Genomic DNA, 109933 nt, shown 5'->3' on the forward strand with positions numbered 1-109933 from the left:
CAATATTTTTTTTTTTTTAACCAATGCAACATGCCGAAGTAGGTATGTAAACAATTTAGAGGCTAAAGATGGAACAGTAGGAATTATAGCAATGGGGTTCTTCGGTCGAATTTCTCTCCTGCTGTTCTTTCGGGGAAAAACAATGAAAACAAGAGACTTACAACTGCATGGATGGGCTGTTGGCGCTCCTTCTCAAAGCATATTCAGTCCCATAGAAGTCTCTGTTGATGCTGAGGACCACAGTTACAATAAGTGCTGGAATTCCTAAGGACCCCCAAGAAAACAAAACCGCATGAACCAAAAAAAAGAAGAGGTTTCATGAACCTCTCATTTCAACCAGGTCGCGTTGGTTGATGATCTCTGGAGGGCTCGGGACAGGGGTTGTTCCTCTGTCCTGGTCCTGTTAGACCTCTCAGCGGCTTTTGATACCATCGACCATGGTATCATGCTGCACCGGCTGGAAGGGTTGGGGGTGGGAGGCACCGTTTTATGGTGGTTCTCCTCCTTTCTCTCTGACCGGTCGCAGTCTGTGTTGACAGGGGGGCAGAGATCGACCCCGAGGCCCCTTATATGTGGGGTGCCGCAGGGATCGGTTCTCTCGCCCCTTTTGTTCAACATTTATGTAAAGCCGCTGGGCGAGATCATCCGTGGTTTCGGGGTGAAGTACCATCTGTACGCTGATGACACCCAGCTGTACATCTCCACCCCGGACCACCCCAACGATGCCCTTGAAGTGATGTCCCAGTGCCTGGAGGCCGTACGGATCTGGATGGAGAGAAACGGGCTCAGGCTCAACCCATCCAAGACCGAGTGGCTGTGGTTTCCGACGTCCCGATATAGTCAGCTGGTGCCATCGCTGGCTATTGGGGGCGAATCATTGGCCCCCACGGAAAGGGCTCGTAACTTGGGCGTCCTCCTGGACTCACGGCTGTCTTTAGAAGAGCACTTGACGGCCGTGACCGGGAGGATTTTTCATCAGGTTCGCCTGATTCGCCAGTTGCGTCCCTTTCTAGATCGGGACTCGTTACGCACAGTCACTCATGCCCTCGTCACCTCTCGTCTGGACTATTGTAATGCTCTCTACATGGGGCTCCCCTTGAGGTGCACCCGGAGGCTCCAACTGGCGCAGAGTGCGGCCGCGCGGGTGGTTATGGGAGCAACATGGAGCTCCCATGTAACACCTCTCCTGCGCGAGCTGCACTGGCTCCCGGTGGTCTTCCGGGTGCGCTTCAAGGTTCTGGTTACCACCTTTAAAGCGCTCCATGGCTTGGGACCTGGTTACTTACGGGACCGCCTACTACCATCATCAGCCTCCCACCGACCAGTACGCTCCCACAGAGAGGGGCTCCTCCAGGTGCCGTCGGCCAAACAATGTCGGCTGTCGGCCCCTAGGGGGAGAGCCTTCTCTGTGGGGGCACCGACGATCTGGAATGAGCTCCCCCCAGAGATACGGAGGATTCCGGATCTGCGCACCTTCCGCCGCGAGTTGAAGACGCTTTTATTTCATCAAGCTGGCCTCGCCTAAATCTTCTCCCTTTTAAGTGTAATTCTAAATTTTAATGGATTTTAAAATATGGGTATTTTTAAATTATGGGTATTAATTCAGCCAAACTTATTTAATCCATTTTATTCGATTTTAAATTTTGTATATTTATGTGTTTTATTTCATGGCTGTGCACCGCCCTGAGTCCTTCGGGAGTAGGGCGGTATAGAAATTCAATAATAAAAAAAAAAATAAAAAAAAATAAAAAGTCCGAGCTGGAGAAAAGAAATGAAGTAGGGAAGCACTAGTTAACAGGGAAGGCGAGGAAAGGAAGAATTTGGATTAATATCTAACATCCACGTTAAAAAAAAAAAAATTAAGAGCAATTCAGCCTTGTGAAGCTTAAGAATTAATTTCAGTGATCTTAGTCTGAAATTTATTCTTTTGTCACATTAAAATTGCACATTTTAACAATAACAGCGGTAGGGCATCATTCTGTGTTTGGGGGCCACATCTACCCTGGTTTAAAAACGGAATACATCATATTTAGAACCAGAGGTCTTCTAGGAGACAAGTCGTCTTCCTCTTCTTCTTCTTCTTCTTCTTCTTCTTCTTCTTCTTCTTCTTCTTCTTCTTCTTCTTCTTCTTCCTCTTCCTCTTCCTCTTCCTCTTCCTCTTCCTCCTCTTCCTCTTCCTCTTCCTCTTCCTCTTCTTCTTCTTCTTCTTCTTCTTCTTCTTCTTCTTCTTCTTCTTCTTTTTCTCCTCCTCCTCCTCCTCCTCCTCCTCCTCCTCCTCCTCCTCTTCCTCTCTGGTCCTGCCCATTTCAAGGTATGCCCCCCATATGTGACACAATGCCTGGCACAGTTATGCCCCTCTCCACCCCCATCCCATAATTCAGGAAGCCAACCCGATGCCCTAAGGGGAGGATTGCATGAAAAATGACCAGACAGCCTCGTCTCCATACCCTCACGTTGCTTGATGGACATTGTAACCCAAAGATAGGTTGCATCTCCATCTGGTGGTGCCATCGAGAACTTATTTGGAGGTGTCCTTTCCTGCGCCCACTGATGGCACACCCCTCTCTTAAAAACGTAAACCACATTGCAAAATTCTGAAATGTGCATGATGTTTACAAACTGGGGACATCCATATAGACATCAAAATGCCATATCTCTGATACTTACCCCACCCAGCTATGCAAAACTTGAGCATGTAATACGGAATGTAGACTTTGAAGACTTTCACCAAGGCAAAATACATGTTGACGGCTTCCAGACCCATCCAGGTAAAAGCAGAGAGCAGGAAGTAATGCAAGATCACAGCAGCCGCGATACAAAGGCCGCGATTTTGAAACATGGCGAGCCAAGAGTTCACCAAGAAGGCAAGGTTTAGCATCAACAAAGCAAAGCAGAGGTTGACGAGGATTTTGGAAGGGTAGTCCTCAAGGACTTTGCTGGAATGAAAAGGGGGAAAGACATTCACTTGCTACCCCATCACGCAGATCTCATTTCTTCCAGGGACACCGTTAATTGATTTCCTTGATGTGTGCTATCTGGGGGTGAATAAAGTTTCTATGGCCAAGGAGCTCCAAATTTTGTTGAGTCCAGAAAAAAAACAACAACAACAGACAGTCAACTCTACTCACTCAGTCGAGAAATAAACCAACAACGCCAAGCCCAGGAAGATGGAAGAAATGCCACAGCCCACATAAGTCACCAGTGTTAAAGCCCACTCATCCGCATTGCTGAGGGGTGTCCGAGATAAGTCCTAAAAAAAAATATATGAGAAAGAGAGTTCATCCAATTGAGCCCATCTGGTGCCACCCAGGTGGCTGGCTGGAGGATGCTGGGAGTTGAAGTCCACAGGTCCTAAAATTGCCAAGGTTGGACACCCCTGATATACCATATTTTTCAGAGTATAAGACGCACCTTTTTCCCCCCTAAAAGGGAGTGAAAATTTAGGTGCGTCTTATACACCGAATGTAGCCCTATCCACCCACTGGCCCCCACCCTTTGGCCTCTGCCTCCCAGCAGTTACCTCCTTGCAGCAAACAGCAAGAAGAAACAGCTCCTTTCACCTTCAACACAGCCTAATTAGCACAAGTTGATTGGATCAGCCTCCCGACTCTCAGCTGTTTTGCTCTCAGCTGTTTTGCGCAGGGCTCTGCTGCTTGCTGCAAGGAGGTAAATTACTGGGAGCAAATATTTTTTTCTTGTGCTAATCAAGTTATGCTAAAAATGAAAATGAAAATAAAGCAGGCTGTTTGCTGTTTGCTGCAATGAGGCAAAGTTGCTGGGAGGCAGAGGCAGATTTCTTTTTCTTGTTTTCCTCACCAAAAAAGATAGGTGCGTCTTATACTCTGAAAAATACGGTTTATGCGCTCTGTTTTTCTCACTGTAACTGAGGCAAAGATTGACATGAACTTACCAGCAGAACTCCAAAATGGGTCAGATGACTACAACTGCAGACTGTGTAGATCCTATCGGTATGTTTTATTTCACACCCTGAGGTATTCCAGCCACCCAGACCATCTGCACAGCAGAGAAATGAAATATTTCACCCATGGTTAGTAGCTCCTGGCTGCTCATTATAGCTGCTCCCAGACTTCAGGTGTGCATTGAAGGAGTGTGAGCAGAGATTCACGCTGGCTTGTTGAGAACATGAAGATGTTGCTCTCCATCTCTCACACTTTCATCTTTGGAGTCCTCAGTACTCACCATTCCTACTGAAGTCCCAAAAGACGCAGTGCACAGTAGCATTGTCCTAGTAGTAAAAAAAAGAAAAAGAAAATGGCTTAAGCAACAGAAGTCCTTGGTAGGAGATAACTATGCTGTACCTGTCACAACCTTTGATAGACCTTCTCTTCACTCAAGGCAGGAGTTCTCCTTGCGTTATCACTAGTAGAAATGAGCAGGATTTTCTCCAATTTCCCAATTCCCCAGTTGGGCAACTCGATGCCCCTAGCAATATTGTTGGATTTACCCTTTGGTGATATTCAGAACTTGGGTAAAAATGTTAATATCTGCATATATGAGGTGAGGTGGCTAAATATACTTTATAAGCCACTTAACTCATTGCCATGTTGACTTAAGTAATGACTGGATGATTGTTTTCCATTTCTAGGAAAACACTGTTTACTATCTGCTATTTTGGGCTAGGATTGTAATTAAAAATTATGTTGTCTACGTCTGAAATCTTATTTCTCTTTGGTGCATCCTGTTAATTGATGGGATGACAGGAAGAGTTAAACTTTAGCTCAATCAGTCAATAACAATGACAAGTGAGCTCTGTCTTTCTATATTTCTGTTCTTCTAACTCCACCAAGGTCTAGGACAGTGATGACTAACCTTTTTGCTGTCACGTGCCAAAAATGGGGGAGGCGTGCGTGGGGGGGTCACGCATACATGTGCCCATAATTCAATGCCCCCCACGCATGCGTGCGTGACCCTTCCCGTGCCCCGTTTTAGGCCTAGCAGGCCTCCCTGAAGCCTCCGGAGGCCAGTAACAGCCTGTTTCTGGTAGGCCCATTTTTCACCCTCCCCAGGCTCCAGAGGCTTTCTTGGAGCCTGGGGAGGGCGAAAATAGCCTCTCCCTTCCCCCGGCGGCCCTCTGGAGACTGGAAACGGACCATTTCCCAACTTCTGGTGGGCCTGGCAGGCTCATTTTTCACCCTCCCCAGGCTTCAGAGGCGTTCCTTTGAAAATCAGCTGGCTGGCGCGGCATGAGCACTGGAGCTGAGCTAGGGCAACAGCTCACATGCCCATAGATATGGCTCCACATACCACCTGTGGCACGCGTGCCATAGGTTCACCATCACGGGTCTAGGATCTCTGACACAGCGTCTCTCTTTGATTAAATGAAGGCTCTCCACAGGTCTGTAGGCTTCTCTTGGTCCGCAGTCTCCTCAAACCAGCCATTCATGATAGCTCCAGCTAAGTAATGCGGTTCAATGTTGTGAAAGGCGCCTTTGGCAACAATGTGGTACTCTACCCCATGTGGACTTCTGTGCTCCAGAACTATGCTGACTGGTTCCTTGAGGTCTTCAATTGTCTTGTTTTCAATGCTGGCACCTACAACATAGGTGTTCAGAACTTCGTTCTTCAAACTGTCATCCTGAAAAAGAAACACAGATTTTTTTTTCATCCTCTCACTCTCCTATCCATCCCTCAAGGCCATTTCCAACCACTTTCCACCAAAATGAGGGAGTCACAAATTAAATCTTGGGGTTCAGCTGTTCCTCTCATCCTTGGCATCCATTGCTAAGTTTCCTTCTACTCTTGCAAGTTCAGCCAACTTACCTTAAACAATGATGGGGCACCCAAAAAGGTGAATTGAATCCCGGTAAAATTTTCTCTATCAAAAGATTGGGACGTTAGGTAATTTCTGAATAATCCTGGTAAATATATCGAGGCCTGGGCATTCGTGAAGGGTGTTGCTTGGATGCTGAGCTGCATGGGGAAAGTTCTAGAGTTGATTTCAAATTAATTCAGGAAGTACCTGGCAGAAACAGGTGATAAGAGGTGAGGAGAAACACAGTGTGTGAAAGGTGACTCACCTGTGGACTGGTCTCCAAAGTGTAGGATACGATCCCAAAAGCAACTCCTTGGAAGTTCATGGGATCTGGTCGTAGCACCGTCAAAACCAGCTTAGGCAAGATGACCGATTCATTTCTCCCATTGAAGGTCATCTTGAAACCAATTTCTTCCATGAGCGTTAAGATTCTGGAGAAAGCACACAAGAGCTCAAAAATAACATGGTATGGAGGCCACCATACCATCTTGTATCTATTGGTAGGCCTCAACTTACAATTCTTCACTTAGCAACCGTTTGAAATTATGATGGACCTCCCTGGAGGTACTTACAACCAAGATTCAAAGTTCCAACACACAGACACACACAGTCAGTTGACCACAATTTAAGCACTCAACATCCAGGTCACATTTATGTCCATATATAGTGTCCAGTGAGGAGGCTGGGGAGGAACATGGGCCAGTCCTGGAGTCTGGGGAAGGCTCGGACGAGGGCTCTGCGTCGGAGGCAGAGAAAGGGCCATCTGGAAGGTATGTGCTGCCTCCGGAGCCTCCAGAGTCGGACCTCAGAGAGGCAGGGGGAGCCTGTTCCCGGTGCATGCATGCACAGAGCTGCCAGAAGGCAAGAACAGTTAAAACAAAAGGGTAGCATATTCAGTAGTGGCACATAGCTGTGTTCTCACTTGGAAATTGGAAGGTGGAGAGAATATTGCCGGGGGAGGAACAGTGCAGGGGGTGTCAAACACTGAAAATACAGCAAGCTGTGTTCCTGCTAAAGTGATTGTGTCATAAATTCTGAAGCCCCACTTTTCACACCACATCTGCTACCCAAAATCACACTAAGGAACTCTGCCGTGGAGAACAAAAAAATTGTCAGGGACATCCATCATCTTCAGATGTTTCGTGTTAGCTTGCAGTCCTTATAAAAGCATTTCTTCTTTGCTGCTCTGGCAGAAATATATTCTGCACACTTCTGAGTGTGCAAAGGCACGCCTGGGAGGGAAATATTGCTAAAGATCTAAATGAGGAGAAGCAAAACCTGGTTCCTCTTTTCCTTTGAAATCCTAGAATTCTACTTTCTTGCAAAAGATGTCCATTCGTTACCAAAAAGCTGCAGATTTTGAATTCTGGGCGGTTGGAAATTTTGGTAGGAGGCAAGTATTTCTAGAAGAATCACAGCAATGTCTAGCACTTTTTCTTTGGCAAACTTACAACCTGTTCTAAAGCAGGCTGTTCATCCCTTTTTGGATTCCCACGTTTTTAAAAATATAGAAAGGAGATCAGGGTTGTTAATTTCCTCCCAAGTTTAGGCAAGAAAAACAAAATGCACAGGTACAGTATATGTGGTACCTTGCTCAATAGTGGTGACAGTGAGAGGGAACTTGGAGTCCTAGTGGACAACCATTTAGATATGAGCCAGCCGTGTGCAGCAGCTGCCAAAAAAGCCAATACAGTTCTAGGCTGCATAAACAGAGGGATAGAATCAAGATCACATGAAGTGTTAATACCACTTTATAAGGCCTTGGTAAGGCCGCACTTGGAATACCGCATCCAGTTTTGGTTGCCACGATGTAAAAAAGATGTGGAGACTCTAGAAAGAGTGCAGAGAAGAGCAACAAAGATGATGAGGGGACTGGAGGCTAAAACATATGAAGAATGGTTGCAGGAACTGGGTATGTCTAGTTTAATGAAAAGAAGGACTAGGGGAGACATGTTAGCACTCTTCTGATATCTCAGGGGCTGCCACAAAGAAGAGGGAGTCAAGCTATTCTCCAAAGTACCTGAGGGTAGAACAAGAAGCAATGGGTGGAAACTCATCAAGGAGAGAAGCAACTTAGAACTAAGGAGAAATTTCCTGACAGTTAGGACAATTAATCAGTGGAACAACTTGCCTCCAGAAGTTGTAAATGCTCCAACACTAGAAGTTTTTAACAAGATGTTGGATAACCATTTGTCTGAAGTGGCGTAGGGTTTTAAAATTTAAGAATTTACAAATAAGAAGAAATTTCAGTGAGTACAATTAATCAGTGGAACGACTTGTCTCCAGAGGTTATGGGTGCTCCATCCCTGGAGGTTTTGTAAGAAGAGATTGGACATCCATTTCTTTGAAGTGGTATAGGGTCTCCTGCTAGAGCAGGGGGTTGGACTAGAAGACCTCTAAGGTCCCTTCCAACTCTGTGATTCTGTATTATGGATTCTGGATCCTCAACTCGGAAATGGAAGTCTTTTGACCGTCCGCTTAACAGGTGACCATGTTCTTTTCCATACCTGTTGAGCACTGTCCGCATGTCCTGCAGTTGGTTTTTATCTTCCAGAAGGATATTGATGATTTGCAGTGTCTTCTTCGCGAGGGCCAGGCTAATTTCTTCACAGTTGGCAATATCGGTCAGTTTGCTGATCAGGACCTCGATTTTGTCTTTATTCAAGTCCGAAAAACTCAAGAGAAATAAAATATGATCTGCCACCTCTTCAGCATTTTCTGCAACGGAGCAAAGACAAAAGAACTAAGCCCTTGCCAGAAGCTGATGTGCATCTCACAAGATTTCTGGGTTTTGAAGAATGGTTGACCTCATTCCAAGCAGAAAACTAGCAGGATCAGGAGTAATCTGGGTCGGTGATTGGAATTTTGTCTTTCGAGCTTTCGGACTCGTGCTGGAGCCCTGAAGATGGATGCTAGCATGAGTCCCAAAGTTCAGAAGACAAAATCTCTGGTCCCGTTATCCTGGGACACGTAGATTTGCCTTCATTCGTGAGAAAGCTAGCACCTCGTAAGGAAAAATTAAAGGTTTTTCTTTCAGGGAGACTGTGTTTCCAGGCGCAGGATGTTCACACACACAATTTCCCCAAGTCTACTGCCCACTTTATCCCACCTCCCTCCCAACAAGGAAGAACTTCCAAGAAATGGGAGGGAAGTAGGACTTCATTAGGTGTAGCTCAGGGGTGAAATGCTCCCGGTTCGGACCGGATCATCTGATCCGGTAGCGATGGCGGTGGGTGGTTCGGAGAACCGGTAGAAAAAATCCCTGCACCCCCCACCATGCCCAGCTGAGCCGTGCGATCATCAGAGGCTTTTTTTTTTACTTTTAAAAGCATTTTTTCTACAACCTCTTTGACCGAAAAAAGGCTTTTAAAAGTTAAAAAAAAGCCTCTGATGACTGTGCGGCTCAACTGGGATCATCAGAGGCTTTTAAAAGCATTTAGGAAAAAAAATGCTTTTAAAAGCCTCTGACGATCCCAGCTGAGTTGCCTGATCGTCAGAGGCTTTTAAAAGCATTTTTTTCTGCAACCTCTTAAGGTTGTAGAAAAAAATGCTTTTAAAAGTAAACAAAAAACCCAGTCACATTACCCCCCCCCCCCACCAAGCCATGCCCACAGAACCGGTAGTAACAAATTTTAGATTTCACCCCTGGTGTAGCTAGAGAAGAAAAGTAGACACATCTGGATTGGTTTTTAGCATCTTTCGGCATAAAAACAAGCCCACCCAGGAACTTACCAACTGTGACGGTGATATTTTTAAGATCCAGTATATTATCTGGCAAATTTTGCAACAGAGGACAGGCAGTCAAGTTTGACCTCTTCCAATAGGCTTTTTCAGTCTGAAGGTTAATCCAGCTTTGAAATAAAAAGGAGACATCAGAGACATTAGAAATATTAGAGATATTCTTTCATCATGCATGGTTGGTTGTCCTTTGTCCCAAAGGTGCTGTTTTCCCAAGAGGAAACTAGTCTTTTTTTTGTTTTTCTTTGAAGATGTTTCACTTCTCATTCAAGAAGCCTCTTCTTCAGCTCTTCTTCAGAAGCTGAAGAAGCTTCCTGGATGAGAAGTGAAACGTCTTCAAAGAAAAACAAAGAAAGTCCAGTTGCCTCTTGAGAAAAAGCATCTTTGGGACAACCATGACCTGGAGGACTGAGGATCTTCATAGACATCTTGCTTGTCCTTTGTTTTTTATTCGGGCGGATTTTCACTTGGGTGAATGGCTTAACAATCACCTTGCTTAGCCATGGAAATTTTAATTTCATCTGTGGTCATAAGTCAAGGACTACCTGAGGTCCACAACTTGGCCAGTCCTCTTCTGGATGACATATGATGACCGTGGAGATCTTTTCTTAGTTGGAGGTTGTCAACCCTAATTATCCTTTGGAAAACGAAGTCCACCAAAGATCGTCTGAGGTCTGACGTTGGGGTTGGTTGATGGTCAAAGAAGGGGAGTTTGTGCCTTCCTGTACTCACCATACTCTGGAAGCTGTCAACTCTTGGTTGGCCTCACAGGGCAAGGTCGTCAGATTAGAGGGAACCGTCTTTGGCCAGGTGTAAATCCCTTTGTAGTTGGACCGGACAGTCTGTTCAGAACACGAAGCTGGATCTTTGGGACAAAGAGGGTAAGAATGGAAAATCACCTAACCTTTCTCTCCCCAACCATTTCAACATTGACACTAAGAGTTGTCAATGAGTGGAGTAGGCTACCCAATGGAAGGTGAGCAGTTGTGATATCTACCTGCCTTTACAGTTGGAGAGGTAAGGAGCAGGGGTGAAATCCAGCAGGTTCCGACAGGTGCTGGAGAACCGGTAGCGGAAATTTTGAGCAGTTCGGAGAAACGGCAAATACCACCTCTGGCTGGCCCGAGAGTGGGGTGGGAATGGAGATTTTGCAATATCCTTCCCCCAGGAGTGGGGAGGGAATGGGGATTTTGCAGTATCCTTCCCCTGGAGTGGGGAGGGAATGGAGATTTTGCAATATTGTTCTCCCAAGAGTGGGGTGGGAATGGGGATTTTGCAGTATCCTTCCCCTGCCATGCCCGCCAAGCCACGCCCACCAAGCCACACCCACGGAACCAGTAATAAAAAAATGTGGATTTCATCACTGGTAAGGAGGTATAGCAAGCTTTCTCCTCTAATGTTGTGCCCTCTGATGTTGTGTGGCTCGTGAATCCCTCAGAGTAAAGACAGGAGATTTTAGTCTGAAGTCTTCATTTAAGAAGACCCAAGTTTGTTGGGTCACTTTGATGAGAGATGATCTCATTTTAATATCTCGGGGTTATTGTATGGAAAGAAGAGGGTGTCAAGGTTCCAAGTAATATATCCCGTTCAATAAGAACTCCGAGGCAGGCAATTTCCCCAAAGAACATTTTATTAAGACGTATCAAATTGGCATATTCCTGGTGGAAAACCAGGTCTAAGTCGCCGCCGGTTTTCCACCCAATTAAAAGTAAAGCTTTGTCACTTCCCCCCAGAATCCCCAGTCACACGGTCCAATCAGCATACAGTCCAGTTGCTAGGTGACCTCAGTCTCCACCCTTCAGACACCTGCACCAATGTCCTTGATTCCCAGGGAAAAGAATTTTATTTAGGCTACAACACCCCAGCTAATCTCTACACACACACCTTCCTCCCTGGCTTCTTTGCTCCAGGCTGTGTCAGCCCTGAAGTAGTAAGAAAAGAAGCCCCCCTATGGAAAACTACCAAAAGAAAATGGCCACAGTTCGGCTAACTTTAGGGTTGACTGAGGGATCATTTAATTGAAAAACCATTAGGATAAAAAAAAAATCAAAATCCAACGACTGTATTACCAAAAGAAATAACACGTGTATCTTTTTGCTTCACACTCATGGATAACTGATCTTCGGTGTAATCTCCGTACAAGGTGTTTTGTAGCTTCCGCATGATCTCCTGCATGCTTTGGCTGGACCTGGACCTGATGATGGCCTTTGAGGAATATCTGAAGACACAAGCAGAGACACCATCATGAAGGATTCAATCTGTGTCTTTTGTCAGACTATTCATGACTGGGAAGACATGGTAACAAGGTCAGCCAATGAATAGGCATAGCAACTAAGTCAGCCAATCGGGAGCTGAGACAGACTGGAGCCAGGGCATGTCTGAGTCTGCAGCTTCTGAGTCTGCAGCTTCTGAGTCTGTGCTGAGAAACGAAACTGAAACCAGCACAGTGTGTGTGTGAAAATATCTGCTGATCTGAGCTGAGGAATCAACTATTGGTATTGTAAATACTTTATGTGCTATTATGAATAAAAAGAAGTTAATGAATCCAGCCAATTCAGTTATCTGTGTGGGCTTCTGGATTTGATTTTTGGAAGAAACTCTGACATCTCTGACACCAGGAGCCAAGGTGTCAATCATGTCAATGCGCTCCTAACCAAGTAATGTTCCAGCCCTCCTCTTCTCCATGGAACCAAGGAGAAATGACAGCCATCTGGAACTTAGGGAGAAGATATTGGACCACAGAACTTCCCCATAACTCTCCTTCCAGAAAGTCAATTTTAGGGGTAGCACCTTTACATCTAAGTGATGAGTACAGAATGTAAGAGGTGTTAATGGCACCCAGTTCTGGAAACCAATTAGCTTTGCTTTGCTGGCTGGGGAATTCTGGGAGTTGAAGTCCACCAGGCTTAAAGTGGCCAAGGTTGGAGACCCCTGGTTTAAAAACCAGGCACTCCCTGATGTGAAAAAGTTGGCAAGTGAACAATCGCACTCCTTACCTCTGGGAAAGCCGTTCTCCGTTCTTCCATTCAGAAGATCCCCGAATGCCAGAATAAAAGAAGCAACAGGAGTTAATAAGCATGTGCCGTTGTTGTTGTTGACAAAGCCAGAAGGAAGTTTTCAAGAATTAGGTGGGCAATTACTGTCTGCGGATTGAGAAGGAGACGAGTTTATAGAAGGGAGAAAAGTGGCTAATTATCCAGACTCGTGATGCTTCAAAGCCGGTTCATCCTCCATAAAGGTACCACTTTTCTCCACCGTCGGCAAGGCTGCCAGCCTTCCTTCTGATTACCTTCCGCATTTAGGCTTTGATTATGGTTTTGTAAGCCCCTCTGCAGAGACATTCCAAAGCAATTCAGGGGAAATGCAGATCGCTCGGAGAATAAGCGATAAGAAGGGAGGGAGGGGAGAGAAACAGGATGGGTTTTTTTTTTAAAAAAAAATAAATCAATCTACCTAGAAGGAAAAGGAGATGATATTCTGCGGCAAAAGATGAGCAACGGTTTTGTCATTTGCAAGATGGAAAGCCGCGCTAACCGGTTTCATCGGCAGCCGGCAGGATTCATTTGCTAGCAGTAGGTATAGCAAGGAATGATTGGCCTTTGATAGCCATAGCATTTAGACTTATGCTGTATGCCGCTTCACAGTGCTTTACAGTCTGCTCTAAGCGGTCAGCCTATGGCCCCCAACAATTTGGGTCCTCATTTTACCGACCTTGGAAGGATGGAAGAGGCTGAGTCAACCTTGAGCCAGTCAGGACCAAACTCCTGGCAGTGGGCAGAGGCAGTGATGATCTCGGTGGTACTTCTTCCTTTCTTGTTCGTTGGCAATTGCTAAGAATAGAAAGCCCTGAGACTTAATTTGCTGGGTTCTTTGCGTTACTGTGGTTATATTTACTACTGCGCAACCTAGTTTATTCTTGCAGGAGCCGGTCAAAGGTAAGTAGCCCCCTTAAGACCTAACATACCATCCTTAGAATAGAATAACAGAGTTGGAAGGGACCTTGGAGGTCTTCTAGTCCAACCCCCTGCTTAGGTAGGGAAACCCTACACCACTTCAGACAAATGGTTATCCAATCTCTTCTTAAAAATATCCAGTGTTGGAGCATTCACAGCTTCTGGAGGCAAGTGGTTCCATTGGTTAATGGTTCTCACTGTCAGGAAATTCCTCCTTAGTTCTAAGTTGCTTCTCTCCTTGATGAGTTTCCACCTGTTGCTTCTTGTCCTGCCCTCAGGTGCTTTGGAGGATAGCTTGACTCCCTCTTCTTTGAGGCAGCCCCTGAGATATTGGAAGACTGCTATCATGTCTCCCCTAGTCCTTCTTTTCTCTAGACCAGTGTTTTCTCAATCTTGGTAGTTTGAAGATGGGTGGACTTCAACTCCCAGAATCCCCCAGCCATCTTCAAGCTTCCAAGATCCCCCAGAATCCCCCACCCATCTTCAAGCTTCCAAGGTTGAGAAACCCTGCTCTAGGCTGACCATACCCAGTTCTTGCAAACCGTTCTTCATAGGTTTTAGCCTCCAGTCCCCTAATCCTCTTTGTTGTTTTTCTCTGCACTCTTTCTAGAGTCTCAACTGAATACAACTGACTAGCAGCAACAAGAAAGAAACTATTCCAGAGCTGAAGAAGCTTCTTGGATGAGAAGCGAAACGCCTTCAAAGAAAAACCAGAGAGTCCAGTTGCCTCTTGGGAGGAAAAAAAAAAAAAAAAGCAGCACCTTTGGGACAAGGGTGACCTGAAGGACTGAGAATCTCCATAGACATTTATCAATAAAGAAACTAGTTAAACAGTGCCTCCTAGCGGTCAGATGTGAATATAACCCCTGTAATCCAAAATCTCCCCACCACCACCACAACCACCAGGGAGAATGTTATTTAGCAAAATGGCAATATCCATGCAGTAACAGTAACAGAGTTGGAAGGACCTCAGAGGTCATCTAGTCCAACCGCTGTATTAGGGACTCGAACCGCCGAACTGTCCGACTTTTCTGATCGACGAGCTCAGTGTCTTAGCCACTGTCATTTGCAAGAAACATCCACCTTGGCAGATGCACGAATGCTTTTCAAAACCGCGAACCACAAGGAGAGCTGGAAATAAAAATTATGTACACTCAGGGAGCCCCTGAATAATAGCTGGCAATTGATGGGAAGGTGGGGGGGGAGGAGGGGGGGGCAAGGCCGAAATGCTTTGCCTGTGCAAGGTTTCGTTTCAGGCTTTCTCGAGATAAAAAGAGGGGGTCAAGGTGGCCTTAATGGTCAGGGTTATTTCTCTTCGTTTAATCTGCCAAACAAGCCTGCCATCAGCCACGTTCCTCCGGTTACTAAGGCACAATCTTCGCTGCTACCATGGCAATTTCTCACTAGAGAAGATACAGGCAGGAGAGAGGAAGGATGAAAGATACTCATCAGAGGCTGGAAGGAAGAAGAAGAGGAAGAGGAAGAGGAAGAGGAAGAGGAGGAGGAGGAGGAAGAAGAAGAAGAGGAAGAGGAAGAGGAAGAAGAGGAAGAGGAAGAGGAAGAGGAGGAGGAAGAAGAAGAAGAGAAGAAGAAGAGAGGAGGAGGAGGAGGAGGAAAAAGGAGAAGAAGAGGAGGGAGGAGGAGGAGGAGGAGGAGGAAGAAGAAGAAGAGAAGAAGAAGAAGAAGAAGAAGAAGAAGAAGAAGAAGAAGAAGAAGAAGAAGAAGAAGAAGAAGAAGGGGATATAGAGGAAGAAGAGGAAGAGGAAGAAGAAGAAAGGAGGAGGAAGAAGAAGAAGAAGAAGAAGAAGAAGAAGAAGAAGAAGAAGAAGAAGAAGAAGAAGAAGAAGAAGAAGAAGAAGAAGAAGAAGAAGAAGAAGAACAACAACAACAACAACAACAACAAGAAGAACAAGAAGAGGAGGAAGAGGAGGAAAAAAAAGAAGAAGAGGAGGAGGAGGAGGAGGAGGAAGAAGAAGAAGAGGAAGAGGAAGAGGAAGAGGAAGAGGAAGAAGAAGAAGAGGATGAAGAGGAAGAGGAAGAAGAGGAAGAGGAGGAGGAGGAGGAGGAGAAAGAAGAAGAAGGAGAAGGAGAAGGAGAAGGAGAAGGAGAAGGAGAAGGAGAAGGAGAAGGAGAAGGAGAAGGAGAAGGAGAAGGAGAAGGAGAAGGAGAATCAGGGTTTGATGGGGAGTGATGTGGTTTGGGACTTCTAAATACATTCCCCAATGTTAATCGGCCTCGGTTCCTTCGTGACGATTTGCGGCCTGTGTTGAAAGAAAGATATTTCAAGATCATTCTGGGTGGGTTTTAAATCATGTGGCTGTGAATTCCATCCTAGGTAGAGGCAGCTATTTCTCTCTCTGGGCATGTTGTGATTATGATCTGCTGAATAGAACTCCATATTGGCAACAGGAAGGGCATCTGGCCAGTAAACACTCAGCTCCTTTCAATGTGCCCAGACTCCACCCCGCATGAGATTATGGGGTCATTAAAAGACAATGATAGATAGAGATATAGAGCTATATTGATAGAGATACATAGATATAGATATTTACTATACACAACATTAAAATGGGCACGTTTCCTGCTGCTAGAGCTTCTCGTGATAGTTGGGAGGTTCATCTTGTATTCTTTTCCAGCCTAGACTTCTGATTGCACAGAATCTTGCTCCCCGTTTTTGGGGGGGACGGGGAGGAGAGAGCCAAAATATATGGCTTACCCGAGCTGTCTTGATGTTATGATTTGTCATCACGAATTCTGAATTATTTAACTTTTTCTTGAACTGTAAGAGAGACAAACGATCAATCGGTTTTCCTGGCTCAACTTTATTCAGTATTTGCCATTGTTAAGAAATGAATATAGTCATCAAATGTTTATGCCCGAATCAGGGCTTCTTCAAGGTAAAATTCCTCTATCTCAGCCGCTTGGAGATGGGTGGACTTCAACTCCCCAGGATTCAGAATGCTGGGCTGGGGAATTATGGGATCTGAAGTCCATACACCCTTCAATATAAATAAAAATAAAATAAATAAATAAGCCAGCTTTAAACGGATCCTAATTCAGACTCACCCCAAGTTTCAGAAAGCTTTTTGGCGTCGTTAGCGATCGCACGTCCTGGGGGGCTCCCAAGTCATGGAAAAGTTCATATAGAAACTGTAGAAGGTGTCGGTGATCCCTGAAAAAGGGGGAGGAGATGGGGGAAGCCAGCTTATCTTCGAGCTTACTTTTGAACGTGTTTGCCTTTGATTTTGAGCTGTGAAGCTTTTTGTAGCTTTAAGCCCGATCTACAATGATGCGCCTTTATAAATCTATAAACAGGGTCGATTTTTGTTACTGTGCTTATTCTGGAAATGTGTGCAAAACAGAATTCTTTATTTATTTATTTTAAAAAATGCATTTTAAGGTATTAAAAAACATACTTTTGCATTGTTCAAAATGTATGTTACTGTCTTATATTGTTTTTAATTATTGATAGCTCTGCAGGAGTACTGAATTTAAGTAGGGCTGCCTTGCAAATCAAATTAATTGCTTTGTAAGAAAATTTCCACCCAGAGTTTGCTTTTATTTTTTTTTTTTTTTGCGTGATCGTGAAATTACCTGGACTCGCCATAGAAGGGAGCCCAGGGAATGACACAAGTGTTGTGACCTAGGCTTCCTGAGTCATTAAAACACAATAGTAGTCCCAAAAACCTCTTTTATTGCAACAGCTGTGAATTACGTTCATTCACAGCTGAGTCCCAATTAGCTGCAAAAAGTCCTTCGGGAGAAGCCTTTCGGGATAATCACCAACCTTTTTTCTCCCTTGACACGCTGCCATAAACCTACTTGGCAAAGCCACACAGAGTCCAAAATCAAAACAGAGATGCCAACTGGAAACAGAATTAACAATGTTGCTTTCCTGCAAAGGGCCCACATGCCTTTGCTCCTCTTTTAAGCTTTATTGGGAGGGGGCCAATCATCTCCAGGCCTTACTTCTGAGTCATCCCTTTAGTTTTAACTGTTCTTGCCTTCTGTATATGCGTGGACTAGGAACAGACTCCTCCTGTTCCTCTGCCTCTCTGATGCCCGACTCTGTAGGCACCGGAGTCCACAAAAAGCACATTTGGGACAACCATGGCTTGGATCAGTGGTGAAATCCAAGTTTTTTTACTACCGGTTCTGTGGGCATGCCTTGGTGGGCATTGCAGGAGAAGGATACTGAAAAATCTCCATTCCCTCCCCCACTCCTGGGGGAAGGATATTGCAAAATCTCCATTCCCATCCACTCCGGAGAAAGGATACTGCAAAATCCCCATTCCCTCTCCACTCCTGGGGGAAGGATATTGCAAACTCTCCATTCCCACCGCCACTCTGGGGCCAGCCGTTCTCACCGTTCGGAAATATGAACTTAGATTTGTTGTATTTTATATATAAAATCGTGGCCAGATGTATCTGTTTGGGGCTTTAAATGTGGACTCATCTTTTAAAAAAAAAAAATCATATAGTGTATTTATTCCAAATGACAAAGATGAAGGGGGCTTATTTGAAGAGATTATGGCTACTCACCACAACGTTGATGCTGGGCAGACTCTGTCCATATGTTTTTCAGAAACCAATAATTTTGCCCCCCAGCTGACCACATTTCCATCTTCGCAACGCTCGAAGTCTTGCTGACCTCTCACGTGATCCCACATCTGGAAGTAGTGCACAATGCCAACGAAGGACGATTGCAGGATTAGTTCTCCATTATAGTTTCTGTGCAAATGCCCTATCACCAATGTCCCACTGGGGCTGAAGACAACGGTGATGGAACTCTGGAAGGGATTGGTTTACCAGCATTCTTTCCATCCCGGAAGAGCTCCAGGAGATGCTTCTGGCTGTCCCAGACACAGCAGATCTGGTGCATTTTGTAGGCCCCAATGTACTCTCCCAGATCGATGAAGCTGCCCCAGGAAGAACATCTGTAAAGTGGAATTATGGAAAGACAGAGCCAGCTCCACTTGGTTAATGTCGGTGGAGAGGCTGCTGATATCGTAGGAAAAGGCTGTCCCGCTCTCCACAGTTTTTTCAGTCCTGTTGAGGTCGACGCACACCGTGAACGCACAAAGTTGAGGGACACGCCAGTTGGCCAAGGAAACATATTTGCTCGTCACTCCCCATGAAAACCACCTGCTTCCCTTTCAGAGACACGGATTCTGTTTAGGAAAGAAGAAGAAGAAGAGGGAAGAGGAAGAGGAAGAGAAAGAAGAAGAGGAAGAAGAAGAAGAAGAAGAAGAAGAAGAAGAAGAAGAAGAAGAAGAAAGAGAAGAAGAAGAAGAAGAAGAAGAAGAAGAGGAGGAGGAGGAGGAGGAGGGAGGAGGAGGGAGGAGGAGGAGGGAGGAGGAGGAGGAGGAGGAGAGGAGGAAGAAGAAGAGAAGAAGAAGAAGAGGAGGAGGAGGAGGAGGAGGGAGGAGGAGGAGGAGGAGGAGGAGGAGGAGGAGGAAGAAGAAGAAGAAAGAAGAGGAGGAGGAGGAGGAGGAGGAGGAGGAGGAGGGAGGAGGAGGAGGAGGAAGAAGAAGAAGAAGAAGAAGAAGAAGAAGAAGAAGAAGAAGAAGAAGAAGAAGAAGAAGAAGAAAGAAGAAGAAGAAGAAGGGGCATCAATCTCTTGGATCGGGGTGAAATCCAAAATTATTCCGTACTGGTTCTGTGGCATGGCTTGGTGGGCATGACAGGGGGAAGGATATTGCAAAATCTCCACTCCCACCCCACTCGGGGGGCCAGCCAGAGGTGGTATTTGCCGGTTCTCTGAACTACTCAAAATTTCCGCTACCGGTTCTCCAGAACCTGTCAGTACCTGCTGAATAGCACCCCTGGCCTGGATGCTAGAGAATCTCCATAGACCTTAAACATACCTGTAACGTTTGAATCAGGAGATGTGATTGGTGGAAGGGCAGATGGGATCTTCCCCCACACCTGTAGAAAGAAAAAAGGGAAGTTCAGATGTGACCACACCTAGAGTACCTGCATCCAATTTTGGTCACCACACTATAAAAATGGTCTTGAGACTCTAGAAAAAGTGCAGAGAAGAGCAACGAAGAGAATTAGGGGACTGGAAACTAAAACATGAAGAGCGGTTGCAGGAACTCAGCACGGCTAGTCTAGAGAAGAGAAGGACCAGGGGAGACATGAGGGCATCTTCCAATATTTGAGGGGGCTGCCACAGAGAGGAGGGGATCAAGCTATTTTCCAAGGCACCCAAAGGCCAGACAAGGAATAATCGATGGAAACTGATCAAGGAGAGATTCAACCTGGAAGTAAGGAGAAATTGTCTGACAGTGAGAACCATCAACCAATGGAACAGAAGTTGCCTTCAGAAGCTGTGGGAGCTTCATTACTGGAGGCTTTCAAGAAGAGATTGCACTGCCCTTTGTCAGAAGTGGTGTAGGGTCTCCTGCTTGGGTGGGTGGGGGGTTGGACTAGATGACCTACAAGGTCCCTTCCAACTCTGTTAATCTGTATCTGTATCTAATCTGTGAAGTAAGACAAAACACCCCCATCTAGGAAAGCTGAGGTTGGGTGGGAGGGAAATAACATCAAAGAGACAAGAAGCCCATGAAACTGGTGGAGGAATTCTGGGATTTGACGTCCACACATCTTCAAATTACTATGGTTGGAGAAACACTGATTTATCTATCCGATTTATATGGCGCCCATCTCATAGGCATCTCATGACTGCTGATGTTGAGACTGTTGCATGCATGGAGGGTAGCAGACTGGGCCCACCTGATGGACCATTCTGACATTCTCCTGCAAAGCCACCAGGTCAATGCTTAGAAATAAAGTTTGAGGCATCCCAGAATTCCATCCTTCTGTGACGTTTGAATTAGGAGAAGTGATTGGTAGAAAGGCAGATAAAGGGTCCTCTGCATTTCCTCCTATAGAGGAAAAAGGAGAAATACAGGCATGAAAAGAACATCTCTAGAAATTTTGAGGTTGGGGGGAAAAACTCTGAGAGAGACAGGAACTCATGGGAAGGTGAACGAGATATGCAACAATTATCCTAAGAGAAACACTGCGGAACTGAATCTTCCATTTCTTGGGGTTTTTTTCCCACAAATAGGGAAATATAGGGTTACTTTCTTTTGATTTTTCCTGATTTTTCCCACTGATAAAATATATTCCCCCTGCTGGCTGGGGACTTCTGGGAGTTGAAGTCTGCAGATTTCCAAGTTGCCAAGGTTGAGAAACACTGATTTATTTATCTGTTCAACTTATATGGTGCCCATTTCGTAGATAGGATTGCTGGGGCAGCCTTATCTACTTCAAAATGTCATACCTTGTCCATAAATCTCTGTTTGTTCGAAAGAGCCCATAAACTCAGAAGGAAACACATTTAATACCTTGTGCGGAGGTTCTCATACGCTTCAGCCAAGATTTGACAGGGGACTCATAAATAAAAGTTTGAAGCCTACAAGGACATCCCATCAGGGATTCCAAAAGTTCAAAACTACAAAACAGAAAACAATTGAGTCTCCGATATAAAACAGAAAAGCAAGAATTGGGGCAGGAACAACCCGGAAAAAGGAAGGGGCTTCTAATATTCTATGTCAACATTTACACAGAAATGATAAGCCATGATCTGCTCTTAAACCGTGATTTGCCAAAGAGTCCAGACTTGGTCCCCACATCGTGCTAAGCTGTAATGGTCCTGAACTGTGCCAGTTGTGATTTATTCAAGAACCTGTTCTGCCCCAGCTCCGGATTCCCAAGGATTGTGACACACACCAACGGTCCTTATCAAAGTTATAACGTACCAAGAATAAACAAAGTCCGGCAAAGGTTGGCAACCAGCCCAGAAGACAAGATACGATAAGACACTCACTCTTCAAAAATCCTCTTTAATAATTACACGTTGTTTCCAGCAAGAAATTACTAACTGCTTGTGACTTAAATAGGCTAAAGGAGTGGCCAATTCTCCTCAAATCTTACTCTCAAGGAGACCTCCTCCTCCTGAGTAGCCACTCCTGCCTTTTGGCAGCCCTGCGTGCTCGAGCACTGAGGAGAGGCTCCTCCACTTCGCTCTCTCCACTTGAAGGAGTCTCTGGAGGTTCTGAAGATCCAGGCTGAGTCTCTGCCTCTGGCACCACATCCTCTTCAGCCTCCTCGCTGCCCAACACGACCCCACACCAGCCTCCTCGTCGTCGGAATCAGCCACGATCCGCGCAGGCCGCTGGCGGGCCACAATACTGACATAGAATATTGAATAATGAGTTGGAAGGGGACCTGCCTGAGCAGGGAAACCTTATACCACTTCAGACAATTGGGGGTCCTCCAGACCTCTAGCAATAGAGCACCCACAACTTCTGAAGGCAAGCTATTCCTTTGGTTGATCGTTCTCACCGTTCGGAAATATGAATTTACATTTGTTGTATTTTATATATAAAATCATGGCCCAGACGTATCTGTTTGGGGCTTTAAATGTGGACTCATCTTTTTTAAAAAAATAAAAAATCATATAGTGTATTTATTCCGAATGACAAAGATGAAGGGGGTTTATTTGAAGAGATTATAGCTACTCACCACAACGTTGATGCTGGGCAGACTCTGTCCGTACGTCTTTCAGAAACCAATAATTCTGCCCCCAACTGACCACATTTCCATCTTCGCAACGCTCAAGGTCTTGCTGACCTCTCACGTGATCCCACATCTGGAAGTAGTGCACGATGCCAACGAAGGACGATTGCCGGATTAGTTCTCCATTATAGTTCTTGTGCAAATGCCCCAACACCAATGTCCCACTGGGCCGAAGACAACGGTGATGGAACTCTGGAAGGGATTGGTTTACCAGCTTTTTTTCCATCCCGGAAGAGCTCCAGGAGATGCTTCTGGCTGTCCCAGACACAGCAGATCTGGGTGCATTTTGTAGGCCCCAATGTACTCTCCCAAGATCGATGAAGCTGCCCAGGAAGAACATCTGTAAAGTGGAATTATGGAAAGACAGAGCCAGCTCCACCTGGTTAATGTCGGTGGAGAGGCTGCTGATATCGTAGGAAAAGGCTGTCCCGCTCTCCACAGTTTTTTCAGTCTTGTTGAGGTCGACGCACACCGTGAACGCACAAAGTCGAGGGACATGCCAGTTGGCCAAGGAAACATATTTGCTTGTCACTCCCATGAAAACCACCTGCTTCCCTTTTAGAGACACGGATTCTGTTTAGGACAGAAGAAGAAGGAGAAGAAGATCTGAGGAAGGGGCATCAATCCCTTGGATCAGAAATCCAAAATTTTTCCCTACCGGTTCTGTGGACATGGCTTGGTGGGCGTGGCAGGGGGAAGGATATTGCAAAATCTCCATTCCCACCCCCCTCCTGGGGGAAGGATATTGCAAAATCTCCATTCCCTCCCCACTCTGGGGCCAGCCAGAGGTGGTATTTGCCGGTTCTCTCCGAACTACTCAAAATTTCCGCTACCGGTTCTCCAGAACCTGTTAGAACCTGCTGGATTTCACCCCTGCCTTGGATCCTTTGGTTGTGTTTATGAGCCCACTGAAGGTGGAATTTTCAAAAATCATAAAACATTGGGAGAAAAGAGTCTATGAAGAAGAAGAAGCACATCCTGAATTATTGGGAAAACTCATACCTGAGAAAAGGAACAAGGTGGCCACAGCCAAGAAGAGACTACCGAAGATCTTAGATGGAGCGTATCCAGCAACATCAGACTTCTGACCACTCATCCTTTAGATGAGGTCTGAAAAGCAGAAGGGAAACTTCTCAGATACGTTCTGGAGGAAGAAGACATCAACAGAACCCTGATTTAACTCCACTGAATCTCTACCATCCTGGACTATATTCAACCTCTTCTCTCCACAGCTGATGCCTTCTAGATGTATAAGGCCTGGATGGCCCTCCACAGAGTTCCAGATCTGGGGAGATGAACTCCTTAAACAGCTGAAATCCACCCTTTAGGATATTTCCAAGTCAGTCCGAGTCAAGATGTTCTGTGGATCCAACTTACCTGAGGAAGGAATCATCAAGAAGAGCTTTGCTCCCAGGTTGCAGAATCAAGTCTCTTTCCCATCAGTCTCTGATCTCAAGGAGGAAATTAAAATATAAATCCTGGACAACTTCAATCTTCAGGGTCCATCAACTATCTCACCAGCTGAGAGGACTTCGGAAAAGTTCCCATCAAAGTGGCAATCAGCCAAATCAACCCTGCCTCTTTCTCCCTGATTGGGCATTTCACTGGGATGATTCCCTCACCACGAGGCTTAGAAACTTGAAGGTTTCCTTGATTTGAAGCAAACGCGGAACATATTTAAAGAAAAGCATCGTGCTCAGAACTGGCTTCCTTGGCTAGAAGTGATCAGCAGGACTGAACTCTGATCTTTAGAACTTTCAATGTCATGGAAATTTCAATAATTTATTGGATCATAAAATCTAATCTTGCTAGAAGGAAAGAACAAAGATTAGATTAACGCAATGCAATCATACATGGGAATGGGAACATGGTTTTGTACGGAAAGTTGTTCAGACACCTGTGGGTCTTTAGAGTTCCTCTCTTTCCCCCGGGGAAAATTGAATTCGGGAACTTTTTCACAGCTACTTGTCATGATAAATGCCTAACTATTACTTCTCCCTGACCACCCGGTCCTTCAAGGGTTAACTAACCACATATCCCATAATCCCTGTAACCACTCCTTACCTCTTGACCCCTCCTCCTGGGTACAAAAGGGCCAACCACATGTTCCACAGTTGATTCCAGATGTATACCTGAAAGAGAAAGGTACAAGGTCAGTGACCTCCAGTACCAACAGACCAACAATAAAACTACTGAAAAGAATTGGGCTATGTCTTTGAGTTATTGGGCTAGATCCAGTTTCTAACAAAATGGTAGCAGAGGTCGGTTGCCCATAACTCCAGACAATGACTGAACCCAACACCTATCCTGAAGAAGCAAACAGAGCACAGACCAGAGCTCTTACCAAGAAGATGGCTGAGAAGCTTGCAACCGAAGCCACAGCCATGGAGGAGACAGAAGCTGGAAGCGAACAGGACTCCAGCCTGGACTCACAATCAGATGAAGAGGGGCCATCCAAGGAAATCATCGCCCCGGAAGAAGAAACAGCACAGAAAATGAATAAATTCAAACTCTCCATCCTGAAACTGATGGAGGGAAACAGCGACAAAGAAAACCTCATCGCGGACCTTCAAAGCCTCTTCGAGCAACAAGAAGCAGCGATTGAGGCCCCAAAGACCACCGAGAAAGAAAAGCCAGCAAAAAAGGGTAAGCCACCCCAACCCGATGACCCTGAGCCGGCAGAATCCATCTCCGCGCCCCCTTCCCGGCGGCCATCTTGGGACGAGCACCAGCCAATGGGAAGCCAGGATTTGAATCCCTTGGCGCGAAAATGCCCGAACCCCGAAACAGACGAGGGAGACTCAGAAAGTGACTACGAAGAGCCCAACTCTGAAAGCGACCACGAAGAGATCGCAATAACAAAAAGAAAAACGCCCACCGATCTCGAGTTGCAAAAGGCAATCGAGACCATCACCGCTGCCCTAGGCTCTGCTTTCGAGCCTCCCGCGGCACTCAATAAATCGAAGAAAAATCCCGGGGGGCACAAGAAGGCCAGGACAACCAACAGAGACCAGGCAACCGAGGCACAGCCCACAAAAAACTCCGCGCGCACCAGCAACTGGCACAAAAGACCGCCCGCCTGCAGGAAAAGTCAACCGCAGGACTCGAACTCACCACCCGCTACACCGACAACGCGAGGCCCGAGGCAGAAGAGAAGGACCGGCTACTCACCAACGCCACGACACCCATCAGGCCAGTCCACGCGACCAGGGACCAGCGACCACGAGGGAGGATCAGCCGCCGCCGCCGCCATTGCCGCCGAGCCGCCGGGAGCAGGAAGTCCTCAACCTACGACCTCCGCTGCTGCCGCGCCGCCGACCCGCGAAAGTCCTCGACTTACGACCGCGTCGCCCCCTCACCTTCTGCCCTTCTTCGCCGGGGATCCGGCCATCCAGCAGTGGTGTCCACCTCAGGGAGGGATCTTCGGACCCACCGGAGGCGGGTCCAGCCTCCCACCGACGGGCCTAGGCCTAGGCCTGGGAGCTCCAGCAACAGGAACCTCACCCGATGGACTCCAGCGCGGAATGAGCTTCGCGCATGCCCAGTACCTGCCTGTAATAAGAGAAGCAAGTTACATAGATCCAAGCAAGTACAGAATGGCCACAGACATCCCAAAGCCTTATTGTGAATTTAATCACAACTTGGACCATGGACAGCTCCCCCCAGTAAGTAACCTTACTAACATTTCTGGGGCAAATTATGCCAATTTGCCAAAACTGCAGTTAGATGGGGGTAATATTATAGAGTGGAGCCAACAATTAAGAGTTGCTCTCATGAGAGAGAATGCACTGTTCCTAGCTAACAAACCTCCCCAAAAGCCCTGGTCACTGGAAATTGACTGCATTCATCACAGGGCATTTTGCATCATGTTAACCTCCATTCCATCCGCTATGTATCCATCTATTGAGGACAATCTAACTGTTTATGATATTATGCAAAAATTATGTAACCTGTTTTATAGCCAAAGCAGAGCCACCACCACTAGACTATCCAGGGAGTTCCACTCCACCAAGCATAAGGCAGGGGTCCCCATGAGTGAGCACATCTTAAAGATGAATGCTGCAAGGACAGAACTCATGCAGAGGGGGGAAATCATCACTGAAGAGAGCATGATAAGCATAATCATAAACTCTCTTGATAGCAGCTGGGACATATTCATGACCCAACTAAATAGCCTCAACATGCAATACCTCACACTAGGCTCACTGACCAGTCAGCTTGTTGCAGAGGACACCCTGAGGAGGGAACGCCAACTAGCCAAAGGGGACCCCAGACCCACAAAGAGGGTGGATTTCCAGGATAGGGCCAGGGATACCTCAGAATGTTATGCTTGTGGATCGAGGAACCACTTAAAAAAGGATTGCCCCAGGAACCATAGGGATAGGGGGCAGCACGACAGTAGAGGGGGAAGGTCACCTGAACGCAGATACCCAAAGGAAAGGGGGCGAGGATGGTCACCCAACCCCAAGAAACACCACGAGCGCAGAGACCACTCCAGGGAGAGTAGCTCTGGCTCCATGTACGGGATCAGGCACGATGACCCAGATGACAAACACAAGATAGAGAGAAACTCATGGCTTCTAGATTCAGGGGCCACAAGTCACACTACCTGTAACCCAGAGCTGCTAGACTCACTCACAAAAATAGACTCAGAGATAAAGGTGGCAAACCAAAGCAAGGTCAGAGTAGTGGGGAAAGGAAACGTACACATCACACAGCTAGGGGACTTAAAGGAGGTACTGTACATACCAGAGATTCCCCACAATGTGCTAGCCATCACGAGGCTAACACGAGACACAAATATAGAAATAAAGTTTAAAGATGGAAAGGCACACTTGATCAAGCAGGGGAAAGAGATAGGAAAGGTAACCATACACGAGGGACTCCCCTACTTCACACCCAATGCAAGAGAGGAAGAAGGCATTGATACCAGCACAAACCACAGGATAGATAAGTATCCAGAAACAGAGGGGGTGCAGCAGGAGGCAGGAAGTAGCCATGAGAAGACAAGCAAGTCCGTATCTATCGGCAAGCCACTGCATGATAACTGCGCCCATCTCCTCCACAGGAGACTGGGACACATAAGCTTCCCCATTGTAAAGAAAATGACGGAATGTACCGAGGGTCTCAAAGTAAAGAACTGCGAAAACTACTTGGAGTGTTCAGTTTGTAAGCGTTCTAAGATCAAGGTTAAGGCCATCCCCAGGGGATCCAAACGAACCACGGAATACCCCTTCCAATTGGTGCATATGGACTTGGTAGGGCCAATGAAACCCTCTGTAGGACATAGGAAGCGGTTCTTCCTCACGATTGTAGATGACTACACCAGGTACGGGTATGTCTACTCCCTGAGACACAAAAATGAAGTGTTCCAAAGGTTTAAAGAATTCCACAGGAGAGTAGACATGCAACACAACATGAGAATAAGGCAGATAATGACCGATAGGGGCTCAGAGTTCATGGCCAAAGAGTTCACAAGGTGGCTGAGGGAGCAGGGCATAGCGCATTACACCTCTTCACCTTTCTCCCCCTTCCAAAATGGAGTCTCAGAGAGAAAAAACGGGATATTGCAAACCATGATGAGATGCGCCCTGGAGGATGCTGAGATGGGGCAGCATTTCTGGTCAGAGGCATTACACTACGCCAATTACACCCTGAATAGACTGTGGTCAAGCTCTATCAATAAGACACCATACGAGATGCTATACAACAGAAAGCCCAACATTGCTCACTTACACATATTCGGCGCCCCAGCTGATGTCCACATTCCCAGGCAGCTAAGAAGAAAGGGGGAAAAATTATCAAAAAGGTTAAGGTTCGTGGGTTACGAACCGGGCACAAAGGGCTACAGATTTGTCGACAACAATAACCGTTTTGTGGTTTCCAGATCAGCCAGTTTCCACGAAAACGCAAACTGGTCGAGGGTACACTCCAATGACATCCCAACCAATAGGGTCACGTTCGAGCATGACCAAGGGGAAAGGGAGGTCAGAGAGGTCACAGGGCACAAAGCCAACCATCGCAAGGCAAGCGTCAAAGGTTGGAAAGAAGGGCACCCCTCACTGAAGATAGATGACCTAACGGATAATGAGGCAGACAACATGCAGGAAACCGAACCAACCCCCAGCAGGCCAATCAGAGGAACCAGAAACAAGCTACCAAAGAAGTTAGAGGACTACGTTATGACCATCCACAACACCCATTTCACGCCCAGCTCATATGAGGACATCCTCGGGCTCCCCCAGGAAGAAAAAGAAAAATGGATGTCTGCCATGGAGAAGGAGATGGAAAGCCTAAGGAACCTCCAGGTATACTCACCTGCCCAAGTTCCAGGGGACAAAAAACCAATAGGAACCAAATGGGTGTTCAGGGTCAAGACATTAGAGGACAACAAGGTCCTATACAAGGCAAGATTAGTCGCGCAGGGTTTCGCCCAAAGATACCCCGAAGACTATACAGACACCTACTCGCCAACCGTCAGGGCGGAGAGCGTCAAAAGCGCCCTGGTGATAGCCACCATCCTAGGCTTGGAGGTCTTCCAGTTCGACGTGCAAACAGCGTACCTGCACGCCGAGTTGGACAAAGAAATATACGTCAAGGCGCCGCCTGGATACAACAAAGGCGAGGACCAAACCTGGCTGCTGAACAAAAGCCTGTACGGACTCAAGCAGTCAGGCAAAAGGTGGTATGACTGCCTGGCCAAGGCCCTCAGATCCATGGGCTTCGAGGCCACCTCAGCCGACAAATGTTTCTTTACGAGGAGAGAAAACAACACATTCGAGGGTGTGCTCGTTTACGTGGACGACATCTTGTACATCAGCAAACACAAGGACAGATGTGACAAGTTCGCCACCGACCTGGGTAGCCACTTCTCCCTAAAGTCACTCGGGAAGATTGACAGGTACCTAGGGGTCCAAGTGATAAAAACCAACAAGGGCTTCCGCCTCTCCCAGAGAGAAAAGATCATCGAGCTGCTGTCCAAATGCAACATGTCCGAAGCAAAACCCAGCGAGACCCCCATGCAGCCCGAGTTCCTGAAGACCATGTATGAGGAATCTGAACCCTTCACAGACAACAAACTGTATAGATCAACGATAGGGTCACTGCTATACATATCCAACTGGACCAGGCCCGACATCGCCTTAGCCGTCAATCTACTGTCCAGGCATGTAAGCAAGCCCACGTTAATACACTGGAACGCCATCAAAAGACTACTCAGATACTTAAAATTCAGCGCGGATGCCCTACTCTGCCTAGAACCAGAAACATCCGAGAAACCAAAGCTAACCTGCTATGCTGACGCTGACTGGGCTGGGGACATAGGATGCAGAAAAAGCACCTCTGGCTACGTGCTACTACTCAACAATTGCCCCATCCATTGGTACACTGGAAAGCAAAAACTGGTGGCCACATCAACCACGGAAGCAGAATTTGTTTGCCTATCAAAGGCCGCAAACAATTTAGTATGGTTCGATGACCTGCTCTGCGACATCTGGGCTGAACCCTCATATCCAATAGTTATCCACGAAGACAACAAAGCAGCAATAGAGATCTCTAGGGCCGATGCCATAGGTCAGCGTTCTAGACACATTGACATTAAATACAAACACGTCAGGCAGTTTTCAGAGATAGGATTCATTAGAGCAGTACACTGTGACACAGAGGAGCAAACAGCAGATATTCTCACTAAACCCCTACCACATAAACAACATGCTTACCTAATGTCAAAAATGCGTGTTTGCTTGTAATTCATGTCTGTACTTGTGTATTTCCTGTATGTGCGCATACATTACCCCTGGTATCCAGTTAGGCATTTAGAGGGGGTTTTGTCATGATAAATGCCTAACTATTACTTCTCCCTGACCACCCGGTCCTTCAAGGGTTAACTAACCACATATCCCATAATCCCTGTAACCACTCCTTACCTCTTGACCCCTCCTCCTGGGTACAAAAGGGCCAACCACATGTTCCACAGTTGATTCCAGATGTATACCTGAAAGAGAAAGGTACAAGGTCAGTGACCTCCAGTACCAACAGACCAACAATAAAACTACTGAAAAGAATTGGGCTATGTCTTTGAGTTATTGGGCTAGATCCAGTTTCTAACACTACTGATGGAGAAAAATCTCAAACAACGGTGGGGAAAATGCCATCGGAATTATGAAATATGGGATCCTTCTGCAAATATCGATGTCAACCCTGAAGCTGACCTGACCGGCTGATCTTGGAGTTTCACTGTTGCCACACTGGAGCTGAGGGATAGGAGATTAGAGATAGCTGGGGTTGGGTAGCCAAAACAAAATACTTTCTCTTGAGAACCAAGGACATTCTCACACCTGGACCGTGGAAGGAGGAGTAAGGTCACCAGACGACCAGACAGCGCCTTGATTAGATCATGTGACTGTTTGTTTGGGGTTGTGGGAAAACTTTCTCTTTTAATTAGGTGAAAACCGTGAGAACCTTCAGAGTCGGTTTTCACCAGATCTGTGCCAATATGATATTTCCAATAAAGCCATTCTTTGAGGAATCCACCTGCTTCGGAGTTTTGCTTGCTATGGATCTATTACTTGGAACCCTGACAACTAAGTTGCAACACTCCCATACAGATAGTCCTTGATTTACGACCATTTTTAGCGACTGTTCAAAGTTACAGTGACACTGGAAAAAGTCTCGCACCTACGACCATCCCTGCCTTCACGTGCTGGAAATCCAGGCATTGGGCAACTGGCTCGTATTTATGACGTTTGCGGGATCGCCATTTCCAACGAGCAAAGTCAATAGGGGAAGCTGGATTCGCTTAACCACGGTAGCAAAAAAAAAAAAAAAGTTGTAAAATTGGGTGTGGCTCGCTTAATAGCCCCACTGCTTAGCAATGGAAGTTCTGTTCCTAGTTGAGGTCATTATTCGAGGACTACCCATACTTTTGATTGGGGTGGGAAGAAACATCAGAATGAAGAAAACCCAAGACCCGATTTTACAACCGGGCTCAATGTCCCAGTTTTCTTAATTTAAAAAGAGTTCCAAACTCCCTTTTTTGTTTAACTTTATTGGAATTCACACGGCATCATTTTCGTGAGTTTTATGACTCGGAGTTCTCTCGGGATCTTTCGAACGATAGATTCAGGGGTGTCGTTTCTGCTACACAGAGCTTGGCCCTGGACTTTGGAAGGAAGAGCAATTATCTTTTCTGCGGCCATTATTCTTTGGGCCTGGACACACCCCGTTAAAGACTGTGGAATCTGCAACAGTGGAAAATAATGCCATCATTTTATAGCAAACCACGGGAAATTTCCGTCTTTGAGAAAGCAGTACTGGGACTCAGCTCAAGCATTGCTTCTCCGTCTGCTGCAGAAATCAGTGTCCAGGAATAAGTGTTTTTGCACACTTCCTCTGGGAGTCACTGTCGTGCCAAAGAATTGCAGCTTTTGTGAAGATATATGAATTTTATTAGCTGCACAACTGGAACTTTGAGCCAGGAAAAATGTATCTCTCTCTCTCTCTTTCTCTCTCCTTCTTTTCTCTCTCACGCTCTCTCTCTCTCCTTCTCCCCTTCTCCCTTTCTTCCTCCCTCTTTCTCTCTTCCTCCCTCCCTCTCTCCTTCTTTTCTTTCTTTCTCTTTCTCCCTCTCCCCCCTCACTTTCTCTCTTCCTCTCTTCCTCTCTCCTTTTTTCTCTCTCCCCCTCACTTTCTCTTCCTCCCTCCCTCCCTTCCTTTTCTTTCTCTCTCCCCCCTCTCACTTTCTCTCTCTTCCTCCCTCCCTCTCCTTTTCTTTCTCCCTCTCCTTCTCCCTTTCTCTCTCCCCCTCTTTCTCTCTTCCTCCCTCCCTCTTTTCTTTCTCTCTCTCTCTTCCTCCTCTCCCTTTCTCTCTCCCCACTCACTTTCTCTCGCTTCCTCCCTCCCTCTCTCCTTTTCTTTCTCTCTCTCTCTCTCCCCCCCTCTAACTTTCTCTCTCTTCCTCCCTCCCTATCTCTCTCCTCCTTTTCTCTCTCTCTCTCTCTTTTGCACAAACCAAATCAAAGGAGAACACTATCTTTTTTTAAGAATATATATTTTTATTAAAAGTTTCTTTTATTAACGTAAGCTATAAATAGAAAGACAGACGATGGAAAAAAGGGAAAAAGAAAGGGGATGGAAGAGACAGAGGGAGGGAGAGGGAAAAATAAATTATAAAAAAAAAGAAACAAAAAGCAGTGACTTCAGAATTTTTTCCATGCAGTAAGATACATAATAATAAAGATATAGTATCGGCCTTTTAGTTATGCCAAAGAGTAACTACTAGCCATGTCTATAGGAATAGTTCAGTTAATTGTCAAAATCCAAAGTTAAACATCTTTTATGGCATTACCGAGAGCCAAATATAATTGGGAACTTTCAGAGGAATGAAACAGTTAGCCTAGTAGCGTTTCCGCTAAAACGAACCTCTGAATTATTTCACTATTTAATTCGGTCCATCATGAACCCTTTGATTTGTAAGGCCAGCTTTTTTCCAACCTACCATATGTGCCGAGCTTATTTTCAACTCTGCCGGTAGGAATTTTGGGGTTCAGTTCAAAACTACAATAGGGAATATTGGCGTGCAATAAGAAGAATGCAATTCGAGATGCTATTCTAGCGTTTTGAGCAATTAGGACGCTACTGTTCGACAGATGTTCCTCCTTTGAACCTGATTTCATTCCAGTCTGCTGAGTCTGGCACCCATTTAAAAAGCAATGCTTCCTTCACTCACAGCCCTTCGTTAGGCAGTCGTATTAATGAATCTCAACCGGTAAACCAACAGGCAGAGAGGAGTCAATAAACAGTGCAGCAGCTCACAGACATGAAAAGTCATTGAAAATGTGACATTTTCTCCCAGAAGTATATTTTGATGGTTGTGATGCAGTTTAGAGCAAGGGAAGATGTCGAAAGACATCACAACTAAACCATGTTTCTTGCAATTAAACTATGTTTCTTGCAATTAAACTATGTCTTTTGCAATTAAACTATGTTTCGTGCATGAACCGGTTTCTGCCTATCGGCTTTTGCAAACAATGGGATTGTCCCTGGAGGAAAACCTTTTGAGGCTTGGGGTGTTGTAGATCCTCCTAATGGCCATTTTTTCTCTCTGTCTCCCAAAAAAATTTTCTCCCCATAAACCAAGAACGCTTCTAACATTCTGTATAAAGCAACATCCTTGAGATGCCAAATACATGATTCATTTCCGTTCGGTCTGGTCAAGCTAAATCCGTTTCTTTCTATTCTCTGGATGTAAGCAGGCACGCGCAATTGAGACTCTGATTTATTTGTAAAAACGTATTATATATCAGATCCCTTTGGGAAAAGCAAGATTTGGAACTGTCCTTTTAATTTTAAAGGCCCAGCAACTAGCAATGATTGAGGCCTGGGGGAGGGTTCTATTGGATAGGATGGGGAAATTATGTGTCTTTTTGGAGTCCAAGTGGCTGGACTACAGGACCCATCATCCTTGGAGGAGGGGGGGTGTACTTCAGCCTGGCTTGATGGGGGGAAATGTGGGCAGAGGCCTCCATAAGGCCTGGGGGAGGGGCTCTATTGGATAGGATGGGGGATTATGGGTCTTTTAGGAGTCCAAGTGGCTGGACTACAGGACCCATCATTCTTGGAGGAGGGGGGTGTAATTCAACCTGGCCTGATGGGTGGGGACTGTGGGTAGATGCCTCCATAAGGCCTGGGGGAGGGGCTCTATTGGATAGGATGGGGGATTATGGGTCTTTTTGGAGTCCAAGTGACTGGATTTTTTTTTTCCTGCCAGTGATGGAGATGTGGTTTACTAGGAGTGAGAGCCAAACATTTATTTTCTTCTGCCGTGCTGGTGCAAAAGAAAAATGTGCAAAATAGGGCCGCCAGCGCTGAAGAAGGTGTGATGGGAAGTTTGCAAAGCCCAGATTGCCCCGATGATAAATTTAAAAGATGCGTTGGAAGTCCAAGGCGAATCTCCGAATCGAAAGAAAGGAGCAAAATTCTGGGGGGGGGGGGGTTGGTTGACACAGACGCCTCTTTTATGGCCGCGAACAAAAACGGCTTTGGAGTAAGGGAGCAACGTGACTCCACAAAGCCTCCGTCGGGTTCAGCTGGAGCCGCGGGTGAAGAATGCGCCTTTTATAAGAAGGTCGACACCACGGAGGGACTGGCCTTCCAAGCGGCACATCCAGTTCGAAGAGATGGGAGATGCTGCCCAATTGCCAGGCAGCCAGAAGGGACAACGTCTTGCGGGTGGGAATCTTAGTACCGATTTACTTTGGGCCAGTTCCAATTTCTCTCCCTCCTTCCCTCCCTCCCTCTCTCTGTCTTTCTCTCTTTCTCTCTCTTTCTGTCTCTCTTTTTCTGTCCCTCTTCCTCTTTATCTGTTTCTCTCTCTCTCTCTCCCTCTGTCTCTCTCGCTCTTTCTATCTCTCTTTTTCTGCCTCTCTCTTTCTCTCTTTCTTCCTCTCTCTTTTTTTTCTCTCTCTCTCTCTCTTTCTATCTCTCTCTTTTTCTGTCTCTGTCTCTCTTTCTCTTTCTGTGTGTGTTTTTCTCTCTCTCTCTCTGTTTTTCTCTGTGTGTGTCTCTCTGTGTCTTTCTCTCTGTCTCTCGCTCTTTCTGTCTTTCTCTTTGTTTCTCTGTTTCTTTTTCTCTGTGTCTTTCTCTCTCTGTCTCTTTGTGTGTCTTTCTCTCTGTCTCTGTCTCTCTCTCTCTCTCTTTCTCTGTCTCTGTCTCTTTCTCTCTGTCTGTCTCTCTCTCTCTCTGTCTTTCTCTCTGTCTTTCTCTCTGTCTCTTTCTCTGTCTCTCTTTTTCTCTGTGTCTTTCTCTCTCTGTCTCTTTGTGTGTCTTTCTCTCTGTCTCTCTTTCTCTCTCTCTCTCTTTCTCTGTCTCTGTCTCTTTCTCTCTGTCTGTCTCTCTCTCTCTGTCTTTCTCTCTGTCTCTTTCTCTGTCTCTCTTTTTCTCTGTGTCTTTCTCTCTGTCTCTCTCTGTGTGTCTTTCTCTTTCTCTCTCTCTCTCTCTCTGTGTGTGTGTGTGTGTGTGTGTGTGTGTGTGTGTGCATCTCTGTCTATTTCTCTCTCTCTTCCCAACCTCTTTGCACGATTGTTGTGATTGGGAAAAACAGAAGGAGGGAAGAGGATTCGGTATGTTTGCCACCTTGAGTTATTTAGAAAGGAATAAAAGTGGGATTTTTTAAAAAAAAATCTATTAAATAAAAAATAAATACTGTTCATTTATGACTTCTCAATCATTCAGGTCATGGTTGTCGCAAAGGTATTTTATTCCCAAAAGGCAACTAGACTTCCTTGGTTTTTTTGCTTTGAAAACATTTTGCTTCTCAGCCAAGAAGCTTCTTCAGTTCAGTTCCACTGACTTAGTGGCCAAAGTTGCAACAGCACAGAAAAGAGTGATTTATGACCAGTCCTCACACTTATGACCATTGCAACATTCACATGACCAATTTTCAGGCACGTGGCAACTGGCAGGCATTTAGGATGGTTGCAACACGCCAGGATCATACGATCATCACCCGTTTGCAACCTATCCAGACCGCCTTCGATAAGCAAAGTCAGTAGGGGAAGCCATTGTGGCTTATGGCTTAGCAAGCTTCCATCTATTGTGTTTTATAAACCATCGTGTGTCATTGGGGGCTGATTTGTAGGAATGGAGCCAAGTGACTTACCTGACTTACCTGAAGGTGAAAATGGGGTCTCAGCAGATAACGTAACCTTATCCTTAAGGTTTAATAATATAATAACCTTTATTAATATAATAACCTATAATAACATTTATTTATTTATTTATTCAATTTATATACCGCCCATTCTCCTATTGGACTCAGGGCGGTGCACAGCCAAGGATAAAAACATACCAATACAAAATTTAAAATCAATTAAAAGAATTATATTATATAGTTATATAAAAGAATTAACATAACATAAAACATACAATAAAATAAAATATTATATATATATATATATAACATAACATACTATATATATATATATATATATATATATATATATATATAATAACCTATATAATATATAATAACATAACATAAAACATACAATAAAATAAAATATTATATATATATAACATAACATACAATAAATATATATATATATATATATAATAACCTATATAATATATATATAATAACATAACATAAAACACAATAAAATAAAATTGTATATATATATACATATATATATATGTATATATATAATATATATATATATAAATATATATATATTTATAATATATATATATATATATATAATAACCTATATAATATATATATACATATTATATAGGCTATTTATATATCTTATCTTATTTTATGTTTTACGTTATTATAGGTTATTATATTAATAAACCTATACTGTCCCTAATAAAATATCCTTAAAGAAGACAAAGGATGGAGCACCCCAGAAAGTTCATGGAGAAAGCGGGAATCGAACCCACCACCACGGAAGCCCAATTTAAGCGAGCCGCTACGCGCACGCGCGTCGCCGCTTCGGCCAGCCCGAGGGCTCGTTTCCCCCGCCTGGCTTGAGGCGAAGTTTCCCCCCCCACCACCACCACCACCCCGCACCTCCGAACGCCCGAGCGGCGGGTGGGCGCATGCGCTCTCCTCATCACCATCCTCCTCCGCTCCCCCCCCTCAGAGAAAGGGCTCCGGGGCGTGGCCTCGTGCCGCGCCTGCGCCGTCGCGCCCGCCGCCGTCCCCGCGTCCCTTCGGCAGTTCCGCGCCACCGGCCTGAGGCGGCGGCGGCGGCGGAGGAGGCGGGGGAAGTTGTGCCGTTCGTGTGGAGCGAACGAGGCTCCGGTCCGCCTCTCGGGGGCGAAGATGGCGGAGGGGAGCGGCGGAGGGGCGCCTCCCGGGGTCCTCACGCCGCCTCCCTCGACCCTGAAGGGGCTGCGGGAGCAGATGGGTGAGACCCCCCCCGCCCCCCCAGTCTCCCCCCAATTTTACCCCCTCAAACTCTCTTTTCCCCTTCCTAATTGGGGTGGTCCCCTCCCCCTTCGCATCCCCTTAGCCTCCCCCCCCCCCCCAATTAACCCCCCTGGACCAATCTGGGTTCCTCTGACCCGGCCTTGACTACAGGACCCATCATCCTTGGGGGAGAGGGAGGGGGTGTAATTCAGCTTGGCTTGATGGGGGGGACTGTGGGCAGAGGCCTCCATAAGGCCTGGGGGAGGGGCTCTATTGGATAGGATGGGGGATTATGGGTTTTTTAGGAGTCCCAAGTGACTGGACTACAGGAACCATCATCCTTGGGAGCGGGGGGGGTGTAATTCAGCCTGGCTTCATGGGGGGGACTGTGGGCATAAGGCCTGGGGGAGGGGCTCTATTGGATAGGATGGGGGATTATGGGTCTTTTTAGGAGTCCCAAGTGACTGGACTACAGGAACCATCATCCTTGGGTGTGGGGTGTAATTCAGCCTGGCTTGATGTGGGGGGGGGGACTGTGGGCAGAGGCCTCCATAAGGCCTGGGGAAGGGGTTCTATGGATAGGATAGTGGAATTATGGGTCTTTTTGGAGTCCCAAGTGGCTGGACTACAGGAACCATCATCCTTGGGGGCGGGTGGGGTGTAATTCAGCCTGGCTTGTGTGGGCTGTGGGCAGATACTTCCACAAGGCTTTCCGGGGGGGGGGGGGACTCTATTTGAGATAGGATGGGGGGGTATGAATCTTTGTGGAGTCCAAGTGGCTGGACTACAGGACCCATCATCCTTGAGGGCGAGGGGTGGGGTGTAATTCAGCCTGGCTTGCAGGAGTGGATTGTGGCCTCCACAAGGCTTGTGGGGGGGAATCTATCCGGGATAGGATGGGGGGGGGCGGGCATGGATCTTTGTGGAGTCCAAGCGGCTGGACTACAGGACCCATCATCCTGTTAGGCCCCTGTGTGTGGGGGGGGGTTGTAATTGAGCCCTGCTGGAGGTGGTGAGTCTGAGGGGGATTGTGGACAGATGTCTCCACAAATCCTGAGGAAGGGTCTCTTTCTGAGATAGGATGGAGGGGCCTGGGTCTCTGGAGTGCCTGATGGGGCTGGTAGTAAGACATGTCTGGGAGGCTGGCTTAGGAGAGGCTCATGGGGGGTCCCAACTACCTTAATTTGACACCTTCCTTTTCATCCCACCCGGTTTCGCCCTTTTTTTCCTGCCTTTTCCCCATTGAAAGACCTTTTCCACCCCTGCAACCCCACCCCTTATACTCATTTATCCTAATTTTTCCTCTATTTTATCATCCCAGGAAACCTCCGATCCCTTACCCCAAATTCAGGGCTTTCTCTCTCCCCCCCCCCTTCATCCCTTCCAACCCCCCCAACCCATTCATCCCCCTCCCTCTTTCCTCTTTCCCAACCTCATTACACAGCTCTCTTATTCCCCCCCCCCCATGCAAAATGCTGGAGGTTCCCTTTTTCTTGGCTTGAAGGGCCTCCTCTTCCGCCTGGCCTCCCTCTCTCCCTCCCTCCGCCCCTCCACTTTCCTTCCCTTTATTTTGCGGACAAAAGAAACCTTTGCGTTTTGAGGAGATCCAGAGGAGATCTGGAGGTCTTACCGTTTAATCCTTCCACTCTGCCCCAAATATCCTTGGCTTGGAAAAAAAAAAGCATCTGGAAATCTGTTTGCATCCACTCTTTTTTCTCTGCTGCAGACAGAAAAACAGACAGACAGACAGACAGACAGACAGACAGACAGACAGACAGACAGATAGATAGATGAGAAATGATAGAGAGAGAGAGAAATGATGGATGGATGGATGATAGGAGAGAAATGATAGATGATAGATAGATATGAGAAATGAAAGAGAGAGAAATGATGGATGGATGATAGAGAAACGATAGATGATAGATAGATAGATAGATAGATAGATAGATAGATAGATAGATAGATAGATACTATTTCTCTCATCTATCATTTCTCTCATCTATCAGATAGATTAGATAGATAAATGATATAGATTAGATAGATGATAGATAGATGATAGATAGATAGATAGATAGATAGATAGATAGATAGATAGATAGATAGATACTATTTCTCATCTATCATTTCTCTCATCTATCAGATAGATTGATTGATTGATAGATAGATATGAGGGAGGGAGGGAGAGAGAGAGAAGGCAGATATAGATAAAGAGAGAGACAGAGAGAGAGAGAAGAGAGAGACAGATAGAGTTAATGGATGGATGGATGGATGGATGGATGGATGGATACATACATACATACATACATACATTACATACATACATACATACAGCTATGTACAACCTCTCTTCTCCCCCACCTTCTGCATTTCTGGATTATTTCTGGTTTTCCAGGCTTGTTTAGAAATTGCAGCTTTGGGATACAGTTTAATTCCTGCCTGATTAAAGCAGAATTCCTGTTTGCTAATCAATTAATGTGGAGTTGCTGAACAATTCCTTTTCTTGCTGCAGCCCTGACTTCCTGGAAGATCAGACTCCGATCTTAGTTTGCAAGCGTCTTTAACCCTGCGAGGCACCTTCTCACTTCAGGCACGGGGCATAATCACCTGAGTGACATATTTTGATCAGAAAATATCTAGCTGTCTTTTTTTTTTTTTTTTTTTTTTTTGAAGCTTTGCTTTGGCTGTGGCCAGGATGTGCAAATTGCCCAAATTTAGATGTCTTGAAAAGGAGACTATTGAAAGAATACGTCTGTCAAGACTTTCTGATCGCTGAGACTGTGATGATTTGGGTTGTGCAATAATACTTGGCATCTAAGGGAAGGGAAAAGGTGCTTCAGAACACGTGGAGTTACAAACATCACACCTACGTGTAGTTCTTTATTTATTCTTTTAAATGGCTTCTAGCAATCCCAGGGTAGCGTGGAAGAGGGATGAGCCCTTCCAGGATAGGTGTGGCTTTGAGAGATCCAACACGCGCCCTGAAGCATCTTTTCGCTTTCAAATCCAGTGCGCAGCCCTGTACGTTTCCACCTAAATACAGATAGTCCTCGACTTAACAACAGTTCGTTTAGTGCCCATTCAAAGTTAACAACAGCACGGGAAAAAAGGAACTTAGCAAAATTGATGGGGAAGCCAATTCGCTTAACAGCCAGGTTAACTAACTTGTCAATTGCAGTGATTCACTTAACAACCGTGGCAAAAAAGGTCGTACAGTGGGGCAAACTCTTAAATGTCTCACTTAACTGAAAATTGGGGCTCAATTGTGGTTGTAAGCCAAGGATTACCTGTACAGGAGAGGGCCGCATCCTGTAACACCTAGCTGAAAGGATGCTAACGTGCGGGGGCAAACTTTTTCCTTAAGGCTACCGTTCTGCCTTCTGATCAGCTTATTAATCTTGCTGTAATACTTGTTAATTGTGCGATGGAGAGGCTGCTGCCACTGCTTACCCCTAATTGAATTAGGGTGTCAGGGTTTTACTCCCATCTCCCAAACAGGGAGCTCAGTCTTAAGAGCAGATGGTTGTGTCTCCATTGTGGTTTTATTCCTGCCTTCAGACTTAAATCGAGTCCAGCCCTTCTTTTTCAAGGCTGAGAAAATCTTGGCGACAGACGACAAATTGGAAAATTTTCTTTTCTTTTTTGCGTCTCCGGTGAGAAATGGGGAGGGGGTTGATATTATTTCCATGAAGTCTTCGGCGAAACTGCGTGTGTTGAAAAAGTTCTGGCTTGGTTATCCTGGGGTCTTTTTTTTATTATTTCATTAATAGTTGCAGAGTGAAATAATGTAGGGTAGAGCCTTTTGGTTCTCATACCGGCTACTGCCTATTCGTGTAGGATGGAATTGAAGCAGATGCCGTGTTTATTCCATTGTTCAAACGTCTCAACTTTGCAAGCAAACTGCAAATGATTCTAGAAGATGGCTTATAAGCCTAAGGGGAGGTAACTGCAGGTTGTACACTGCAGCTAGCCAAGAACAATTATTTTATCTTTCTTGAATAAATACCCCCTGTTAAATTGTGAATAAGCTTCCAGTAAGATCCTCCTGTCAATCGGGAGACTCACCCATGTCCAATGGGCGTAGAAGTATGTCTCAGTATAGATATTCTATTTCATTTCATTCCTGTTTCTTTATTATGCCTCGGTAAGGCCACATTTGGAATCCTGCATCCAGTTTTGGTCACCACGATATAAAAAAAGATGTAAAAAAAACCATGTTGAGACTCTAGAAAGAGTGCAGAGAAGAGCAACAAAGAGGATTAGGGGACTGGAGGCTAAAACATATGAAGAACGGTTGCAGGAACTGGGCATGGCTAGTCTGATGAAAAGAAGGACTAGGGGAGACATGATAACAGTCTTCCGATATCTCAGGGGCTGCCACAAAGAAGAGGGAGTCAAGCTATTCTCCAAAGCCCCTGAAGGCAGGAGAAGAAGCAACGGGTGGGAACTCATCAAGGAGAGAAGCAACTTAGAACTCAGGAGAAATTTCCTGACAGTGAGAACAATTCATCAGTGGAACCAGAAGTTGTGAATGTTCCAACACTGGAAGTTTTTAAGAAGAGATTGGACAACCATTTGTCTAAAATGGTATAGGGCCGTGATGGCGAACCTATGGCATGCGTGCCACAGGTGGCATATGTAGCCATATCAGTGGGCACGCAAGCTTAGCTTTGCACGCCAGCTGATTTTCGGGTCTGGGCCCACCAGAAATAGGGAAACAGGTTGTTTCCTGCCTCCGGAGGGTGGGGGGGTGGGGAAGGCCCATTTTTCTTTCTCACCTGGCTCCAGGGCCTCTCAAGGAATCTGGGAAGGGCGAAAACAGCCTTCCTCAGGTCCTCCAGAGGCTGAAAATGGGCCGTTTGACAACGTCTGGCCGTTTTCACCCTCCCCAGACTCCTAGAGAGGCCCTGGAGCCAGGTGAGAAAGAAAAACGGGCCTACTGGGCCATTGCGTACCAGGAGTGGGGGGGGGGCGCATGCGCGAGGGCGGGGTGCATAGAAATATGGGTGTGGCATGCATGCACACGACACATACACCTCCCCCTCCCCCTCCTGGCACGCGATTAAAAGATTAGCCATCACTGGTATAGGGTTTTCTGCCTGAGCAGGGGGTTGGACTAAAAGACCTCCAAGGACCCTTCCAAATCCGCTAGTCTAGTCTATTCCTATTCTATTCCTATTCTATTCGTCATGCTTGAAGAAGCAGCACGAAAAGTTAAACCGCAATCACGGTTTGAGCTGTAACGATATATTGCCTGACCAGAGACATAAGGGGAAACGGGCTTATCAAGGAACAAGAGGATCAGGGGTTAAAATGCGTCGTACATAATAGAAGCATTATTGAGTGTGTCTCTCTCGGGAGACATGGAGTTGTGGCTGCAGAGTGGCCTGGTGTCGGTTGTGATATGCAGTGCTGGCCTCTATTGTCACAAGGTTTTGGGGTTGGGGTAGTGGAGCCAGGCACGTTCAGCAAGTGGTGTGCCTGGACACTGGAGAACAAACATCCCTTAAGAAAAAGGTTTCGGTGGGTTTTCCTGTAAGCAGGGTGAGAGGAAGACAACCCACTTCCACATCCTGAGCCCAGGGAAGTAAAACAAAGTGAGAGGATGATGAAGAGGAACAGTGGTGAAATGTAAAATTGGTTGTTACCGGTTCTGTGAGTGTAGCTTGGTGGGTGTGGCTTGGTGGGGGGGGTGTCATGTGATTGGGTGGGCGTGGTCAACTTCTTTTTTTTTTTACTTTTTAAAAGAATTTTTTACTACCGGTTCGGGCGAATAGGTAGTAAAAAATGCTTTTAAAAAGTAAAAAAAAAAAAAAGTTTCCGATGATCGCACGGCACAGCTGTGATCATTGGAACCTTTTTTTTACCTTTTTAAAGCATTTTTTTTTACTACCAGTTTGCCTGAACCAGTAGTTTTTATCATTACCGGTTACTTGGCATTTCAATACTGGTGGCGTTGTAAAAATTTGCATCGAATACATGAAATGACCATGAGTGGATATAGTGCACTTCGCAAAACTCTCAACCGGATACGCATTGCGAACTTTTTGTTTAAAAACTTAACATTAATAGACGTCTGAGTTCAATATCATGACTTGAAATAATGCAATCGCTTTGCAGACTTTTAAAGGAAGTTTTGTGAGCAAGATTTATTTTGGTTGGGCTTATTTTGGTCTCTTCAAACAAGCGGTATTGTTTTAGTGGGTACCTTTTCGCTCTCTTTGTGCCTCCACAAAGGAACTTGATATGAAAATGCAAGCTGTTTTACTTCCCCTCTCTTTGTTTTAACAGAAGTTTAATGAATTTCCTCCTCTGGACAAAGGCAAATCTGGAAAGGGAATTCACTTAAAACAATGCTGTCCAGCCTTGGGAATTTTTAAGACCTGTGGATTTCAACTCCCAGAATTCCCCAGCCAGTATGGCTGGCTGGGGAAATCTGGGAGTTGAAGTCCACAAGTCTTAAAGTTTCCACAGTGGGACACCCCTGATTTAAAGCTCTCTAGTTACTTGGCAAATGTGAAAATCCAGGAAAACCAGCAACCAGTCTCTGATTATCTGCTCCGTGTTGCATCCTGGATCCTCAAAATTTCAAACAGGGTTTTTCCACTCTGCTTGCATATTTCCCTTGTCCATTATTACCACCTCTTTTAATTGATTGAAACTTGTAATTTAATCTCCCAGTGTCGTGCAGCTGTTTTATGTTTGGACTCTATACTGGGAGTGAAGTTGGAACGCTTGATTTGAAATAGGAATCTTAAAAACAGATGGAGCGTGAACTCAGTTCATTGCTCTTCCTAATTTCATACAAGGGGGGGGGTCTTTTTTTGAGTGTGGACCACTACACAAGGTTTTTAGTCCTGAATGCATGGGTACATAATACAGTGTATTATGTACAATGTAAGTGTTGATTTTGTGGCAAACTTCCCAAAGGTGACCCAGGAATGAAAAAAAAAAGGATAGGTGGGTGTATCTATATAGTGTATATATATATTGTGATATATTCGGTGTTTCCAGAACTGCTGTTTAAAAGAAGCCATTGTATTATGAGATTGTCTTTCAATAGAATCAATAGAATAGAATAGAATTCTTTATTGGCCAAGTGTGATTGGACACACAAGGAATGTGTCTTAGGTGTATATGCTCTCAGTGTACATAAGGAGAATAAAATACATTCATCAAGAATAAAAAGATCCAACACTTAGTGATAGTCAAGGTTACTAATAAGCTATCAAATCGTACTAGGAAACAAAGACAATATAAATTGAAAGATACAAGCACATGGTTATAGCAATAAGTAGGAAGAGATAGATATTAGTAAGGAAGAGAAGAAGAATAGTAATAAATAAGCAAGAAGTCTTAATTTTTTGATCAAGATTGATTCGAAAGACTAGCCACAGTTCAGAGACGGTGGAACTACTGGCCATAAACTCTGGATTTGGAGAGAGTTTCCTCTACAAAAATCAAGATTTGGGTAGTGTAATCCAGAGGACAGTGGTTATGTGAATTACGGATTTGTTTCAACCAGGCGTGGTATTTTTCTTAACAGTTGCTGCGGCCCAAGCATTAGCCGAAGAAAGAAGAAACCAAGGTGGGGTTAGCACTGTTTCACTCCAGGCCCCAATAAGCACAAAAGTAAAACCAGGTAAAAAAAAAAAAATTGTGTTTTTCGTATGACAATTCTGTATTTTGACCTTGGGGGGCAGATCTTTGCACGCAGCTCAAAATGTGCCATTCTTATCTTTAAAAAAAAATAAAATCAGAAATCAGATGAATGAAAGTCTCCAGTGCCAGACCAGGAAAAGCACCCCCTTGTAATCTGGGAAATAACGATACCGGTGTGCGCCCTTTTAATAGCGATGTGTAATGCATGAAAATAAGCGAATTAAGATTTCCTGCAGTGAGTTAGAAAGTACGTTGAAACACAGCCATTCGTGTTGAGCATCATGTGTATGTTGAACATGAATGTGCTGTCTTTTGTGCACGGAGGTGGAGGTGTGTCTTTTGTAGGAAATGATCCCTTTTTCCTCCAAATCCATCCAATGTGCTAAAGTCCAGGGGTCCCCAAACTTGGCAGCTTTAAGACTTGTGGAGTTCAACTCCCAGAATTCTCCAGCCAGCATAGTCTTAAAGCTGCCAAGTTTGAAGACCTTTGTGCTAAACGTTTGAATTTCTCTCTCTCTCTCTCTCTCTTGCAGTGCTGGATGGTTCTCTTTTGAAATCAGAAGAAAGGCAGAGGCTCGCTCGGGAACGTCGAGAAGAGCGGGAGAAACAGCATGGTATGATCCAACTCAGTCAACTGACTTGCATTTATGTCAGTCGCGGTGTCCCAGGGTCACAAGATCCCCCTTTGAACGACGTCCTGACAAGCAACGTTAGCGGGGAAGCCAGATTCGCTGAACAGCCGCATTGCTAACTTAACAAAAGTGGCAAGGAAGGTCGTAAAATGGAGCGAAACTCGCTTAACAAATGTCTCACTTAGCTGGGCTCGGCTGTAAATATCCGAAGCCTGCATTTGGAGCAGCTGATGGACCCTTAACTGAAAAGCCGCCTGAGAATTCTCACCATGGGTGGCATGGATTCCTTTCTCTCCCTTAACAGATGTCTCACTTAGCAACAGAAATTGGGGGCTCGGTTATGGTCATAAGTCGAGCATTACCTGTATTGAATTGCGTGGATTTGTGGCTGAGGCAGCTGGTGTTGGTGCAAAGGATAGGCTTTCTGTGACGTATTTCAATTCGCAGGCATTTGTCTCCTCCTTTCCGACTTCCTAGGATGGTTTGTTAAAAGTCTTGCACACATGTGGATGTGCAAACACAGTTTTAAATGTGCAGTCTATTTGGCAAAATGTTCCTAAAGCACCTTTAATTCAAATTATGCATTGCTCGGTGCATTCCGTCTTTTGCATTTTCAAACATTTTTTTTAACGCCTTGTTAAGCTAAGAACCAGAGCAGCGTGAAGTAACAAACCGGAAGAATAGTTTTATTCCGATGTCAATATTGGTTGGAGGGGTTGCAAATTAAAGCATCTTGGGCTGAGAATGCCACTTCCATCCTTCATTGGAAGATCAGGAAGGCCCAACTAGGTAACATCATCAGTGCCAGAAGGGGGTGGGAGGAGGAAGAGGACTGTGGGTTCCTTGGTGCTCTCTGAATTTTCTTGCAGACATTTCATGACCCAATTAGGTAACATCATCAGTGCTAGAAGGAGGTGGGACTCAGTACAAAGGTTGAGGCTTCGATTTTCAACAGCGGGTTGGTGATTGTTCCCGTCGCAAAGAGGAGCTTTCGAAACACACTTGGTCTCCTTAAAGACTGACACTTCAGATCCGAGGCTAAGCGGAGCTTTGACTGATCACATGGTTCCTGCCATGTGCAGAGTGCTCTTCCCGGGTTGCCATGTTCCAGATGCCAGCAACAAATTTCTTCCCATTCCAGTGGGAGATTTGGGACTAAACTCGTGTGCTTAATTGTTGTTGTTGTTTTAAACTTCCTGCAAGTGACTCAAAGAACGCTTTTTAAGAAACCTGTTGAAATATATTTTCTCCTCTCCTGCTGGATCCTGGCTGGAGGGTAAGCAGGAGGGATGGAGCAACCCAAATGGCCCCAGGTGTCTTTTGTGAGCTAGTCTTCCCCCATTCTTTCTGTCGTTGCGACTGCAATTCTTTAGAATTGCCTCCGGCCACATTAGCAGAGAATTTCGGAAAAAAAACAATTCCATCCGTTCTGGAAAATCCCAGGTTGAGCTGAGCTGAAAATAAACACCCATGTCTGGAATCCTCTCTACTGTTGTGTCAGAGGCAGATTAATCAGAATAGAGCTGGAAGGGACCTTGGAGGTCTTCTAGTCCAACCCTCTGCTTAAGCAAGAGACTCTATACCATTTCTGACAGATGTCTGTCCAGTCTCTTCTTTAAAAAAAATCCCAGTGATGAAGCACCCACAACTTCTGAAATTTCTGATTCCCTAACCTGCAGCAACTAATATCACAGCCCATGGTAGCTAATTCTTTGTCCATAGGCCAAGCAGGCCTCTATAACGTTTAGGGGTTCATGGAAGGTTAACCAACCAACGCTTGGGCTGCTAGCAGCCCAAATATTCCCTTCAAGGGTTTAATCCCCCCTCCCCCGAAGGAGGATCGGTTTGTGAGACCAGATCCAGACAGTTTGGCTTCCTGCTTCTTCAGTTCTGCACCACTCCATTCCATGCAGAAAAGCATATTTCCTTCCTATCGCTCTGCAAAGAGAGGCACTTATCAGGACTTGCGGTTTTGGCTTGTAGTAAAAATGCATCCTTGGCGTAAAATGAGGCGCTTGATGCTTCCTCTTTTCTCTGTTTTTCCTTGACCTCAAGCAGATAAGGTGGATCCTGGCAAGGCTTGGCTCCAGATGGAGGTGGTTGAACATACAAAATCTGATCAGTGTGATATTCTCTCTCTCTGTCGCTGTCTCTCTTTGTCTCTCTTTGTCTCTCTGTTTCTCTCTTTCTGTCTCTGTCTGTCTGTCTGTCTCTATACTTCTCTCTGTGTCTCTTTGTCTCTCTCTTTTTCTTTCTGTCTCTTTCTCTTTCTCTTTGTGTTTGTCTTTCTATTTCTGTCTCTTTGTGTCTTTCTGTGTGTTTCTGTCTTTCTATTTCTGACTCTCTTTCTGTCTCTGTTTCTCTGTGTTTCTCTTTCTCTCTCTCTGATTCTATAAACCTCGGATTTTTGCAATTGCCAGCATAACACATTCCTCCCCCCTTTCTGAGTTCCCTAGTATTTCACTTTTCTGTCCTGTTTGGTGAATTTTGCAGCTGCCAAAGAAACGCAGATACTGGAGAAGGAGAAGAAAGCGAAGCTGCAGTATGAAAAGCAGATAGAAGAGAAGCAGAAGCGGCTGAAGGAGCAGAAGCTGAAAGAGCAGCAGAGAAGAGCCGCGGTGGAGCAGAAGAGGAAACAGAAGATCGAAGAGGAAAAAGTAGCGTTACAGCTTAATGTTGATATTTCTAAGGGAGGGTCAGCACCGGCCTTGTGCTTGTAGCTGGGCCAATGAATAATGACCTCGCTGTCATTATTTCCAGTGTCTCCCTGGTCCATTCTGCATTTGTATCAGTTCCCCTGACAGGTAGTCCTCGACTTAGAAGAGTTCGTTCAGTGACCATTCGGTCCTGAAAAAAGTGACTCGTGACCATTTTTTCACCCTAGCTTCCCCTAGTTTTCATCGATCCGTTCCCACTTCTGCGGCATTTCTGTGGGTGATTTTTAACTGACCACTTCAATCATTCAACATGAGCGGTGCGGTGTGGCCTAGAGGTGGAGCTCTCGCCTCACAATCAGGAGGCGGTGAGTTCGATCCTGGGTAGAGGCCGATATTTCTCTCTCTGGGCACGTTGAGAATCTAATCTGCTGAACAAAACTCCTCATTGGCGACAGGAAGGGCATCCGGCCATTAAAACACTCAGCTCCATTCAGTTGCCCAGGCTCTACCCTGCAAGGGATTACGGGGTCGTGAAAAGTAGAGGATGACTTTAATCGTTCAACAAGACCGTTTGGTGAGAGGCAGTATTGGGCAGCCTGTGGTTCTTGGTCATATTAGGTGACTAAAAGTTTCCACTGACACGACAAAAATGCAGTGGTGTGAGCAATTATTTGCCTGGCCTAGGGAAGATTTGCAGGCAGATTTGAAAGAGGGAGCCCTGTATGAGGATTTCCTGTATGTTCTCATATTTGACTTGCATCAAAGGTTGCAAGCCATATTTTCTTTCCTCGGCCAATCAGTGGCATTTCCTAAAAACTTGGTGGTTGAAAATTTCTCCATGAATTGTTTTCACTCGGGGCGCAGAAGGGAGTCCTGTAAAGCGGAAATCCATCTGATTTGTGACTGAATTAGCCTAATGCCTTTTCCCAACTATGTCAGATTTTTGTATGAGAGTCTTTGCGCTTTAGCGTTCCTTTAAAATAGAACCAATTCTGAACAATTTAAGAATTCTGGACAAATCTGCATTTGGAAATGAAATCTCTCCCCCCTCCCCCCCAATGCACCTGCTAATAATAATCTTGCCAGGCTGAGGAGAATAAATTTATATATGGAACCATCGTACGGTACTAATGCAAGAAATTATACCAGCGTTTCTCAAGCATGGCCATTTTAAGATGTTTGGACTTCCAACTCCCAGCATGGCTGGCTGGGGAATTCTGGGAGTTGAAGTCCAAACATCTTAAAATGGCCATGCCTGAGAAACACACTGAATTTACAGAAAGCACAGAAGTGGGTTTGCTAATCTGCCAAGCCCTCCTGCCACATAGCAGCTGAACATGTGCATCTTAGCACAAAATCCTGTTTATCACCAAGATTACGGCTAATCGGGGTCTCTGGTCTTCAGCTGGTCTTGCATTCCAATTAGTGACATAAAGTCCTGTAAAAGCTGGTGAATAATCAGCTCCTGGGGGGAACGGGTGTCTGATTTGCCGCAGGCAGCAATAAGTCCTTGCAAACTAATCCTCCCGACGGTTTGATCTATAGGTGCATTACGAAGCGGTGGTCCATCGAACGTTGGAACGCAGCCAGCGGTTGGATACGCGGCAGAAACGGTGGTCATGGAGTGGGTCGGTGACAGACACCAGCGGGAAGGCAGGTGAGTCCCTTCCTTGGACTCCAGGATGTTCATCTGGAATGCTCTACGATTCTGACATTAACACATTTTGAGAATGCCAGGTTGGGGAATTGGGGGGTCCTTGGCGCTCTCTGAGCTTGGTTATTTTCTTGCGGACATCCTCAATTATAGAAGGGAGTGGGATTTGTAGGGAGGAGGAAGAGGACTGTGGGGTCCTTAGCGTTCTCTGAGGTGGTTTATTTTCGTGCAGGCATTTCACTACCAAACTAGGTAACATCATCAGTGCTAGAAGGAGGGTGGGATTTGCAAACTAGCATTGATGATGCTGGATCATGAAACGTCTGCAAGAAAACCAAGCTCGGAGAGTACCAAGGATCTTTAACCTTGAGCTCCAAATATTCTCTTCTCTTGGGTTGGGGAATGCTGAGACAGAGTGTTTGGTCTTGGCACACTGGGAGGAATCGAATTCAATATTACATAGTCAAACACTCTGGAATAACAGACGCCTTTTAAACGCCAGGACAATTAACTTCCCTCCGGTTGCTAACCATTTTAAGACAACCGAGTGCCCCATCTCTTATCTCTTTCTTTGAAAGAGCTGCGATAAATTTGTGACATGAACCTATCCGTTTTTCTTCCACAGAAGCCCCAGCTGTAGCTGAAGGTGGGTTCCCTTGGAATGATCTGCCTGCTTGCCTGCTTTTATTTTAATTAATTTAACCCCCCCCCCCTCCCTCCCCCAAAGCATCCTTTGCTTTGAGAATTTCGGAATGGGCAATTTTAGAAGAAGTTTGCTGCTGCTGCTACTATTCTCAAAGCAAAACTGCTTTTCTGCAATGCTCAGGTGTTCAGTTTGCCCCAGAGACATTCTGGGGATCTGACCTCTGACCTTTCTATGTCGATGGCTGGTTTAATCCAGGGATGTATTTGTCTTTAAATTTTTTGCACGGTGTCATGTTTAAGAACTCCTGCTGTCCTTGTGCTGTGACGCTTGTTAACCTGTTTACCTGTCCTAGAAAGATAATTGTACACAATTTTAAAGGATAATTTTATACCAACAGGCATGCCTTTCAGTTCTTTTGATAATCAGGCAATCTGCTCTTCCAAAGAAAAAAATTCTCCTTTTCTATCCTTTCTCTATAAACTCTATTCCAGGAAACCTTCAGGCTTCTAATCCTAATTAATGCTAGATCCTAATTAACACAGCTACAGGCAGTCCTTGACTTGAGATCAGAATTTCTGTTGTAAATTGGTATGGTCATAAGTCGAGTCATGGCCAGACCTGACTTTGTCACCCTTTTTAACCATGGCTAGAAGCAAGTTAACCACAACTGTTACGCAGATGTGACAGTCGAGCAAATCCAACTTCCCCGATGGACATTTTGTTTTGATAGAAACGGGGGCGGGGGGGGGGGAGATTTGCAAAACACAAGTGATGGCAGGATGTAGCAGCCAGTTGCAAATATAAACATCCAAACTGCGATCGCGGTGCAACGGTCATAAGCACGAGACCGCAAAGCGCTTTTTTCCTGAGGCTGCCATAACTTTGAGCCGACATTAAGCAAACGATCATAAGTCAAGGACTACCTGTAATGCTTGTGGGCAAGGGATTGTCTAAAATACTTAGCAATACTAAGTTACTTGCCTCTGATCTAGCCTGTGATTCCTGCTAGGAACATTTAATAAAATGCTGTAAAATGGGAGAGACTTCTGTGTGTTAAAAAGACATTCATCACAATTTAAAGACATTCAGAAGCATTCCTAGATCTGTGGGTCTCCCTGTCTGTCTGTCACCTACCCATGCATCCATCTATCATCCATCTACTTGTCTCCTGGCCAAGAAGGTGCTGTCAGAATACTAAAATTATCATTTGTTCCTTCAGCCAGCAAGCGCTCTGCGTCGGCGCTGAACCTCAAACAGCCTGAAACGGCCCTCCACAAACGTCTCTCGTCCTCCGCAGCACTTCTCAATTCTCCCAGCGTAGGTAAGGAGTGGACTCCCAAGACCCACCGTCCTTCCTTCCAAGCCGCGGGACCTCCTAAAAGTTACTCTCTAAATCCCTTCTGCCCCTTTTGTTAATCCAGTGAGCTCTCACGGCAATGGTGAAATCTTAACTTTTTTTACTACTGGTTCTGTGGGCGTGGTGTGGCTTGGTGGGCGTGGCAGGGGAAGGATACTGCAAAAAGCCGAAGAGCCAGCGATTCACTTAACAAACCCGGCAAGAAAAGTCGTAAAAACGGGGCAAAGCTCGCTTAGCAAATGTCTCGCTTAGTGACATGGGCTCGGTTGCAGTCGCATGTCGAGGACTATCTGTATTGGAGAAATTGGTCTGGCGCAATTGGTCTGCTTTGTCCAGTCAAAGCACCTCAACTGTACATTAGTAAAGAAGAGATTTTTTTTATCAACCCCATGGCCCATGGTGCTGCATCAAATCTTCGAGCGAGCCCACTTTTTATGGGCTGAGCTCAATGGGTTTGCCTAATATGTCGGCTGGCGACACCCAGGGGGAGGGCCTTCTCTGTGGGAGCCCCAGCCCTGTGGAATGAACTGCCCCCCGAAATACGAAAGATTTCCGACTTCCGGGTGTTTCGCTGCGCTCTGAAGACCCTGTTGTTCCGCCAGGCAGGGCTATTAACATAACGTTTTAAATTGGGGTATTTTAAATTTCTGGGATTTTAATTGGAGCCTAATTATTTAATGATTTTAAATTTTAAATTGTTGTTGTGTTTTTGTGTTTTTAAATAGGCTGTACACCGCCCTGAGTCCTTCGGGAGAAGGGCGGTATAGAAATAAAATTATTTATTTATTTATTTATTTTATTTTAATATAAACCTAGGAATTAACTGCTCTCTGGATTAATTAAAGGGAGTTCAGTTTCTGCATCTTAGTTGTGCCCAGCCTGGTTTAAAAATTATTCCATGAAATTGTTCAAATTTTCCTTAGATCTCAATTTGGTTTCTTCTAATTTTTTTTTTTTTTTAAATTAAGCTCTTTTACCAATCGTCAAGAAGAAAATAGGCCTGGTTTTAATAGAGAAGCACGCATTTGGGCCTGGTGGTCTCATCACTGTGGGGTCATCGGGACTCTTAATTCCCATTGAGCAGAGGGATTAATGTGTCTCTGTCCTAAAGAATCTCCTTCCTTGATACCGCCTGATTGATATTTGCCAAGCTAACGATTCATATAGATAGATGATAGATGGATGGATGGATACAGATACAGATACAGATACAGATACAGATACAGATACAGATACAGATACAGATACAGATACAGATACAGATACAGATACAGATACAGATACAGATACAGATACAGATACAGATATAGATATATAGCTTCTAAACTGAAAGTAGGGGCCCGATGATGACAAGTTAGAGAGCTTGTCGAAACGTTGCCAAAAAGAAAACTTTTAAAGTGTTGGTTAAGATTTTAGCCAGAGTCTCAAAAGACCTTGCAAAGTGTTTTGTTGGGATTTTGGAGGATTTTAAGGTGGAATTTTAGCCAGGATTTTAAGTATTTCAATTAACAGACTTTTAATGACGCGGGAAAACACCCGAGATTTTAACTTTTTATATAGGTATATAGATATATATATATCTGCTCGCAACAGAATACCTTATGCCACCAGGCTTGAAATTTTGGGCTTAGACAATTTAGAACTACGCCGCCTTTGGTCTGACCTAAGCGTAGTACATAAAATTATCGGCTACAACGTCCTACCTGTCAATGATTTCTTCAGCTTCAACCACAACAATACACGAGCACACAATAGATACAAATTTAAAGTGAACCGCTCAAAACTCAATTGCAGAAAATACGAGTTCAGCAACAGAGTGGTCAACGCCTGGAATGTACTACCTGACTCTGTGGTTTCTTCCCCCAACCCCCAAAACTTTAACCTTAAACTGTCTACTGTTGACTTCACCCCCTTCCTAAGAGGTCTGTAAGGGGGCGTGCATAAGTGCACCAGCGTGCCTTCCGTCCCTGTCCTACTGTCCCCATTTATTCGTATCTATTTCCTGTATTCATAATCATGTTTATACTTACTTAGATATGTTATCTTATACATGTTTGACAAATAAATAAAAAAAATTTTTCTTTGCAGGAACAGCTAAAAGGAGTTCATCCCTAAACAGGCTGAATAACAAAAGTTCTGTGAGTTCTGAGCAAGGGCTAGCCAACGCTTCGCAAGGAGAGCAGAAAGGTGCAGCAAACCAGCATTTTGAGATAAAAATTATTTTGATTTAACGAGAATTCTTTCATTGATCAAACGTCTCGCTTAACGACAGAAATGTTGGGCTTGTGGTTGTAAGTCGAGGACTACCTGTATATAAATAGGAGGGTCATCAAAATAAATGCAAACTCTGCAGGAACCTTTGCTTCCAGAGGAAGGGTTAATCCAGAGTTCAGTTTGGGCCATCTTAGTTGTGCCCAACCTGCACAAGTGGCTTAAAAATTATTCTGTAAAACCGTGCAAACTTTCCTTAGATCTCATTTGGGTTTCTACTAATTTTTGTTTTCATTAAGCTCCTTTACAAATCATTACATGGTTGTAATACAAAAGCATGCATTCTGGGCTAAAATGAGCCACAGTGGCACAGTGGTTAGAGTGCAGTACTGCAGGCTACTTCTGCTGATTTCCGGCTGCCTGCAATTTGGCAGCTCAAATCTCACCAGGCTCAAGGTTGACTCAGCCTTCCGTCCTTCTGAGATCGGTAAAACGAGGACCCAGATTGTTGGGAGCAATAAGCTGACTCCGTAAACCATTTAGAGAGGGATGTAAAAGCATCGTGAAGTGGTATATTTGGGCCTGGTGGTCTCATCACTGCACCTGTGCTCTGGGTTTCACTTGAGTTGAAGTTTGTGGTTTGCCTTAAACCCGGATTTCTCAACCTTGGCAACTTTTAGACATGTGGACTTCAATTCCCAAAATTCACATGTTCAAAATCCATAAGTTTGGGATGTGTTTATGACAGTTTCATTGTCACAAGTTCATGTAATCGCCATTGGTGACTTTCCCAGCCAGCTTCTGACAAGCAGAATCCATGCGGGAAACCAAGTTTTCTTAAGGACCACATGATTCACTTTTAACAACTGCGGTGAATCGCTAAACATCTGGGTAGATAAAGGTCATAAAACAGAACAAAACTCTCTTTAACAACTACCCTACTTAGCAACAGAGATTTTGGGCTAAAATTTTGGTCATAAATCAAGGATTTCCTATATTGTAAGACCGTTGATTTAAATTAGTCTTTATTCCGCTCTTGATACTTGAGGATAACCAATCCAAGAAGTAAATACTGGGTGCGTTTCTTTCAAACTTGTAGTGGGCGAGCAGAACAAGTAGGTTGTAAGGCTGGATTGTTGCTGTCATTCGGTCTGACGAAAAGATGCTTTTGATGATCTCCTGAAATTGTGAACATCCAAGTCAGCCTGAGCCGCAGTTTGAAAATAATCCGTGTGTTTTGGGCTCTAGGAGAACCAGAGAAGAAGCGGAGTTCATCGCTGAGCAGAGTGAGCAATAAACTTCCCGAAATAGAAAACGTGCAGAAAGAAGAAAAAGCAGGTAGCTAAGAATTGACTCAGTCAGTGATTTCAAAAAATTGTTGCAAACTGCCCTTGTTATTCGTGAGCAACTTCTGTTCCAAGGGTTGATTGTTCTCACTGTCAGAAAATTTCTTCTTGATTCCAGATTGAATCTCTCCTTGATAAGTTTCCATCTATTGTTCCTTGTCTGGCACTGCCTTTTAATTCTCTTTTTTTCCTTTTTAATAAGGAAATTTATTTATAATAAGAAAAAATATTATTTTAATAATAATAGTTTTTATCCCAGAGCTATAATTGCACTCAACAATGAACTAAAGGGCCACCATCAGTGAGCTGTTGGACAGCATTACTTGGTCTGTTGTGTGGATGTTTGGGTGGTTTAGGGGTGGGGAATTTGTGGTGGGGGGGGTGTTTGGGGATTGTTATGTGTGTTGGACCTGGTCTTTGAGTGTTATGTGAATTTTGTTGTACGGGCATACTGTGTATACACGCACGATGACAAGTTCTACTGAATAAGACCTTGTGCCTCGTAGGCAGCTCTTGGCAAGGGTGCTGTTCTTTGCAGTACCTAATTTTACTTATTTTGATCCCGCCTTTATTCTTTTGATAAACAAAAGGCAGCAAACACAAGTAGTACTCTATCCTCCTCCTCTTTACCCCACAACGACAACCTTGTGAGGTGGATTGGACAGAGAGACCAGGTTAGTCTCTTGGTTTCGAGAAATCAGAAATCTGGTCGCGCTTTTTCTGACTAACTGGGTTAGTTGTTAAGGCGCTATCTGACTTCTGATTTTGGCAAGCGAGTGTAGGCTTCAGCAGACTGGTCTTAGCTCTGGAATTTGGGTCCTATTTTTATTGATTTATTAAACTTGTGTCTCGTGATGAGACACGTCCTAAGCCTTCTCCCTGGTGTGGACAGCCTTTCATCCAAAAGTGTCCTCCATCTTGCTCTCCTTGGAGACTCCTTGTTGACTCCTACTTCGTTGCTTCCCGTCCTGCAGCTCGCCGTTTGGCCAGCCCCTTGGAGAACACCTCCGTCAGTCGCCTGCTCGCCCCCACCCAGGCCTCTCTAGCCAGGAGTAAGAGCGCAGCCACCTTGTCCGCTGAGGGCAAAGATCCCGCAGGTAACAGCCCGGAGCCATCCAGTATGGCAGGGCTGCTGGGGTTGTTTAGGAGTGGAACCAGATGGGATCTACTGATCTATTCTAACCTTGCCTTTGTCAACTTGCAAAGCATCCCCAGCCTGCTCTCGAGTTGCCGTAGGCCGTGGGGGGATGGGAAACCAGCGAAACTGCACAGTAGCCCAAAACAGATGCACATTCCACACTTATCTCTCTCAAGGCTGTATCCCAGGGTTACCTGCAGCAGCCGGAGGGGAGTGACCTCTACAACCTGCGAAATTGCTCTGTTGGCGAATGTGATTGATGACACGCCCTGGGGGGAGGGGGAAACAGGGTCATCATTGGAGTGTAAATTACGTAGGGCCAGAGCTGGCCGACATGAAGCTACTAATAAATAACTGGATTTATTTTGAAGCTTGGCTCCGAGACTCGTGATTTAATTAGGGCATCCATCGGAGCCCCCAAAGCCTTGTTGGGTGTTTTGCAACCAGTAGGAATGGGGACGGAATCAGTTCTGCCCCCTCCCCCAGATATCAAATCTCCTGAATTTGCCCCATCAGGAGCTTTGAAGATTTGAGGCAGATTTGCGGGGTGGAGGGGTGTGTCTGCTTTCTACCTGGAGATGCCTTCAAGAGCAGCCAACTTGAAATACTTTTTTACACGTGCCTGTAAAGACTTTAAATCAAGCGTGGCAACGAAAGCCATTTTATGGCCTATCAGCTTCTTGACTTGATGGATTCTGTGGGGTCCTTGTTGCTCTCTTAGCTTGGTGGGTTTACTTGCAGATGTTTCATGACCCAACTTGGTAACATCATCAGTGGTAGAAGGGAGTGGAGTTTGCAGAGGAGGAGGAGGACTGTGTTGTCCTTGGTGCTCTGAGTTTGGTGGTTCTGTTGCAGACGTCTCATGACCTAAGTAGGTAACATCAGTGCTAGAAGGGGTTCTAGCACTGATGGTGTTTTACCTAATTGGGTCATGAAACATCTGGAAAAAAAAAAACCCACCAAACTCAGAGAGCACCAAGGACTCCACAGTCCTCTTAAGGCTTAAGAAGAAATTTTTAAATGTTTTAATTGGTTTGTGATTTTTAACTTTTGGGCCAAATTTATATATGTTTTAATTGTTTTTAATATTTGTATTTCATGTTCTTAATTCTGGCTGTACACCGCCCTGAGTCCTCAGGGAGAAGGGTGGTATATAAATTGGAAATAAAATAAAAAATAAAATAAAATCAGCAAAAAAAAAAAAAAACCACTAAACTCAAAGAGCACCAAGGACTCCACGGCTCAATCCTGAGCTGCAAATATTCTCGGCTGTTGATAGATTCTCCCCTCTGTCCTCGTTCAGCTTCCACCACCTTCCCAGCCCACCTCCCCAAAGTGCCATTACGTAGTCGCAGCACAGATCGATTGAAGGGGGCTGCTTCCTCCTCGGAACACGTCTCCTCGGAATCTGCACAGGTAAGTCCACCTTTTGAGTGGCCGGCTGCTGATTTCAGCTTCAGTGATAGCACCAGGACGAGCCCCACGGATAATGGAGACTCCCCCCCACCCCCCAATTCTTTTGATAGGATGGCTTCAGTTATTCCCCCTGCTTTTGCTGTGTAGCACTTGTAGTGATGAGATAAAGGGTACAATTAAAGTATTAAAGGGGGGAGTCTTGCTTGTAACATTTTTGGCATTGACGTGGTGGCTTGAATGATGACTATTGCAGAGGTTTAAAAAGCCATATTCTACCTCTTAAAAAGGACGTGGTGGCTCAGTGGCTAAGACGTTGAGCTTGTTGATCAAAAGGTCGGTGGTTCAGCAGTTCGAATCCCTAGTGCCACGTATTGGGATGAGCTCCCGTTACTTCTCCCAGCTTCTGCCAACCTAGCCATTCAAAAGCACGTAAGAAATGCAAGTAGAAAAAAATAGGGACCACCTTTGGTGGGAAGGGAACAGCGTTCCGTGCGCCTTTGGCATTGAGTCATGCCGACCACATGACCACGGAGACGTCTTCGGACAGCGCTGGCTCTTTGGCTTTGAAACGGAGATGAGCACCGCCCCCCTAGAGTCAGGAACGACTAGCACGTATGTGCGAGGGGAACCTTTACCTTACCTCTTTTGAAACCAAGATTCACTGACAATCCTTCAGTTTCTGACCAGCTTTTCTGCAATTCAATGTATTTTTCAGATAGTCTAGAACTCGTATCTCTCCTTCGCCCCCCTATAAATGTGAATTAAAAGAGCGGGATCCCATTTTTCACCATGTCAGATGTGGAGATGTTTCTATCCAACAGAGTGGAATTTATTCTGTTTTATTTATTCGTTAGCTGAAGCTCTGCAGTGTCTCTCTCAAGAGAAAACCGGTGATGTGACAGCATCTCTCTCTCTCTTTCTCTCTCTCTCTCTCTTTTCTTTTCCAAGAAACCTGAGCCAGCAAAGCAGTCCCCGTCTTCCACAGGGAGGAGAGCTCCTTCACCTTCTCTGCCCAGCTCTAGGCGCTCGGTCTCGCCCGGGAACGTGGGGAAATTCCCTCCTTCTCCAGCAACAATAAGGTTTCTATCCCATTCGGAATCTCTGCTTTTCCTCCATTGTGCTCAGGATAAAACCAGTCAGTCAGTCAGAATAGAGCTGGAAGGGATCTTAGAGGTCTTCTAGTCCAGCCCCTCCTCAAGCCGGAGACCCTAGAACATTCCAGACAAATGGAAAACCTCCAGTGATGGAGCACCCATAACTTCTGAAGGCAAAAGCCGCTGCACTGGTCAATTGTCCCCACTGTCAGGAAGCTTCTCCTTAATTCTTGCACCTACTTGGTCCTCCTGAGGAACCCCAAGAGATTTTCAAGAAACCTATTCAAGAAACCAATTTTTTTCCTCTTGATTTCATGTTCCCTCCCTAAAGACAGAAGGACTTTAGAGGTCTATGGAGATTCTCAGTCCTTCAGGTCACGGTTGTCCCAAAGGTGCTTTTTCAAGAGGCAACTGGACTTCCTGTTTTTTCTTCGAAGACGTTTTGCTTCTCATCCAAGAACCTTCTTCAGCTCTGACTGGAATGGAAGGCTCCACACCCATTTGCACCACTCAGGTGATCCTGAGGACACAGACAAACCTCCAAGCAGCCTCAACGACCGTCTAAAACAGCGGTCACCAACTGGTAGTCCGTGGACCACTGGTGGTCCGGGAGAAAATTTTGGTGGTCCACAGAAAAATTATTTGCATTTTTTTTATATTTCACTAAATACTATTTATCGTTTTCAAAAAATGCATATTAGTGGTCCGTGGGATTTAAAATTAAGAATTTAGTGGTCCCTGAGGTCCGAAAGGTTGGTGGCCCCTGGTCTAAAAGGATCCAAATGACCATCTGTCTGCAAGGAGTATAAATCCTTCCTTTCCCAACCATCCACTCAGAGCTGAAGAAGCTTCTTGGATGAGAAGAAAAACATCTTCAAAGAAAAAATAAGAAAGTCCAGTTGCCTCTTGAAAAAACACCTTTAGAAACCAGGTAGGTCTGACGGACACGGCTGGCATCCGAAGAGCGCTGGACCTCTGCTCTTCAGCTGAATTCCTGCAGAAGGTTGGGCAAGGGACAACAGCAGATTACCTGTGTCCTCAGGGTCATCTGAGTGTCACAAATGGGTGTGGAGCCTTCTGGGAACTGTTGAAAGACCCAACACAGTCTACAACACAATCCTTTCAACAGTTCCCATTTGCACTATTCAGGGGACCCTGCGATAAACCTCCAAGTGGCCTCAATGACCCTCTAAAAAGATGCAAATGACCAGCTGTCTGCAAGGAGTATAAATCCTTCCTTTCCCAACTATCCACTCAGAGCTGAAGAAGCTTCTTGGATGAGAAGCGAAACGTCTTCGAAGAAAAAAACAAAGTCCAGTATCTACGAAGGCCGTTTATGAAGGGTCAAGCATTGGGTCAATGCATTCTTTGGCCTTTCAAGCCCCTCCTAATCACTCCCCATCTCTCGGCAGACGCAGGCCGCAGCCGTCTTCCCTGAATGTCTCGCGGCAGCGGCCATCCTCACCCATGGCGGCCTCTAAACCTGCCCCGATTCAGCGCCCGCCCCTCACCCCGAACGTCCTCGGCGTCACCAAAAAGAAGAGCGAGACGGAGAGCAGCGCAGCCCCTCAGGAGCAGGGAGCCACCGGGGCTCCCTCGGAGAAAGAATTGCCCGCAGGGCCGTCTAAAGCCAAAGAAGGTAAAAAAAGAACTCTTAATATTCTCAACACCCGTGTTACTAGCAATAGCATTTAGACCTCTATACTGCTTCACAGCCACATCTCTTAAGCGGTTTACAGAGTCAGCCCAGGGTCTTTCTTTGAGGGAGGCGGGTGGTTTAGAAAAGTGAAATGCAGTGTGTATAAAAATTGATGTTTTTTAAAAAAATAAATCAGATTTTTTAATTTAAATCAGATTTTTTTTAAATCAAATTTAATGCTTTTGGAGTAAAAATCTATCTAAAGATAGTTTTCTATTTAAGGTACATTCATAATTTAGTTTATTCAGAATGAGATGGAGCTTAGTTATGTAGCATGGGGCTTTATATATTCTGCAATATTGGGGCTGTCGCTGAGTCAACAGTGGGTCAGAGGAGGAGCTGCTGCGGGACAGAGATGACAGTTGCTCTTTAAAAATTATGATGTAAATCGACTTGATTTAAATCAAATCCATCCTGGTGAAATGTAAAACAAATAAGTAAATATACATTTCTTTTTAAGGATGACATGCCCCCCCCCTCCCTGGTCACCATTTCTGAATCTGTCTTAGTACCGGTCTGTTTCCCATGTTGTGCTCAATAATAGAGCCGTGTTTCTCAGCTTTGGCCACGTGGACTTCAACTCCCAGAATTCCCCAGCTGGGGTTGCCTGGACTCCATAGTGGAAAATATAAAATTGAAAATGAATACAGCAATAGAGAGGGATGAAGGAAGGAGAAGAGAGATGGACGAAGGAAGGAGAGAGAGGGAGGAAGGACGGGAAGGGAAATTAGAGTAGAGGGAGGGTAAGAGAGGGAGGAAGAGAGGAGGAGGAGGAGAAAGGAAGGGGAAGTAGGGAGGAAAAGAAGAGGAGAAGAGAAAGTAAGAAGGAAAGAAAAGAGAGAAGTGGTAAGTTTGAGGAGAAAGATTGCTGTACAATAAAAAAAAGATGAAATGGAAGAAAGGCAACCCCGAACAAATATAAAGATATTAAGATAAAAGAATGAATTGTTTAAAGAATAAAAGAGAACAAATATGAATAAATAGCAATAATTAGAATTTAAGGGCAAGCAAGCATTGAAACATAGAGACGTGATAAAAGAAAAGGGGAAAAAAAGATTTTTGCAAAAACTGTAATTGAATAAAATATTTGAATTTGATTAATTGTATAAGATAAGATATGGCCAATACTCTGTTCAAAAAAAAAATGTGGGGGAGGGGGGGAACCAATAAAACTTGTTTTAAAAAAAAAACAGAATTCCCCAGCTGGCATCATCCAACCCCCCTCCCCATCCTTTACCCCTCCCGTCCTGAAAAGGAGGCACTCCCCCCCCCCACTTCCCTGGGGAAGCTCACACCAAAAAGGGTCTAATCCAGGCCACCCTTGGCAGCATCCTTTCTCCAAGAGCTCCAGGTGAATCGGTGGCTCAGCCAGGGCCACGTGCATGCGGCGAGAGGTTGCTCCCCCTGCCCTACAGGGAGTCCTCGACTTACAACGGTTCATTCAGTGGCCATTCAAAGTTACAATGGCACTTAGGATCGTTTTTCACCCTTATGGCCATGGCAGCATTCCCGCGGTCGCATGATTTATATTCGGATGCTTGACAGCTGACTCACACTTATGACAGTCGCCGTGTCCTGAGGTCACATGGTCCCCCGTTTGCAACCTTCCGACAAGCAAAGTCGATGGGGAAGCCAGATTCACTTAACAACCATGTTACTAGCTAGAGCACTTAGACTTATATACTGCTTCACAGCCATCTCTTAAGCGGTTTACAGAGTCAGCCTGTGGCCCCCAACAATCTGGGTCCTCATTTTAACGTCCTCAGAAGGACGGAAGGGTAAGTCCTCCTTGAGCCAGTCAGGATCGAACTGCTGGCAGTGGGCAGAGTTAGCAATAGCACTTAGACTTATATACCATTTCACAGGGCTTTACAGCCCTCTCTAAGCAGTTTACATAGTCAGCCTGTTGCCCCCAACAATCTGGGTCCTCATTTTAATGACCTCAGATGGACGGAAGGCTGAGTTCACCTGGAGCCAGTCAGGATCGAGCTCCTGGCAGTGGGCAGAGTTAGCATTAGCAATGGCATTTAGACTTATATACTGCTTCACACTGCTTTACATCCGTCTCTAAGCAGCTTACAATGTCAGCACCTTGCCCCCAACAGTCTGGGTCCTCATTTTACCAATCTCGGAAGGACGGAAGGCTGAGTCCACCTTGAGCCAGTCAGGATCGAACTCCAGACAGTGGGCAGAGTTAGCCTGAAGTACTGCATTCTAACCACTGTGCCACCACGGCTCTGATTAACTTAACAACTGCAGGGATTCACGTAACCTTTGCGGCCAACAAGGTTGTAAACCGGGACAAAACTCACTTAACAAACATCTAACTTGGCGATAGAAATTTTGGACTCAAGTTTGGTCGTTAAGCCGAGGACTAACTATCGCTTTAAGCAGGCCCCGGGATCCCTTCCTAGCTGCTGGGTCCCGCTCGTCCTCCCCTTAGCGCTCGTAGGTCTAGCCCCGTAGAGCGAGCTAAGCGTTAAACAGGCCCGTGGGCAGCCTGAGCAGCCCCTGGCTTCAGCCCCCCCGTGTTTTCCTTTGCAGAGTCACCGGCCTCCTTCACCTTCCTTCCTGAATTGCCACCTTGCGTCTTCAGTCCCTCGTCTCCTGCCGTGCCGTCCTTCTGCTCTCACGATGTCCCGACGGCCTCCTCTCTCGGCAGAAGGATGCTATTCGGCTACGATCCCATGTCGCGCCTGGGGGTCTCCTCTCACTCCCTGAACGGCGCCAACCCCAGCCCTTCCCGGGCTAACTTCCCGGGCCAGGGGTCTTCCCCCTGCATCTTCCCGCCTTGCGTTCCTAGCACGCCGAACTCAGGGAGTCCCGTGTCTGCCAAGGGCTCCCCCCCTAATTTTGTGATAGAAGCCAACAGGCACGGCGACGCAGGCAGACTCAGCCCCCTCCATTGCATTAGCTTCCCGTATCCACGCCAGCCCGGCTCGCACTACCGACTACCGGCTACCCCTCCTTTCTGCCGGAGGAATCTCTCCCAGCGGCCCATGACGGTGACCACCGACCCCTACGTCCTGAATAAGCTGCTGCACACTTTCCAGACCATGCGGTGCAGCGTGGATAACATCAGCCAGGAGCTCAGGGTGCTAAACACTCACCTGGCCAACCTCTCCTACCACTTTGGCGCCCCGCCCATCCCAGACTATTCTTCCGCGAATGAGCAGGACGACTCGGATTAAGCCAAACCGAAGGCTTAGCTGCTTGCCAGTTCAGGCTCCATTTAGGCCCAGGGTAATAATAATTCTGCTTTGAAGGCAGAAACTTCAGAGGGGTTTTTTTCCCCACACCCATTCCCCTGTCCTCAGCCCACAGCTTCACCCTAGACCTACAGGTGACTAAAGTAACACTTCACCCCTCCATTAATCCCTGCCCTTCTCTTCATCTGCAGAAAATGAGGCAGTGGGAAAGACCGAGCTAAAAGGAGCATCTCCCTATTTAGATATTTATCTATTTATTTATTTATTGGAGTATCTCCGCTCTCTCTCTTTTTTTTTGCAATAAACGGTCTCTTGCAATATAGTAGAGCAGTCATTTTTATTTTAAAGATAAACCAACACCAGGGTACATCAATATTAAACCCCTCGGGGTGATCTTTTATTTATCTCGAGCAAAACCTGGAGGATTTTAGAATCGTTGCAGTCCTCGTGGGGGCATTCGTACTTTTCCACCAAACGCTTATTAATTTGTCCTGTGTTTGTATGCGTGTTCGCTTGGGTTAATTTGTATTCGGGGTCAAGGAAGAAAAAGAGCATCACACGAAGCCGTGTTTATTGCTTCAAATCTGTAAAGAATGGATGAATGAATGAATGAATGAATGAATGGGGAGGTCTTTTAATTGAGGATGTGGAATTGTATTTATTTATTTATTGCCACAGAGAGGGAGAGAGAGAGACTGGTTTAGGGAGGGCCAGCTGGGGAATTCTGGGAGTTAAAAGTCCACAAGACTTAAAAGTTGCCAAGGTTGGACACACCCCTGCTTTAGAGCTATTAAAAAGGCAGATCGTTGAAGAAGAACGGGAAATCGGTGGCCAGAGGAGAATGCCGACCAAATCAAGAAGGCCTTATCACAAGCACAAATGTTGACTTCCCTCTGGATTGTTTTGTGATTCAGGAACCTCCTCGCCCCAAAATAGAACAAAGTTTAGGGCAGGGGTCGGCAACCTTAAACAGTCAAAGAGCCACAAAGGTCCTAACCGGAAGCCCCCCATTCAATTCTGGAGCTGACAGGAAGTCCGGTTCCCCCACCATAGAGTCTCCTCCTAGCACGGCGTCCTTTTTCCTCTACCTGTCCTAACCGAAAGCCCTATCAACTGTGGAGCCGACGGGCGACAAGGAGCCACAGCAGAGGGATGAAAGAGCCACATGCGGCTCCAGAGCCACAGGTTGCTGACCTCTGGTTTAGGGTATTATAGCGAGGGGTCCTTGTCTTGCAGACGTTTCATGACCCAACTAGGTAACATCATCAGTGCTAGCAAGGAGGGGGGTTTGCTGTCAGTTTATATATTCTGGGGTCTTGCCTGTTTCTGTGAGTTTGGGTAGTGTTAGAGATTCTTTCGTTGGGCTGTTCACTGATGGCTTTTTGGCAGTTCCTTGATTGGGGGATTGTTTACTTGATCGTTGGTCTGAAGTTGACCTTGATCTATGCCGATGGGATTGCTGATTACCGATGGACAGGCAAGAGCCTGGTGGCGCAGCAGACTAATAGCCTGTTATTAACATTCAGCTGCCTGCAATTACTGCAGGTTCGAATCTCGCCAGGCTCAAGGTTGGCTCAGCCTTCCATCCTTTCTAAGGTAGGTGAAATGAGGACCCAGTTTGTGGGGGCAATAAGCTGACTTTGTATAAAAAATATACAAAAGTATGAAGGTTATTGCTTAACGCACTGTAAGCCGCCCTGAGTCTCCGGAGAAGGGCAGCATATAAATCAAATTAAAAAAAAAAAAAAAAGACACCAGAATATAAACTGACAGCAAACAACACTCCTTACTAGCACTGATGATGATGATCCCTAGTTGGGTCATGAAACGTCTGCAAGAAAACCACCAAGCTCAGAAAGGACCCCATAGTCTTCCTCCTCCTCCCTGCAAACCTCCCTTCCTCCTAATGTCAGCGTTCCAGAAAAAAAACCCAACTCCAAGTAAAAACTCTGAAGCAAGCATTTTTCAAAGTTCTATTTACTAGAATAGGTAAACTGGGAAAACGCGAATCTGAGAGGTCCGGGTTTTCCCTCAGTAAATCAAAATCCCCAAAACCATCCCCTTCACTCCTCAGCCGATCACATGTTCCATCCGCCCCATCTCGAGACAGCACTCCGGCCACTCCTTCTCCAGATGCAGGATCGCCCTGACCTTGACCGACAGGAAGAATGCTATTATGTCTAAAGACAACCCCTCTACTAAATCCGCCTCTCCTACTTTCCCACACATGAGAAGCTTCCATACTAATATGGCTTCCAAGACTGACAGGCGTCTCCCCCCTGCAGGAAAAAACACATCCTGAAAAATAAAACAGACAAAACAGAAAAGAAGGGGTTAACGCCTTGTACATAAAACCTCTTAACCCCCTCTCCTCCCTCCAGGAGGACCCTTTGGTTTCTCAGGGAATTTATCATGGAATTGCTTTACTAGAGTATCAGCATTCACATCCCAACTTTTCACCCAAGTAGCTTCAGACAACAGGTACCCTTTCCAGTGCACCAAATACTGTAACCGACCCCTGTCTAGTCTGATGATGTTACCTAATTGGGTCTTGAAACGTCTACAAGGAAACAAGCAAGCTCAGAGAGCACCAGGGACCCCCTCCCTTCGGCCCTGAGCTACAAATATTCTCCTTTAAAGGTATTATAGTGGCTGTCCAAAGGATTTTCTCAGGTGTCCCAAGTCAACCGTCGGTTGTGATCGAAAGAGATGTCCAACTCACTCACTGCTTTTGGTTCCTTTCTTTAAACAATACGATACGTTGCCCAATTTGGGGATTTAGACTCCCCACCGATCAAGCTGCCTGGGGAATTCTGGGAGTTGAAGTCCACCCATCTCAAAGCAGCCAGGGTTGAGAAAAACTGCCATAGAACAGCGGTCACCAACTGGTGGTCCGTGAGAAAATTTGGGTGGTCCGCAGAAAAGTTATTTGCATTTTTTATATTGCACTAAATCAGGGGTCCTCAAACTACGGCCCCTGGGACGGATACGTGCAATGGTATCTCTTATTTACCAGATACAAGTGGCAAAACTCTTCCAGGGACCACAACCGCTGAAGAAGCAGCAAAGATCTTGGCAGAGAAACGCCGCCTTGCCCGGGAACAGCGAGAGCGCGAAGACCAGGAAAAGCTTCAAAGAGAAGAGGAAGAAAGGTAAGCAAGAGAGGGTTTCCGTCGTCGCAAAAGGGTGCATCTACCCACCCAGAAAGGTTTTAAATCAAAGTTTTTCTAGGGAGATTTAGCAAACAGCACCCTTTGAACCCAATTCCTGATCACCTGGGATAAGAATCTAAGAGACTAGACAAAGATAATTGAATAAAATAGAAAGGTCCTTCTTTTGCTCCCTTGCAGGTCCTTAACCTTTGGAAATTCTAAATGGCTTATCAATTAAATCTCAGAAATTGCCTCCTTTCTTTAAAAAGAAGCATTCTCTTCTTTGGACTGCTGGCTGGTTGGTTGGTTGGGTTGACTGGTTGGTAGGGTGGGTGGGTGGGTTGATTTGTTGGTATGTTGGGTGGGTGGGTTGACTGGTTGAGTGGGTGTATTAACAGGTTGGTAGGTAGGTTGGTTGGTTGGGTTGATTTGTTAGTTGGGTTGACAGGTTAGGTAGGTTGGTTGGTAGGGTTGACAGGTTGGTAGGTAAGTTGGGCGGGTTGACTGGGTGGGTTGACTGGGTGGGTGGGTTAACAGGTTGGTGGGGTAGGTTGGTTGGATGGATTGATTTGTTGGTTGGGTTGACTTAAGTAGGTTGGGTGGGTGGGTGGGTGGGTTGACTGGTTGGGTAGATGGGTGGGTTGGTTGGTTGGGTTGACTGCTTGGTAGATTGGTTGATTGTTTGTTGGGTTGACTGCTTAGTAGATTGGTTAGGTTTACTGGTTGGTTGGTTGGTTGGTTGGTTGGTTGGTTGGTTGGTTGATTTAACATATGACAACATACCCCAAAAGCCTGGGCAGTGAACCACATCCAAATCTACAATTAAAACAGTGAAAAACATGAAACAAAAGGCAGCAGCCCAGATTCAAAACAACCCTAACCATAAAAACACAACAGGGACTCCACCAACACACCAAGCCCAGGCCTGGGAATAGGAGGTCTCGGTGCTGCCGACGGAGTTGCCAGGCGTTTGCAAACCAGGTTGCACGAGGCTGGCCGGCCTACCCGGCACAAGCCAGCTTTTACCCATCATCCCTTTGCTTTGGGCTCTTAGAATCCGGAAAGAGGAGCTGGCCATCTTAGCCCAGGAGAAGCAGGCGCAGGAGGAGGCCGCCCTCCGGGAGATGGAAGAGCTGAAGAGAGCAGAAGAAGAGGAACAGCAGCAGTTGGCTGAGAAGGACCGAATTCAAAGGGAGCAGGAAGAGCAGGAGAAGCTGGCGGACCTTCAGCTGCAGGTCGGGGTCTCAGCAGGGCACCCTTTGAGGCTTTTTTCAGCCTGCCCCACCCCGACGTTGGGCCACAATGTCCACCCAGGGAATTGCAGTGTAACGCCAAGCGACAGTGGTGGAGTTAAATCTAGGCTTCCCCTCTTGGGTGTGTGACTCGAACGCAGGACCCAAGTTAAGAATTGGGACCTTCGGCCGTATTGTGCTGTCTTTCGCTGCCGTAACCACCCCTGGCGTAACTTGCTTTCTGTAGCGACGGTCAGTCCCTTTCACACTGGCTGGGTCAGACAGGCCGGGGCCTGGGGAACTCACCACGACAGTTTATTTCCTCTTTTAGCGGGAAGAAGCCGAGGCGAAGGCCTTTGAAGAGGCCGAGAAACAGCGGCAGGAACGGGAGAGAATTATGCAGCAGAACCTGCAGGAGAGGATGGAAAGGAAGAAGGTAGGAGCGCCTTCTTTCTCCTCCTCTTTTCTTCTCCTCCTCCCCTTTCCCCTTTCTCTCTTTTTATTTATTTGTTTGTTTGGTTGGTTGGTTGGTTGGTTGGTTTATATTGCCACTTATTCGCCCATAGCAACTCAAGGCAGTTTACAGAATATTAAAAAACCACATTTAAAAAACAGTAAAACTCATTAAAAAAATCAAATAAATTAATGTAATAAAATCACCCCTGACCTCCCGCCCCAGCGACAGCCGATCACATGAGCCATTTAATGGGCCTCCATTCCACTCTGGGTTCCCCAGGCTCACTGGCAGAACCAGGTCTTCAGCGCCTTCCGGAAGAGAATTAGGATGGGGGCTGTTCTAATCTCTGGAGGGATGATGTTACAGAGAGAGGGAGCCACCACAGAGAAGGCCCTACTTCTGGGTCCCACCAGGTGTAGCTCCATTTTTTCGTCCTGCTGCGATTATGGTATCTTCCATTCGAGAATGCCAGGGCACCCGGTTGCCTCCTTCCCCTCTCCCGGTTTGCTCTCTCTCCAGAGCTCTGCGAGGCGGCTGGAGAGGGACATCCTGCTCTTCCTAGCCCTTTCTGTTGGGCAGGGGTTTTAACCGGTGGGCTCCGCTGCCCTCAGAATCCCCCTGAAGCATTCGGGGGTCTGCATCATGTCCTTTCAATGGAATTTGTCTCCTACAGAGAATCGAAGAAATAATGAAGAGGACGCGGAAGGCCGAACAGAGCGATGCTAAAGTAAGCGTCTCTTTTGTCTCTCACGGGCAGCTGAGCTGCTTTGGACCTTTAAACGTTGCTGGGGTTATTAACCTGCAAGTAGCTCCCCCGAGCCCCACCCACCCTTTGTATTGATCTGCCTTGGCAACAGGCAACAAAGCTGATGCTTTTGAAAGGAAAGGAAGGAGAGGAGGAGGAGGAGGAGAAGAGAGAAAGGGGGAGGAGTAGATGAGAGAAGGGAAGAGAAAGGGAGAGGAGTAGATGAGAGAAGGGAAGAGAAGAGAGAAAGGGGGAGGAGAAGAAAGGAGGGAAAAGGGGGGAGGAGGACAGGGAGGAGAAGAGAGAAAGGGGGAGGAAAACGGGAGGAGAAGAAAGGACAGGGAGAAGAGAGAAAGGGCGAGAAAAAAGGAGAGGAGAAGAAGAAAAGAGGAGGAGAAGATGAAATGGGAGGAGGAGATGAGAGAAAGGGGAAGAGAAGAGAGGAGGAGAAGAAAGGACGAGGAGGAGAAGAGAGAAAGGGGGAGGTCTCCGAGGGGCCAGGGTTTCTGAGAGCTCCTGAAAGGTACCGAGAATAATTGGGATTGAGTTGATGGGCGGACTTAATCTCAGGAAGTCCTCATGTAGCGGCTGCCTTGTTTAGCAACACGTGGGGTTGATCTAACGTCCCCTCCTGCCCTGCAAAGGATTGTTTTCCATTTCTCTTGCCGCAGAATGAAGATAAGTCGAATGAGGAAGATGAGGACATGGAAGAAGACGAAGAGCACAGCCTGGAAAAGCAAGATCAGCCAGGTAGGGAGCTTCCTTGTCCCTCCTCACCTTGGCAAACTGGATGTAAACTCTCAGGGTTTGGGGAAGAGTCCAGAAATACAGGTGGTCCTTGCCTTGCAACAGTCCATTTAGTGACCGTTCAAAGTTGAAACAGCACTGAAAAAAGGGGCTTATGACTCTTTTCACACGAAGCATCCCATGTGATCAACATTTGGACACATGGCAACTGACTCGAATGTACAGCAGTTGTGGCATTCCGGGGTCGCGTTATCACCTTTTGCGACCTTCTGACGAGCAGTGGGGAAGCCAGATTCCCTTAACAACCGTGGCAAGAAAGGTCACGAAGTGAGGACAAAACTCACTTAACCAGCGTCTCACTTAGCCACATAAATTCGGGACCCGCCTGCAATCGAGCAGTCAAGGTAGTTGAAAGCGTTCGCCACGAGGGGCCCCGAATCCTCAACTCTTTTTTAACTCCCCCTTACAGAAAAGTCGAAATGCGAGGACTCCTCTCTCGAAGACGTTCCGGAGGCCTTGTGCCATTTTACTTTGCTGCAAGAAGACTCGAAGATGGGAGCAGACGACGTCTTCCTCAATGGGAATAAACAGGAGGGAGAGGAGGAGAGGAGGGAGGATGGGCCCTCCCTGTATTTCGACCAGTCAGTAGAAACCAGGTAAAAGTCTACGGAGGATTCTCTGTCATCCAGGTTCGTGATTTTTTTCAAGAGGCAACGGGGCTTTCTGGTTTTTTCTTTTGAAGACGTTTTGCTTCTCATCCAGGAAGCTTCTTCAGTTCTGAGTGAATGGTGAGAAACAGAAGGATTTATACTCCTTGCAGACAGCTGGTCATTTGCATCTTTTTAGAGAGTCCTTGAGGCCACTTGGAGGTTTGTCTGTGTCCTCAGGGTCCCCCGAGTGGCGCAAATGGGGGTGGAGCCTTATTGGAACTGTCGAAAGACCCAACACAGTCTACAACACAATCCTTTCAACAGTTCCAAGAAGGCTCCACACCCTTTTGCACCACTCGGGGGACCCTGAGTACACAGATAAACCTCCAAGTGGCCTCAACGACTCTCTAGAAGGATGCAAACGACCAACTGTCTGCAAGGAGTATAAATCCTTCCCTTCCCCACTCTCCTGTCAGAGCTGAAGAAGCTTCTTGGATGAGAAGCGAAACGTCTTCAAAGAAAAAATAAGGAAGTCCAGTCGCCTCTTGAAAAAGCACCTTTAGAAACCAGGTAGGTCTGAGGGACACGGCTGGCATTGGAAGAGTGCTAAAAACTCTGCTCTTCAGCCGGATTCCCGCAGAAGGTTATCCAGGTATCTCCACGTACCTCACAAACAGTTAGTAGCTGCTCAAGAGCTATCCTAAAGAGAGACCCCAGCCCTGAAAATATCCCTAAAAATAAGTAAGCCACTTAATTACATACAGGTAGTTTTCGACCTACCACCGGCTGCTGTAGTGACCGTCCAAGGTTACAATGGACCACCTTGAGGCTACTTACGGCTGGATTCAAAGCTCCAGTGATCTCCCTTTTTCCGCAGTGATGCAACCGACTTTCATTGTGCTCGGTACTACCGCCACATATACAGACACTAGCATCCCACCATCACGTGACTTCATTGTAAAATGGTTTTGCCGACAACCGGCATTTCCTTCCCGCTTTCGGCAAAACGGCCCCCATAGCGAACCATTAATTTGGTTAATGACTGCGACATTCCCTTAACGACAGCCGCAGAAAATAATATGGAGCGACAAGTTCATTGCGGTTGTTGTCATTTTGCCCGGAAAGTCTTGTTATTTTAGGGGGAAACGCAAACCCTAAATTAAGCCAGGAGGAATCTTTCCAGAAACCGGACAATCGGACTGTTCTTCTCTTCCCAGTATTCCAGCTAAAGGACCGGTCATCGAGAACTCGGAAATCCTGCACGTGAATGAAGCCAATCGCCCCGTGGGATTTATCCCTAACTTTAATGGAAAACCTTCCGCGTGGAACTTCGAAGAAATCATTGATCTCGGGGTGCATCCTAAGACAGGCAGGCTCAGTTCGGAGAGCATGGCGGCTGATGTGCCCGGCCAGAAGTTCAGAGACGGAGCTCCGTTACCAGCAAGCCCAAAGCTGGCGTTTGAGGAAGATGGTGGCATGAATCCCTTGACCAAATCCATCGAGGCGGCATCAGGTAAGGGGCATTGATCGCTGCCGTAAAGATGTTTCTTCTGACCTGGCCTATTTTGTGCGCTAGAGGTACAGATAGTCCTTGACTTAACAACAGTCCCTTTAGCAACTGTTGAAAGTTGACAAACGGCATTGGTCAAAAAGTAAGACCATTTTTCACACTTACGTCCGTTGCAGCGTCCCCGTGGCCATGTGATTTACATTCGAAGGCTTGTTCACTGGTTCATGACGGTGGCAGTGTCCCCCGGGTCATGTGATTCCCCTTTGCGACCACCTTGTCCAGCCAAGTCAAGGGGGAAACCAAATTCACTTAATGAGCAGGGCGAGAAAAGTCGTAAAAATGAGGCAAAACTCAACTTTACAAATGTCTCGCTTAACAGCATTAATTTTGGACTCGATTTTGGTCGTATGTCCAGGGTTACCTGTACTAAAAGCCGACTCTCACTTTTGAACAGAACTGTGAACACTACAAGCCCGGAAGGCTCCTGACGGCCACACAAGGATGCACAGGGATCCTCCAGGCAGGAAGGCCTCGGTTTGGGGGAAAAAAAAAACTGCTTGTTGACTTCACCTCCACGTTTCTCTCCGCGTCACCCGCAACAGCCTCCCCCCGCCCTTGGCCGCCCCGGCGTTGCCCCTCGGAACGTCGCAAAGCAGGAAGGGCGGGGAGTTATGTCGCTGTTGCTTTATCCGCACTCTTTAACGAGATTTTTGCTTTTTAAAAACGAAATAACCCATTGTTCTCCTTTGGATGAATTGTTCCGTCCGTTGCTGTTGGTCCTTAATATTGCTCCCCGTTTTCGCCAGTAAAACACGGCGGCTTGTACCAGGGACTTAACAAGCTAGCATTTGCCCAGGATGCCCCCGTCTGCAAGGTAACACACGGTTTAAATCCGATGTATATTTAAACACACACACAAAAACGGAGCCAGTGTCATGCGCTTGTCGCTCTCTCCCTCGCGCGTGTTGTTTCGGGGGAGCGACGGTTACTTCGAATTTAACTTGAATATCTGAAAACGTAGCACCTCACTCTAGAACGAGTCCGTTTTGGGTCAGATCATTTCTCAGCTTCAAAACAAAACAAAACGAATACCAACCTCTTGATTGTCTCGACCAACACTTGAAAACAAAGCGCTTGTTCCAGGACGGACGGGGGATTTTTCAAAACTCAACAGGGCCCCCCGAAGTCGGACAGCGCTCCATTCTGTTGCCTTACGCAGCTCTCTCTGGGGCCAGCCCCCCCTCCCCCCCCTCTCCTCAGTGTTGCATGGGGAGGCTTGATGGAGACCACTCCCAGCGAAGACTGGCTCACCAGCAGGAGGTGGGTGTGTAGAGCAGCCCTAAGACCCAGGGTATGTCTTTGTGCAGGGTGTAAGGAAGGAGAGCAAGTCTAGCCAAGGCCTCCAGCTGCAGGAAACCCCCCCAGACCACATGCTTTTTGGGGGAGTGGGGCAGAACATCTTACCTTATTTATCTATTTTTATTCATTGAGTGTGTCCTAACAGGTGGCCTTCAGTCAAGTGGCTTTTTCAAGCTACCGCACACCGCAGCATCCCTGTCTGGTTAGCCGAACTGAGCGTCCCTCCTGCTCATTTATTTGCAGGCATGGAGGTGGCGGGGGGGGGGAGAACAAGCCTCGTGGAAGACCCATCCTGAAATTCATAGCAGCCCCAGCCAGGAGCTCTTGGCAGCCCCCTCCGGTCCCGTTGGGCGAGTCGGTGTCCCGAACCGCTAAACCCATCCCTGCAGTTCTACTGTACGTTGAATCTCCCCAGACCTGTTAAGTATTACATTTGTGTGTGAACACAGTACCAGTATTAAACCCTTCGAAGGTGCTCGTTCCTCTCTGGGCCGTGTGAATTGCACTCCAGGTTTTTCCTCTTCTAGCTTTAACTCACCGCTTGCCTCCAGCTGAGAGCTTATGTGTTCAGCCCAGCGGCTCGTTTTTTTTTTTTTTTTTTTTTTTGCCTAGCAAAAGAAGGAATGAAGCTTTCTGCAAACGCGTAGAAAGGAGAACGGTCTTAGGCCCGCGTCCTGCTTCTCTCCCCCACCGACCCACCTCCCCCCAAGTGCCCAATCTCTTCAAAGAGCTGTTCTCTCGAAACGACTGTGAGACCCCCCCTCTCAAAAAAAAACCTGTTCCTTCGCTTGCAAGCCTGCTCCTCAACCCCTTTTCAAGCCCAGATGTTCCCCTTGGAACCATTTCTGGGAATGCACACACCCCTCCCTCCCTCCCCATTAAATCATCCAAGCCTCTCCTCTCGTCCCCGCAGTCTTCCCCGCCCCCCCTCACCTCGCCAAGGTTTTAGAATGATTCCCCCATAGAGCAGTGCCTTAGGTGGAACTAACACATATTATTTTTATACGACATCTCTTGGATCCCGACAGAGACAATCGTTCTAACATGCATGCAATGATGACGCTCCTATTTTTTTTTGCGCAAACTGAGGCCCGTTGAATGCTTTGTTAGTTGTATGTAAATACGTATGCACTGTTAATAAACTTTGCAATTGGAAGGGCTTTCTGGAGGCGAGTGGTTCTTGGTTATTTCGGGAGGAAACACCCAAAAATGAATTTGGTTTTTTAAAATAAATGTCGATGGAGATTCTCCGTCATTCAGATCATGGTTGTCCCATGTTGTTTTCCAAGAGACAACTGCATTGAAAATATTTGAAAGAGGGGTCAAAGACACCATCTAGGTCCAAATTGAACAGCCCTCTCTCAACAGAGGGGAAGGGATACGACATCATCTACCTCCTGTCTACAACACAGTCCTTTCAACAGTTCCAAGAAGGCTCCACACCCATTTGCACCACTCGGGTGATCCCTGTGGATACTGACAAACCTCCCAGTGGCCTCAACGACTTTTCTAAAAAGGATGCAAATGACCAGCCGTCTGCAAGGACTATCAATCCTTCCATTCCCCACCATCCAGTCAGAGCTGAAGAAGCTTCTTGGAGGAGAAGCGAAACGTCTTCAAAAGAAAAACCAAGGAAGTCCAGTTGCCTCTTGAAAAAGAAGGGTGGGGGGAAGCACCTTTGGGACAGCTATGACCACTGTTTTCTGAGAGCAGTAAATAAAATCAAGGCGGACACCAAGTTTGTGTGGATAGATGTGTTGGCTTCCGTCGTGAATTGAAGGACTTTACTGGAGATAGCAGATGGGAGGGGAGTTTGTAGGTGACAGTTGACAATCCTGAACTTGCATCCATTCGTTTAGCGATTGAAGTTACCCCAGCATTGCAAAAAGTGACTTATGGCTGCTCCCTGCGCAAAATAACCACCCCCAGCATCCCCGTGGATCAGAATTCAGGTGCTTGGCAAACTGCACGGATTTACAACGGTTGCCACATCCTGCCGTCGGGATCGCCATTTGCAGCCTTCCCGGGGGGGGGGGACGAGTCGGTGGGGAAAGCTGGATTTGCTTAACAAACCTCACAAGTTACCGGACGAGTGCAGCCATTTGCTTTAGCTACAAAATAAAAGACGGTGAAATTGGGCATGACTCGTGTAACAACCTCCTCGTTTAGCGCTGGAAGTTTTGGTTGTAAGTCGAGGACTACCGGTAGGTGGCTGAATCGGTGGAAAGACCAATGGTGGGATGCTGCCGGTTTAATAACCAATTCGATGAGCATGCGCTCACCTAAGGCGCTTGTGCACAGCGCTAAAAATAGAGCATTTAAGCTCAGCTGCTTACCTTCCAAGTCAGCAACAGTAAGTAGAACAGCGAGGGGGCGGGGAATCCGCTGTGCCGCACGATTGAGATGAGCTACAAAGCAGGAAATAAAGGACAGGATAGGGCAGGTGGGCGGGGCAAACTGATGGAGTTACCGGTTCACACAAACCAGTCTAAACCGGCTGAATACCACTTCTGGGCAAGACCCATTTGCTTTTCAGGATTATAAAGGTAAAGGTTCCACTCACATATTTGTGCTAGTCGTTCCTGACTCTAGGGGGTGGTGCTCATCTCCGTTTCAAAGCCGGAAGAGCCAGCGCTGTCCGAAGATGTCTCCGTGGTCATGTGGCCGGCATGACTTAACACTAAAGGCGCACGGAACGCTGTTCCCTTCCCACCAAAGGGGGTCCCTATTTTTCTACTTGCCTTGTTTTTGTGCTTTCGAACTGCTAGGATGGCAGAAGTTGGGGCAAGTAACAGGATCTCACCCCGTTACGCGGCACTAGGGATTCGAACCGCTGAACTGCCGACCTTTCGATCGACAAGCTCAGCTTCTTAGCCACTGAGCCACCGCATCCCAAACTTCAGGTTTATCGCGAGAAGAAAAAAAGGAGAAGAGACAAGGGGGAAACAAAGCATGGTTTCAAAATGGAGGACATCCCGGTGAGGGTTTTGTGTGATCAGCCTCGTTCTGGATGACGGAAGAGCAAATGTTTGTGCATCAACCAGTTTCAGGTGAGTTGACACCGTATGAATCTCCTGCTCATAACTAGAAAACACCACGCCGAGCCGAAATAAGCAGTAACTTCCTGTTTATTGGAGGAAAGGCCTTGGTACAAGAACAAGAATTGCAGTTTCGTCACCCTTATCTTTGAACCTGCCCGGGGAGCTCCTGTGCCACATCTCGGGTTGAGAACAGTCCCCAAGTCGACAAAAGGCCCGTTTTGAGGATGAATCGAAGCGACTTGCTTTTCGCTTTCCAGCAGTTAAAAGTATTAAAATCGATGGCTAAATAAGGTTATTCTAAAGTCAGCAGTGGCTGTTCCTGGGAGTTAAAATGCTGGTTAAAATAAGCTACCTATGATGCGCTCATTCTCTGCGTCAGAGGCAAGGAAAAGAGTTTTTTTTTTTGCAATGTCTCATGTGGATTAACATGGATGCAAACCGAAGAAAAGCACCAAACCTTTGTCTGAACTAGCAGATTGTAGGGTGGAGTCAGATGGCCACTTTGATCTACAGGTAGTCCTTGGTTTACAACCAGAGTAGGGGATCAGACTTTTCCTTGCTGAACAAGGCAGTTATTAAATGCCCGGTTTTACAATCTTTTTTTGGTGTTTAAGCAAACCACCACGGTCATTAAGGGAGCTACGGGGTTGTTGAGCGAATCTTGGCTTTGCTTGTCAGAAGCCAGCTGGGAAACGTCAAAACGGTCCCTATAAACGAATGGTTGTAAACCAAGGACTACCTGTATACCTTTCAAGAAAGGTTACTTTCTCTGAAAACTACCTACGAGAAGAGAGTCCAGTTTGCTGCTTCGAGTGTCTCAGCACGGACAAATTCAATATTTAGGCGTAGGATGGATATTTGGGTAAAAGACATGGAAATCCTTGAAGCTCTCAACAAACATTTTGTGTTAAAAAAAAAAATAGTGATTGTGTTTACAAAAATAATTTGGGACGAGCACCATCTATTAAAAGGGTCCTTGGACCACAATATCACAGCCGTAGGAACCCAAAGTTGAATTAGCCAGTGAGAAGGCTGTCCCACAGGAGCAGCGTTGTCTCCTCTGTGGACCAGGAATGTTTTCAATGGACATCCAAGAGAAGAGAGGTGCCCACAAAGGGGGCTGTAACAAGCTAAGGGCTGGGCACATCAAGAGAAAAAATGGGCACCTCATATCCAGTCCCCCCCCCCCCCGAACTTTTGGTTTTCTCCAGCCACCAGATCCTTGCAAGCCTCTCCTTGTTTTCTGTGGCTTTGCAAACGGGGTGTACCCCAGGAAGAAGGAGATGGGGAATTGCTCTGAAAAAAGCAGCCATGTGAATTCACCCTTGCTGAGCTGCTAGCCCCCCTAAACGGCAGATGCGCAAAGCCAGGAGCGACTCTACGTGGGATGTGTAAGATGTAGCCCGCCCCTCTACAGAGAGGGCAAGAGAGCAGAGCTCAAGGATGCAGCTAGTCAACCCTTTATTGGACATGACCCGCGGAGGGAATTGGGAGGGGAAAGAGGAAGGGGGGAGAAGAAGAGCCTTAACATCCTTTCAAAAAGCAAAAAAAGAGGGGTGGGCTTGGGGAAGAGGAGGGAAGCTACAATGCAAATGCCTACAGCCAGGCCACTTGCAAGCTGAAGGGGATCTCCAAGCTGCTGTGCAGGAAAGAGCTGAGCGGTTCCTGCTTCTGCTCTTCGCTTGGCCTTCCTCCCTTACAGCTTCTTGGCACAGTTGGGGCAGTAGACTTGCTCCAGGTGGAAGACAAAAGGCTTGTTGGCCAAGGGGATGGAGCACTTCTTGCAGTTGAAGCAGTACTCGTGCCAGGAGTGGCCTTCATGGCTCACCACGTTGGTGCCTTTTCCAAAGCCTGGAGAGAAGGAGAGGACAAGAGAGCATTGCACTGTTAGGGAAGCGCTCGGGGTGAAATGCTACTGGTTTGGGCCGGTTCGCCAGAACCGGTAGTTTAAAAATACTTTTAAAAAGTAAAAAAAAAAAAAAAGGTTCTGACGATCGCAGGCACAGCTGATTGTCACAGCTGATCATCGGAACTTTTTTTAAAACTTTTTTTACTTAAAAAATGCTTTAAAAAGTAAAAAAAAAGTTGGCCACGCCCACCCAGTCACATGACTCCCCCACCACCACCAAGCCATGCCCACCAAGCCACACCCACAAAACCAGTAGGGATTTTTTTTGAATTTCACCACTGGAAGTGCTGCTTCTCCAGAGGAGGGAAAACAAGGAGGAACCTGGAACCCTTCAGTGGGTCCTCCGTGGCCTACCTGTAATGGGGTTCCTGCAACCATTGCATTTCTTAGCCACGAAAGATTTGTAGCAATCCACGCAGTAGAACAGGTCTTCCACCGCGGTGAAGCGTTGTCCACCCAGCTTCTTGGTGCAAGTGGCGCACACAAAGCACTCAGCGTGGTAAGGCTGATCTTGGTAGGAGACGCCTCCAGAAGTGATGGCCTTAAAAAGCAACCAGCCAGCCAACAATTAGTGTGGAGTTCGCGGAGTGGAATAAATGTTAGCATTGAGCCCAGAATTCCCCAGCTAGACATGGATGATAGAGTTGGAAGGGACCAGAAGGATCTAGTCCAGTATTTCTCAACCAAGCCAACTTTAAGACTTGTGGACTTCAAGTCCCAGAATTCCCCAGCCAGACATGAAAGATAGAGTCGGAAGGGACCAGAAGGATCACCTAGTCCAGTATTTCTCACCCTACACAACTTTTAAGACTTGTGGACTTCAAATCCCAGAATTCTGGGGAATTCTGGAAGTTGAAGTCCGCAAGTTGCCATGTTTGGAGTTCTGATTAACTAGGGGACTTTCAGCTTCATATTTATTTATTTATTTATTTATTTATTTATTTATTTATTTATTTATTTATTATTTATTCATTCATTCATTCATTCATTCATTCATTCATTCAATTTATATGCCGCCCCCCTCCGAAGACCCAGGGTGGCTCACAATACACTCAAAAAATCACTATAAAAACACTTAAAAGTTAAAAACATTAAAGACATTAAAACTCATTCACACCATTCATTGCCCGGATCTCGTCAGATCGCAAAGCGAGATCAACAGCCCCAGGCCTGCTGGAAAAGCCAGGTCTTCACCGCTTTCCGGAAGGCCAATAGGGTGGGGGCGGTCCGGACCTCAGAAGGTAACTGGTTCCAGAGAGCCAGGGCAGCCACAGAGAAGGCCCTCCCCCGCGGGCCCGCCAGCCAGCATTGTTTAGCTGATGGGACCCGGAGGAGACCAACTCTGTGGGATCTTACCGGTCGCTGGGAGCTATGCGGTAGAAGGCGGTCTCGAAGATAACCTGGCCCTGAGCCATGTAGGGCTTTAAAGGTAATAACCAATACCTTGAATTGTGCCCGGAGACCAATGAGGAGCCAGTGCAGCTCGCGGAGAATTGGTGTAATGTGGGTGTACCTAGGTGCACCCACAACAGCTCGCGCGGCCTCCCTGCAGTTACGTGGGAGCCAAAAGGGGCCGTGTGGGGACTCCGGGGAGGGGACGAGAGGGGCGGGACCAGCCAGCAATTTAACCACCGGTTTTCCCGAACCAGCTGAATCCCACCACTGGATCAGAAACAGAGAGAGAGGTAATAATTGGAAACAAGAAAAAATGCAGCGACAATGCCCAAGACTTACATTCTTGCACTTCACGCAATTCTTGGCAAACTTATGCTCGTGGCAGGAAACGCAATAGATCTCGTCTCCTTTGGGAAAGAAGCTGGCAGTGCCAATCACTTGCTTGCACTGGCTGCAAAGGAAGCATTCCTTGTGCCAGACGGTCTTCTTGTATTCCACGTTCTGATCACCTGGGAAGAGAGAAGGGAAGGTCCAAGATGCAAGATCTCCAGAGCTGTGAAAAAACAAAACCTGGAATTGCCACTAGGTGTCCATCAGATCATTGGTGACGTCCCTGGAGAAGCAGGCCCGTGCTTTTTAATCACAGGGGACTCTCCCACTCCAGAAATTGGAGAGGGGTGGAGTTATTTGCCTGCTTTTCTCACACATCCAAAAATCCTTTGCACTTAGAAAGACCAAGGACCTATCGAGAAGGAAGGCCAGAAGAAGGAAGGCATGGATAGCATCAGAAGATCCCATCCCTGCCTAGAATGAGCAGTGACAAGGCCTCCATGGAGCTCTTCCCATCTAACTTTTCAGGATGCCCAAGTTGGCTTTTTTAATTTTCAGGGATTCGGGTTCCCATGTTGCACTAAAGCAGGGAAAGGCAATCTACACCAGCTGAAGGACAGTCCAACGTCATGGCTATTCTCCAAATCTGGGTGGAGACAGGTCCCATTTGTGGACTGGGTGTTTTAAGGGATGCCCTGTGCATCTAGTTTAAGGCCCATTTTGTCCCAGCCACACTCCTAAAACCCAAAATGCAAAGGGGGTGTTGTTTGGTCCTATTTACTTTTGGGGCACATGTGGATGATGCCTGTTAATAAATTTAATCCTTGAATGAGACGCTCCAGCAATTCCCAGGTCTATAGGTTATTTGGGGGGACCAAAAAATAATCGATGCAAATGACAAAAAAAGTTTTCTCAATTGGGGGCGCCCAGGAAACCAACCTTAACTCCAAGAGAGCTTACCCTTCCTAAGTCACAGTGGACCAAGAAGTCTTATTAGACCTTCACATGATGAATGAACCAACCCACCTCTCCCCCAACGTAGAGATTGCTCCGGGATCAAGGAAGGCAAGCCGCCCCCCCCACCCCCCGTGGAGGAAACTGGCCCCTCCTGGTGCCCTCACCTGCCACAATGGGCTTCAGGCAGCCTTTGCATTTAGGAGCATCCTCGTTGGTGGTGCATTTGTTACACCACACCTTGTTGTTCTCCTTCAGCATGAAGGGCTCGTTCACCAGGGATGTGTAACATTTGAAGCAGCGGAAACAGTTGTCATGCCAGTAGCGGTTCTTGAAGTGCAGCTCCTGCAAGACCAAGAGAGGACGTTTTTGAAAGGGGTCTTTGTCCCAGGGTCAAAAAAGAGAACTAAACAAACTGTACAATTGTAAGAATCGGTTCCAATGTGGTTTATTATAATATCAAAAAAAAAAAAAGTCCATTCAGTAACACACAAGGTCCATCAGCCAACTCAACAGTCAAAAATCTCTCACTCGGACTGCTCTCTTGGTCAAGAAAAAACACACCATTGTCCAAAGGACCCTCACCCAGTCTGTAGTGAGATTTGAGGGGTTGCCCTTTACACTTGGGGGACATTCCAACTTTATTCCCTACCTTGGAATCGGCCCCAATGGGCTTCCGGCACTCGGCACAGGTGTTGGCGCAGAACTTCTCAAAGCACTTGACACAGCAGTGGCGTCCTTCCTTCTGCACATATTTCTTCCCGTGCAGTGCGGCGCGACAATAGTGGCAGTCAAAACGCTCGGACATGGTGCCCACGGTGTAGCTGCTGGGACCTGCAGTGAGGCAGAATCAACATGGCAGAGTTGAGGGCCGTGGGAAGCCTTGGGCACCCCAATGGGGGCATTATTCAAAGCCAAGCCATGAAGCCAAGACAACGGTTGTGTCAAGTTTCCGAAAGATGCCCTAATTAATTCATGAGCCATGAGCCAAACTTCAAAGGAAATATAGTCATTTATTAGGAGCAACATTCCGGCAATACTGGGATGCAGTTAGGACTGATCCCACGTAGATTTACGTTCCCCTATGACCCTGTCTCTCCCCTCCTCTCTGGCCATGTCATAAATCACATTCTCCAATTACCCACTTTGGCTGGCTGTGAAACCTAACACCCTCCTTCTGATTGCGGTCAGAAAAAATGTATGGAATTCACTTCAGTTCTCCCTCCCTCCTGCTCATGGCAACTTGAAAGCTTTGCAAGTTGACAGGTTGGCCCTGTTGTCACGAAGGGGGCTGGTGCCCGTTGGAAAAAAATGGGCCCAACTGAACCTGGCAATGAAACGCTGATGGCGAGGTTGGACCCCCAAAGAGTCCTGGGAGATGCCACCTTCCCATAGACTCTTTGTGGCCTATCTGCCCCCCTTTTCCATGTCTGCAGCAGAGACGACATTATGAGAAGGTCCTTCATAAGTCCGGCACTCCAGCTTGTTGGCCATTTCCGTTCTCAGCCCCTGACTCCACCCCACTCCACAGTCACATGGGTTGAAACCAGTGGTGGGTTGCCCCCGGTTCAGACCGGTTCGCAAGAACCGGTAGTAAAACCGGCGGGAGGCTCCGCCCACCACCCGGATGTCATCATCGGCAATCTGTGCATGCGCAGAAGCAAGCACGACCCCTTTGCAAACCTGTAGTAAAGGTAAGTAGAACCCATCCCTGGTTGAAACCTTCACTGTATCTATATATACAGTATAGAGCACAAATGGTATATCCTTTGATTTGGGTATGTCTAAATACTAACGAAGCTGCAGCTGGTTGGGGTCTTTGCACAAGACCAGCCTTGTATTTTCCTCGTCATGTATCCCATGTTGCTTATCATGCCGACGGCACTCGCAATTGCCAACAGCAGACACCACAGAACTTCCTGGTGTGGTCATACTCTCCTCGTGGCAAGCTTCTCTGGGGGTGACAGGATTAGCTCAGCATGACAAGATTAACATCGTGTGACAGGGTTTTATTTAATTTTTATTTATTTTTTGTTGCTCAAGGAAAATTCATCAGCACCTGGGTTGAGGATCAACCTGGAGGGCGAGCAGGTCCTATCTAGTGAACTGCCAGGCTGTGACTGGGAGTTGTGAAGTGATATAAGAGGAAGTGGTCCAAAATCCCCACTTTATACTACCATACTACTACTGTACTTCCCCGAAAATAAGACCCTGTCTTATATTTTTTTGAACCCTGAAATAAGCACTTGGCCTTATTGCCATGCGCTCAAGAGCCCGATTGGGCTTATTATCAGGGGATAATGTCTTATTTTGAGGAAAACATGGTACTACTACTTTTTTATACTCAGAGGTGGGTTTCAGCAGGTTCTGACCAGTTCTGAAGAACCGATGGCGGAAATTTTTGAGTAGTTTGGAGAACCGGTAAATACCACCTCTGGCTGGCCCTGCCCCCATCTATTCTCTGCCTCCAGAGTCCCAGCTGATTGGGAGAAAATGGGGATTTTGCTGTAACCTTCCCCTGGAATGAGGGAATGGAGATTTTACAGTATCCTTCCCCTGCCACGCCCACCAAGCCACACCCACAGAACTGGTAGTAAAAAAATTTGAAACCACTGTTTATACTACTTAATACTTTATACTACTTTATAGTACTTTGTACTACTTTATAGTATACAATTTATACTACTACTACTACTACATTTTTAGCGTTAAGTGGAGAAAATGAGACAAATATTTTTTTTGCATCACCAGAGGGCACTAAAAGAAACTCCCAGCTCCTTGTCTTCTCCTAATGCTCAACAAAGCCACATCCACACAAGTCAACAAAGCGAGGAGGTTACCTCCATCCAACTGTTTCTGAGTACTAGAACAGAGCAAAGCTGGCTCTCCCTCAACACACCCACATCCGGGAAAAATGGGGGCAGGACCCAACTGCTGTTAACCACATCCTTCCTCTCTGGTTCATAAGGACCGGAAACTTGATAAAGCTGCTGCTATCATAGATAAAGTTTAAGAAAGGGGAAGTAGCAGAATAAAAAGACTGACAGATAAAAAAAAAGAAAAGTCCTTGGGCATTAACAGATTAACAGAGTTACATCTTGTGTTATTTGCAAGCACAGAGTTGGGCTGAGCTATTTCCCGCGGTCTTCCGTGAAAACGATAAGCACATTGAAAGAATAAAAGGGGGAAAGAAGAATGTGGCTGGCTGGAAAAACATGGGAAGTCGCAGCCTCAGGGTTGAGGAAGTTCATTGAATGGTTCCCCCAAACCCAAACTCTGAAAAGTTGGGGATCTCTGAACTTAAGAGCATAGCTGCAAACGTCCTGGAGATGTGCTTCTCAGTCAAGCTTACCAAGGTGCAGACAGCTTCTGATCCCAAGAAATAATTGATGACCGCAGCGTCTGGCTGGAGGTCAGGTTCTAGGAGGACCAAGTCATCCTCCCTTCTCTTCATCTGGCCCAAGATTCCAACCACGTTACCTTGATCTGCCTCTTCCTATCAATTCAGGTGGCCATCCATCATCACCATCACCTCTTCGGTCAAATAAGGAACCCTGGAAACTGCATGGACCATCGGGGCTCCTTCTCTCCCAAGTGCTCTGCCCCCAGCCGATCATTGGGATTGATTTATGCCTTTTCTTAAAGCCTTAGTAAGGCCACACCTAGAGTACTGCATCCAGTTTTGGTCACCACACTTTAAAAAAGAGGTGGAGACTCTAGAAAGAGTGCAGAGAAGAGCAACCAGGATGATTAGGGGATTGGAGGCTAAAACATATGATGAACGGTTGCAGGAACTGGGCATGGCTAGTCTAGAGAAGAGAAGGACCAGGGGAGACATGAGGGCATCTTCCAATATTTCAGGGGCTGCCACAGAGAGAAGGAAGGGGGTCAAGCTATTTTCCAAGGTACCCAAAAGCCAGACAAGGAATAATGGATGGAAACTGACCAAGGAGAGATTCAACCTAGAAATGAGGAGGAACTTTCTGACAGAGCAATCAACCCAGATTCCGAAGGCAACAGAAGTTGCCTTCGGAAATTGTGGGAGCTTCATCACTTGAGACTTTCAAGAAAAGATTGGACTACCATTTGTCAGAGGTGGTGTGGGGTCTTGTAGGGTGCAGGGGGTTGGACTGGATGACCTATAAGGTCCCTTCCAACTCTGTTAATCTGTTATAATCTGTTAAGACTAGATCAGGTGTCTGCAACCTGCGGCTCCGGAGCCGCATGTGGCTCTTTGAGCCCTCTGCTGTGGCTCCCTGTTGGATGATCCCACCCCTTGCCCTCCCCCCCCAGTCACTCCTCACCTGGCCTGAGAAGGTAAGGGCGACAGCAGGGGATGGAGAAGTGGCCAGGGCAGAGACAGAGAGAGATATAGATGTGGGGAGAGAGAGAGATGTCAAAAGGGTTTTGTGGTTCCCGGTGTTTTTTAACAACTGGTTCTCTGCCCTAATGACCAGCTGGGTAGGTGTGGCTGGGGGGGGTCATGTGATTGGTGAAAGTGAGTGATGTCGAGTTGGCCACGCCCACCAAGTTTTTGTGGCTCCCGGTGTTTTCTTTTCTGTGGGAAACGGGTCCAAATGGCTCTTGAGATTTTAAGGTTGCAGACCCCTGGACTAGATCTAGATCTCCAGACGGGGCTCACAGTTCAACAACCACAGTTCCTGTGAGCATTCATGGGGTGGCCCCCGGATCGCTCCGGAACAAGCCAGCCATGCACAGCAAGACCAGGGAGGGAAGGCGATGAAAACGGAGCTAAGCAAACGCAGCCAAGGGTGTTAATAGCCAACTCATTCTTTCCCTCCTGCAAGTCTAAAAATAGAGCAATTACCCCATTGTTTCCCTGACTCATGTGCCCTTTCGCTGGATTACTTGGAATTTGGCCTTGCTATATAAAGGGTGTCGTATCATAGCAACCGGTGTCCAGGCACACTCGCCTCGCCACGGACCGGGAAGGGAAGGGCTGATAAGGGGAGCGCCGCACCGCAGGAGGAGTGTGTCCCAGAGATTTTTGCAGGACCCTCCGCAAAAGAATTCCTTCCAGGCATCGGGGCTGGGGGTGAAGACACCACCCAGAGAGATGGACTTCGTGGTCCTCCAACATGACGAAGGAGGACTCTGTGTGTGTTTTAAATCCTGGAAAGCAACTGGAGCCGAGTTCACACGTTACACAAATTAAGCGGGGGTTTTGTGAACATCGGTTTATTGAGTTGGCCGCAACGGGGTAGGTTTGCTGTGTGGGTTCAACCTGGTGGAACATCTTCTAAGGCAGGGGTCAGCAATCTGCGGCTCTGGAGCTGCATGTGGCCCTTTCACCCCTCTGCTGCGGCTTCCTGTCACTCAAAATATGCATCACAACCACCAATGTGTGACACCTGCTGGCATGCGATTTATTGAGCTTTTCAACCCCCCCAGTAGGGTAACGGATAAGTCCCAAGAAAAGAAAAGTGTCAGAAGGAAACAGAACATTTAATTCAACAACATATGCTAGCTCAAGAAATAGTCAGGCACGGGAAGGGTTTTTGTGGCTCCCGGTGTTTTCTTTTCTGTGGGAAACGGGTCCAAATGGCTCTTTGAGTGTTGTAAGGTTGCAGACCCCTGTTCTAAGCCAAATGAAAATAGGCCACCAAGCAGGCAAATGGCCATCCTGTTAAAGATCTCTTATCGTGGGAATTGAGCTTCTTATGGGATTTCCAAGGCAGCTGTTTCTGCTGTCTGGAATGGTTGATTTTTTCTTTTTTTATGATGCCCACTGAGATGATGCGTTTTTCTTGTCTGGTATTTTAGCTGTGTTTCTAAGCCACGGGATTTTTTGAAAAAGAAGATTTTAATCGTCTTAGCCATGCCTCTACACGTTTGGAAGAGCATAAGATGTGCGCATGAGATATTTGGGGAGGACAAACTGCAAAGCTGTGCAGACCTTGACTTGATTTACAGTCTGTCTTTGGACTCTCTTGAGGTACTCTGAGAAAAAGAGACAACACTTTCCAAGAGGAAGGAAGGGAGAAGGAAGGGGGAAGGAAGGAAGGAGTGCATGGCAACCTCAGAGAACAAAATATATTCTTTTCTGAGCATCTAAAGATGAAGTATTAATCCTTGTGAGCAGAAGAAGGGATGAAGCAAAGATGCTCACTACACACAGCCCAGGGAACAAAAAAATCCAACTATACATTATACACTATTAATGTTCATGCTAAGACAAGTTTCTAGACCACATGATTGAGACATTTGGTTTGCAAGTGATTAAGGGGGAAGGTGGGTGGCCCTGCAGAAAAGTTAGATCGGGGAAGGCCAGCAGGGTTGATCAATACTCAAATCAATGAATGAAAAGACGCCAATCATTGGGGCCAGGTGCAGAATCCAGAGTCTGCTTGCACAAATCAAGGAGAAAGCAAGTTAAATCAAACCGATGTTTATGACCATCGCAAACCAGCATACTCTGGGGCAGGAACACAGTGGTTAAAAGGCAGGCAAAGAAGCATAAAACGCACAGAGGGATATCAAACGTGATTTGGAAGACCTATACAATATGTGGGTCAAATAAGATCAACCCCAAAAAAACCCATCAGCTGCTAGCTGTGAAATGCTTTAGGATAGGAGCATTTGCTGTGCCTCCGTGCTGCTAGTTGGTTGGTGGTTCAAATCTTGGCCATTCAGGTACAGTATTTTACCTGCCACTCCATACGAAAATCCAAAATAAAATATTGTGCAGAAGGCATCACACCCCAACTGTGCTGTGTTGTACACACCCCGGTTTTCCATTTTAATTACACACACACACACACACCGAAGACCTTTTCTCTTACAAGGTAGGAGGGAAGGAAATCCTTCCATGCAATCTGGCAGAGAAAGAGGTGCCTGTTTTCAGAAAGGGGGCCAGCCAGAGAGCAACTCTGTAAGTAAGAGCCTCGGTGGTGCAGCGGACTAAGTGCTGTTAAGTGCTAGCACTTAGCTGCCAGCTGCCTGCAATTAGTGCGAGTTCAAATCTCACCAGGCTCAAGGTTGACTCAGCCTTCCATCCTTTCGAGGTAGGTAAATTGAGGACCCGGATTGTGGGGGCAATAAGCCAGCTTTGTATAGAACAACACCGCTTGGGGTGGGGGGGGCGAAAGCCCTAATAAGCAGGTATATACATAAAAGTATGCAGGCTATTGCTATAATGCATTGTAAGCTGCCCTGAGTCTACGGAGAAGGGCAGCATATAAATTGGACTAATAAATAAATAATAAATAACTAACCAACATGTAAAAAGTTGAATTCATTGCAAATTAACAGTTTTAAGATTAAAATTACGAATTAAGAGTTGGAAGGGACCTTGTCATCTAGTCCAACCCCAAAGCAGGAGATCCTACACCATTTAAAAAAAAAAAAAAACTTTTTCAACATTTGCTGCAATTTGGAATCCTCTCTTTGCTTTTCCCAAATGAAGAGTATTTTATAAGTCTTTCTGCCACAACTGGAATTCTTGGGCCATTTTTTTTTTTCCCGTCAGAAAATAGGCTCTTAGTTTTATAGATTTGGGGGTGTTAACATACTTTAATATTTTCATGGCCCCACCAGCTGCTGAGGCCATGCAGTTAATTCTTGGATGACTTAGAGCAGGATGTAAATGAATCCAAATCCTGAACAAGAGAACTTCGGGGATTTTCCACGCCCTTCAACCATGGCTAAGGAATTGGCTTTTATCTGCCTGAATCAGGGCTTTTGTTTCTGAGCCTCAGCTGACCTAAAGTTGTAAACCAGGTAGAATAAAACGGCTGCAGGAAACCTCCCATCCGGCTGACTGACTGACTCTGTCTTAGCTGGGTGCCCCGGTTAAGACAGGACCTCTCCAAGGGCCAGGGGTTGAATTTCGTTCGAGCAAAGCTGCAAAACTTTGAAGCTGCTTCTTCCAAAATCCTCCAGTCGGGCTCTTTTTTCTTTTTAAAGAGCTGTAGAAGTATTTTAGTTTGTTTGTTTGTTTTTTGCCAAAAGCTAAAAACTATCACAATGCTAAGGATAATCACGGCTGCATTCAATCCCAAAAAGAAATCGGTGCAGAGGGGTGTTTTTTTTTTGTTTTTCTCTGGCAGCCTTAAGAACTTCCTGCAACTTTCTGAAATCCCCTCCCGGATCCAGGATGGGGAGCATTCGATCAAGGAGGGCCAGGAAGGAAAGGAAACCCCCTCCCCAACTTCTTGTCTCTGGCCACTGAAGCAAATGTGCCCCGCAGGGGACTTAAGCAGCTGTGGTTGCATTGTCTATTCCCACCGTGCCACACCGATTCTGGTGCCCCGTTACCTGAATGTCGGTGGTAAGCCATGCTGGTGGAAGGGTGAATCGACCTGTGGCCGGACTGGATCGAGAGAAGAGAGCTGTGGAGTGACCTCCCACTCAGATCACCAGCATATACTTAAGGGAGGCTATTAATACGGGGGCCAGGGCTTCCCACACATGTCCACACCCCTCGCCCTGGCCGGTGGACTTCATCCCACTCAAAACATCTTACCATTTTAGGAGATCTCGAGGGAGAAGAATAGAGCCGACGGAATGAAGCGCCCGCAACATATAAATACCTGCCGACTTCAGGCTCCAAAACTCTCAAATGCCTGAAGGAACCTGAGACGCAAGAATTGGCTGCAAAGACCGGCCAGGCTCAGCATCTTGAAGAGGGATGGCTACGCCACATAATAAAAAGATTAGTGACGGGGCCATGACAAGAGTGCTAGGACGCTGGCCCTGAGTTTGGGCAGGCATCATGTGTGCCGTGTGGGAACCAGGAGGGGAGGAAAGGGGGCTCCTCATAGCTCGGGCTCGGGGCCTGAGGGACTCCCCCCACGAATGTCCATGTTGAGATGGCTAAAGCTATTTTCACTCTATTTCATTTTAGTTTGCTCTAAATGTAAATGAGATGAATTCACCCAAGAGTTTTGGAGGAGCCCAGTGAAAAAAGGGGGGTGACTCTGGTAGATGAGACAGAGAGATAACAGATAGGGAGATAGAGAGATAGAAGATGGTGGATGATAGAGAGAGAGAGAGAATGGTGATAAATAAATAATGGTGATAGAGATAGATGATGGATGGATGGATGGATGGATGGAGGGATGGATGGATAGATGAGGGAGGGAGGGAGAGAATGGTGATAAATAATGATAGATGATAGATAGATAGATAGATAGATAGATAGATAGATAGATAGATAGATAGATAGATATGAGAGAGAAATGATAGATGGGTTAGGTAGGTAGGTAGCAGATAGATGATTGATAGATAGATAGATAGATAGATAGATAGATAGATAGAGGGAAGGAAGGAGAGAATGGTGATAATGATAGAGATATTAGATAGATGATAGATAGATAGATAGATAGATAGATAGATAGATAGATAGATAGAGGGAGGGAAGGAGAGAATGGTGATAAATAATGATAGAGATATTAGATAGATAGATAGATAGATAGATAGATAGATAGATAGATAGATAGGCAGAGACAGGCAGGCAGACAAATAATGATGATAAATAGATAATAGACAGACATAGATACATATCACAAGATTAACTGGCAACAAGGTAGAATACAAACTGAACGTCCATATCCCATAAACACAAGGTGATAACATCTGAAGACGTTTGGCCCCCAACTGCTCAGCACAGGCCTTAAAGTTCATCTACTGTTAGTCATCACTAAGATGAGAGCCCTCCTCAAAATTTGCTGTGACATCTGAAATTGCCTGACAAACATGGACTTCCAATTGGCCGCTGACCAACGGCTTCAAGAGGGCCTCTCAACTCATCCAGGCCATTCTCCGGCTCCCCGTTGTTTTGGTCTTTGCCCAGACTGGAAGGGATGCCCACATGAACTCATGCTCTGGGGTCAAAGGGGTTCTGCAACATGACACATAGAAAATAGGTGGAGCTTCAAAGTGCCATCTAGACTTTTGGGGCCGTTCCCTGTAGACTTCCTGTTTGGGTGCAGCTCTTTAAGTCTTTGCAAACTCTTCCCAAGGTGAGTCCTGGAGAAGTCCTCCAGACTGTCACATTTTACATGGCTTCATCCCAGAATAATAGTTGGAAGGGACATTGGAGGTCTTCTAATCCAACCCTCTTCTCAAAAAGGAGACCCTATACCATTCCATCCAATTTTTTTGGAAAAACTTCCAATGATGGAGCATCCACAACTTCTGAAGGCAAGCCATGCCAACTGATTAATTGTTCTCACTGTCAGGAAATTCCTCCTTAGTTCTAGCTTGGATCTCTCTTTGATAAACTTCCACCCATTGCTTCTTGTCCTGCCTTAACCAGAATAACAAGAGTTGGAAGGGACCTTGGAGGTCTTTTAGTCCAACCCCTTGCTCAGGCAGGAAACTCTATATCATTTCAGACATATGGCTGTCCAATCTCTTCTTAAAAATTTCCAGTGATGGAGCATCCAAACTTCTGAAGACAACTTCTGTTCCACTGATTAATTGATCTGACTGCCAGGAAATTTCTCTTTAGTTCTAGGTTGCTTCTCCCCTTGATTAGTTTCCATCCATCGCTTTTTGTCTTGCTTTCTGGTGCTTTGGAGAATAGATTGACCCCCACATCTTTGTAGGAGCCCCCTCAAATATTGGAACGCTGCTATCATGTCACCTCTAGTCTTCTGTTCATTAGACAAGTCCCTCACACCTCAAGGTCATGGCTTGGCCTGCCTGCTGGTTAGGTCTACAAGGTGACACCCCCTCCCCAGTGAGTTTTCCTAGCCAGTGTCTTCTCTAAAGCCTCTTGCTCTAAAAGGGAAAGGATGAGTAAGACAAGGTCTTCTCACATTTCCCCATCACTTGGCATCAGAGAATGAAAACAGTTCCAGCATGGATGAATCATTAGTCACTCTCAGCAAATGGAGAAACCCTGCAGGGGTAAAGAGAGAATGGAAAGGGCATCGCATCTAAACCTTGGAGTAACGTTTCGCGTTCAGACAACCTACGAGCACCTTCTTTGACTGTTCAAAGCCAGGAAGGCTTGGGTGCAATTATGGTTTCGTTTGGAAAGAAAGGCTGGGCCAAAGACATTGAGCCTGGTGCTGAACGGGAGAGAAACCCCCAAGAGAAATGTGGATGAAATACAAAAGAGAAGATGGCTTCTGGAGCAGGGGTGGGGCTGCTGGGGGTTCACAGGGGTTCGGGAGAACCTCTAGCTAAGATTCTGCGCAGTTTGGAGAACCCCCAAATCCCCGCCCACCCCACCTCGCCCCTCTCAGGAGTCCCCATGCGGCCTGTTTTGGATGCAGGTAAGTGCAGAGCCTCAGGGACAGTGAAAACCGGGCCTACCAGAAGTTCAGGAAGGCCACAAATGGCCGTTTCCGGCCCCCAGTGGGCCTCTGGAGCCTGGGGAGGCCATTTTCACCCTCCTAGAGACTCAAGGAAAGCCTCCAGAGCCTGGGGAGGGCAAAAACGCCCCCTCCCTGCCATGGTGCAGGAGGCCGACTAGGCCACGCCTACCCAGCAATTGGGCAGAGAACCCCTTGCTTAAATTTTTGAAGTTCACCTCTGTTCTGGGGTTATCAAGCATGATGACAAAGAGAAGAAGAGGCAGAGTGAAAAATACTGGAGCGTTTCTTTACACAGGAGTCACTCCATCTGGCTCCTTCCTTCTCAAGGGTTCACTTTTCTTGCTTTGGAAAATGTCCCAGGTTTGACCCAGATTAGCAGTGACTGCGAAGACCGTGGGGGGAGAGAGAGAGAGAGAGAGAAGATCGAAAGGTCTGCAGGGCTACGATGCCAGGCTAGAGCTGATTGATGGTCCCCTGTCTTCTCTCTGCCAGGGAGCTTTTAGCAGTGACGTTTCATTGCCACAACAGGTGAGACTTTAGCAGAAGCCGAAGAGAACAGCAAATATTTATGGAGCAGGATGGCGAGTAAAACCAAGTGTAAACCAAACCAAACCAGGATGTGTCTGGTGGATAAGAGCTTAACAAATGCCAGCTGGGAACAAAGAGCTCCTATTTCTCCATTCTTCTTAAATCCTTCCATCAGATCTGAACTTCCCAGAACGACCTCCTGGGAGAGACCCTGTCCTCTTGGCCTCAGCTGCCCCACCAAGTTGTTGGCAAGATGCCTTCCATCATGGAAGAAGACCAAAGAAGAGGATTCATGAGATTTCTGGGTCATCAAATGAAGGGTGTCACCTGACCCAGATCAGCTCTGACAGCTCTTCAGGGCTGCTCCATAAATGGTTGAACGATCCTCTCCAAGCGGTCTGTGGCTATTGCCTTGGCACCGAATGCCATCCCATTAAAAAAAAAAAAATCCATTAAACAATGGCCAACGTGGGCAATGAAGAGCATTGAAAAGATGCAACGGTGAAGATGTTAAAAGTCGGTCTTTGTGAGACACACCACGGCCTGTAGATACAAATACGCTCATGATTGTGATAGACAAAATCGACACCCAACTGATTGTTGTCCTTGGGAGCAACAAAAAACAAAAAACCAGGCTTAAAAATAGTATGGAAAGCAATTGTTTCTGCTTGAAAGGCTAGGAGGAATGTCCAGCCGAAAGGCTGTCCTACATCTGGGGAGATCAATTTACAGCATTCTGGAATTCTCAGGGGGTGAATTGTCCAGCTGTTCGAGTTGGGGGAAGTTGAAGCCAACTGTATGGAAGTTAAAAAAAGATCGAGAAGATTGAGAAGGACCACTGTACTGTCATGGCTGGACTAGAGATCCATGTTCAACTCCCATTTCCAGCCATCGGATGACTCTCTCAGCTCAACCTACTTCACCACATGGTTAGGAAAATCAATCAAACGATCAATCAATCAGAACAGAGCTGGGAGGGACCTTGGAGGTCTTCTAGTCCAGCGGTCACCAACTGGTGGTCCATGGTCCGCGAGAAAATTTTGGTTGTCCGCAGAAAAATTATTTGCATTTTTAATATTGCACTAAATCAGGGGTCCTCAAACTACGGCCCCTGGGACAGATACATGCAATGAACGTTTGTGTTGCTGCAGAGAGTCTCCCCCTTTGGGGTCTTTTTGAGCGGGTTAGAGGGGGGCAGAAATTCCGACTTGGGGTCTGCTTCGGCCTCCTGGTGGGGGGCTTTGGGCAAAGGCTGGAGGGAAGCGCCACTGGTGGCGAAGAGCAAGAGGGCCTCGTTCCAGTGGGACAGCATCATGTCCTGGAACTGGCTGACCATCTCAGCCTGCTGAGCCTCCAGGTGCTGATACCTGGCCTTGCACTCCCGCAGGTCTTCCCACTGCTTGGAAAGCCTATGCTCCTAGTCCTCAGTGAGGTGCTTCTACTGAGCCTCCTTCCTCATCAGATTCAATTTGAACTGAGTTGTTTTGCCAACTCTTTCTCAAGAAAACAGAAGGTTTAATTCAACTACATATGCTAGTTTTGTGGCCGCTCAAGAAATAGTCAGGGACGGGAAGGATTTTGTGGCTCCCGGTGTTTTCTTTTCTGTGGGAAATGGGTCCAAATGGCTCTTTGAGTGTTTAAGGTTGCAGACCCCCTGAACTAGCCAAACCCAGTTCCTGCAAACTTCTTATGTTTTAGTCTCCAGGCCTTTGATCATCTTAGTTGCTCTTCTCTGCAACTTTTCCAAAGTCTCAACAATTCTTAAGAAAGTCTCAACTGAAGGAGGAAGTGTCATGCATGGTGATGTGAGCTGTTGGAGAAAAGGAGAGATAGAAATCTGGAGCGTGGGGGATGATGGCGATGACTGGCCGGTCCCAACTAGTGTCCCTCTCCATCTGTCATTGCTCTACGAGAAAAATAAAGCTTTCCAACAACTTGGTGGAGTGGAATCTACTGGAAAGGATTATCCGCAAAGGTTATCCTGCAAAGACTCCGGATGAGGTCTGCTGTCTTTGGCACAGAGACAGACCAAGTGGTGTCCTAAAATTAGTCTTCGGGCCTTGGTCCATCGCCCACCCTGTACCCCTCCAGGAAAACATGCCAAACACACACAAAAATAAAGGCATTCTCAATTGAAGGAGGACCTAATCCCTTTGCAACCCTTTGCCAGCCCAAGGGTTTAATTTCCATGGTGTTGAGAAGACAACTCAACACACACAGAAGGCAGCAACCAGATCGAATGTCCGGGGACTGTTACTCTAACTAGCAGGAGTCCCACCCCCAAAACCGATTGGAGGACTTCAAAGAAGTCAGAATTCAAAGCAGAGTTTAAGCTCTTCATGGGCTGAAATGATATTGGGTCTTCCTTAAAATCCAACCTTTTACAAACTCTCAGCTCTGGATTGTTAAATCTCCTTTTACTTTTATGCAACTCCTGCGTTTGTTAAGAGGCGTTTCCTAAAAAGTTCCTCCAGATGCCAGAGACAGCTGCTTTTGCAAAACCACCTGTGGGTTACCTTGCCATGCTTAATTGCATGCCTCTTTGTCTGGCTATGGATTGGACCATTCCTTCTGCGACCGAAGACACCTCCAGAACGCTTCCGTTCATGGTGTTTTAGGAATAATTGGAAGCTCCATGGCTCTTCCTTAGCCCCTTCACCAACTTTCCTATAGTCTGCACACCAATATCAAATTTATAGAACAAGCCAACCAAAAGTTGTACCCTTTGAGCCAGTAGAGATAAGGCCTCACTTTTCCCCTTCCTCTGTTTCTTATTCATCAACGGTCCACTAAAACTCGCCTTCATCATCATCCTTGAATGTTTCGTCTTCATCCTTGACCGTCTTGCCTTCCTCTTCCCCAGCCGTGCTCCCGTTCATGTGGGCAACTAGAGACCTTCCGTCCTAGGCCACTTCCTGGGATGCTCTCAGGATACAGGAGGAAAGATCTTGTGGTTGCTAGGTGCTGAAGGACCACGGAAGTTCTGGCTGTTGCCTAGCAACCTCCCTTGAATTCCAAGCATCTCCCAAACCTCAGAAATGTCCTAATTTGGTGCCCTTCAAAAACATTGGACTCCATCTTCCATAATCCACAGCCATTCTGGAGTAACGACTTCAGGATTCATCGGAAGATATTTTTATATACCGTATTTTTCGGAGTATAAGACGTACCTTTTTCCCCCAAAAAAGAGGGTGAAAATCTGGGTGCGTCTTATACTCCAAATGTAACCCCACCCAGCCTCTCAAAACGGAGGTTTCAGAGGCTGAAAAAAGCCTCAGAAATGAAGTTTCAGGAAAAAAAAGCCTCCAAACAGAGCTTCAGAAGTTTCAGAGGCTTTTTTTCTGAAGCTCTGTTTCGGAGGCTTTCAGAGGCAGGAAAAAAAGTTTTTTTCTGAAAGAGAGTTTCAGAAGTTTCAGAGGCTGAAAAAAAAGCAAGGCACAGAGCTCACAACCAAGGAATCTGTTGCTAAAATTCACTTCTGGGAACAGCTGATTAGGGGTATTCCAATCCACCTGTCAATCAGTTCGGCTGAGCCGGTAGCGGTGACGATGTGACGTCACCGAACCGGTTCTCTGTGACTGGGAGCTGGGCCTTCCCGCCTGCCCCCGGCTTCATTCCTACTTTTATTTCTTGGTTTTTAACCCAGCTGATAGGTGCGGCAGAGTGGATTACCGCACCTCAGCTGGCCAGAAACCTAACGTGCTGAGATTGCACGCAAAGCGTGCGTGCGAAGAGAACCGTTAGTAACACCGGTTGAAACCCACCACTGCTGCCGTGACACCTGAGATGGGACGGGAGCAGTGCTTGTGAGGGTGCGTCGTTCAATTGCTTCATTGTCAAGCTTCACACTTTGCAGAAACACTCTGGGTGAAAAGAAACATCTAAACAACAGGCAGGAGGGGGAAACACCCTGAAAATTTAAATGTTTTTCCTCCCCCCCAGAAAAGTCACACTGAGTCACCCAGGAACTTTTTTTCATTTTCCAATATACATGATAGATGGGCCTTTGGGTTCCTGGCAGCGGCTCTGTTTAGGTAACGACAATAATAACACAAGCCAGACTTTTATAGTTTAGCGGAGACTTTGCCTCTCTGCATGTCCAAACAGTCTGCGAGGCGGGAAGCGGTGGGGAAACCAGAAGGAAGGCGAAAGATCTCTGCCAACTCTTGCATTAGAAAAAGAAACGCTGCAATTTTTTTTCTCCCCTTTTTTTAACCCAAAATTGTAATCTGCCCAAGAAAAAAAGCTCCTGCATGTTTTTAGCTTCATGCGCAGATCATGTTGTCTCTCTGGCTCCGAAAGTCCAGCCTTCTACATTATCAATCCCCTTGTTAACGCCACGGTACGGATTTATGGTTTAAATTAAGACTTGGCAAGAACGCCAGCCACTCTTAAAAAAAAAAAAAAAGGGAAAAAATTTCCCTATGAGTCATCTGTTTAGAATGGATTTCTTCCTTGGCTCTTTTGACACCAAGAATGTAGATCTCTGGGCTGCGGTGGAGTGGGGGTCAAGGGAAGGGAAGGGACAAAAGGGCACCCGGCTATCGGGGAGGTGTGATTTTTTTTCACATGGCTGAAGGCCTCCGATTGTGGCTGATCACTTCATGTGTGCAAAAAAAAAAAGGGAGAATTTGGTTTTTAATTACCCATAATTTCCAAAACGAGATGGAGTCCATTCATGACCCATGCACCCTAAGGCATTCAATGATTCTTGTTTCTAAGGTATCTCCTGCCAACACAGGTTTAATGCACTGCCTTTTTTTAATTTTATTAATTTTGTACTCTCCACCATTCGTAAAAATACTCTGAGCTGGGAAAACAATATTACGAAGGGTGCAATAAAAGAGAAGGAACAAAGAAGTGACATTCAACACGGAAATATCCTGGGGGACATGACGGTGGCCACTAATTTAGGAATTTCCCCCTGGAATAGCCTGAGATTTGGCTCCAGGCTTCTGTTCTTGGAGAAGATGTGGCAGAGGAGGGGGCCACCACAAAGAAGGCCCTGCCTGACAGCATTCCCTGAACGACTTAATTTATGGGTGGGGTGAGACGAGACCAGGGGTCGGCTGCTGGGGGTTTGTAGGGGTTTGGGAGAACCTCTAGCTAAGATTCTGTGCAGTTTGGAGAACCCCCAAATCCCACTCCTGGCTGGCCCCGCCCACCCTGCCCCGCCCCTCCAAGGAGTCCCCACACAGCCCGTTTTGGATGCAGGTAAGTGCAGGGCGTGCGTGGAGGCTCAGAGAGAGTGAAAAATGGACCTAAAGGGAGTTTAGGAAGGCCGGAAGTAGGCCCGTTTCTGGCCTCCAGAGGGCCTCCGGAGCCTGGGGAGGCCATTTTTGCCCTCCCAGAGGCTCAAGGAAAGCCTCCGGAGCCCAGGGAGGGCAAAAATGCCCCGCTGCCGTGGTGCAGGAGATCGACTAGGCCACGCCCACCATGGCCACGCCCACACAGCAACCAGGCAGAGAACCCCTTGCTAACATTTTTGAAGCCCACCCCTGGACGAGACCCCCGCCAGATCATGGGTTACAAGATCAGGCTGGTTCTCTTCAGACGTCCAGCACAGAAAGGTCAAAGACCAACAATTTTTTGAGTTTGGAGAAGAGCTGGAATCGTCCAGGTTATTTTTAAAAAAAAAAAGAAAAAAAAGGACTTCCTGGACACTGATTCACTTTTCAGAGATCGCTCACCCATATGTTAAGTTTGACTCCCAACTTTGAGGACAGGGAAATGAGGTTGGAGGCCTCTGAAGGTTTTGGACCTTAGAAAGGTCAGCCTTCCCTAGGGGAGGGCAGGGAGTCACGTCTGGCAGCCGGTGGAGAGAAAAGCCATTCATGGCCCAACCTTGGATGCCCTAAAGATCTCTGGCCACAACAGGTGCCTGCAAAATCGGAGATTTGAGTAAAGATCTTGGGAAACCCTCAGCAACATTTGGGGCGAGGGGGAGGCTAGGGATTCAGAACCCCTGATTTCAAAGGACCATCGAAGGTGAATGAAGGAGAAATCTCATTATTTCATTCTGAAGGAGAGACCTCAGGAGCTCTTCCGCAGAAAGACAGAAGCTCAATGCTCCCCCTTTTAAAAAAAATGAAAATAAAATGCCCCCCACTCCACCCCAAATTCAGTCCTGTCCTCCCTTAACACCCAGGAAGCCTCTGGAGAAACAAAGGAGAAGATAGAAGGGAGTTGACGAGTTCATCTCAGTCTGATGAAAAGAGAGAGGGAAAGAAAACAAAAATCAAAACTTCACCCATGGTTTACTCGGACACAAGGCTGGCTGTGCCTCCCAAACCTTCGACCCACAGTTGGGTTCAACCAGCTCAATTCAACTGAACTGGATTCGACAACTGAATTGGCTGCCCGATTTTATTTTATTTTTTAATTTGATTTATATGCCGCCCTTCTCCGGAGACTCAGGGCGGCTTACAATGCGCTAAGCAATAGCCTTCATCCTTTTGTATATTTATACAAAGTCAGCTTATTGCCCCCACAAACTGGGTCCTCATTTCACCTACCTTAGAAAGGATGGAAGGCTGAGTCAACCTTGAGCCTTGGCGAGATTCGAACCCTGCAGTAATTGCAGGCAGCTGGTCTTAATAACCAGCTTAATAACAGGGTGCCTTAAACCCCTGTACTACCAAGGCTCTTTGTGGCTTGGCGTGAGTTGTGCAGGGAAGACCAGGGTCAGGGGCCGAAGAAGATGCGGGGCAGGAGAAGGCCACCCTGGAGACCTCACCAAGCTTTCCTGACTCATGCAAGAGGAGAGGTTGAAGTGTAGTTATCTCCCATCTCCTAGCCCTGCCCCAGAGGCGGAGGGGCAGGGCACCCCACCACTGACTTTGGGGGGACAGTCGGTGCCACAAAAGCCAGCTGGTTCAAATCCCTCATTCCCGGGGTGCGTGTGAATGTTTTGCAAGGACAGCAACTCACATCGGGAAGCAGCAGGCGTCCCCTTTGAGCAGCGATCAAAGCGCCAGCGACCTTCTTGCTAGAGAGGCTCTGGGGGTCTGTAGCACGTCCTTTTTTCTCTCCCCATAGAAAGGATTGCAAAGATAGAATCTGGCAGATTTGTGGGGCTAATCTGGTGCCTTATAATTTTACACTGGCTCTGAGGAATGCAAACTATTTTCCCACTCTTAAATCAGATTTATAATTAGAGGAAGTCTGGAAGGCTCATTGCAGACATGGAGCCTGGGTTTATTCAGACTCTTGCCTTGGAAATAAAACAGGTGGGGTGGGAGGTGGCTGAACCCCCTTCCCCCCCCCTTTTTTCATTTTTCCAACGCTTGGGATGGGGGGAATACAACTGCAGAAATTTAACCCCTGCAGGGTTGAAAATCGTGCTGGGAAAGTAAAGAAATATTCTTTTACGTGTGCAAACTTCCCACGTTTTTAGAAAAGCAAACGGCATCCAGGTATGGCCAGAGTTGGCTGGGGATTATGGGTACCGGCATCCAAAATCTCTGGAAGGTCTCCCCAAGTCTTAATTCCTCTTAATTAAATACAATAGTTCTTATTGGCTATTTGCCTGGCCATATGCTAGATGTTTTCTTATGGGAATAAATTTATTCCTGGGGAGTAAATTACCCCTTTTACGAGGATAAGCAAGGGAGAAGTTGAATAAATACCATGAAACGAAGGGTTAAAATAACCGCCTATCATTTGGACGAGAAATCAAGAGTTGGGATTAGCAACTTTGGGAATTGCTTGTACGGCTCCAGGGTTCAAAACCAGAGCTTTTCGGGACAAACGCCCTTCGCCCCTCCACATGGGAAGTGAAATAAACAGATTTATAGCAGCTGTTTTCAAGAGAGGCTTGTTATTTGTTCCTCATTCCTGACTTTCTTTTTTTGCTTTCCTTCCCAAAGTCCGTTTTATCCATCGAAAATCCTTCCAGGCACCCGTTTCCCAAAAGGGCAGTTTCACAATTTGGGTTTTAATCCTCTTCTCAGCTGTGAGGTGAAACGGCCATATAAAAGGGCTTAAGTCAACCTTAGTAGACTTATTAGACTTAAGTTTTTGCACAAACTTTTCATTCTGCTCTCTAGCTGCTACTTATTCTGCTAAAGAAGCAGGCAAAATCACAAGCTCCCCTTGCCTCTTGTGGCAGTCAGTTCCACTGGTGCTTTTATAAGGTGGGGTTTTTTTCTGTGAAACCTGGACTTGGGGAAACTTTATTTGTTGGCCAAAACTTTTAATTCCTGTTCTCAGAACCAGGTGCAAGAGAGACAGGAGGGTCTGTATTATCCGTGATACCTTACCCATGTTCCTGAGCCAACTCAGGTCTTCCCTTGTGCAGGGACTGGGAGGAACAGGAGTTAAATCTGATCTTGATGGCAATTAGATGATGTTATGTTGGTTTAGGAATGGCAGGTGCCAAGGTGAGGTGCACAGAATAAATTATCTCCCCTTGGCATCTTCCTCTTCCTCAATGGCAGCCCCAGCCTTGGAAACCCTGTGTTTGCATCCAAACATTTTGATCTGGATGGATAAATCTCAATTGCTTCATTCCCCAAATAAGCCATGCATACCGGCAACCAACAGAGGGCAGCAGAGGGTTTTTTTTTCCTGAACTAAATTTCTCTGCTGCCCTCCAGTGGTCAATCCAGAAGGCACCTTCCAAAAGACTGAACTCAAACAACTTGTGCAAGTTGTGTGAAGCTAGGACCTGTACTGTTGTGACGTTGGGTGTAGCTATTGAGAGGCTCTGGAACCAGGGGTGAAATTCAGCAGGTTCTGGAGAACCGGTAGCGGAAATTTTGAGTAGTTCGGAAAACCAGCAAATACTACCTCTGGCTGGCCCCAGAGTGGGGTGGGAGTGGAGATTTTGCAATATGCTTCCCCCAGGAGTGGGGAGGGAATGGGGGTTTTGCAGTATCCTTCCCCTGGAGTAGAGTGGGAATGGAGATTTTGCAGTATCCTTCCCCTGCCATGCCCACCGAGCCACACCATGCCCACCAAGCCACGCCCACAGAACCGGTAGTAAAAAAATATGGATTTCACCACTGTCTGGAACCCTACTTGGGGGTCTGTCCAGTGCAAAACCCTTTTAATCCCCAGCAAAGAAATTGGAAAGTAATAGCCGATTAGGAACAGTACTCCTGTTTTACAAGGAGTAGTAAACTTAAGCCATTTCCAGCTGTTTCATGGGCAGCTTCCCTGGTCTTTTAAAACCTGTTTTACTAGTATTCAGGAAATGGAAATGACTCTATCAACAAAGTCATAAGGGCAAAATTTATTTGCATTGCCTTCATCCAGAAAAATTAGCCAACAGATCTGGGATTTTCAGAGGGAGACAGTTTGGTCTAGAGGTGAAGGCACCTGGCTAGAAACCAGGAGGCAGCGAGTTCTAGTTCTGCTTCAGATATGAGAACCAACTGGGCCAGTCTCTCTCTCTCTCCCTCCCTCTCTCTCTCTCTCTCTCTCTCTCTCTCTCCCCCCCCACACACCTCACAGGGTTGTTGTGGTTGAGGAAAATAAGACAAGGAAGGAATATGAGGTGTGTTCACTGCCTGGAGTCACTTATAAAAAGTAATAAAGGCTGGATAAAAGATAAATAAGATCATAAATATATAAGAGTTGTCTTGGCGAAATAAAATAAAGCAGATCTGATTCTTGCTTAGTTTTCAAGATTTTCAAGATAGCCAGTTAAGATCTGGTCAACTTTTTTGCAAATCATCCCAAAATGAATACCTGGGCATTTCACACACACACAAACAGAACTTTTGCTGGCAAAACTAAGTCCATAAATTTAGTTGTAGTTCAATCAAGCAAATGATCCAAGCTAGACCGTCTGGGGGATGGTGAAGATTTAGCAGTAAAAAAAAAACAATATAAGGGAAAGAGTTAAAACTTTTGGGACAAATCAGGGTTGAATTTGATGCTGCCCTGATGCCATTAATAAGGTCCAGCATGCTGCCTTATTCTAGAATAATCCGACTATTTATCAAAAGTGTTTATTCTGTGTCCTGGAAACGGGGTTGATTTTGTGAGTTGGGAAATAGAGTTGGGAAATAGCATTGCACTCGTGTGTCTCCTGAAAAATGTCTGCAAATAAACCAGACATGATGTCAACCTTTCTCTCTTTGACAATACCTTGAGCTAAATTCCATCTCTCCTGTTTCATTTATATGCATTTTTTAAAAAAATGATGGAAGAGTTTTCTTGTTTGTTTCTCGATACACTTTCTGTGAAGGAGATGGGCAGTTTCAAAACTGGATAGATAGATAGAAGATAGATAGATGATAGATAGATGATAGATAGATAGATAGATAGATAGATAGATAGATAGATAGATAGATAGAAAGATAGATAAATAGATGATAGAAGATAGATAGATGAGAGATAAATGATAGATAGGTAAGATAGGTAGATAGATGAGAAATGATAGATAGATAGATAGATAGATGATATAGATAGATAGATAGATAGATTTTTTTTTATTTTTTTATTTATTTAATTTGTATACCGCCCTACTCCCGAAGGACTCAGGGCGGTGAACAGCCAACAATAAAATACATAAATACACAAAATTTAAAAACCCGATAAAATCAAATTAAACTTTTTGGCCCAGACAAATTAAAATACCCCAATAATTTAAAAACAGATTAAAATTTACATATTTAAAAAGGGAAGAGATAGATAGATAGATAGATAGATAGATAGATAGATAGAGAGATGATAGATAGATAGATAGATAGATAGATAGATAGATAGAGTAGATAGAGTAGATAGATAGATAGATAGATAGATAGATAGATAGATAGATAGATAGATAGATAGATACTGTTGTGAATTTGGTCTACCATTTATTTATGTACTTATTCATCTCATTTCTATAGCTCCTGTCTCATCTAAATAATTCCCGGTGGCTCCGATAAAAGCGTGTCACAAAACGTAAGAGCGTGCATAAGAACAAAGTTAGAATTAAAAGATAGGGCTACCGTGTGAAAAGTTCAGAAATTAAAAAGCTAAAAGGGGAAGAGAACAGCCTCGCCACACCAACCGTTCCCCAGGGTTTAGCTAACATTCATGCCAGAGATATCATGGTTCAAACCAGGGATCTGCAAACCATGATTTCATTTATTTGTGTGTGACCTGTGTGTTCAAGTCATATTTTGCCATCTGTAGAACACAAAGCTCAGAGACGTCTCAAGAAGGGGATCACACCCAAATTTAGCTTCTCGGCGTTCATGCAAGAGACGACAAGTTGAAAGGTTTACGGTGCAAAGACAGATGTTTAAAACCTCTGGCTTCTTATGAAATCAGGAGGGGTTTACTAGCACCTGTTCCAATCAACTTTATTAAAAGACATTATCCCTTGCAGTTGAGGAAGCCAACGATAAGCCAGAAAAGTTGGTGCCTTTTAATAAAATTAATTAACGGCAGTTAGAGGCAGTGCTACCAGTTTTCTTCCTGGTCTTTGGCTACTATAGGCTAACATTGTTTGTCTTGTGCAATTTCAGGCCATACCAAACTTTTAAAAAATGGTCCTAGAAATAAGACCAGGGGTAGGGAAGGATGAAAGTATTATTTTCCCACCTGAACAAAAGAGATTGGCGAAACTACAAAGCATCAGGTCTCTTGACCAAAAGTTTGAGCAGAACCACGAAACAATAGAGAGAGGAACAGATTTCGTGCACCCTCCAGGTTTTGCAAACTTAATTGTGCGAAGCATGCAAAATATGCCCCTTATATTTTCTCTGGTTTTTAAAGATGGGTTAGGAGGACTACACCACCCCAGAAGCCACAGCCCAGCCCTGTGCTTCTAGCTGGGAGTTGTGGGACTGGCCGTCCCCACGATGGGAACATCCAAAGCCCGCAGGGAATGGAAAGGAAAGGTTTAATTTGCCTCCTTAGGATGCCAGGGAAGGAAATTAAACGGAAATTAAATCTCCTCTTTTAAGGGGAAGGAAGGAATGCAAGTCTCTTTTTCCTTCCAGCTTAGCCAAGAATGAACTTTGACTCGGCTTGGGTTCTTCCAACTAAACCTCCAGAATGCCTTGCCTTTTCCTGCAAACCCCCTAACTTGCCAAGGGGACCCCCCCACACACCCCAATCTCAGCTCCTCCACCAGGATGCAGAGGGAGATGCTAGAGTGGAAGTGAGGGGGTCAACTCACCCACCGCCCGGCAGCGTCTTCTGAGCAGCTGTCTGGGTACCAGGAGAGTCTCTGCAGAAGTCGATGTGCAGGAGAGCGAGAAGGCAGGAACTAAAAAGCTAGTAGTTGATACAGGGTGGAGCCCAGGAGGGAGGGAGCCGGGCACGGGGGAAAAAAGCAAGAAAGAAAAGGCATAGAAACGAAGCAAGGGGTGGAAACGAATCCAGGGGAGAAGCAACCTGAGAAATAAGGAGAAATTTCCCGACAGTGAAAAGAGTTAACTGGTTGGAACAGAAGTTGCCTCCAGAAGTTATGGGTGCACTCTCACTGGGAGCTTTTAAGAAGAGACGGCACAATCCTTTGTCTGGAATGGTATAAAGTCTCCTGCTTGAGACCTCTAAGGTCCCTTCCTCTAAGACAATGTTTCTCAACCTTGGTAGCTTGAAGATGGGTGGACTTCAACTCCCAGAATCCCCCAGCCAGCGGTGCTGGCTGGGGGTTTCTGGGAGTTGAAGTCCACCCATCTTCAAGCTTCCAAGGTTGAGAAACACTGCTCTAAGAGTCCCTTGGGAGTTGGGCAGCATAAAAATATGATTAATTAAAGATTAATTAAATTAAATTCCAACTATTGTTATTCTGTTAGTTGCTAGGAGAAATGTCAGACCTTCCCAGGATTTTCCCTTTTGGGGGGTGGGGGGCGGAGGGGGAACAAGCAGCCAGGTGAAGAGAAGCAGAGGTGTGATCCTTCTCTTTTGAGTGGTGGGGGGAGGGAGGGGACACAAGGAAGGTAGCTGGCCTGCTCTGCGTGATCCCCTTGAAGCCCCCCGTGGGGCTTGCTGGTATGATGCCCTCTCCCCACCTGCAAAAAGGAGAGGTGGGGGGTGTTGGAAAGGGGGTTGCATTGAGAAAAAGAGGACTCCGAAGCCCAGCCGACAGAGCCCATCTTCAGGTGCTTAGCTGATTAAAGGAGTCGGAAGGGATCTTGTAGATCATCTAGTCCAACCCCCTCCCCCCCCACCAAGCAGGAGACCTTACACTATTTCTGACAGACGGCAGTCCAGTCGCTTCTTGAAAGCTTCCAGCGATAAAATATATTTTATTTATTTCTCACAATTTGGAGCCATATCCCCCCCTCCCCCGAGGGCCTCAGCCTTAGGTCAGCCCAACAATGGGTACAATGCATTTTATTGATTTTTTAAAAAAATAAAACACGTTTCTATAGCCGTTTTTCAATCCACGGGCGACTCCCCCCTCAAAAATGAAAAGACATCGAAAGTAATTTTAAAAACCATGAAACGATGATTTATTCAAAACGTTTATCTAGAATAGAATAGAATAGAATAGAATAGAATAGAATAGAATAGAATAGAATAGAATAGAATAGAATTGATCTAGCCGTCCGTCTCACACACATGTAAGTGTGCACACGCGTGTAGGATGGCAGCCTCATAATGCATGACGTCTACAGGGGCACGTTTTGCTATGGGAAAGTGAAAAAGCCCACCGGCAGCTGTGCTGAGGTCCCCTTAAGACTCCCCACCCCTGAAGGAAGGGCTAAATATTTCACCCCAAAAATGCATGGGGGGGAGAGAATGGATGGGTTTAAACAGCCATGTCTTCACTGGCTGAGTTTCATAGTTTTTAAAATGATTTTAACACCTAATTTTCGCAGTTCTGTCTCATGTCTATGTATATTAAGCCACATAGTGTGGCTGTAGCATTATTATTTATCTTTCTTATTATCTTCCTTACTTCCCCATTATTGGTATTGTTATTATTCTCTCTGTTGCTTCGCTACCAGAGACAAATTCCTTGTGTGTCTACGTCTTCTGGTTGTTGATGGGGTGTTGGCCAGAGTCGGTAGAAGGATGGGCCGCTGCCTATAGAAATGTTTTGGATAAATAAAATAGATAAAATAAATAAATAATAAGATAAATGAATACAGGTAAATATAATCCGTTTAGTGACTGTTCGGAGTTACAGTGGCACTGAAAAAAGTGAGTTCTATGTTCTGCAGTTCAGCTGTTGTTCCCAGCTAGCCTGTGGACTTCAACTCCCAGAATTCCCAGCTAGCCTGTGGACTTCAACTCCCAGAATTCCCAGCTAGCCTGTGGACTTCAACTCCCAGAATTCCCAGCTAGTCTGTGGACTTCAACTCCCAGAATGAAGAGAAGAAGAGAAGAGAAGAGAAGAGAAGAGAAGAGAAGAGAAGAGAAGAGAAGAGAAGAGAAGAGAAGAGACCTTGGAGGTCTTCTAGTCCAGCCCCCTGCTTAGACAGGTAACCCTATCCCATTTCAGACAAGTGGTTGTCCAATCTCTTCTTAAAAACCTCTAATGATGATCTCTTCAGATTGTGTAGATCGTTTGCCTTTTACTAAAAAAACCTCCAGTGATGAAGCACCCACAACTTCTAGTGGCAGGCTATTCCACTGGTTAATTGTTCTCCCCATCAAGAAATTTCTCTTTAATTCCAGGTTGCTTCTCTCCTTGATCAGTGTCCATCTGTTGCTTCTTGTCCTGCCTTCAGGGGCTTTGAAGAACAGGTCGACCCCCTCTTCTCTGTGACAGCCCCTCAAATATTGGAAGTCCTCTATCGTATCACCCCCAGTCCTAATTTTTTTATTATACTAAACATTCCCAGTTCCTGCAACCGTTCTTCGTATGTTTTAGCCTCCAGTCCCCTAATCATCTTCATTGCTTTTCTCAGCATTCTTTCCACATCTTTTTTATATTGTGGCGACCAAAACTGGATGACAAACAGATCTTGAAAACTGTTGTTCAACTTTTCAAAAGAGTTTCAGAATAACAGAGTTGAAAAGGGACCTTGGAGGTCTTCTACTCCAGGGGTCCCCAACCTTTTGGACCTCAGGGACCACTAAATTCATAATTTTAAATCCCGCAGATCACTAATATGATCTGCCTAATGACCGGCTGGGTGGGTGTGGCTAGGTGGTCATGTGACTGGGTGGGTGTAGCCAACTCGATGTCAACGGGCACCTCGCCGGCCTCTACTCGCCCCTCCCCTCCCGGCCACTCCTCACCTGTCCACCTGGGCTCTTAGGGCCCCAACAGGAAGCAGTTGTTGGAGCTAAGAGAGAGTTGGCAAAACAGCTCAGTTCAAATTGGATCTGACCGAGGAGGAGGCTCAGCAGAAGCACCTCACTGAGGACTAGGAGCATAGGCTTTCCAAGCAGTGGGAAGATCTGTGGGAGTGCAAGGCCAGGTATCAGCACCTGGAGGCTCAGCGGGGTGAGATGGTCAGCCAGTTCCAGGCCATGAGGCAGTCCCACTGGAACGAGGCTCTCTGGCTCTTCGCCACCAGCGGCGCTTCCCTCCAGCCTTCGCCCAATGCCCAACACCAGGAGGCTGAAGCAGACCCCAAGTCGGAATTTCTGCCCCCCTCCGACCCACACAAGAAGACCCCGAAGGGGGAGACTTTCTGCAGCAACACAAACGTTCATTGCAGATATCCGTCCCAGGGGCCGTAGTTTGAGGACCCCTGATTTAATGCAATATAAAAAATGCAAATAATTTTTCTGTGGACCACCAAAATTTTCTCTCAGATGGCCAGTGGTCCATGGACCATCAGTTGGTGACCTCAGCCAGGAACCTCGATGTAATGTAACTCTATGCAACAGGGAAAGTTGACAACTGTATTATTTTGGGTGCAGAAGGGGCGAGAATGTGGCGGCTGTGCTTGTAAAATCAGCACTCTAAAAACCAACCTTGGCACCTAGAAAAACTGGTCTTTAGTTGCCATAAAAGGCTTGGCAGGAACCAGCTAACCATTCGCTCCGGTTCCTGCCTGCTCCCCACCACATTGTCACAATTCAGACGAATTGACCCACGGCTTATAAACAGTTTAGATAAAATTGCGCTGAAGGGAAGTGACTTCAGCCACCAGGAATTTGGGGTGGGGGTGCGGGGAGCGAGAAGGCCAGAAAAATAAATGCCAGTGGAAAATAGGAGGGGGGGGCATATATTTCATTGCCCCTGGGTTACAAAATTCCTTTTTTTGAAGAAAAAAAAAAACCCCTCTGCATGAGGATTTATCACTCGGAAGAAAGTTCTGGTGAAGTTTCTTTCCACTCAGTTTTTGGTGAAGGCGAAACGGTAGAGATTTTCTTAGAAAAAAAGTGTTTCAGGGAAGTTGGTGCCAAGGGAGGGAATGGCAAAGGTGCCAGTCCTGAATGAAAGGCAAAGGTATTGCACCCCTCTTGGGAGATTAGGGAGCTGGGTGTGATTGGCACCCTCTGTACATACTTGGTTGTCGTTTCTTCCTATGGAGAGGTATCGAGGGTGAGGTTTGGGCAGCCAAGGAGGCTACAGAGGACTGGCAGGCTGGCACCAGGAGGGGCATCGCTGGCAGATTCAGAAGGGCAGCCTGGGAAATTCTCCTCAAGGCACTTCCTTTCTCTCTCTCACCCATCTTCCTTCCTTCCTCCTCCCTGCCTCTCCTTCCTTCCTTGCATCTATCCATTCACACTCACTCACTCACTTTTCCTCCCTCCCTCCTTTTCCTCTTCCTTCCTTCCTCCTCCCTGCCTCTCCTTCCTTCCTTGCATCTATCCATTCACACTCACTCACTCACTTTTCCTCCCTCCGTCCCTCCCTCCCTTTCCTTCCTTCCTTCCTTCCTCCTCCCTGCCTCTCCTTCCTTCCTTGCATCTATCCGTTCACACACTCACTCACTCACTCTCTTCCTCCCTCCCTCCCTCCTTTTCCTCTTCCTTCCTCCCTCCCTCCCTCCCTCCCTCATTAGTTAACCAAGGATGCAGGATTTTGAAACCAGAAACAAAATTTCCTTAATTTTTCTTTGCCATCCAGGACCTTTCTTGCCTTCCCATATTT

General features: G+C 46.2%; 2 protein-coding genes across 4 annotated transcripts; one reads left to right on the forward strand and one right to left on the reverse strand.

Annotated features, from left to right (window-relative positions):
- The first annotated feature begins 36821 nt into the window (after positions 1–36821).
- Positions 36822–74700, forward strand: MAP7D3 (MAP7 domain containing 3). Of its 3 annotated transcripts, XM_070951877.1 has the most exons (21): positions 36822–36965; positions 44511–44606; positions 45160–45240; positions 47752–47915; positions 49461–49572; positions 50195–50215; positions 51435–51536; positions 53661–53759; positions 55032–55121; positions 56104–56226; positions 57571–57683; positions 58632–58762; positions 60190–60416; positions 66702–66837; positions 67892–68072; positions 68401–68505; positions 69200–69253; positions 69943–70021; positions 70488–70674; positions 71886–72181; positions 72633–74700. In XM_070951877.1, exons 1-21 carry the CDS (start codon positions 36881–36883, stop codon positions 72638–72640), a joined length of 2490 nt encoding a protein of 829 aa, XP_070807978.1. In that variant the 5' UTR covers positions 36822–36880; the 3' UTR covers positions 72641–74700. The 3 variants fall into 3 exon arrangements, with proteins under 3 accessions (XP_070807978.1, XP_070807979.1, XP_070807980.1); XM_070951878.1 differs by lacking the exon at positions 56104–56226; XM_070951879.1 differs by lacking the exon at positions 72633–74700 and having other exon boundaries at positions 36858–36965; positions 71886–72195.
- Positions 74701–76647: 1947 nt separating this feature from the next.
- FHL1 (four and a half LIM domains 1) lies at positions 76648–89554 on the reverse strand. The gene is made up of 6 exons (XM_070951919.1): positions 89444–89554; positions 81819–82000; positions 81334–81511; positions 80222–80391; positions 78842–79028; positions 76648–78429 (listed from the first exon to the last, which is right to left on the reverse strand). Exons 1-6 carry the CDS (start codon positions 89463–89465, stop codon positions 78275–78277), a joined length of 894 nt encoding a protein of 297 aa, XP_070808020.1. The 5' UTR covers positions 89466–89554; the 3' UTR covers positions 76648–78274.
- Between the last annotated feature and the right edge of the window lie 20379 nt (positions 89555–109933).

This window comes from Pituophis catenifer, unplaced genomic scaffold (genome assembly GCF_029215685.1).
Source record: "Pituophis catenifer annectens isolate HBS135680 unplaced genomic scaffold, rPitCat1.0.hap2 SCAF_11, whole genome shotgun sequence".
NCBI classification, from domain to species: Eukaryota; Metazoa; Chordata; class Lepidosauria; order Squamata; family Colubridae; genus Pituophis; species Pituophis catenifer.

Coding starts and splice junctions, on each gene's coding strand:
- MAP7D3 (XM_070951879.1), top strand. CDS start 36,881: ATGGCGGAGGGGAGCGGCGGAGGGGCGCCTCCCGGGGTCCTCACGCCG. Junction 44,607..45,159: donor AAGCACAAAAGTAAAACCAG/GTAAAAAAAAAA, acceptor TCTCTCTTGCAG/TGCTGGATGGTTCTCTTTTG. Junction 55,122..56,103: donor GCAGAAAGAAGAAAAAGCAG/GTAGCTAAGAAT, acceptor CCCGTCCTGCAG/CTCGCCGTTTGGCCAGCCCC.
- FHL1 (XM_070951919.1), bottom strand. CDS start 89,465: ATGGCTTACCACCGACATTCAG. Junction 81,512..81,818: donor CCATTGGGGCCGATTCCAAG/GTAGGGAATAAA, acceptor TTGGTCTTGCAG/GAGCTGCACTTCAAGAACCG. Junction 79,029..80,221: donor ATTGCGTGAAGTGCAAGAAT/GTAAGTCTTGGG, acceptor TTGCTTTTTAAG/GCCATCACTTCTGGAGGCGT.